At 50.6% G+C, this 140,416-nt stretch overlaps 3 protein-coding genes, 2 long non-coding RNA genes and 1 pseudogene across 12 annotated transcripts; 3 read left to right on the forward strand and 3 right to left on the reverse strand.

Moving 5' to 3' along the window:
• Positions 1–6,706: 6,706 nt before the first annotated feature.
• On the forward strand, positions 6,707–19,087 carry IGFBP4 (insulin like growth factor binding protein 4). Its single transcript, XM_082372253.1, has 4 exons — positions 6,707–7,302; positions 14,342–14,499; positions 15,448–15,582; positions 17,831–19,087. The coding sequence occupies exons 1-4, from the start codon at positions 6,954–6,956 to the stop codon at positions 17,963–17,965; spliced, it is 777 nt and encodes a 258-aa protein (XP_082228379.1). The 5' UTR covers positions 6,707–6,953; the 3' UTR covers positions 17,966–19,087.
• TNS4 (tensin 4) lies at positions 19,016–51,821 on the reverse strand. Of its 6 annotated transcripts, XR_014238509.1 has the most exons (14): positions 49,203–51,627; positions 46,935–47,463; positions 40,938–41,340; positions 39,378–39,799; positions 37,770–37,889; positions 37,319–37,444; positions 36,130–36,222; positions 35,960–36,037; positions 34,453–34,524; positions 33,404–33,572; positions 32,522–32,590; positions 32,255–32,281; positions 31,218–31,787; positions 19,016–28,074 (listed from the first exon to the last, which is right to left on the reverse strand). XR_014238509.1 is itself a non-coding variant. In XM_082372251.1 (13 exons), the coding sequence occupies exons 2-13, from the start codon at positions 47,371–47,373 to the stop codon at positions 31,646–31,648; spliced, it is 2,160 nt and encodes a 719-aa protein (XP_082228377.1). In that variant the 5' UTR covers positions 47,374–47,463; positions 51,693–51,821; the 3' UTR covers positions 30,913–31,645. The 6 variants fall into 6 exon arrangements, 5 of the variants coding, with proteins under 5 accessions (XP_082228377.1, XP_082228374.1, XP_082228375.1 ...); XM_082372251.1 differs by lacking the exons at positions 19,016–28,074; positions 49,203–51,627 and adding an exon at positions 51,693–51,821 and having other exon boundaries at positions 30,913–31,787; XM_082372248.1 differs by lacking the exon at positions 19,016–28,074 and having other exon boundaries at positions 30,913–31,787.
• An 8,850-nt stretch (positions 51,822–60,671) lies between these two features.
• LOC309619269 (methylsterol monooxygenase 1 pseudogene) lies at positions 60,672–61,378 on the reverse strand (annotated as a pseudogene). Its single transcript has one exon. The product of its transcript is annotated as a methylsterol monooxygenase 1 pseudogene (transcript).
• A 20,575-nt stretch (positions 61,379–81,953) lies between these two features.
• Positions 81,954–87,384, forward strand: LOC309618576. Its single transcript, XR_014238528.1, has 2 exons — positions 81,954–86,010; positions 86,881–87,384. It is a non-coding gene; the product is annotated as an uncharacterized lncRNA (long non-coding RNA).
• Positions 87,385–103,111: 15,727 nt separating this feature from the next.
• LOC309618261 lies at positions 103,112–139,955 on the forward strand. Of its 2 annotated transcripts, none has more exons than XR_014238388.1 (4): positions 103,112–103,231; positions 107,528–107,700; positions 129,644–129,687; positions 130,044–139,955. It is a non-coding gene; the product is annotated as an uncharacterized lncRNA (long non-coding RNA). The 2 variants fall into 2 exon arrangements; XR_014238389.1 differs by lacking the exon at positions 103,112–103,231 and adding an exon at positions 104,418–104,538.
• CCR7 (C-C motif chemokine receptor 7) lies at positions 103,231–118,812 on the reverse strand. The gene is made up of 3 exons (XM_082371734.1): positions 112,998–118,812; positions 107,637–107,686; positions 103,231–104,766 (listed from the first exon to the last, which is right to left on the reverse strand). The coding sequence occupies exons 1-3, from the start codon at positions 113,005–113,007 to the stop codon at positions 103,687–103,689; spliced, it is 1,140 nt and encodes a 379-aa protein (XP_082227860.1). The 5' UTR covers positions 113,008–118,812; the 3' UTR covers positions 103,231–103,686.
• Positions 139,956–140,416: the final 461 nt, after the last annotated feature.

Genomic DNA, 140,416 nt, shown 5'->3' on the forward strand with positions numbered 1-140,416 from the left:
TGGTGGTTATGTGAAAGAGGGGATGTGGTGGGGGTGCCAGGTGGAGCTCTATCATCCCCCAAAAGGATTTAAATCACGTTTAGTTCCATGAGACCTTAATCCAGTCTTTTGACTACCTGGAGCCCCATCTACAAAATGGGTTTATAGGGTTACCATGGTGATCAATCATCATTATGGCTAATACGTATCTGTGCCGGGCACTGCACTGACTGCTTTATGTAGATAGTCTCTGTAGGTTCTCGCACAGCTCTATCAGGCTGGGCTGGCGTTATTCCTCTTCTACAACAGAGGGCATTTAAGGAAGATGTCATTTGGCTAAAGTCACAGGGCTAGGAAATGGCAAATCCAGAATTCAGTGCAGGCTCTTTGGTTTCAGGCCCTTCACCTCACTAACCTGGCTGGTCATGCCTAATAACTAACACTCATTGGCCACTTAATAAGGAGCAGGCATCATTGTAAGCATTTTACACAGATTCATTCATTTAATCACTATAGCCGCCCTATATAACATGATGGGTGATTAATATGAAAGATGAGGGCACTCAGGCACAGAGAGATGTGCTAACTTATTCTAAATCTACTGCCAGAAATCCAGTCCAGGCAGGATGACTTGAGAGCTAGGACTCTTTAAAAAAATAAACAAAAAAGTTTTTTCTTAAAAAAATTAAAGTGTAGGGACTTCCCTGGTGACGCAGTGGTTAAGAATCCGCCTGCCAATGCGGGGGACACGGGTTCGAGCCCTGGTCCGGGAAGATCCCACATGCCGCGGAGCAACTAAGCCCGTGTGCCAAAACTACTGAGCCTGTGCTCTAGAGCCCGTGACCCACAACTACTGAGCCCGTGTGCCACAACTACTGAAGCCTGCGCGCCCTAGAGCCCGTGCTCCAAAAGAGAAGCCACCGTAATGAGAAGCCCGCGCACTGCAATGAAGAGTAGCCCCCACTCCCCGCAACTAGAGAAAGCCTGCGTGCAGCAACAAAGACCCAACGCAGCCAAAAATAAATAAATAAATAAATAAATAAATTTATTTAAAAAAAATAAAATAAAATAAAAAAAATAAAAATTAAAGTGTAACATACATACAGAAAAGTGCAGAAATAAGAAATGTTTAGCTCAGTGAACATTCACATAGTTAATACACTATGTAACTAAATAATAAACATTACCTGTACCCCATAAGACCCCTTCCAGTGATTATTCCCACCCTCCTCCCCAAAAGTAACCTGATTTCTAAAACCATAGATTAGTTTTGCCTGCTTTTGAATAATAGAATCATACAGTATTAATCTGTTTAATATGTGATTCATCTATGTTACTGGGTGTAGCGATAGTTTATTCAATTATAGGTATATCTATTCTACTATGGATTCCAATGTTTGGCTGAATAATGCCGCTATGAATACTCTTATACATGTGTTTTGGAATACACACAAATAAACACACACAGACATTTCTATTGGGTGTATTCTCGGGGTGGGATTGTTGGTTGCTTCCAAGTGGTTGTACAAGTTTGTTTTCTTGCCAGCATTGTACGAGAATCCCCTTACTCCACATTCTGGTACTGTCAATATTTAAAATTGTTACCAAGTCTGGTGGAGGATATGTAGTAGTATTCCATTATGTTTTTCCATATGTATTTATTAAATGAGGTATAGCCAGAAGGAAGCACTCTGTACAGCTTCTCATAACAATCTCATGAGGTTGGTATGGTTGTCAACCCTATTTTGCAGGTGAGGGAATGGAGGCCCCAGTTACTCCTTTTCCCTTTTCTTTCTTGCAGTCCACTCACTTGCCCTTTGGGGGGGGGTCTTCCTCACTTTTCCCCAGTGGTGTTGGGATGTCGGTTACTAGGCTTGGGAAGCTCCTCTGACCAGGGTGTTCTCCTGGGTGGGGAGAAGAGGAAGGCTGGGGTGAAGTGGGCAGGGGTGGGGAGGAGAGAAAAGGGTGAGACATCAAGCCTGATGTGAGGGACCAGGGCTCTTGGCTCTGGACGTGGGGTGATGGGGCCAGAAGAGAGGTCTGGGACTAAGCAGAAGGTGAGACTGGGGCTATTTGTGAACTCCTAGTGCTGGTAGGGAGAGGGCGACGCGGGCTTCACAATTCAATGAGTTCTCCTCCCCCCATTTTACAGATGGTAAAACTGAAGCCGAGGAAGGGCAAGTGGCCACAAAGCTGGCAAGTAGCAGAGCAGGATGGGCTGGAGATATGAAACTGGATCCTGGCCAGCCCAATGGCAGATGGGCTCTCTTTTCCCCACTCTCTCCCCTGCCCGGGTGTTCACTTCTGGAGCTGCATGACCTGCGGGAAGGACTCAGGCTCTGTCCTCTGGACCAGACCTCCCTCTGTGCTGTGGAGTCTTTGTGGACATCCTTGCTCTCCTGACCTGGTCTAGCCAAGTGTGGGGCACTGGTGGGCAAGGAGGCAGCCATACTGAGGTGCCATTGCTCAGCCCACACCTGGGGCGACTACGAAGGATGTCGTATCGGGGGCTTGGACATCAGCCAACAGGGAGGGAAGCTGAGCTCCCTATTCGGTGTGGGCACGGTGGACAGTCCAGGGCAGCTAGGGAGGGCCTGGGAAGCCAAAGTTATGGGGAGGCCTGGGGCCCCGTCCCATGTCAATGCCCCCTCTGCTCTGATCCCCTATACCCAGCTTGCACGCTGTACCATAGTCTTTTGCTCTTGGCATTTGCTTAGAATGCTTCCGACCAGCTGTTTTGGAAGGCAGTAAAACATAAGGGTTAATCATACAGACCCTGGAGCCAGATTGCCTGGGTTCACATCCCTGATCTTCCACTTACTTGTTGTGTGACCTTGAGTAAGTTACATACCTCTCTGTGCCTCACTTTCCCTATCTTAAAAAGGGGATAATGATAGTGACCACTTCATGAGGTTGTTGTGAAGGGGACACAGTGAAGCGCTTAGAACATGTCCAGTGTATGGTCCATGCTCATTAAATGTTAACCTTCATTATTATGTACATTTTGCCTACTCCATCCTATGAGATGCTCCCTGGGGCAAGCCCATCAGATCGGGGGTTCCCTGAGGACAGGACTGTGTCTTTCCCTTGGGAATAGAGCTCTTTTTCTTATTGATTCTTTAAGAAGCCCAGCTGGAGCCCAGTAGACGTTTGATACTGAGCTAACAAGGGAGCTAGCGAGACTCTTTCTAAGCAACAAGCCAGTGAGGGTGTGGGGTGGAAGAGGCTGAAGGGAGCGAGGATTTTCACCCCTCCATTAGGAGCATCTTCCTGGCCCCACCCCGGGTGTTCAGGAGGTGAGGGACAGACAGGAATGCTGAGGGGGGGGAGGAGTTCCTTTTACCCGTAGATCCCTGGGCTGGGGAAGACCACAGAGAAGGAGAACCAGGTTTCTGCCTCTGGGGGGCTCCCAGTCGTCAAATAGGCAGCAGTCAGGTGGAGAAAACCAATACGCAGCATCTGCTTCTCATTCCTCGGGTTCCAAAGCCCTTTCTCTTCCATTATCTCACTTTTTCTTGCAATCATCCTGTGGGGCAAGCCCAATTATTATCTCTCTCTCTCTCTCTTTTAACATTAAGTGTGTGTCCAAAGTCACAAAACTCTTTTTTTAAAATTGAAGTATAGTTAATTTACAATGTTATGTTAGTTTCTAGTGTAACAAAGCTCTTAAGTGTCTGTGCTGCAACTCGAACCCAGGTCCAGTGACTCCAAATCCCATGCCCTTTATATACAGCCTCTCCCAGACACCAGCAGGCCAGAGGAGGAGGAGATACTAAACCCAGTCCACTGGGAACTTCTGGTCTGGTGGGGGACACACAGATCCTGCCACCGGGGGATCTCCAGCCACTTGGAGAAGTTAGTTTCCACCAGGGAGGTACAGGAGGGAGCAAACACTTGGTGCCTACTGTTTGCTGGGTACTGCACGGGCCACTCTTTCTTTCTCTCTCTTCCCTCCCCACTCGTCTCTCTTTCTTACCATTTTCCAGGTAAGGACAGGAATAAAGACGCAGACGTAGAGAATGGACTTGAGGACACAGGGAGCGGGAAGGGTAAGCTGGGACGAAGTGAGAGAGTGACATGGACTTATATATACTACCAAATGTAAAATAGATAGCTAGTGGGAAGCAGCCACGTAGCACAGGGAGATCAGCTTGGTGCTTTGTGACCACCTAGAGGGGTGGGATAGGGAGGGTGGGAGGGAGATGCCAGAGGGAGGAGATATGGGGATGTATGCATATGTATCCTGATTCACTTTGTTATACAGCAGAAACTAACACACCATTGTAAAGCAATTATACTCTAATAAATACGTTAACAAAAAAAAGAAAGAAAAACAAAGTGAAGCTCAGTGAAGCTCAGAGAGTAACTTGTTTCAGGTTCCCCGGTGACCTTGGTGGCAAAACTGGGATAGAATCCAGGTTAGCCTGATGCTACCTGTGTTTGTTCGTCTAGCATGGAAGACCGTTGGCTCAAGGGTCACCTCCTCCATGAAGTCTTTCCACGCCCTGGATGTTGAACTGACCATTTGTGCCTCTGGCCCACCCTGCCCCCTATAAACACCCCCAGGGCACCTGCACTTATTTTATTCATATGTCTGTCTCCCCTCACTAGGCAGTAAGCTCCGTGAGGGCGGACAGTGGTCTCGGCCCTGTCTGGATCCCCTGGATGTAGCAGAAAGCCTGCAGACAACAGGTGCTCAGTAAAGGTGGGTTGCATGAATGGTGGGGAGGCCTCCTCGTGTTCATTTTCCTGCCTCCCAGGAATTATCCTAGATGGTGATGGGGGTGAGCCCGAGGATGGAATGGGGGGGCTGCTGGGGTAGGAGTGGGGGCATCTGTCTCACCTGGAAACCTGTCCAGATTTCCTACACTCACCCGCACTCATGCTTCATCGCCAGTTCTGCCCTCCTTCCTCCATGTCCCAGTACCTTTATCCCTCCCAGGTCTGCGGTCTAGGAGACAAGTCTGGCATTGGGATCAGAACTATTCTTCCTGGTCCCATTTTATTCTCACGAGAGCTTCAAAAGCTAGGCTAGGTGGAGATGACCTACCTCCATTGCAGTTAGGGACATTCGAGCTCCAAGGGGTGGTGTCCAAGTTCACACAATAAGTTTGTGGCAGAACTGGGTCCAGTGATGGTGAAGGATGGGGAGGGGGCTGGGGGCAGTTTTCTGAATCAGGGACAGGCCAGGCTTCCCCCAGGGACTTGAGGATCCTGGTTCTCTTTACCCTTCTCCAAGGCAGATGGGGCAGAAGAGACCCCAGTAGTCCATGAGCTGGCGCGGAGAGAATCCCAGACTCTTGTCCTCAGCCATAACTCTCCAGCCCTTCTGCAGTCTTTACGGTTGCCAGTAGGGGCCGTCAGTTTGCAACTTTTGGTTCTGCCCCTGCAGGTCCAGCTTCTAGCCCCTCTTCCTCCTCTCACCTGGACAGTCTGTACTTGCAGAAAGTAGGAGAGGGCCCAATCCCTGTGAGACTGAAAAACCCCTGCCGTGGGAGAGGAAGCAGGAAGAGGGTCTCTGATCTGCACTTCAGCTTGGCTGCCCTTCAGCTTTTAGGCCAAACCAAAAAAATCCACAGTAGGTCACCAGGTATGCCTGGACAGGCACCCTTACCCTGAAATCAGCTCCAGGATAGCAGAAAGTTTTGTGGGGGAGGATGAGTCAACCCTGGGGGGGACCTGAGAGACCACCTAGGAGAGGAGTCCCTTCTCCAAATGCTACTCTAGAACCCCTCCCAATCCCAGCAGGACTGAGGCAAAGGGTAGGGGATACGGGCACCAATAGGATCTCACAGAGGGCCTAGCCACCCCTGACACTAGCCCAAATAGCACTGCTGGGTGAATTAGAAAAAGGCACCCCTTTCTCAAAACGCTTGAGTGCCATCTGCTGGAAAACAGTCACAACAGCTATACAAGTCTACAATGACTACCAGAGAAATGGTGCCCCCTGGAGTTGTGCAATGCGCAATTTGCACGTGAGAGTGGCAGTCTCCTCAGCTGATATCCCTCTGGGAGTGGGTCTGGGCAGTAGAAGCAAACATCCAGGAAGGAGCAAGCGTCTTGGCACCTCCCTCTTCGGGTACGAGTTCTGTTGATGCCATCCTGTGTAAGGCAGAGGGGACAGGGGCCCAAATGAACCCTGCGGAGATTGGGGGCAGGGGCAGGTTGGAAGGGGCAAGTCGGGAGAGAGCCTATCAACCTCTTAGGGCCATGCGGCCCTTCTGGGCCCCCTTTCCCCTCCTCACCAGACTTGGTCTCCAGCGGCTGAGGCTGGAAGCACTCGAGCGGGGTGGGAAGGACTCTGGCCAGGGAGACTGAATCCCCGGAGCTGGGAGTCCGGGCTAGGAGGCCGCCGCGCTCTCAGTGCGGGGGGACTGCGGGGCCATCTCAGTGGGGTCCGGGGAGAATCCTCCAAGGTCGGGGGAGGGGGCCACGGAGCCGCCCCTTCGCTTTCGCTCGCCCTTCGCTGCCCTCTCGGGCTCCGGTTCAGAAGCGCTCTCGGCGCCTGCCGTGGCTTCCAAACTGCGCCGCTTTCTCCTGCGGCAGAAAAGGACTTTCAGATGTAGTAGCAGCGGCGGCGGCAGCAGCGATGACTTAGGACAGCGCCCCCTCCCCCTAACAGCCGCCTCTCCTTCTCCCTCTCCCCGGGCCTCCCCCCCCATCCCGTCCCTCCCTCCCCCCCGGGAAGGCGCTGGGGGTGTGGCCAGGGGCCGGTATAAAGTCCGGGGGAGCCGGTCCCGGGCAGCAGCTCAGCCCCCTGCCCCCCTACAGCCAGCCGCCTGGGCCGGGCCGAGGATGCGGCGCAGCGCCAGGCTCGCTCCCCTCCGGCCCGCTTGCTAACTTCCTCGGCTTCGTCCTTGTCCGCCAGCGGAGCCGCCCCGTGTCCCCGCGCCCTCCGGGTCGGGTCCTCCAGGCGCGCCGGGCGCTGCCTCTGTGTCCCCCGCTGCCCGCCCGTGCCCCGTCCTCGCCCGGTCATGCTGCCCCTGTGCCTCGTGGCCGCGCTGCTGCTGGCCGCCGGGCCCGGGCCGAGCCTGGGCGACGAAGCCATCCACTGCCCGCCCTGCTCCGAGGAGAAGCTGGCGCGCTGCCGCCCCCCCGTGGGCTGCGAGGAGCTGGTGCGAGAGCCGGGCTGCGGCTGTTGCGCCACTTGCGCCCTGGGCAAGGGGATGCCCTGCGGGGTGTACACCCCCCGCTGCGGCTCCGGCCTGCGCTGCTACCCGCCCCGGGGCGTGGAGAAGCCCCTGCACACGCTGGTGCACGGGCAAGGCGTGTGCATGGAACTGGCAGAGATCGAGGCCATCCAGGAAAGCCTGCAGCCCTCTGGTAAGGTGCCCCATCCCTTGCACGCCCTCCCTGGGGTCCTCCCCTCCCAGAAGCCCCTTCCCCATTCGGGCTGGCCCGAAAGGCTCTTGAAAATCCCCTGTGAGCTGAGCAGAAGGCAGGTATGTGGCAGGGCCCGACTGGCATGGGACAGGGTCAGCCAAGGAAACTGCTATCAAGTCCCTAGCAGCCTGTTGCCACCATCAAAGAGGACTCTTCCCATCCCTCCGTCTCAAGGGTGCCTATCTGGGAAGAGAGGTCTCAATGGTAGTCCTGGCTGCTGGGGCAAGAGTGGAAAATTAAGTGACTTGGTCCAGCCCACAGCCTGCAAGTGAGCAGTCTAGGGCCAGATACCTGGAGGATGGGGTTGGTGGCAGTGGAGGCTTTCTGTTCCTGATCCAGGGACCTCCCCTCACCCTGGACCCAAGTGGAGGCCCCAGGGGTCTGAGAAGCCAGGGCTCTGGCTTTTGACATTGAGGTGGGGTGGAGTGGGACATGTAAATTAGAGTGGCTTTGGTGGTGAGAGGCATCAGAGTGGCCCTTCCTCAAAGCCCCAGGCCGGCTCACCTAGCTTTTTGAGAGGTATTGGGAAGACAGGGGTCTCTCTGCCAGGCCTGGGCGCCTCCTCCTGCCCTGGTACACAGGCGCCCTGCTCCCTTCTCCTGGCAGGTGCCATTTGAGGTGGCAGAAGAGAAGCAAGTCTTGGCTCCCAGCCCAGAGCTGCAGAAACCTAACGGGATAGGCAGTAGAGAGGAGAGGGATGGGGCGGGGGGGGGGGGGAGAGAGAGAGAGAGAAAGGGAGAGAGAGGTTTAGAAGGTCTTTTGCCCTAAACTCATTCTTACACTTTCTCTTTCTCTATTTCTCAGTGAGACTTTCAGTTTCTCCTTATAGTCTTTCTGTCTCTCTCCTTCTTTCTCTTATTCTTTTGTTCTTTCCTGCTGCGTCTCTCAACCTCTAGTTTCACTAACAACATTCTCAGATTCTCCTTTCCTCAATATCTCCTGCCCGTTATCAGTTTCCTTCTCTTTCTCCTATTCCTTTTCCTGTTTTTGCTGCCCTGCTTTGCTCACTTTCATCTCAGTCTCTTTCCGTGGCTCATTCTCTTGACTCTGTCACCGTTTCTCTTTCTGTCTTTGTTCCTGTCTTTCTCTGTTGCTTTCAGAATCTCTCTGTCTGCCTTTCTCTACCTCTGCCTCTGTTTCTTGTTCCCTCTCGGACTCTGTTTTGCTCTCCCTGTGCCTCTGTCTGTTTCTGTCTCTTTTCCTGGTGCTTGAAGCTTCCATTGTTGCAGTCCGGATGCTGGGACTCCGGCCCCAAGCTTCCTGCCCTGGGTCCCAGACCGCTCCACTTCCTCAATCCTCTGCAGCTTGTTAGCCAGAGGAGAGCAGGATGCAGGGAAAACAGGAAGGAGGTGGACCCCCGGGGTCTGGGCCTCGGGCCGCTCTGCCCTTCCTGCCCCTGGGCAGCGAGAGATAGGTCAGCAGAAAACATTCTAGGAGAAATGCCAGCCTGGCACCCAGCACATCTGGGAAGCGGGGGTGGGGGTGGAGGGTTCTGGGGGTGTAAGTCGCTGATCCTGGGGCAGAGATGCCAGCGCTAGTGGGAGAGCAGACTGGGAGTGAGGGCTGAACCCTTGGGCTCCCCGGGTATAACGGGTTCCTTTTGCTTGGTATCTCCACCCTCCACCGGCCAGCGGGTATCTGGCACCAGATTAGGATGGCTGGTGAGCTCCTCCTCTCTCACCAACTTGCACGTGGGACAGAAGAGCCCTCAGTGGGTCTTGGGAACCCCTTCTTCCCTGGCTGGGTAGGAACACCCCGTCCTGAAGCGGAAGAAGCTGTTCCCCTAGGAGCTTTGGGGAGGCATGGCGTGAACAGTTTGTGAGTGTCCTGTGAACATCGCGTACACCAGCCTCGAAAGGCAGCTTTAGGCCCCTCTTGGATTACAGGGCCCAAGGTCTCCTTGCCTTGGCCTCCACCCTTGCAGTGCAGGCAGATATCAGGAGAGGGGAAGGGGAGGTCTGGGGGGCCCTGGGGAAACTAGGTACCTACTCAGCAAGCTGTGTCCATGCCCTCTTACCTCCCAGTCATCCCAGAAGTACCCCTGCCACGGCCCGGGCCACACTGCACTGTGTGAAAGGTGCCCCCTAGAGTTGTGCAGTAGCCCTGCAGGGTGCCTGGTGAGACCAGGTGGCCAGGGCTCAGCCCCTCTCCCCGCTGTTCTCCTGAGCCTTCCACTGTCGATAGGCTACTGTCCCTTCTGCGTCCCAAAGCTTGGGCCTTCTTGCCTGGGGAAGGGAATAGTTTGGCAGAGAGGTCAATCAGGCTCTTCTGCCTGCCTTTTCCTCTTGGGACTGAGCTTCAGCAGGTGATTGGGGAGGGCAGTCACTCAGCGTGCCCCCTCTCTTGGCCTGCTATGGTCCAGACGCCCACTCTTTGCTCCTGGGGCAGGTCTCCCCCATCCCTCTCTAGGCTACCCCCCTCCCCCGTGCCCTCTGCCGTGACCCCCTGTCCCAGCTTTCCAAGCCAGAAAAGGTTGTGGATTAACACAGCTCAGGCCACCAGAGGTGGGGGAGGCGTGGGACACGTGTGTCAGAAGTCCACGATCCTGATTCAGTGTACTGACCCTCGACTTGTGGAATCTGGGGGAGTGGACAGTGGGAAGATTAGCGTTTGGACTGGGGAGATCCTAAACTGTGCTCTGGGTCCCTCTGGGACAGGGTTAGGGAACATGCAGGCTGGGTTAATTTTTAGTCAACACAGCAAATATTGTCCCCCCTACTTCAGTACTGGGAATCCAGTCATGTCATGGGAACAGGGCCTTCCCAGAAATTCTGTGCCTTGGGGGAGGAGGGAAGGAGGAGCATGGCTGCTTAACATTTTTTCTTTAGTTTTGGCAAAGCCAGAATTATTGGTGCCTCGGGTATCAGGAGTCTTTCCATTTAAAGACATAGGAGCTGCAGAGATAAGTTCTTCTCCTTTCCTCTAGCCAGACTGCTTCATTTCCTCATCTGTAAAAAGGGGGGACAGTAGGACCTATCTTGCAGGGTTGGGGCATCTGGCATGGAGTAAGAGCTCAGTATTGGAGCAGTGATGAGGATGGTGATGAAGAGGAAGCCGAATGGATTTAAGTTGAAGCTTAACTTCTCCTCTGATGCTGGGGCTTTGGGGGACAGTAGGGCAAGTGAGCAAAGCTGGGGGGACATGCAGAGGAGTGGAGGGGGTAGGGTGGAAGGGCCAGCTGTCCTTCTCTGACTCTTTAGTCTGAGGCCAGCAGCATGGCACAAGGGTGAGGGGGACACCCCTTGAGCCAGACCTCAAAGAAAGGCCTGGTACCCAGCATGGGTGGTCTTGGCTTCTCCAGCCAGAGTGCAGGGGGAGAAGGAAAAGGCCTTGTTGTAGGGCAGGTGGGTGACCCTCCAGATCGTGTCTGGTTGGCTGGGCCCACCTACCTCACAGCCTCACCCTGGGCGTCTTGAGGGGAGTGGGGGCTAGAGTTGAAGGGAAATCATGAGGATGAAATCAGGCAGCAAGAAAGAGGAAATCTTCTAGCTTTGACCATGAACTTTGCAGCCATTGGTGCCAAAGCTGTGAAACCTCTTCTTTCTCTGGGTGCCTGCCCTTCCTCTGTGGCTGGAGCAAAGACCAAGGTTTCCCCTGTGGCTGGATGTCGTTGGCCTAGCTCCAGCGGGGCAAGAGGAGGTGACCTGGCCTACCTCGGAAGCCCCGCCTCCCAAACAAGCCTTTCAGATGTCGGGAGGTCCGACCTTTGGTGGGGGGGCGGGCAGGTTTGACTCGGCTCCCGCTCAGAGGGGAACCCACCAGGATTGCGATTTTTCCAGAGGGCCCCACCTGGGTGAGCAGCTCGAGGAGGATGGACCTCCTGCGTGAGCAGGGAAGTAGCAAGAATTTAGCCAGTTTTAGAGATGGGAAGGTGAACGTTTTTTTAGAGACTCAAGGCTATGACCCTCACCCTCCCAAGCCTAGTGCCTAGGGTGGATCCTGGGGTGGGGTCTCAGTCTGCCAGTTAAACAAGACTGGGCAAGAAGAAGTTACAGATTAAGTGGAAAGTCAACAGCCGGGGTACAGTCAGTGTGCTCTGGCCAGGGCAGGGTCAGGGCGCCTGGGTGCATGTGGGTGGGTGTGCACGCGTGGACCAGTGTGTGTCTGGACACGTGATCGTTTGTGTATGTTTGTGATCCTTGAGTCCGAGCCTGTCTGTGTCTGAGCTGGCAGATAGGGACGTAGTCTGTGTACCCCTGCCCCTGCGAGAAGCAGTACAGAGCCACTCTCCCTGCCTGCCGTGTTCTACTCTAAGCTGAGACACAAGCTGCGGCTAAGTGTGCTGGGTGGTGGAGAAACCAAGGTGGGGGAGGCCAGGCAGGCTGCCTGTTGATAATGCCCCATGTGACGGGAGCCCTGCAAGAACATGAGCTATGTTTCCAAGCTTGCCCTATGCCCTACGCGTCCCCAGGGTTCAGTGAGTGGACCCAGTTGTCCTCCTTCATGGCACTTCCTAAATTAAAGGATAATCATTCCAAATATCCTTTAATAATCCCCCGAGTAGCGCAGGGAGATCAGCTCGGTGCTTTGCGTCCACCTGGAGGGGTGGGATAGGGAGGGTGGGAGGGAGACGCAAGAGGGAGGAGGTATGGGGATATATGTTTATGTATAGCTGATTCACTTTGTTATAGAGCAGAAACTAACACACCATTGTGAAGCAATTATACTCCAATAAAGATGTTAAAAAAAAAAAAAAAATCCCTCCCCCGAGTGTTTTTGTGAACTTGACTCATAGAAACACAATGTTGGAAAGTAGTCGAATTTCTACGGCAGATCTCTCCGGGTCCTTGAGACCTCTGCCACCCTGACGTGCCACACCTCCAGGGCAGAACTCTACCTCCTGAGGCAGCCCCGTGCATTAGAAAACTCTGCCTAGGGAACCTAAGAACATCTGGCCACTTACCAAGAGGGACAAGTGTCACTGTGCACAGCCGTGCTTTCCTTTATGGTCATGAAAAGAAAGCAAACTCAAAGGAAGAACAACAAAACCTTTCCGGTTGAAGGGGGCCCTCAAGGTAGTGTCGTGGGTTGTGTCAAATGAGCCCCTGGGATCCTTCCAGACTTTCCAGGTAGAATGGTGGCCCCTTTGTTCCAAGCTCGCTCAGCTTCTGTGGTTCCAAGACAAATCTTTCAATTCTTTTAGGTCTTCTATTTCCTTTCTCTCCAATCCCCAGCTCCAGCCTACACACCTGCAGTGCTGTGACCCCATCCACTAGTCTTGTGGCTTTGGACAAGGCGGACGCGGTGATGGCGGGGGGTGGTCACTGGCCAGCCTGGGCCTTCTTAGCCAGAAGGTTCCTTGGGAAGGTCTTCAGGGAAGAGCTTAGATCTCAGGTCTTCTCTCTGGTTCCTGCCTGGGGGCTTGGGGTCTATCTTCCTATAGCCCCCTTTGCACAATCCTGGTCTTCTGAAATTGATCTGCCCCTTCTTTTGCTGCCCACACCAGCTGGGAAGTCTTTGCTGTAGTGGCTTCTCCTTGGTTGACCTTCGGGAACTCAATCTTTTGGGAGAGAAATCCCCTCCAGACTGCCCTTCTTGGGATGTTAAATATGCAGAAGGAGGGATTATATCTATCTGCTCCATTTATTCCTTCCCTCTGTTTCTTTTTTCTAAGCCAGCCCTGCATCAGTGACAAAACCTCTTCCCATCCTTGGTGACTGAATTTTATAAATAACCTTTGGTGTGGAATCTTGACAAAGACTTTCTGGGGGTCTAGATTCCTCCTTGCCTGGTTTCCCTTTATCCACGTGCTTCCCCCTGCACCCCCAGAACTAGGAGAATAAAAAGAGAACTAACCCCCCAACTAACTTTGGCTCGGCAGAAAAATACCATTTAACCCAGAGGCAGCTCTGGGACTGCTGCCATGCATGGAGGAACCTGCTAACTCCTCAGGAAAAAAAATCCTGACGCAAACCAGATGTAACCTTCTGTCCTGCTGCCAACATCTGGAATGCTGGCAGGGGCTCTGCACTCAGGCCGGCAGCAAGTTGCCAAACCCGAGCATTTCAGAGGTGGCTCTGATCTGCGGAGGGATCTTGCGACCTCTTTCTCCAGCTCAGCCCTGTGTTCTGGTTTTGGCTGCCTGGATGGAAGAGCAGTGGTTACAATTCTGGGACTTCTGGATGGGGTTTCTCTTGAGTTCGGATAGAGCCTTTAGGAGAGCCCAGGGAGAGCGTGACGGTTCAGCCTCACCACCCCCGTCTCCACATCCCCAGTGCCCTGGCTCTGGGCAACAGATGTGCACTTTGGATGGGGTCTGAAATGTAAGGATGGGAGACTTTGGGGTGGGGGGGCTGAAGGGACGTGTGAGGGTGTTCTCTTGGTTCTGGGGCCACGCAGTGTCTCAGACACACACGCGCACACACACACACACACACACACACTCTTTCACATGCAGGCATACACACCCACTCCCACTTCTCCTCTGCAGCCAATGGAGAGAGTTTTTGGGCCAGATTTCTCATCACTCATGGAAACTTTGATTCTGGCCGTTTGGAAGAGGGTCAGCAGAGCTGACAGCCCTGGGGATCCCCTGGCTGGCTCAGCCAGATGCTGAAAAGAGCAGGAAAGGCGAGAGGAAGAAAGAGCAGACCGAGAGGGGGATGGTAGGAAGAGCTGAATGCAAGGGGGATGAGATTCGGTGTGGGGCCCCCTGCCTGCTTGAGACCTCCCCTGCAGGGCCCAGGGGACCCTCCTGCTGTCTGGGCAGCTGCAGCTGGTGACTCATCTGAGGGCTGGAGTGGGTGGAGTGAGGGACAAATCAAGGACTTCAAGAGGAATATTCTCCTGAGGAGATCCTGGGGAGTGGGGAAGAAACCGGGGTGCTGCTTTCATTTCTTCGCACCCCCCAGACCCCCTGCTCTTCCCCAGCGCCAGGCTGGAGAATCCCTAAGAAGGAGAAAGCAGGTGGGAGGCTGGGTTGCTGTGCTGCCTTGTCCTTTCCCATCGCTGACCTTTCCCCATCTTGGCCTGATTGCAGACAAGGACGAGGGTGACCACCCCAATAACAGCTTCAGCCCCTGCAGCGCCCATGACCGCAGGTGCCTGCAGAAGCACTTCGCCAAAATTCGAGACCGGAGCACCAGTGGGGGCAAGATGAAGGTCATCGGGGTCCCTCGGGAGGAAGCCCGGCCTGTGGTGAGGACCTCTGACCAAATGCGCATGTGCATAGGCACACACACCACCACCATCCCCAGATGTGGACGATGTCCATTCAGCAAACATTCTTTAGATGTCTGCTGTGTGCAAGATGCACCTAGGGTGCATCAACAGGACCCAGAAAGCCCTCACCCCTCTTCTTGAAATTCCTTTCCTGCTCACCAGTTCTAGACATTGGGATAGCTGAAGTTATTGTTAAATACTGAGACACGTCCGTACTGGTTGGTGAACAGCAGTGGCCCCAAGCCTCCTGATGTTTCTTGGCCCTTCCCAGGGATTCCCCACCCCGGAGCTTCTCAGTAGCTAAAGGGTTCATGCTGGCCATAGCAGGGAGCCTTGGGACCCTGCTCTAGGGTCTGGCTAATGTCCTTTCTTTTTTTTTTTTGAAATTGGGCAAAGATGTGTTAGGCAAGTGCAAAAATTAGAGAACATGGGTGGCATTATTAATTACAGACAAAGCAATAGTGAAGTCAACTGCAAGCATAAATCACAAAAGAGGAATGTTTTTTGATAACAAAGGACAAATTCATAAAACTTAATCACATAATGTCCTTTCTGATGGGTGTTTCTGATGGATCCATGCCTGGGTCTTACAAGTTGTTAATTATATGATTTCATCCATCACTCCTGTTTAGAAATCATCCCCTTCCTGTCCTTCACCATAGATTTCCTTTCCCCACAAGGTCCCTTCACTTCATACCCCTCCTTTTTAGAAGCTCTTTGGCTCAAGATCCTCTCTTCAATGTCCCTCTGTTCTGCCCGCCAGTGTCCCCTGAGCCCGAGCTCCTCCTTTTACCTCATTGGGCCCTGCTCAGCTTCCAGGCCTTAACCCTCCTTTCAGAGCCTGCAGTCCTGATCTGACCCCCAGCCCCCGTCCTCCTGCCTCTCTCCCTTCTGCTGAGCGGTTTCGTCCTCCCCCTCCTCCAGCCCCAGGGCTCCTGCCAGAGTGAGCTGCACCGGGCCCTGGAGCGGCTGGCCGCCTCACAGAGCCGCACCCACGAGGACCTCTACATCATCCCCATCCCCAACTGCGACCGCAACGGCAACTTCCACCCCAAGCAGGTGGGTCTCCATCTCCGCCGACTCGGCCCGGCCTCAGCTCCAAGATGTCCAGAATGGAGGTCTCAGGAAGGGGGGAGCTCCTCAACCCAAACCTAACCCTTTGGACCCTCCCCCAGACCCTCCCCCAGCCTCAGGACCTCAGCTCATTTTGCCCACTCACTGATTTTGCAGATGAGGAGACTGAGGCCCAGGGAGGGGTAGAGGCTGGCCCAAAGTCACAGAGCGAGTTAAAGGCAGACCAATTACCCTGCCTCCCCATCCAGGCTTATTTCCATGACCTCTGTAGTCACCATCTGTGATGCAGACCTGGCACTCCTGCCAACCTCTGCCTCCCAACCCTCTCTCACTCCCCTTCCTCCATTCCTGTGAGTTCTCCTTTGTCCCTGGATGTCTGAGGTTTCCACGTGTGTCTTGTGGGATCTTAGTTCCCTGGCCGGGGATCGAACCCAGGCCCTCACAGTGAAAGCGTGAAGTCCTAACCACTGGACGGCCAGGGAACTCCTGATGTCTGAGGTTTTATCTGGGAATGGAGGGGCTAGGTCTGGAAGAGTTGAGGAGGAAACTCAGCCTGCCCCTTCCCCCAAGCTGAGCTGCCAAACGACCTGGGGTTCAGCCAGGCTGGAGGTGAAGCCAGACCTGACAGCTGGAGACGGGAACTTTGGGTGCAGCAGAGGAAGGAGAGGGCAGGAGACAAGACAGGAATGCAGAAACCTCTGTACCTCCACACGCCCTTGGAACATGGGCTCCTCTGACAAGCCCCCAGGACGCTGGGATGGTCAACGAGGTTGGCCTGCTCCAGCCTCATCTCTGGCCTGTCTCAGTCGGGCTCATTCAGAAGGGTGGCATATCTGGGCAGGACACTGGGTGGGGTACCTCGTGCTGGGTGTGGCCTGGATCTCCTCCAGCCCTTGTGGGTGTAGGCACACACGTCCTCCCGCTCCGTGCTCTACAGACAAATCCACAAGGTGGACCACCACTCAGCCAGAAGAGGCCTAGCTAGGAGGAGAAAGGCGGCCCCCGAGTCTGCACACCCCAGGGTGGCATGAGGAGGTTATGAAGAGGTGTGTGATGGAGGAGGACCACAGAGGTCTCCCCGCCAAACCAGCACCAAACCTCTCTCCAGCCTTTATCCCAATACCAATTTCATCCTTGGCCCAATTTTTCTTTTTCCTTTTTTTTGACCATGCCGTGTGGCTTGTGGGATCTCAGTTCCCCAACCTGGGCCCTCCGGCAGTGAAAGCACAGAGCCCTAATCACTGGACCGCCAGGGAATTCCCCCTTGTCCCAATTTTTAAACCGCCCCCCCCCCCGTTAAAAAAATCAATAGACTTTATTTTTTAGAGCAGTTTTAAGTTTACAGAAAAACTGAGCAGGAAGTACAGAGTTCCCATCTACTTTCCCACCCCCAGTCTCTCCTATTAACATGAGTGTGGTACATTTGTTACAACTGAGGAACTAAAATTGATTATTAGTTATTAACTAAAGTCCGTAGTCTTTGTTAGGGTTCACTCTTTGTGTTATACACGTTTATGTGTTTCCTTCCCCCCAGTTTTTATCCCACTGAAAATTCTGACACTTGACCCTTTATCTTCAGGCCAATTCTGACCCTTGAGACAACCTTCACTCCAACTCTAATCCTGACTCTGAAATACACCTTTACCCCCCTACTCTTCCTCCTCTGCTGTCTAATCTGGACCCAAACTTTAGCCCAACTGCTTTAATTGTTCTGCCCTTGACCTCTGTCTCTATCCCAATTCCATTTCTGACCTGGGCTCTAAGCCTCACCCCACTCAAGTGTTAGTCATAATTCCCAATTCACCTGCCACTCTTATGCTGATCCTACCCCAGCTTCAATGTGGATAATCACAATCTTAACCATAATCCTATTCTTAAAGTCCCCACACAATCAGGACCCAAACTAAAACACAATCAGAGCACAAATTAAAAACTTCTCCAACCTGAACCCTAGCCTGTCAAATCCAGCTGCCCCTTTCAACTCCATGGATCCAGTCTCCCCTCCAGGTAGGCTACAGAACTTCCTCAGGACCCTGCCTTCTGGACCTTCTGGACCAAACCTCTCTGGACCTTTCCTTCTTGGCCAGCTTTACTCCAGTGAGCTCAGAGGACCCATGTTCAAGAAAGCCTCCGCCCTTAGAGTCCATCTTGGAGCCCCTGTCTGACTTGGGGGCTGGGCTGGGATCGGGGCCGGCTGCCTGAGATCTGACCTCTCACACCCTTGTCTTGGCAGTGCCACCCGGCCCTGGATGGGCAACGCGGCAAGTGCTGGTGTGTGGACCGGAAGACGGGAGTGAAGCTTCCGGGGGGCCTGGAGCCGAAGGGGGAGCTGGACTGCCACCAGTTGGCTGACAGCTTCCGCGAGTGAAGCCCTGTCGGCAGGCGGGGGGGCTCGCTGCCCCCTGCTGCCCCCTCCCCTGGAGGCTGCAGAGCTGACCTGGAGCCTGGGTCTGAGTCCTGGCCCTGCTTCTGGCCCAGAAGTTTCCCTTGGGGTGTGTTTGCGTGTATGCGTGCGTGCGTGTGTGTTTATGAGCATGGGTGTGCCCTTGGGGTGAGCCGAAGCCTAGGGGTGTCCTTCTTTGGGCTTAGATAGCCTGAGAGAGCCCTGGTATGTTTCCAAATTGATCCTGGATTCATTTAGCCCTTCAGCCATCTATAAACACTTCTTGACCACATACTACATGTCAGCTCTAGTTTTCAGCCCTGCGGGCTCTTATTTTAACTCCCTCTGATTTAGACATGTGAGGCCACCTCCTAGAAGGTGAGCACGAGTCTGTAGGAGAAGAAAAGTCCCAGTCCCGTAATGAGGGGAGGAAAGTAGACATGTACCTTGACCGTTGTCCCTCCCCTCAAACTAGTCAGAGGGTAGAGGCCATAGGGAAAGTGTGGGGTAGCAGGTGACTCAGTGGTTAGGAGATCGACTGAGACCCAATTCCAAAGCTAAAGCCTGCCAGGCTCCCCTTTACTTCCTCCCCAGGTCTCTCCAGGGGGAAGGACCTGCAGGGACAAGCCCACCTTAGCTTGGTTGCCTGGCAACTGAGACCCTGCTTTGGGGGAGGGAAGAGGTCAGCGGAAGGCCTGCAGGACAGAGGGCTGGGGAGGTGGGGCCCATCTCTGAGCAGTCAGGGGAGGAGGAAAGAATGCACAGCTGGAGTGCATGTGCCTGATGGAGAAAGGAAACCACATGCTGGGAGGTGAGGGACTTACCTGGGGTCCTGCTTCCACCCCCATTTGTGGTCACAGCCAGGAAGTCACCAGGATGACTCCATCCTTCAGTGGCTCACTGTCTGTGGCTCTGCCTCCCTCCCCACACCTCCTTCCCTGGACCTTCCTCCCCGATATTTCCCTACCCACTGGGCATTTTCTGGCTTGACTGGATGGAAAGAGACTTAGGAACCTACCAGTTGGCCATGATGTCTTGTTTTTTTTTTTTTTTTTTTTTTTTTTTTTTTTTAACAAAACAGAACAAAACCAAAAAAACCATAGACAATGGTGTTTGGTTGATTTATTTACAATTAAGAGACAGGGATGCACCAGGGGTGGGGAGAGCTGTCTTACATAGTAAAAGGACTGCAAAGGGTCAGCCAATTCACCCTCCTCTTCCTTGCAGCTCCTTCCTGGGGAGCCTCTCTGTCCCCAAAGTCTGTGCTGTCTGTGTTCAGACTCCTGGTGGGCCAGTAATGGCTTCTGAAGGGAGGGAACAAGCAGGGACAGCCCTGCTGGGCCAGAGCTATTTCTGGGATCAGCTGGTGTGTGAAGCCGGGGCATTTCCTAGGGCATCAGGCAGACTGGGTTTGCGTCTGGATTTGATTTATCGATTTAGTGAGGGGGAGGTACTGCCCTGAAGCTAGGGAAAGGGGGTAAGCTCTCCAACACATTCCACAGCTCTGACTGCCTAGATTCCTGACTGGGGGTTGGGCTGAGATTTGATTCTGAGGGGTTGGGAGTGGGGGTATCTTTGATCTTGCTGTCCTGGACTCGCCGGGCTGTGGGCTCTCAGTACCAGCCCCAGATGTGTGCCCACGTGGTACCACTGGATTCCTGGTCGTCTCCCAATGCTCCTTACCTCTCACCTTTGTGCTGTGTGTGTGTGTGTGTGTGTCTGTGTGTGTGTGTGTGTGTGTGTGTGTTTGATCTCTTGAGGCACTCCCAGGCTTCTCGATTGCGCTGGCCCCTGATGCACTGGCACCTGTGCCGTCTGAATCTCGAGCCTGGGGCTGCAATCCTCATCTCTCTAACTCTGCCTCTGTGGCGGCATCCCACAGCCATCTAGTCTTCCTGAGGCACCACAGGCTGCTGCCAGCAGCAGGAGATAAAGAACAAAGTGACACTCCTTCAGCTAGCGGGCCTGCTCTTCATAGAGCTCCCTCCTTCCGGGGCCGAGGCCAAGGCATGCTGGGAGAGGAGGTGAGTGTAGGCTGAGGATGAAGGTTTAGGTCCCTAAGCCAAATGTAGGGAGAGTATCTCTTTCCCTAAGGCATCTCTTTAAATTCCCCTTTGTCTCCAGCCTCCCTTCCTAATGCTCTATTCTTGCATCCTTGGAATGGGTGGTAAGAGGTCCTTTTCTTTTCATGTGCCTCCAGAAAAAACCTGGGTCTGCTTGGCAAGTAGCTGCACGTGTGGCCTGGGATGTGCCTCTGTGATAGGTGTGTATTTATAACGTGTGGGTGCACATGTGTGTGCATACAGTGAAGTGACACCTGAAATGTGAGTGAGAGTGTGGGCTCTTACAGGGCGTGTGTACCTGGGCTGGGTGTGTGTGTAGATGTGATGCACGTTTGTGTGGTGTGTCTGGGTGGGCTGTATGAATCTGAGTATGAATGGGTGTGATGTGAAGAGAGAGGGAGTGAAATTCACAGTGTATGTATGTACTTCCCTCCGCCACTCATTAGCTGTCCTCAGTGCAGGGCTTGTAGGGAGCTGTCTAGCACAAGAGAACAGAGGATGTGCACTTTGGGAGTGGGAATCCCACATCCCACAGAACGCCCCCCACCCCTGGTGCTTGCCCGCACCATCTGGGAGCCAGGTCCTAGTTGTCAAAAAAGAAGGAAATAAAAGCAACGCTGGGGACTTCCCTGGTGGTCCAGTGGTTAAGGCTCTGCGCTCCCATGGCAGGGGGTGCGGGTTCGATCCCTGGTCGGGGAACTAAGATGCCACATTTTTATTTTGGCCATGTGACAGGGCCAAAATAAAAGGAACTCCGTGTCCATGTGGACACCCTCTACCACTGCCAGGCCAGAGGAAGGGAACTGCCCTGGGTAGTGTCACAGTGGGGAGAAGCGGGCTGCAGAGAGGAATTGCTGGTCTAGTTTGTACCTAAGCCCTCCCGTGGCCTCCAAATACCCTTGAATGGTCACTCGAGTTGCCACAGGGGCATCAGCATCCTGGCAGAGGTGGAAGGGAGGGGGAGGCAAGGACCAAACTCTTGTGTCCTGGTGGGGCCACCATACCTAGAATAACTTTGATTTTTAATTTATTATTTTTTTAAAGTTTTTTTTTTGATGTGGACCATTTTTTAAAGTCTTTATTGAGTTTGTTATGATATTGCTTCTGTTTTATATTTTGGTTTTTTGGCCCCGAGGCATGCGGGATCCTAGCTCCCCAACCAGGGATTAAACCTGCACCCCCTGCATTGGAAGGTGAAGTCTTAATCACTGGACCACCAGGGAATTCCCCTAGAATAACTTTAAACCAAAGTCCTTGAGTGGTCTGTCCTGCCTCCCTAAGAAATGTCATTCCTCCCACTGTGGTTTGGAGCAGGGGCATGGGGGACCCCCATTGGTGCTGACTGGCATCAGGCATTCATTCGGTTTCCATCTCCCAGCTCCCCAGTGGAGATCAAGACCTGATGTCTGGCTGAGGGGTAAGGGCTGGGTTTTGCATTGTCAAGAAGGCCAGGTGGGAGTAGAGAGAAAAAAAATGGAGACTTGGATTGATTCCAGTACTGGATTCAGGTGGGGGAGTCTCTGGAGAGCTGGCCGAGCCTCCTGGCCCCTTCTCCTATCAGGGACCTGAGGTTCCAGACACAGCCATTCCTTCAGCCCCTTCCAGGAAAAGGCTGCTTGTTCTAACCCCTCTGCCCTCTGGGCTAGATTCCACCACTAAGTTACTCCAGGAATGCTATGAGGCATGCAGGACTTGGGGCTCCTGCTCAGGGGTCCCCCTTCCTGGGGGGATCTGGCTGTGTGGTAAATGACCCTGAAATATTCCCAGCCAGAGAAACTCCCCCTGCATTCCAGACGCCTATGGCAATGTCACCTCTGACCTCGAAAGAGAAAGTCAAGATGATGTGGTTGGATGGAGCTGGGAGGCACTGGCAGCTGGGATGCTGGGTTGTCCTAGGGAAGAGGGGAGGAAAGGGGCGCTTTGTGAGTCTGGGGAGAGGGTCAACGAGGAGGAAGCATGTTCAAGGGGGAGGAGGGAGTTAACGGGAGCAATGAGTGGAGGAGGGGCAATGGAACGGACCTCGGGGCACACACATGCGCATGCGCGGGGGAGCAGGCACCGCGCCAGCCAGCGTGGTGCCTAATTAGATCGTAACTGTAGAGTAACCTGTCCCCTCTATGTCTGAGGCCCCAGAGGTTGGGGAGGCTTGGGGTCAGGGAGTAGAAGTGGGGGTGCTGTAGATAATTAGAAACATACCCTAATGAGTGAGCAGGCGCCACCAGGACCACCTCTCCCCTCACTGTCCCCCTCCCTTCCCCAGGTCCCCAACCCCCTTCTCCGTGACCTGGACAATTCCAGCCAGGCAAGGGGAGGGGCTGGTGGAGCCTGGGAGTGGAAACCCGGTGGGATTGGCTTCCTGGACCCTTACACAGTCTCTAAAGTGCAAACAACATATTTTTGCCATGCAGTGGTATTTAATTACACATAAAAACAGAGCCATTAAACTGAAATTAAACCCTTGTTGGAATCACTTAATTCAGGGCATGACAAATTGCTTTCAGTGGAGGCAGCAGTGAAGTCCCCTCAGGGAGAGATGGAGATTAGCGGCTTCCATGGCTGGTTGCTTCACCTCTTGGTCTTGGCCCCCTTGCTGGCTCTAAATTCTGAAATTGGGGTCAGAACCTTCTAAAGACCACCCAAGCCAAGGGGAAGCCTCTAGGTTTGTTCAGGATGACAGGAATGGAGGGTTGGAGACTCACAGAATCATTGTTCAACCTAGTTTCAGACAACTCGGTCCATTTTATCCATGGATAAGTTGAGGCCCAGGGGCCTGTGTCATCCAGAGCCAGGAGAGAACCCTGGCGCCAAGCCATGACCGGGGAGGCTATTTTATCCTTTCACCCTGGGCCTGGAGACAGAGGTTGGGGCTGGGTGGGTGATGGAAAACAGAGCAGGCCCTGGTCCAAGTCTGGAGGCAGCAGGGAAAGCAAAATGGGATCCTGGGGCTTGGGCTGCTGAGGCAACCTTGACTTTGTGGAGGGCAGCCTAGTGCCCAGACTCTGGCTCAGACAAACCTGGTCACTTAACTACTTGGGTGAGGTTGGGCAGGTATGACCTTCCAATCCTGCGAGCCTCAGTTTTCCTATCTGTCAAATGGGGATGGTGATTCCTATCTATAGAGTTCCTGTGAGGGCCAGTGGGCAGAATGCCTGAATAGGGCTTGGGGCCAAGTCCAGTAAGCGGTTCTACTGGACTTCCTTCTCAGGACCTCTGGTCCCCATTTGTAATAAAATCCAGCTGGGACCTGGTGGTTTCTAGGGTTCCCTTGCTCTGTGTTTGCAGCCCTTTCTCCTCCCTCCAGGCCCCTTCTTTCCTGCAGTTTCCCTTCTCTCCTCTGTGGTCTAGTCTAACTAAGGGCAGAGGTCTGGGGTGTATGGTTAGACCACTGGGTAGGAAGAGGCAGGCCCAGGCCCCCTAAAGTTTCCCTGCCTCACCTAGTCTTCCAGTGGCTGTGTGTGAGGCCCCTCTGGGAGGTGAAAGGGGGCCACACTGTGGGGAGGGGTGCTGGGGGTGCACAGTGAGGTAGTGAGGCTGTGAGGTTGTGGTCTCCCTCCCCCGTGTGCCCTCCACAATCTGGGAACCAGCTCTCCTGATTGGAACCAGATGGGTCCGCTGTGGCCGGAGGCCTGTCTTCGGCAGTCCACTTACTCAATGTCCTTCCCTGGGAGGGGAGAGGGGGCGTGGGCTAAGGGGAAGTGGAGGTGAGGAGGGTCCTTTTCATCAGGGCTGGGAGAGAGAGTACTTTCCTTCTCTCTCCTCTCCAGGCTAGTGGCCTGGGAACTTTCCTATTACCCACAGAGGATTATGGTGGGACGGTGGCCCGCTGAGGACAAGTCTGTCACTGAGGCTTAGGGGGGCAGTCTTAGAATTTATGACGCCTCCCCTGGGAGCTTGATCCCATCCCTGAAGCTCAGCTCAGCTGCAGGTTGCCAAATAGGGGCTAACTATGCCTGTCGCCCGACTCCAGGAGTGCCCCGAGGTCATCCCCCTCACCCTTGGACTCCTTGGCCTTGGTAGACTGCCAAGTTCCTGCCCTGGGGGTTGGGGTGGAAGGGCTGGGGCTGGGCTGAGGCCCAGGGTTCCCGTCACTGCAGGCCTGGCAGCTACCCGGCTGCAGATGGCCCTCCCGCCAGCCTGGCGGCCAGCACAAATGCTTTACAGCTGTACCTCTATCGGCTTGCCCCGAGAGCCTAGAGACAGAGGTAGGGAGCTGGGGGGCACAGAGCTACCGTGGGTGGGGGACAGGCTAAGATGGCAGCCCAGCAAACCCAGGTTGCTAAGACAAAGAGGACAAGGAAACTTGAGGATCCAGAAAAAGCTTCCCGAGCAAGGACCGCGGGGGAGGATCCTGGGTGCTACCGCCTGGCAGGTCCAGGGATCAGGGTCCCTGCCTCCCTTCTGGGTCCTGGTCTCTGAGTAGAGCCAGAAGCTTCCAAGTTGAAGCAGCAGGAAGGGGAGTCCAGGCTCGTCCCCACCCAGGGGAAATTGGACCAGACTGCTCAGGAAACAAATTCAATTTTCCAGCATCATGGAAGGTTAGTCAGACAATAGAGGGTTTTTTTTCCCCCAGAAAACATACGAAAAAAAACATCATAAGAAACAAAAGTCCAGTTGCCTTCGGCTGAGCTGTTTCCCAACTTCATTTCTCAGCTTCAGGTCAAGGCTTCTCATTCAAAGTGACATGTGACTGCTCAGTGACCCTGGCCTGATCTCAGGCCTGTGAGAGCCATGCTCCCAGGGTCTGTGACCACCCTGACTTCCAAAAGCCCTGGGTGGGCCCAGCCCCATGCACCAAGGGAGGGGCAGTGGTAAAAACAAAAACCTTCCCCCAAAGAGATTTTGGATTTAGGGGCTGGTGAGTCCTAAATCCCAGGCAACAGGCCCAGATGGGTTTATATTAAAATGTAAACGGACCTGAAAAGTTTTGAAAAGTTTTCTTTTTGCGGGGTGGGGTGGACCACGGGAAGTTGCCTTTAAAATGCAAACAGACCTTGTAAACCCTTGCTTGGGGAATTTCTTGGGGCTGGAATGAGGGGAGCTGGCCTTGCAGGGAAGGGCCAGCCTCCAGTTGGGTCCTCTGCAGATGGTGGCCTTGTAGGGGACTCTGGGCACTGGCCGGGGAAGAGAGGGTCAGCACAATCTAAAGTAGAGGGCAGGCCCAGAGTGGGGGAGAGCAGAGGTTGCTGGGAGACAGATCCCAAAGTTCTAGGGTGGGAGGTGGGCGGTGGGGAAGACCACACAGGAAGCTTTGGGGGAGAGCTGGGCGGCATCTCCTGGGCTGGAGAGGGGGGTGTAGGGCGGGGTGGGGGGGGCGGTCAGGGAGAAGGGATGGTTCCAGCCTGATGGCTAAGAAAGGTCCTTCCCAAGAAGACCGGGGCTGGGAGCAGCTTTCAAGTTCTTCTCCAGTTCACCCATTACACAGATGGGAAACAAAAGCCTAGATGGGGTCTGTGATTTGCTTGCCTGAAGGCATAAATGAGCTGGTGGCACACAGATTAGAACTCAGGGCAGTGGTCTTTTGGCACCATCTCCCAGTTGGGGCAGGGGAGACTCTTCAGGCTCCAGAAAGGGGAAGCTAGGAAGGGCTATTATTTGGGAGGAAGGAAGGAGGTCCTGATGGAAGATTCTGGGTGGAAGATTACAGGGAAATATGCCACCTTTCAGGCAGACAGAGGGACAGGTGACTTTTGCAACAGCCTGAGCAGCCTGGCGTAGTGGCTGGAGTGGGATGGGGACCTAATCGCTGGTGGGAGAAGAGGGGCTTGGCAGAGACACCAGAAGGAGGGGCAGACAACTCTATCCTGGTGTAGATGGAGGCAGGGGATTGGACTTGATGACCTCTGGTTCAATAAGCTCCAAATGTCATCATTATCATCATCACTATGGGTTTGGGTCCAAATCGCTTGGGTTCAAATCATACTTTACCACTATTATGGTTGGACCCTGGGAAATGGACTTAATCTCCGAATCCACAGTTCCATATCCATCAAATGAGGGTAAATAATGATACCTACATAGTGTTGCTATCAAGATTAAATGAGATAACACACGGCAAAGCTTCTAACAAATACTGTAGGCCTGATGTGTGCCAGGAACTGTTCTAGGTGCTGGGGATCCAGCAGTGAACATGCGAGTCTCTTTCTTCGTGGAGCTCCTGTTCCAGCAGCCTGGTACTTGGCATGTATTAGGTGCTCAATGAGAGGTCGATAGGAGTGCTAGCCTTCTCAGAATGAACATTGGTTCTCCATAGGCTACAAAGTGTGTTCACGCCCAGTGTGTCTCTAATTTTGTGAGGCAGATATTATGATCGAGGAAACTGAGGCTTAATGCCCAGGGAAGTGGCTTGCCCTAAATCATGCAACTAATCAATGGCAGAGGGGACCTGCCACCCAGATCTGTCTGACCACCAGGCTTCTAATTCTTGATGCAGAAGAGAGAAGTTGCGTGTGTGCGTGCGCATGGGAGTGGGTTGAACTAAGGAAAGGATAATACATCCCATCTCGGTATTCACGGGGTGCCCAATCTGAATGCTGTGGAGGAGAGAAGCTCTCTCCTGGGTCACGTGCAGGCCTCTCCCGACCTCCTAGCCAACCGGGGGTCACCTAATTCTGCATTGCTCACGTGGGCGCTCAGCATGGTATTTGGTGACCCAAGTGAATGAGTGAGTGAGAGTCATTGTTCCTTTTCCTCCCCCTCCTTATTCTCTCTTTCTGGTTCCCTCTTCCTGGCTTGTCTTCCTGCCCCCTAGGCCTGCTCCAAGCCAAGCTCCACTTGCTCCCTGGCAAGATTTGACTGGGAAGGGGTGAAGGCTGAGACACCTTCCAGGAAACAGAGAGTTACAAAACGAGTAACTCTTGAGTCTCCAAGGGCACAGACTCAAGAAGAAGAGGGTCTGCTTTGCTGGGGCTGAGAGCCCCAGCCTGGCCGGGACTGGGGGAATTATGGGGGTGGGGAACATGGCTGGGGCAGGGCCCTGTATGGAAGGGCCCTATGGATTGAATTGTGTCCCCATAAATTCACAGGTTGAAGGCCTGACCCCAATGTGATTGTATTTGGAGATAGGACTCTTAGGAGATAATTTAGGAGGTTAACTGAGGCCATAAGGGTGGGGTCCTAATTTGATAGGATTGGTAGCCTTATAAGAAGAGGAAAATGCACTGAGGAAAGGCCATATGTGCACACAGCAAGAAGGTGGCCGTCTGCAAGCCAAGAAGAGAGTCCTCACCAGAACCCAACCATGCTGGCACCCTGATCTCACACCTCCAGGCTCCAGAACTGTGAGAGAATAAGTGTCTGTTGTTTAAACCACCCAGTCTGTGATATTTTGTTATGGCAGTCTGAGCAGACTAATACAAGGGGGAAGGGGGAACCCCAGTCCTGTTCTTTCCCACACGGTCCTTTCAAGCTCGGAGAGAACCCAGGCCCCAGGCCCAGATCAAGTAGGCTTCTGTCCCATGCTGCCTCAGGATGAGAGCCCCTATCCCTTTCCTGGCCTGAACTCCAAGTCTTCACAGCCTCCTCTTCCCATCACACTCCTCCCCAGCCCAGGCCTCAGGTCCTTTCTCCTGTCCCCACAAATCTGGTTACTTACTCCCTGTCTGAAAAGCCTCTGATGTCTCCCCATTACCTACAGGATAAAGTCCAAGCATGTTGCCGTGTACAATTGTGCATCATGCAACTTGCACAACTGTACACAGTGGTCCTGAGTCCAACCTCATTCATTCATTCATTCATTCACCAAGTATTCATCCCTTGGACATTCTCAGCTTAGCACCCAAGGCTCTTAATGATCCAGCTCCTGCCTCTTTCCTTTGCTTCCCCTCTTACCTACTCCCTTGGGTACCATATGCTTCAGCCACACTGAACAGGGACTCTTTTCATACCTATGTGCTTCATGCACAAATTCATCCATCTGCTTGTCTGAGAGTGCTGAGCCAGTGGAATGGGCACAAGTTTGGAATTCTTTTTCTCTGCCATTTACTAGCTGGGTGAATGTGGGGAAGTTAACCTTCTGAGCCTCAGTTTTCTAATCTGTAAAAAGGAATTAAACATATATAATGTACTTCACATTGCACTTAGCATATAGGAGCCCCCTAGCAAAAGTTGGGTTCCCCCCCCTCTTTACTGTTAAACTCCTATTTATCCTTGAAGACCCAACTCAAATGTTACTGCCTTGGTAACGTTGCCCTCCTTCTCCCCAGCTGGGGAAAGTTCATCTTCTCTGTACCCTTCCTGCCAGCTCTGTATGACGCTTACAAACCTCCATTATAACACTGTTATATTTATCCATTTTCCTGGCTCACATGAACAAAGCATGCAGCCAGAAAACACTGCTGCATGAATCAAGGTACTGACTTCTGGGTTGGGGGCCTTTAGCCCCCCAGCCCTGCCCTCTTGTTCCAAGCTCTCAGCCAATTGGATAGCATGAGAGTTAGGACAGGGGTAGGGGGTGGGGGTAGGGTGTTAGGGGCTGAGGATGAAAGCAGAGGTGAGCCACCTGCGCGAGATGAGTATGGGCGGTGGCTGGTCAGATGGGGTAGGGGTGAGGGTGCTTCAGCCCTCTGGGGTGTCCACTCTGTAGCCAGAGAGGAGGCAGGGGTTAGAGGACATGGGAATCTGGGTTTTGAGAAATGGTTGGTGACACAGTGGGCTGCTGTCCTCCCTTCCCATCAACTCCAGCAGCAGCTGGACTTTGCTGTGGGTCTAGCCACTGGGGACAGAGGGGCGAGGGGATTAAATGGGACAAGAGTAAGGAGAAGGTTTTTCTGTAAAGGGGGAGAGGATGGGTTTGGGGGTGGGTGGGTGGAGAAGGTATGATGAGAAGAAGGGTGAGGAAGGAGAGAGACACTGGGAGGGGGAGGGGAGGGAGGGATGGTGTACTTATGTGTAGAGAGAAGGATGAGAAAGGGATGGGGCAGGGTGGAAAGTTGGGAGACGTGACATTGTGGGTACGGGAGAGAGAGGCTTAAGACCCAGGACTGCAAGGCCTGGAGAGGAAACCCCTGGGTGTCCCTGCATGGGTGCAAAGACCCCTCCCTTCCCAGCTCCTGCCTTGGTGGAGGTCCTTCTTCCCTTCTGCCCTTGCTGGGCTGGCGGCTCTGCCCATCAGCAAAAGTCAAGTTGAGTTCTCTATGAAATCTTCCTAGAGGAAAGATGAGCTATGTAAATGCAGTAGAGGTCATTACCTCCCGTGGACTCTGTCCATGGCCAGGGAGGGGGCTGGGCGGGGAGCTGAGAGGATCCCCCTCTGGAACTGCAGTTGGGCAGTGGGAGGGGCGGCAGGGGCTTCTCAGTTGTGGTTCAAGGGCATTGGGAGGGTCTCTTCACTTCCTCCAGAGCAGCCCTTGCCACTGGGTCACACAGCTCAGCCTGAACAGAGCAGCAGCTTTCCCCTTCCCAAGGCTCTGTAGGAAAGGGACATCGCTGCAGCCCCCTCCCGAACCACTCGGCGAGGCTTTCCATGGCCTGTCCACCTTGAATCCCTAACTGTGACGGGTCTGGAGAGGTCTGGGGGGACATTACCCCAAGACTGGAGGCAGAAGCAGGATGAATGATGGGGCCATTGCCCAGGTCTTCAGGGCTGGGCTGGTAGCTCGGGGTTCCTCTGGGTTCAAGGATTCTTCTGGAATTTTCTTGAGCCGCCTATATTTCACCAGCCTCTGCTCTCCCTCAGGGAGCCCGAGTGAGACTCTGGAAGCTGGCAGGGCTGTCACACGTGCTCACCTCAGCCCTGGCACGCATGGGAGAGCCCGGGCCTCCTGTCTTCCTAGCACAGTGGCAGGAAAGGGGTCGTGAAGAAGGATAACGGGTGTGTCGGACACGTGGGGGACACAGAATGATTTAAGCGACGGTTATGAAGTGGAAGTCAGTGGAGACTGTCCTGCCGTGGCCAGGGTTGTGGCACACGTGGTCTTCTCTCAGACACAGCTGCCACCTGCCCAGCCAGGTCCCCTTTTCTGTTCAGGTTTCCATCTCTGAGGGGATAGCCCTGAATACCGTAGGACCAACTCTTGTGCAAAGACAGACACTTTATTTTCCATGACGGGAGCTACAAGGCACCCATAGATATATGGGGGAGGGGGTGCTCTCTGCCAGCTCCCAGGCTGTGACCTTGAGAACTTGGGCGCTGTGACCTTGAGAACCTTGTCTGGATTCTGTAGTCTCCAGGGTGGGGCAGTGCCTGACCACAGGCTGGGTGGGCTGGTCTCAGCCAGTCCCGCCAGCCCAGGGCCGCTTCAGTCCGGTTTGGTTTTCTGGGTTGAAATAATAACCCTTCAGGCCCAACTTTGGCCAAAGATAATGATTCTCTGGCAGGGCCCCCAGCTGGGCGGGGTCAGGCACTGGTCCCTCATGGAGCAAAAATGGGCTTCTTTTCTGAGTCTTATCTTCTACCCTCATAGTTTGGTTTCCTTAGGACCCCAGGTCTGCTAGACAAACAATTCCAGATTCTTGGGGGTCTTAATGGGTTAGGGTTAGGGTTGAGGGCGGTGTGGGTGGGGTGGGAAAGACCACCCAGCTTCTCCAAGCCTCTTGGGGTGGCTGCCTGTTTGCATTCTTGACTCTCTGCTGCCCCCATGTGGTTACGAGGTCAGTTGCCGCCACAGTACTGTAGAGGGCTGTGTGTGTGTGTGTGTGTGTGTGTGTGTGTGTGTGTGTGTGTGTGTCTGTGTGTGTGTGTTGTTGTTGGAGCACAGAGGACTCAACAAGACTGGGGCTGAGGCAGAACCAGAGAGAGCCAGCTCCTGTGTCTGCTTGAGTGAGCAGAGGTCTAGCTGCCGCCACCCCCCAGGTGTGAGTGACACAAGTAACACCAGGGCAGCTGTGGGACACTCGCTTATGAGAAATTGAAAGAAAAGATGGAGCTGACGCTCATTTGCAATGGAAGGGATTAGACATCAAGATCATGAGGACAGCTGGGTCATCTCTGACCATGGGGGCAAGTTTACACTTGTTAACCTGCCTAACAACCAGGGCCATGTTGGCTGAAGAATCCAGGGCAGGTGGATCTAGCTTTGCCCTGGGAATAGTAGCTCAATAAGCTGTCAGGGAAATGGGGAAAGGAACAATATGGAGGGAAAGAGAGTCAGTCCATCCCTCCTTTGGTCCTCAATGCTGGCAACCCATCTGCTCTCAGGCCAGCCTCGGGCCAGGGCTCAGGAGTCCCGACCCCGTACCTGCGTTTGCCATGAAGCAGGGGTCACAGGTCTCTAGCTCAGGCTACTGTGTCGGGAGCGTCCAGGAGGATGGAGTCAGGGGTCTTCAGAGGTTATTTTCCTGTGGGGGGTCCTCAGATGTGGGTGTGCTTCAGGATCACAGGGAGCTTGTTAAGATGCCCACAGACGTCTGAGAAGAACAGCTCATCCTGTCTGTTGGCTTCCTTTAAGGTTAAAGAAACTGAGGCCCGGGTTGGGGGGGGGTGTCTGGATGAAGGTCACCGCTGAAGGTCATACTGAGTTCAAGGGTTTCAACTTGGTACTGCTCTCCTCCAGTCCAGGGGATTGGTCCATCAGGGTGGTAAGAGGCCTCTTGCTCAGGGTGGAGGGGGCATCCCCTGAGCAAGCCCACTGGGATGCCTAGGAAGACACACAGGACGCTCCCTCCCCTACATCCTTTCTGGGTCCTGCAGCAGAGCACCCACTAGGCTGATGACCTGCGAGGCTGGCTGGACAGTGTCATACTCCGCGAAGAGGTGGCACACATTCTCCTGGGACTCGGTCTGGCTCTTGGCCACAAACCCAAAGATCCTGATGGGAGAGGAGAGCCTGAGTGAGGGGTGGGACCCAGGGAGGTACCAGGCTGGCAGCAGCTTTCCTCCCTGCCCTTCCCCAGCCCAGCACCTCATTATGACGGGAGCCTCCCCTGTCAGACCGAGAGATCCCTGAGTTTAAGATCTGGGTTTCCCTCCTTTGGAATGGGGGCACCTGAGGACACGACCTGTGTACTCCCCATCAGAGTCAAAGCTTCCTGAGGCGGATGGTGTGTCTTGACCATCAGCCTGAGGCATCCTTACAGACTGAAGCCTGCGCCTCCCACATAAGACATCACGCTAGTGGCTCCCCGAGGGCCAGGGCCTGTGCCGTCTCCCATCAAACCCATGGTCTCTTAAGATCGGGGCGGGGCCTCCTTCCTTCCCGCACTCCCTCCCCATGTTGGGTCCAGGCCTCCCCGAGGGAGACCTCTCATGGCGACTGAGTGGAGAGGAAGGCCTTACCGGGAGGGCTTGCAGTATTTCTGCCACCTGTGGGAAAGGAACATGACAGTCCTGAGTACCAATTCTTTGCTCCATTTCACAGGAGTCTGGCTGAGCTTCGGGAGATAATGGCTAGTTGTGTCCCCACTCCCACCATGTCCCCCTCCCCTCATTCTGTTGCTCCTGACCCCTTGAGGTTCACAGGCTCTGTCTGGGATCCGAATCCCAGAGTCAGTGGGCAGCTAGGACCTGGATGGTCTGTTTAGTTTGGCCCAGACTTGAACTTACTTCCGTTGCTTGGGGTCCATGCCACAGAAGCGGAGGGTGGCGAAGGGGTAATGGCGCCGGAAAAACACCCTGGGAAGAGGCCGGGAGAGAAGGGGAGCTGGTGAGAGCCCGTCCCAGTGTCCTGCCCCGCCTCCACCATCTCCAGCTCCCTGTCCTCCAAGAAGCTCTCAGTTTGATGACCCCTGACAGGCTGCCGTGACCTTTCCCACTGCTGGGCCCGGGGCACGTGTTTGCACTTCTCTCCTTTCATGAAGTGCATCTGCCTTCTGTCCTACGTGTTGGGGTTTTCTACCACCCTGCTCCACTCCCACTGCCTATCATGTCATTTAATGAAGATAGGATAAGATAATTACATCTGGTCATCTCTCTCTTTTTTTTTTTTTTGGCTGTGCCACGCGGCTTGTGGGATCTTAGTTCCCCCACCGGGGATTGAACCGGGGCCCTCGGCAGTGGAAGTGCGGAGTCCCAACCACTGGACCACCAGGGAACTCCCAGCATCTGGTCATCTCTTATTCCTCCAGCCCAGGACCAGGATCCTGCTAGACTGAATCCCTGAGCCTGGGAAGGAGTGATCTCATTGGTCAGCCAGAGTCTGGCCTACAGGAGATGTTCCATCAGTGGATACAGATTTAATCAGTGCCCAATGACTATTGGTTAATTCCAAATCCATCAGTCATGATGAAGCGGGACTTTGGCAGGAGGTCATTGGACTGAGGCCCAGAGAAGGCAGGGAACTTGCCTGGAGTCACTCAGCACGTCACTGACCCTGCTGGGTTCAGTAGCCTGAACTCCATCTCCATTACTGCTCCACAGCCATCTCAGCCAACCCCTCCAGCTTACCCTGCCCAGCCCTTCAGCCCCAGGGCAAGGGAAGCCCCTTACTTCCTCTGGATGTCAGTCAGGGTGATGCCCTGCTCGGTGACTTTGAAGTGGACCACGGTGGGTGTGGGGAGGACATCCCTCGCCAATGTGGTTGAGATGGCCTTTTGCACAGCCAGGGCTCCGCTCAGGGTCTCCACGCTCACGGAGCTCAGGTACAGGGCATGGCAACCTGGGGGGTGCAGATACTGTGTTGGAGCCCTGCCAGAATCCACTGGGGGGGGGGGTGGAGGTCACCCAGGCCCTGGTTGGCCCTCTGCCCAGAGCCAGGGGATAGGAGTACCTTCCTTTTTTGGAAATCTAGCAGGGCTCCTCTTTGAGCCACCGGACAGGTGGGCAGGGAGTGTATGGGCCACTGAAATTTGCGGTCAACCCCAGGGGACTTTGGGGTCGTCTGTTGTTTGCATTGCTCTGGCCCCTGGCCTTCCAGCAGGGGGCAAGGGAGGGGATGGTGCCCCGTATGTAGGGGCGTCCAGTCAAGCCTTCCTCTGTCCCACGGCTGGTGCTGCCTCCACCCCTCCCCACCCTCCCCCTGGGGCCCTGGTTCCTTGCTGAGAGAAGGAAGAGGAGACAGGAATGGGGAGGGGGCCATCGTGCTCAGGGCACAGAGTAGGAGCTGCCACTCAGACGAGTGCTGACCCGTGCCTGGCCCTTGGACGTGAGGAGGAGCGACCCTTCCCCTGTAGAAGCCCCCAGGACTTGGACCTGACACTCCACAGAGAATCCCACCTCCAGGGCAGGTCCTTCAGACCCAGAGAGACCCCAGCACATCTGTGTGCCCCTCCCGAACCCGTGTGTGCAGGAGGGGGTGTAAGCCTCACTGTGCCCCTCCTCTCCTGCCCCTCTTCCTCCTGGCCCACTGCCTGCAGCCTCTCATCTCCTGGTTCACAGGGAGGGGGAGGAATGTGGCACCTTGTTAAAGATGAAGAAACAAAGCTGCAATGGGAAACACGTGTGGACCTGCGTGTGCGTGTGTGCGCAGGGCTGGGAGGTGCCCTGTGGGTGGTGGGCACCGCCACGCCCGGAGCCTCCCCCTGCCCCATACCACTCACCCGCAGATTTCTTCAGGCAGGAGGCCCGGCCGTCTGCAGAGGGGTCTGAGGCCCCGTCTCCACCTCCCAGTTCTGAGCCAAGGCAATGGAACAGGCCCCCAGGGGGCGGGGTGCAGTCAGTGGACCCCCCTCCTGGAACAGGCCTCCTTCAGCCCTTTGAACCTCTTCCACCTCCGCCCACACCTTCGGGAAGTGACTTGGCTGAGAAACCAGGTGTGATTCCTGTAATGAGGCAAACAGCCACCCCGGGCTCCCCAAACGCCTCGCTGGCAAGCCTTTTGATCCCTCCTGCCCCTCTCCCTCCTCCAGTTCCTAGAATGTGGCAGTGACCTGGCCTCAGAGGCCCCTGACCTCCTCATTCTTTGGGACCCCACCGGAAACCCAGGCCATTTTTGCAGAAAGCAGGGAGGCTCTCGCCATCACCACACCAGGGGCTCCCCTGGCCTTGACTCCTCTCCCAGAACCCCCCTAGCGGCTCTCCTGCACACCCTGAGGTGTGGGTGCGTCTGGGGGTGCATTGGGCTGTAACCTTTGGATGGGGCTTCCTGATCTGGGTTGGAGGTCTGACTCTGTGCCTTTGGGCAAGTTACTTAATGCCTTGAACCTTCCTTTCCTCCCTTCCCTCCTTCCCTCCCTCCCTCACTCCCTCCCTCCCTTCCTTCCTTCCTTCCTTCCTTCCCTCCTTCCTTCCCTCCTTCCTTCCTTCCTTTCTCCCTCCCTCTCTCTCTCTTTCTTTCTTTCTTTCCCAAATTTCACCCATTGATCATTTATTTGTTCTCATAATTCTCTTCCTTGATTTTCATGATACAGCCGTGTCCTTGCTCTCTGTTAGTTCCCTGAACACTTTGGAACAAGACAGTAAGAGAGACTTCGGTTCAAATTCGAACCTTCCTTTTCTTAGCAGTGAAATGGGGATAACGGCAATGCCTACTTCACAGGGTTGGAGCGAGCTGTGAATGAAGGAGAGGGTACCCAGTAAATGCTGGACCCGGAAGTAAAAACCAAACCTCGCCGAACGGGCAGATTTATGCTCCTTTCATCCTCCTGAGGAAGGAGCTACTCTTTCTCAGAATCTACTCTGCGCCAGGCACTGTGCCAAGAGCCTTGCCTGAGCTTTCTCGGTGCATCCCCACACCAGTCCTAGAAGTAGGTGTGCTGGAGACCGTGCTCATTTCATAGATGAGGAAATGGAGGCTCAGAGAGGTTGACCTTCTCAAATTCTCACAGCCAGGAAGTGATGTGGACCGACTCCAGAGCGTGCACTTTTTTTTCTTTTTTTCTTTTTTTTGGTCGCGTGGGCCAGCTTGCAGGATCTTTGTTCCCTGACCAGGGATTGAACCCGAGCCCTCGGCAGTGAAAGCGCCGAGTCCTCACCACTGGACCGCCAGGGAATTCCCCCGGAGTGTGCACTTTTAACTATGACCCTAAAATGATCCCTAAATAAGGTGAGAAGTGACCACCAGGAGCCTTTCTACTGAGAACAAACAGGTCTGGGGCCCCAGCCCACCTTTCTTCGGGATGATGAACTTGCAGGGCAGGGCCAGGGCCATGATGGAATGCTGGCACACGAAGGCAGAGAGGCTCCCTGCAAGGAAACAGGAGCCCGGCATAAGGAGGCCTTCCCCAGGCCACCCGCCCCGACCCCAGGGGCCTGGGGGCTGGAGATGCTCGGCTCACCGAAGTGGGGCTCCTCATCGGCTCCCTTGAGATGCACCCCTTTGGCAGAAGACTCGATGAGGAAGTGGCGGATGAGGTCGTTGCCATCCTCGCCTGGACAGAGGAAGCATGTGGATGGGAGTGCAACTCATTTCCTGACCCGCCTCCTCGGGGCCCATCCAGAGGTTAACTTGTCCATCCCCCTGCCTCTGGGTGGGGCAGCAGGTAGGAATCCTATCCTCAAGGCCTCCCACGAAGGAGGTGCCCACACCTTTGCTCAAAGGCTTCTGTGTCCAGTAATTCTTTTTTCAGGAGACCTTTCTTTTGGTTTCAACAGCCATCAGGGATGGCTGCCGGCGCTGTTTAGATCAAATCACAACTCTTTGGCCTGGTTTCCCTCTCCCCCTACCCACCCCCCCTCCCAGGTGCTATTATTCTTCACCAGATGGTCCCTGCTGGCGCCAGGCTGGCCCTGGAAGGGGGACCACGCCCCCTGCCTCTTCACCAGCCTGCAGCTTCCTGCTTTCTTTGCGCTCATTGGCAAGGCTTCCTTGATAACTAACGCTGCCCAGAGGTCACTTTCTTATTTAAACAGAGAGGCGTGGTGTAGAGAATGTGGATACGGGGTTTTTATCCTCTTGCTCTATCACTTGCTTGCTCTGGGGGGGGTCATTAACTCCCTCTGGGAGTGTCTGTTACCTCACCCATTTGTTGTGTGAGAGCTACTGTCAGTCCTGGGCCTTAGGTGAGGGGCTGTGACCCAGGTACCTTGTAATGTAATGCTGTGTTTCTACCTCTCTCCCCAGTGAGGTCTCCCCGGTGCCTTGCACAGTGCCTGGGGCAGGGTGGGTGCCCCATCGATGAGTGTTGTATGTGGGGTTAAGCTAGCACACGTGTTATTACTACATTAGGTTCCCTCACGAGAAATCCGGTCTGGACAGAGGTGGACACCCAGGAGAGAGCAGCCTGGAGAGGGGGCTGGGACCATCCTCCTCTTCCCACCATGAAGGTAGAGCAGGGAATCTGGGGACTCGGGGAGCCTCAGCGCTGGGGGGCAGTGGGGAGGGGGCTGAGGTAGGCCCTCCTCCCAGGAGTCATTATGGGACTGGCCCAAGGTCACCCCACAAGCCAGGGGCAGAGCGGGGATTGGAACCCACCACACCCTGTGGCCTCCTAGAGGTCTTGAGTGAGGACAGAGACAGGTGCCTACCTGATCGGTTCTGGGCAGGTGCAGGGGCCTCCTGCACCTTCAGGGCAAGACCGAAGGAGCCTCGGTATGAAGAACTGTCCCTCACGATGAAAGCCCCCGGCTCTTCCTTCCTCAGCAGCTCGATGGCTGAAACAATCCTTGGGTCAGAGACAGTCACCACGGAACCCAGACACCCTCTGTGCCTCAGCCCCATTGGGTCTTCATAGAGCAGATGGTACGGAATCACCTTTGGTTCCCAGGAAGTCCTTTCTATTGTCTAATCTCCAGCGTTCCTGCTGCAGTCATTATTTCCTCAGGTCATGGGGTTCACGGGACACCCCCCTTCCCTGGACCTGACATTTGCCGTTCCCTCCTCTACATGGACCCAGGGCCCCATCTGCCCCATGTGGGGTGCCAGGACCTGGACCTGATTCCTGGGTCACTCATTCCCTAAAACAGGGCTTCCCTTTACCTTGCTCTCGGGTGATGCTTGGCTTAAACCAGTATTTAGATGTGTCCATCACAAACTTCATGGTGGGCTGCATGTCCCTGGCAGGACCTGGAGACAGACAGAGGAGGGGGACCCTGTAGGCTGGGGAGAGGGGAGCTGAGAGACCCTCCCCCCTCCTCCGCCCAGCAGTCCAATTCAACCCACCCTCCCCTACCCCTACTCCATTGTATCTCCAGATGCCTAAAGGGGCAAAATCCCTTTAGGCTAAGTAAATGTGCTCTTTGAGATGCTAAAATGCCCATTTTCCTGGGTCCCAAAGGCAGAGAGCCGTGGTTCTCAGTTTCGGCATCTTGAAAAGGTGTGTCGTGGCCAGCTGAGAGTAACTCATTATAAAAAATGTACTGAGATCTGCAAATGATTTGTCCTAGGAACAGATCAGAGCAGCTTCAAAGGCACACTCGTCACCTCATTTTCTCTTGCTTGCACCGACGTGGCTTCCTGGGTGGGAGCGAGCAGCGGGGTAGAGTGAACATTTCACACCCCCCAGGAGTGCCTTGATGTCTGTGGCCCAGTGAGGACTGAGAGCCCCGGGAGCCTCGTGGCTGAGCCACGAGGGAGCCGTGGGCTCTGCTCCTGGGAGAGAAACACCCTGGGGGTGCTGAGGCTTAGCCTCTGTGTTTACTGCTTTGGGCTCTTGGTTGGCTTTGTTCTTTTTGGACGCCTGTAGTCACAGACTACGGGAAGCAGGGTGTTTGCTGTTTTGTGGTTTTTAGCTGTCTGAACTGGAATGCATTGTCTCCCGTTACCCTGTCCACCCCCTGGCTGTGTTCGTCATCCACCAATGTCAGCGTTAGGACTGACTCTCCTTCTCCCTCTCTTGGGTTAGTCATCGAGCCTGCTGCTTCCATATCCCGAGGGTCTCCTGGCTCTGTCTTCTCTCCTCCACCCTCTGGCCTGCCCTGGACCACTTTGTGATGAAAACCCAAACAGAACCAAAGAAAAACTGCTCTCCCTGCCAAGCCAGGCCCTGCAATCCATCTGCCACGCAGCTGCCAGAGTGATCGATTGAACGTGTGTCTCTGACCCCATCGCTCTCCAGTTTGAGAGTCTCTGACGGTCCCCTATTGCCTAAAGGGTAAAGTGCACTCTTTTGCTTGGCGTTCAAGGTCTTTCCCAATCTGGCCCCAAATTACTCCCAATGACCTCATCCCGCACCCAACATTCCAGTCATTTCCTAAGCACGCCACGTGCTTCCACACCTTCGTGACTGTGGCCTGGCTGTTCCTTCTGCTGGGTCTGCCCTTCCTCTCCTGCTCTGGCCGTGGACTTCTCTGATCCACTTTCCAGCCTTTTCAGTTCCCAGATGAAAAGTCTCACTCCTTCCTCTGTAGCCCCATAAGACTTAGAACATCTCTTTATCTCTGTGTTTATCCTACTCTACAGTGATCCTTTGGTTTTTTTCTCTCTTTCTAGACTGTGTCCCTACTATGTGGCACAATGCTAGGCACACAGTAGATACTTAATCAATGTGTTGACCTGCTGTTGCAGAAGCAAATGCATTGGTGCTTTGTCTATTCCCCATTAGCCAAACCTTATAAAGTGTGAGGTGCTGATTGGTTTACAACTTACCCTCTGGGGATGTGGTGAGAGGGGCATCTGGCAGGGTCTGGCTGTGGCTCCTGGTGGCTGGACAGGGGTTGCTGGAAGAAGTAGCCCCAGGGCAGACAAAGTCCTGGTGTCCTGGGGTCCTCTGTGACGGGGGAGATCCTGGTTCTGGGCAGCTGTTGATCAGCACGATAGGTATGTCCACCATGGAGTTGGTGATGGATGGGGGACAGCTGCTGGCATGTTCCTTGGCCAGTGGTGAGGAATGGGTTGCTCTGGGCTGGCCCATGCTTGGGGTGGGGTTGCTGGGGACCTGGAGGTCACTGGCTCTCGTATACAAGGACACCGGGCCAAGGCTGTGGAGGCTGGAGGAAGAGCTGGCTGGGCTTTCCAAGGATCTCGAAGATGACTGATGGCTGGAGATGCTGGAGCAGAGGAAGGACTGGCTGTGGCATGGGGAGAGCACCAGACAGGCAGAGTTTTAGCGGGTGGGGGTGGACACTTGGGGGCCAGAGCTAGGCTCTGGAATTTAGTGATCTAGGTACCCACGGCTTTGGTCAGAGTAGTGCATACTCCACCCACCCCCCATAGCCCTGAGCAAAGGGTATGCCCACTTGATCCCCAAGGGATGCTGAAGGATACAGGAGTGTACCTGCATTGCAGGGTCTGTGGTCAATTAAAGTAGCCAGTGGGCTGGCCCCCTGCAGGTCACATGGGCTTAGGCTAGACTCTATTCCCTCTGCCTTCCCAGCTAGGCAGGTCCAACTGAGTTGTCACACCAGCCCCCCAGCACTCCCAAGAATCCTGCACACAGGCTGGACCTGAGCTGGACCACGTCCATGGCCCATGCAGACGGAATTCCCCAGCTGGAGGAAGAGAAGGAGGCCAGCTCTGCATCCAGCCAGGCTTCTCCCTGAGCTCAGAGGCCTGTGCCAGCGGGCATGGCTGTGGAATCCCAGTCTCCTTGCCAGGGACTGCCTTGGCACAGTGGCTTTGGAGTTGGTATGGGGGACAGAGGTCCTGGGGTTTGGTCTTCCTGGGCAGGATGGGTATGCGTGTGGCTCTGCTCTGAGGCCTGCAGAGAATTGGGCTGGGGCGATTGTAAATAATGCCCAGGCAGGTTTGTCTCCTTCCTGCTAGATTTTGCCAGGAACAAAGACGAAGGAGGTTTTTCTTTCCTGGATGGTTCATCCCAGACCCCCTGATTCTGTTTACATCCTGTGTTTGGGTTTTTTTTTTTTTTTTTTTTTTTTTTTAAAAAAAAACCTTCCTACAGATGGGCTGTAGGAAGGCTGGAAAGGATACAGGTGAGCCTCATTAATGCAGTGGTTCTTTTCCCGAGAGGTAGGTAGAAGTCAAGATTTTTGTATATTGAATCATATTCTAAATGCTTGAGAAAAGCTTGAGAGCCAAATGGCTGTGATGGCATAAAAAAGAACATTCACTTTTATTTTTGGTACGTGCCCAGATTTTGCTCACAAAGAGTAGGGTGTCCCTCTGTGATTTTAAGATGTGTGTGTGTGTGTGTGTGTGTGTGTGTGAGTTGTGGAGGCAACGTCAGAAGCCGCAGTGGGAGTGACCTACCTTCCAAACACGTAACTGACATCAGATGCTGGGCTGGCTGACAGCATGGAGACCCTGCCCCCCAGCCCCTTCTCCAAGGCTGGGGAAGCCACCAGTGGGGAGCCCAAGCCATGGCGGCCTGAGGCCTTGTTTCCCATTCCAGGGATGGAGATGCTGGGAGAGGGTGGGGGATGAGGGGAGGGGGCCTCCGAGGGGGGAGAGGGGCGCTGGTGCCCCCTGCCCTGGCTCCCGGAGAAGATGAGGCTCTCGCTGCTGCTCTGAGTCTCTCGGGGGATGTCTCTGGAAAGGAGAAGGGCGCCACGGCCAGGGGAGCCGAAGGGTGGGGTGACAGACGGGCTGGAGCAGCTCTGGGGGCCGTCGTGGCACCTTGATCTGGTCGAGGTCACCTCGATGTACTTTATATCTTTGGGGAGAGAAACAGAGCATTGGTGAAACCGGGGAGACTGTACTCGCAGAACAAGGATGCTGGAAGGGTCCTCAGGACCATCTGGTCTCCCCTTTCTTTATACATATATATACACACGTATATATATATATGTATATATATATATACACACACACATATATATATATACACGTATGTGTGTGTATATATATATATATTTTTTTTTTTTTTTAAATTTTTTGGCCAAGCTGCGTGGCATGCGGGATCTTAGTTCCCTGACCAGGGGTAGAACCCGTGCCCCCTGTAGTGGAAGCATGGAGTTTTAACTACTGGACTGCCAGGGAAGTCCCTCCCCTTTCTTATACAGATGAGGAAGTTGAAGCCCAGAGAGAAGTTTGTTGGAATCAGGATCAGCATTCAGCTCCACCTTCAGGGCCCAGTTTCAAAGTCACCCTCTCTGTGACATCTTCCCTTGGGTGGGGAGAGGCAGTGCCATGAACACGGGTCCTGGAGGTAGACAGACCTGGGTTTCAGATCTGGCTCTGCCACTTACTCTCTGAGAGAGCTTGGCCAAATGACTTCACCACCTAGAGCCTCAGTTTCCACGCCTGTAGAATGGGGCAGCTATACCCAGCCTCTTAGTGTTACAGTAAGGATGAACTGAGATGAATGTAGGCGGCACAGCACTGCATCTGGCACATAGTAAGTCCTTTAAAACTGGGAGATCCTCTCCTTCGCGTGGGTTCCACTCCGCAGGCTGAAATGACTGCACCAGTCACATCTTCGGACGCCCCTATCACTCAGGCCTGTGAAAGCTGTTTCTATGTCTGCGCCTGCAATGCAGGCAGGGGTTCTCAAGCTTTGGTTGCATGCTAGAATCACCCGATGAGCTTTTAAAGGTTCTAAAGCCCAGGCTCCATCCGGTGCCAATTAGACCAGAACCTCTGGGGGTGGGCCCAGGCCTCAGGGTGGCTTAGCTCCTCAGCTGATTCCAGTGTGCACTGGGCCGCGCCGCTGTGGTCCCCAGCCCAGCGGCACCACTTCACCTGCGAGCTGAGAAGTTATGCAGAATCTCTGGCTTCACCCCAGGCCTGCTGAATCAGAATCTGCATTTTAGCGAGATTCCTAGCGATCTGGGTGCACCTTGGAGGTTGAGGAGTTCGCTTTAGGGTTAGCTTTAGAGCGAGAACTCTCTGGGGGCAGGGCATGCCGCCTTACTGAGCTGTGGGCCTCTTAGCACCCCAGGCTGCTGACTCACCCTGATGCTCTTTCCATTCCCCAATGGGGGCATCTAGGACTCTTGTTCTGAGACCTTGTTTCTTCCTAGAGTGGGGCGACCTGTGGTTCTCCCATGGTGAGGATGGGCACCTCTCCTCCTGACTTGGGGGGAGGGGAGCTGTCCTCGGTGCTGTTCTAGGAAAGGTGGCGGAAGATGGGGGTTACCCAGCTTCTCCCTCTGGAGGGCTGTGAGTCCTGCCTCTGGCTTCCCAGGATGGAATCTGGGGCAGAGTCAGTGGGAAATTGCACCCTCAGCTCCTGTCTGCCAGCCTCCCACCCCCTTGGGCTCTGGCACACGCACCATCCCCCCACCCAGCGTGACTGTGGAGTCCCTGCCTGCCCCAGCCCGCTCCTGGGGAGGACCTTCTGGCCCTGCTCATGGCTACTGCCTCTGTCTGAGCCTGCGTGGGCCAGGTGGGGGTGGAAGATTGCATCAGATGAGGGGCGCTGGCATGCTGTCCCAGCAGGTAGAGGAACAGGCCTGGCTTTGTCGACAAACCTGGGTGTGAGTCTTGGCTTTGCCACTTTCCCGCCAAGAAGCATCAGGTAATTCTCCTAACTGCTCTGAGCCTCAGTTTCCTCATCTGTAAAATGGGGATCTAAAACCACCTTTCCAGGGTTGCGGTGAGGATGAAATACACTGATGAATGGAGCCTGGAGCCTGGTCCATGGTGGGCTTCGAGGAGCATCTCCTGCCTTCCTGCTTCTGGGGGGCAGTATTGGCCAGATGGCTAATACTCTCTGGCTAAGGTGGGGGGTCTCACTGCTGAGGGCAAGAGTAGAATATCTGGCACAATGTATTGTGGGATCTGAAAGAGAGGAAGTCTTGGAATGGGGTGGATTCTTCTGTGAGGTTGGCAAGCACAACTTTTTGTTTTTTTTTTAAATAGGATTTTATAGTGTTTATACCCATAATCCTCTCAAGCCTCACAAGAGCCTTTATGCCCAGTGCCAGCAGGCGTTGCTTTTACAGAGGAGGAAACTGAGGCTTGGAGAAATGTGGCGGTGGAGCTCACATTTATTGCACCGTTTTTAATGAAGGCTGGTATTTACTGAGTGCTGTGCACCAGCACTGCTACAGACACGTTACCCGTGTTAGTTCTTTTAAACCTCATGACTCGATCGAAGTAGGAAACATTCTTAATTCCATGTAACAGATGAGAAATCAAGGCTCAGAAAGGTTGAAGAAACTGAGCCCTGCTCCTGTGCTCTGTCTGGGGGCGGGGTGGGCTCTTCCACGGGGAGGGACTCCTCAGGACCCTTTCCCAAGACCTTGACCGTGAGAAGGTGGCTGGCTGCTTTGGAGGGGGGGCGTCTCTCGGCCTGGCGAAGCTCTGGGTCCTACTCACAGGGTCATCCAAACACCTACCAAAGAAAGGCCTTGCTTGGGGGCCAGGCAAGTGGAGGCTGCCCGGAAGGGAGGGAGGGGTCCTAGAGCTGTGAGTCACTTCCGCTGCTGCCCCCGGGGTGGATGGGGCTGGGCAGGTGGAGGGCCGACACCCTATCACCTGGGAGCAGCGGCTGTTTACAGGCCCGCGGGGCAAGTCTGAGCAGTGCTGGGTGGATGCAGGCGCCTGGCACCAGGCCAGGTGGGTGGAGGGTTGGAGAGACGGTTATTAAACACCCTTCACTTGGGATTGGCAAACCGCCTTGCCTGGCAGAAATTCTGGAAAATAAAATGCGGGGCCCTGTTCCAAAGATGGGGAGGGGTGGCGGAGAGGATAAAGGAAGGGATATGGTATTTGCTTCCAGAAGCCATGTTCCCTGTGGGACTGGTACCTCCTCCCCCTTCCCCCCAGGGTAAATCTGAAGGAGGGTAAGCAAGAGGCAGAGGCAGGGAGCTGGATGAAGGTTTGGGAGCATTAGGGCGGTGGAGCCTCCCTGAAGCCCTGGAGGGCAGGAAACTAGCTCCAAGGAAGAGAGAAAGGCAAGAACGTGGACTTTGGAGCCCAGAGGCCCGGGCTTTGAGCTGACCTACCACTCACTAGCTGTGTGACTGTGGCCATCGCTTCCTCTCCTTGAGCCTCAGTCTTCTCATCTGTAAATGAGGTTTCCAGTATTTCCTTCACAGGGTAGATGCTGGAATTACGTGTTACAAAAATCTATCTGGACATTTTTAGGGGAGGGATCGACACTAGATTGCTGATGTTTAATTTTTGCTTTTGCCAAGTTAGGACAAAGAGAAGCAGTGAACGTCTGCTAGCATCACAATTATAGAACGTCTTCCACTTAACACCCCAAAAGTAGGATGGATGAGAGTGCAAACAGAGGAGTTCTACACACTGGATACGTCTGGCTGGATGAAAACTCACTGCGGTGCCATGGGCTGGGAGAGCTTTGTCACCAGTAGCAGTGGTCTGAGGGGAGGGTTTGGGGAGCAAGGTGCAACCACCACAGTGACATGCAGGATCTCGCTATTCTTAGCGATGGCAGAGAACTTTCTAATGGGGAGCTGACTTGCTGGTTGTCCGAGGAGGTAGTGAGCTCCCAGGCATCACAGGTGTCCAGGCAGAGGTTGGAGGAGAGGATTTTTAAAAATTCCATCAGAAGGAGCGAGGGCAGAGCTAGGTGGCTTCATCAGGACCCTCTGACCACCGCTGCTCTCTGGCACCCCCTGCTGCCCAGAGTCTGGTGGACACATCCTCACGTTGGCAGGTTGTGCCCAGGGCATCTGAGAACGCAGACAACTGCCCATCGGTCCCTTGGAGGAAGGGCCCTGTTATCAACACCCTTACCCTGTACAAGCGCACGCCCTCCAGAGGTTGGTCCTGCCCCAGCTGGCCTTGAGTGTGTGGAAGCCCTGCCCTGGGGCATGAGCGTTAAAGTCCTGGGCTTGCTCTGGCCAGTGATAATTAGTCCCAAGCCACCTTTCCTGCAGAGACATGCCCACGACTGGCCTTAAGAAGCAGGAAGACTCTTGAGGGATGGAGGTGGTTCTTTTAATAGGCCTGTCAGGCAGTGCTTGGTGGGAGGGGCAGAAGGCCGGCTGGAGACCAGGAGCCCAGATGCCAGAGGACCTGTGTGCCGGGCTGACCTCCACCCCAGAGCCTGAACCTGTCCTGGGGCTGGTCTTAGTCGCAACCCCAATGTTGACTACAAACAGCCACCATTTATCATGCCCTACGGTGTCCCAGGATTTGTGATAAACACCCATCAAATGTTATTTTTTCAATCCCTGCAACACCCTTTGAAGTGCAAACTCATCTCTATTTTACAGATGAAGAATCTGAGACGCAAAGAAGTGAAGTAAACAGCTTGTGTAAGGTTTGCCTGATTCCAGTGATTAGGCTAGACTGGCTCCTTCCTCAAGTCCATCAACCTCAGTCTTTTTGTTTGTAAAATGGGGATAAAATATTCGTCTCATGGAGGTGGATTGGGAAGATCAAAGATTCAATTATTAAGAGCTCAGCACGGTGCCTGGACAGAGTGATAAATGCTCAATAAGTAGAAATTCTCCTGGATCCCATCTCTAATCCTCACCACACCCTCTAACCCACGCTGGTTAAACCCCTGGAGGCCTCAGTCTTCCAGCCTGTCTAATGGGGCTGCTGCTCCGTGACCCTCATCCTCAAAGTGTACTTGAAACTCTTTGGGAAACTGAAGCCAGATGCAGAGATTTCTGGATACGCTTGGACGTGGTGGTATCCTGGAGTTGGCTTGAACCAGCTCATGAAAGCTGATTGTTAAATTTTCAAGATTTTTTCCAGTTGGTTGCTAAATTATATGAACATTGTAAGTTTGTGTAGTTTAATCTTTAGTAATGGCTAAACCATTACTAAAGATTAAACTACACAAACTTACAATGAAATAACATATTAAAAACAAAAGTAATAAACACTCAAAAATTCATCACATCCCAATTATTTACTGTATTTACTATTATCTATACTTGAAGTTATTTACATTTATTGTTATTAGTAAGGTGAAAATACTATTCCTATAAAAATTTCAGGGTGCCAGGTTAGGACCTAAGAGAGACACCATAGAACAGTGAGATTCAGGGACACCACATTTATCAAGCTCTTATTTATATGCATGGCATTGTATAATATGCTTATCCATATTAGCTTATTTAAATTCTCTGAAAAATTACATAAAACAGGTATCCATCACTTTCCAAACTCAAGAACCAAGTAGAATTGGACAGTGAGGGCTACTTATATTTATCTCTTTTGTAGAGCAGAGAAAACAGGGAGATCAAGTAACTTGTTTAGAGCTGCACAGCACTCCTCAGTAGGACACTGTCCCCTGCTCCTCTGATTTGATAGAAAACTCCTTCCTCATGAGGTCTGGTCCCCAAGCCCTCCTCCTGGCACTGTGCCCCAGTTCCTTACCCAAAGCTTCAGGCTCTTCTTTCTTTCTCCTCGAGGTAGTGCTCTGGGTGGGCTCAGCCCAGGGGCCACCAGGCCCTGGAGGGAGCAGCTGGAAGGTGGGGTCCAGTTCCAGAATCATCTGGTTGAGGCTCTCCAGCGAGAAGTCAATGTAGGAGTCAAGGTCCTCCAGGGCTCCCGAGGCCTGCTCCCCAGGGGACTGCGGGAGGCAGCTGGCTTTGGCTCCAGCCTGTGGGGCCTGCTGGAGCCTGCTGGGGGGCTCCTTGCTGGGCATGGGGGCCATCAGGGCCTGAGCTCCCCAGCCTTCTGTGGTGTAGTAAAGACACTGGGGCGGCAGGCCAGGGCTGGGTGCTGGGTGCAGGGCCCTCCTGGGTTCCTCACAGGGAGCCAAGCCGACTGCGGGGCCTCCTGCCAGCAGGGGGCTGGACATCACCTGGGACATAGTGGGGGTAGTGACCTGGCAGTTTACCTCCGGCTTCCAACCAGCCTCACATCCCACAGATGTCACTTGCCAATCAGGAGCTCTTGGGACCTGAAAGAAGCGGAGGTGGGGGCGAGGGTGGGAACTGAGTAAATTCTGTAGATGAAGCCCCGGGCTCCCTTCCCCCCACACAAAGGCATATTTATTCACTCATTTAAAAGCATGGCTGCTGGAGCCAGTCTGCCCCAGGTTTGCATCCTGGCTCCACCACTTACTAGCTGTGCAACGTTGGGCAAGTTAATTAACTTCTCTGTGCCTCGGTTTCCTTATCTATAAAATGAGCTAATATTTGTAATATGTTTAGAATATGCCTAGCACATAATAAACATTATGCAAGTGATGATTAAATAAAATAGCTTCAATAGACGTTTGTTGGCTACTTACTATGTCTCAGCCTTATTTATTAAATACATACTAGCTAATATTTACTGAGTAATTACTATGCACTTATGCCCTAGTATTTACACATAAAACCTTTAAAAATCCTCATAACAACCCTATTAGTAGATGCTATTATTATTCCATTTTATAATGGGAGAACTGAGATACAGAGAGGTAAGTAACTTGCCCAAGGGTCATCAGGCCAACAGGTGTCAGAGCAGGACTGGACCCCAGACTGCGTGATGTCAGGGCCCCTGCACTTAGCTGCTACTCCATGTGGGCCAGTTGGTGAAACAGACAGGTAAGCAGGTGAACAATCATAAACAGTGCCATCGGGGAGGAGGGGAGGTGGGGAGGCAGAGGGGACTCTGTAGGCACTAGTGGGGGAGGTCAGGGAGGACTTCCTGGAGGAAGGGATACATAAAGGGAGACAAGAAGGAAAAGCAGGAGCTGGCTGGGCGAGCCAGGTAGGGGTGAGGAGGCAGGTGTATTCAGAGGCCTGATGGACAGGGGAGATATTGAGCATCTGGGAAACAGAGAGAACCTAGGGTGGATGGAGGGGAAGTTGGGGTGGGGAAGGCAGTCTGGCCAGACCCTGCAGAGCCTTGCAGGCTGGGCTCAGTAGTGCTGACTCAACCCCGAGGGCAATGGTGAGCCACAGAACAGTTTTGATCTGAGGAGTGACATCATCAGATGATATTCACTCCCTGGGGGCTCATCTGGTAAAAGATGTCTCAACTTCCTCATTTCTCTTATGTGGGAAGTTCTTCCCCTTGTCTAGCCTTAATGCCACATGTTAGTGGTTTCTTACAGGAAGTAAGAGGTTCTGGAACAGAGGCTGCCAAGAAAACTGTAAGGAGCTGGGATATGCTGGTTGTGCTACCACTGCCTGCTCTGAGCCTCACTGGCCCCAACCCCCCACTCCGACCAAGGTACCCTCCAACGCCTCTTCTCTCTTCTTCTTTTTTTAAATTTTTTTATTTTTTAACATCTTTATTGGAGTATAATTGCTTTACAACGGTGTGTTAGTTTCTGCTTTATAACAAAGTGGATCAGTTATACATATACGTATGTTCCCATATCTCTTCCCTCTTGCATCTCCCTCCCTCCCGCCCTCCCTATCCCACCCCTCTAGGTGGTCACAAAGCACCGAGCTGATCTCCCTGTGCTATGCGGCTGCTTCCCACTAGCTATCTATTTTACGTTTGGTAGTGTATATATGTCCATGCCACTCTCACTTTATCACAGCTTACCCTTCCCCCTCCCCATATCCTCAAGTCCATTCTCTAGTAGGTCTGTGTCTTTATTCCCATCTTACCCCTAGGTTCTTCATGACCTTTTTTTTTTTTCCCTTAGATTCCATATATATGTGTTAGCATACGGTATTTGTTTTTCTCTTTCTGACTTACTTCACTCTGTATGACAGATTCTAGGTCCATCCACCTCACTACAAGTAACTCAATTTCGTTTCTGTTTATGGCTGAGTAATATTCCATTGTATATATGTGCCACATCTTCTTTATCCATTCATCCATTGATGGACACTTAGGTTGCTTCCATGTCCTGGCTATTGTAAGTAGAGCTGCAATGAACAAGATGCCTCCACCACATCCTGCTTTAGAGTCAGACCCTAGTGTTGGAAAAGGCATTGCGACCAGCCTGGGGCAAATGAAATGAATGCGAACTCTCGAGTCTGAAGATTCAGTTTCGAATCCCAGCTCAAACAGTTCCTTAAGGTGTAACTCTGACCCTCAGTTTCCTCATTTGTGAGATGGGAATAAGAATTCCTGCCTTGTCCCCTCCTGGAGGGTGGTGTGGAAGCAGCAAGGTCTTGCTTGTGAAACCAGTTGGACAATTCTAAATATTACTTGGAAATAAGGGCTTATATATCAATAGAATATAATACCTTCATAATAATAAATAATAATAGCTCCCATTTTTTTGAGCTCTCACCATGTACCAGGCACTGATTTTCCCTATGGTAACTCTTTTTAATCCTCTCATAACCCTAGGAAGTACTGCATCCCTATTACCAGCCCATTTTACAGATAAAGATACTGAGATTCAGAGAGGTTAAGAAATCTGTATCGGCCACATGTCCAGAAAAGTGGTAGAGCTGGGATTCAAACGCAGGCTGTGGACTTTAGACTCTTAGCTCCTTATACCACATAGAGTTCAAATGCCGAGGAACACCTGAGGTCCAGAGAGGGGGTGTGAGTTGCCCCAAGTTCGCACAGTAAGTTAATGAGAAAAGCCAGAACCCTCTTCTCCCCCACGGCTCCTACCAGCCCTGTTGCCAGACTTCTCCTTGGCCAGGCCCTGGAGGGGGCGGGCGCATCCCAGGCTCGGGAAGCGTGTCTATAAATGGCAGTGGAAGGGAATGGGCCTCCGAGCTTCTTTCTGGGGGCAGCTGAGGACATGGAGCTTTGGCTCCAAGTGGCCTGGGTTTGTTGGGGCAGGATCTCAGCACACCCTGCAGGGTTTTTGGCTGGGCCTCAAAGAGGAGCCTGAGGTTACGGTCCTTAGGGAGCACACTGGGGACCTGGGTCCTCCCCCAGGACCAGGACCCGGACCCAGTATGTCTGCCTACTGATTTGGAAACTGCTTTTGTTCCACGCTGGGCAAGTGTCCGTTCCTCTCTGGGCCTCAGTTGTCCCATCTGTATAATGGGAATGTGATCATAACAGACACTTAAAATGTACTCATTTCATTTTCTCAATGGTTCCTTTGAAAAAGGTACTCTTCCTGTGGGGCTGGAGAGGTTAAGGGATTTGCCTGGGGTCATACAACCCACAGAACCCAGTAGTGGAACTGGGATTTGAACCCAGGTGGTCTTGGCTCCAAGTCCCACACTCTATGCCACTGCTTCATAGATTTAAGATACCTTTCACCTCTCTCTGCCCATTCTGGGATTCCGGAACCCAGTGGGACAGGCCTGGGATTGAGCAAAGGGCAAGCAGCCCCTTGGAATCTTCTTCAAACTCTTCTCACTTTTAACACTCCCTGAAGCACCACTGGACCTCCCAGGGCTGGTCTCACTCCTTTTTTCCTGGACACCTTCCCTCTCCTGTCCCCACCAGCACACTTCTCTAGCTCTTTCCTTCCTGCTCTAAAGGTGAAGGGAAGGTCCCTGGGCTCAGTGCTGTGTGTATGTATATAGGCGGGCTGTAGTGGGTAGGGAGGGCCCCTTTTTATAGGACCCGCCCACTCACTGGACGGGAATCTCTTTCTTTGTTCCCAAGGGCTCTGGAGGCAGGGGGATCCTGATTCCTGGGCAAATCCCCTCATCCATTTCATTGCCAGCTTCTTCTCCTGACTTACTCTTTCCCTTCTACAAGCCCAGGTCAATGGAGGGAGAGGGCAGCAGAGGGGGAAGGCTGAATCTCTCCCCAAAGCACCTTGTCCCAGTAGCCCAATTCCCCACCCCACCCCCTTGCTCGAAGAGTGGCTTTGATTGTCCCATGCTCTCCACCCAGACCCAGTGAAGCAGACCCTGGGACAGCAGGCAGGGACCCGCAGGACCATCGCAGGCCATGCCGCCACCCCCTGGATTCCTAGTGGCCTCTGAAGGGCCCAGCACGGGGGCTCAGCTCACGGCCAGGCCCCAGGGACTCCGGGCTGGGAGGCAGGAGGCTGGGTTCTGGGTCCATTCCCTTCCCAAGCCTCGGGGGCCCCCCGGGCAAGCCTCTTCCCCTCCCTGGACCACGGTTCTCTCATCTGTACACTGAGGGCTACAGATTAAGTTCTCCCAAAGTGCAGAACTCGGGTCTGTGGTCCCGAGACCATCTTCCGCTCATGCCCAGCCCCTCCCCCATTTCTCTCCACCTTCACTCCGAGCCCCAGGAGAGGTGGAGAAGCTGAGCCTCCCTCTCTTCTCCTTAAAGAATAAAGGCACCTACCTGGCGTCCTGGGCAGGCAAGACACTCCTGCGTTCACTCCTGGCTGCTGGGACGGAGAGAGGCTGTCAGAGCCCAGGTGAGGAGTAAGGGGAGGTGCAGTTCACCTCCAGCTCCGCCTTAAGAGCAGCCGGCCAGCCCCGCCCTCTGTCCTCCCTCCCAGGCCCTACACGTGGCCTGACAGCCGGCAGGCCCCACCCGCAGGTCTGCACCGCTCAGGTGGGGCTGGCACGGGCAGGGGAAGGGAAGCATTGGGGGGCGGCCTGGCCCTGGTGGGCACTGGGGCAGGGTGTGTGTGTGTGGGGGTCCCAAGCTTCCTGCTGCCCATCCCCTCCCTGGGAACCACGTGCTCCGGGGAACCCCTGCTTGGACAGGGCTTCTTAGGTCCGAGGTGTACTGTAGGCATTCCCTTCACCCAGTGCCAGCCAGGGGAGGAACTGGGGGTTGGCAGGGCTAGCAGAGAGTGAAGCCTTGGCCTTGGGGGAGCAGGATGTCAGGGGACAGGAGACCCTTCCCAAAGGCCCCCCCTGTGCTCTCTGGGCTGGGTCACTGTGGCAGGCACCGCGTAGGGGCCCGTTGGAACTCAGGCGGGGCACAGATACTGTCTTTTCTTCTTAGCCTGGGAATAGGCTTCTAACTCAAGAGGAGGAGGTTCTGAGTGTCTAGAGGGCTTAGAGAAGGGGCTCAAAGCCTTGCTGGGCTTCACTCATTCACTCATGGACTATCCCTCTGCACGGTATTGTGGAAGTTCCATGTGGGAGCGATGGCAGGCAGTCCGAAAGTCCAGGCATTCCCTCTCCCTGGCTCCAGTCCCTCCCTGTTCTGTGCCAGGGGTCCCAGAGTATTGTGAGGGGACATCCAGCCATTGTGGGGGAGGGCCGCTGCTGGTAGAGCTGAGCCCCAACTGGGCAGGTTGGTCTGAAGCTAGGAAGCCAGCAAAGTCTCCAGCCCAGGGACTCATGGTGATCTCCGAAGTGGCTAATCTCAGGGGTGGGTGGGCTACCCAGTGCCCCCATAATGCTCAGTGGAAGGGCTTCTGACCTTAAAGTTTTTGATGTTCTGTGGCTTCATGGAGGCATGATGAGCTTGTGTCGTGGGAGGCGAGGGAGTACAACGGTGCAAAGTTGTGAAAGGTGATCCCTCTTGACGGTGGCATTGAAAGGCGTCTCTGGGTGTTCACGCAGCCCAGCTGGCCCATAGCCTGGTGAGCAGTTGTGTCTCTGAATGAAGAAAATGGTGCCCCTCCCTCGGGGTGGATGCAGCTGCAAAACAGGGTGCACTGCCCACAGCAGCCTTATTCATGGGCAGCCAGCTGCTGAGATTCTCAGGTGGAAGCGGCAGGTTACGGGGGGTCAAAGTGTCGGGCCAGGATTGGAGTGGTCCTGGTGTTGGCCCTGGCTGCCTTCCTGGGGGCTGACACCGAGGCCAGTTTTTGCAGTTCTTCAGGTCTGGGATCCCCAGGCTTATGACCCTGTGCTTGAGGGTTACAGTCTTTCTTGGCAGGTTTGACTCTTTTGGTTCACATTTGGCTGCTTCCTTCACCTTAAGCCAGTCCCAGGAACACTGATTCCAGCCTCAGCCACCTCACAGACCCTGCCCACTCAGCCCCCCTGCCTCTGCCTCATCCCCCACCTCCCTCTGCTCCCCCTACCTTCCCCCTACCTCCTCTTGACATGATCAGCCTCCCAAGGGGTGGGACAGAATTTCTTTCTGCATCTATGGATAGGAGCGTGTGATTTTTTCCCCTCTTTTGCTTGTTGATGTGATGGAGTACATTAATTGAGTTTTGAATATTGAACCAGTCTTGCATACCTGGGATACATCCCACTTGGTTGTGTTGTATAATTTTTTATACACTGTTGGGCTCAATTTGCTAATATTTTGTTGAAGATGTTTGCATCGATGCTTATGAGAGACATTGATCTGTGGTTTTCTTGTAATGTCTTTGTCTGGTTGTGGTATTCGAGTGATGTTGGCCTCATAGAATGAGTTAGAGTATTCTCTCTGTTTCTAGCTTCTGAAAGAGATTGTAGAGAATTGGGTAATTTCTTCCTTAAAAGTTTGGTAGAATTCACCAGTAAACCCATTGGGGCCTTGTGCTTTCAGTTCTGGAAGATTATTAATTACAGATTCAACTTCTTTAATAGACACAGGCCTATTCACCACATTTCTTTCCAACTTCAACATATAGCATTTTCCTGGCTGCTGGGGGCAACTTGGTCTACATCTACCCTTCCAAGAGAAGGGATTCCAAGCCTATATTTTGAGGGATCCCGAACTCCTCTCACTAAGGAAGAGGGAAAATCAAACAAAAAAACAAAAAAATGTAGTTTCTGACAGGGCTTTTTTTCTTGTAGAGAATCTGTTACACATTCATTCAAAATACATTCATTGAATGTTCTTATGTTTAGGCACTGGGATACCAAGATGAATGGGACAAGGTTCCTGCTCCCAAGGAGCATGCTGTCTATGGGAGACGATGACTCATAGGCAAATAAGTCCCCAAATCCCAGGCTGGTGCTCCGCAAATCCTACAAAGGAGGATTTGTCCTCTCTGGTAGCCATTAGTCACATGTGGCTATTCAGCCCTTTTGATGTGGCTGGTCCAAATTGAAACGTGTCATAGGCGTGAAACATGATTCGGATTTCAAAGACTTAGTATGAAAAAAAGGATGTAAATATCTCATTGATGCTTTTTATATTGATAACATGTTGATAATATTTTATAGACATTGGGTTAAATAAAATATACTACTAAAATTAATTTCACCTGCTTCTTTTCACTATTTGAGATGTGTTTTATTAGTTTCCTGAGGCTGCTATAACAAATTGCCACAAACCTGGTGGTTTAAAACATCAAAAATATATTCATTTGCAGGCTGGAGCTTAGAAACCTGAAATTGGGTTGTTGGGAAGAATCTGTCCCTTGCCTCTTCCACCTTCTGGTGGCTGCCCTGGAATTCCTGGGCTTGTGGCCACGTTGCTCCAATCTCTGCCTTGTCTTTTTTATAAATTTATTTTTGGATCTGTTGGGTCTTCATTGCTGCGCGCGGGCTTTCTCCAGTTGTGGCGAGCGGGGGCCACTCTTCGCTGCGGTGCGCAGGCCCCTCACTGAAGTAGTTTCTCTTGTTGCAGAGCACAGACTCTAGGCACGTGGGCTTCAGTAGTTGCAGCACGCAGGCTCAGTAGTTGTGGCACACGGGCTCCAGAGCACAGGCTCAGTAGTTGTGGCGCACGGGCTTAGCTGCTCCGCAGCATGTGGGATCTTCCCGGACCAGGGCTCGAACCTGTGTCGCCTGCATTGGCAGGCGGATTCCCAACCACTGTGCCACCAGGGAAGTCCCTCTGCCTTGTCTTTACTTTGCTTTCTCCCCTGTCTGTGTTATCTTTTACCTCTGTCTTATGAAGACCATATGATGGCATTTAGGGCTCCCCTAGATAATCCAGGGTAATCTTACCATGAAATCCTTAACTTAATTACATCTGCAAAGATCCTTTTTCCAAATAAGGTAACATTAGAAAGTTTCAGGAGTTAAGACTTGATACTTTGGGGGTGGCCATTATTCAACACGTGGCTACTAGAAAGTTTAAAATTACATGTAGATTACATTTCTGTTGGACAGCTTTGGGCTATGGTAACCCCTGTCTCCTGGAACCAGAGAAAGCATCTCAGACTCAGAGCACATTTAAAGTGGAGGGGTATGGTGACCCGCCTGGGCAAAGTCAGAGAGGTGAGAAGGAGCCTGGGGTGCTCCCAGGACCATTGGAGTGTTCTCTGTAGCTGGAACTCAGGGTGAGGGTGGGAAGAATGCTGGGAGAAGAATCTGGAGAGACAGTGTGTATATAGCATCGACCTCCACCCACTCTTCTCCTAGTGAGCCTTCCTTAGCTGGAGAAGCTGGACCCTGACCACTGTGTTCCTCAGACTCTGTTGCGGCTAGAGTTCTGACTAGGCAACAGGTTCTGTCAATCGAACGGACTTGGGAACATGGCTTGTTGCTCAGCCTGGTTGTGGAGACACTGATTTTGGGGGGCGGCTGGCTTCTAGCATCCAGTGTCCAGTTTTGTGGGTATGGAGAAGTTGTTGCTGAAATGGTCTTCTGACCCCTGAATCAGTTAGGTGATGCTTCTTGAAGCCAACAGACCCTGGGCGGCTCCTGATTTTTTACCTTCCTGACGGTGTCAGAGGAGGTGTTTCGCAAGGTGCGTCCCATGTTTTTCTGGGAGCCATTCCTGCCGGTGCAGCCTGTTTCTTTCGCCCTTCTGATGATTTTGTCAGCATAGAATTACCTGCATGAAATTCCTTTCTGCTTAAATTAGCTAGTGTGGTTTCTGTTTCTTGCTGGTGAGTGATGCAGGTGGGCTCACCTAGGGGGTCAAGGGCATGGAGGTCAGCCTAAGCAGCCTGGCTTTTCTGCTGTGGGCGATGGAGATACAGGGATGCTTTTTAAAATTTATTTATTTATTTATTTATTTTTGGCTGTGTTGGGTCTTCGTCTCTGTGCGAGGGCTTTCTCCAGTTGTGGCAAGCGGGGGCCACTCTTCATCGCGGTGCGCGGGCCTCTCACTATCGCGGCCTCTCTTGTTGCGGAACACAAGCTCCAGATGCGCAGGCTCAGTAGTTGTGGCTCACGGGCCCAGCTGCTCCGCGGCATGTGGGATCCTCCCAGACCAGGGCTCGAACCCGTGTCCCCTGCATTGGCAGGCAGATTCTCAACCACTGCGCCACCAGGAAAGCCCTACAGGGATGTTTTTAAGCAGAGCAGGAGCAGGGAGGGAGCGATGTGAACACCTTTGTGCCAGAGAAAGATCATCTTGCTTCAGGGAGTTGCTGAACCCCTTGAGAGGGTAGCAGAGGTGCCGACCTTACTTTTCTCTGGGACTCTCTTCTCTGGGGTTAAGACAGATGCCAAAGATTGGAGAGGGATATTCTTTGCTACAATGGGGCAGAAAACTGAACTGGTTAACCTCCTGAACATTCTAGGCTTTATTTGCAGCATGCAAGACTGAAATGAATAGCAGGAAGGGCTTCCCAACAGAGACAAGAGTGAGAACTTTGGTAACTAAGCACCTGGCTCTGCGTCAAGGCCCAGAGAGAGCAGAGCAGGTAAAAGGCCATACCTAGCACTCTGGATGCTTGCATTTACACTTAGTTTCCATCGCCAATTTGCTGTGATGCTCCAGGAAAGACAGTTACCCTCTCAGAGCCCCTGAGCAGAAGGGAAGTCTTGTTTTCCTTCTGCTGCAGTGGGAGGGGTGAGAAGGGGAAGACTGTGGTCCTTCTTATCCCTGGGGAGGGGATTTTGGTCTTTATGATGGGGCTGCCCTTGCAAGGTGAAGCCTTCCTCATGCCTTACTCTTTTGTACTTCTGACTCCTTAGCTATAAAATGTGCATGCCTGAGCCTCCACCTGTATGCCAGGTGAGGCCCAATCTAGGGACGTCTCTGTTATGAATGTCCCCACTCAGAGTAGAGTGTTCTCCATGTGGCCTCCAGTGCCAGAGCTGGAGGGGCCCCTTGGGCATTGCCGTCACCCGGAACTCAAACTGTATTGTTCATACGTCACCAGTAAAAAATGTTGAGCAGGCATCCCTGATACCTATTTGTTTATAACTCATATACATAGAACCTAATAAATCATAAACATGAACTATATACGTAAATATACAATAGCATGTACATTACAAAAGTATATCTATTATAAAATATTAGGTACACTATAATATATGAATAAACTAGACACTATGTATATTATTATTTTTGCGCACATTATAAAACTGTATAACTAGAAATGAAAGAGGTAATAAATAAAAACCGTTTTAAAGAAATTTTTATGGCATTTCATTTCATAATGGCCTAAAATCCCTCTTTGCTCTCATAGCGAGAGCGACACCATTGAATATCCTTCTTTACTTTTGAAGATCCTGGTTTCACACAGTGACTTGAATGTCTGGTACTAAGTACGGTTTATTTCAATATTCAGTTTGAAAGGCTGTCACAGCTGAAAAGGAGGCCTCGTGAAAATATCTAGATCCAGACGGATGAGGTGCATTGTGGGCTCTGCTCATTAAACCATGACATTCATTTTTCAGTTTTCATTGCCATCCACCAATTATGCAAAGGTTCTGTTCACAATTGACTTTCAAATTTCCATCTTCTCTCATGTCAATCAGTTCTTCCTGCAAAGAAATTGGAATGTGTTGCATTTTAATACTTTCACCAAATGGATTTTACACTCACTCAAACTCTTCATTTGGAAGGTTTTTAAACAAGTTAAAAATTCCTTTTTGTTTTCTTTGAAGTGTAGATATGAAAGATCTTGGGAACACACAAGGTTTTCAGCAATAAAATCATATAAACAATAGGAACACTTTTCAACGTTATCTCTAAATTCTCTCTCATACTATAGTCCTTCCAAAAAAATTACTTCCTTAACGACTGTTTAAACTTCACCCTTATCCTCATGAAAAAAGATTTCACTTCTGGAAATCTCCTCTGGAGCACTCAGCACGCAACCTTTGCTTTTCCTTCCTGAAATGTCAGATGAAATCGTGGCCTAGGATCAGGGGAAGTGTGTCTACTTTCTTGCCGTTTCTTGGCAGAAATCTTTTTAGGCCACTTGTCCTTTTCTAAGGCAGGTTAATTTAGTTTGAATCAGACATTGCAATCTGTGAATTCCACTGAACTGGGCATATGTAAATGGCAACATGTTCCCATAGGTTGGAAGTTGAGCGATAGAGTGGGGGTGCCCTCCTCAAGTTCTCTGCCTGATGGAGCGCCTGCACCTCCTTGCAGGCATTGACTAATGTGGAGGACACGACTGACCAAAACAGACTGAGTTGGGGTGCCTGGGTCAATTTTTATGTTAAATATTAGTAGAGCTAAATTCCTTTCTTACTTTTATTTATTTATTTATTTATTTTTTAGACTTTTTTTTTTAAAGGAATTCCTTTATTTTTATTATTTATTTATGTATTTATTTATTTATTTTTGGCTGTGTTGGGTCTTCGTTTCTGTGCGAGGGCTTTCTCTAGTTGCGGCAAGCGGGGGCCACTCTTCATCGCGGTGCGCGGGCCTCTCACTATCGCGGCCTCTCTTGTTGCGGAGCACAAGCTCCAGATGCGCAGGCTCAGTAGTTGTGGCCCACGGGCCCAGTTGCTCCGCGGCATGTGGGATCCTCCCAGACCAGGGCTCGAACCCGTGTCCCCTGCATTAGCAGGCAGATTCTCAACCACTGCGCCACCAGGGAAGCCCCCTTTCTTACTTTTAGATAGAAAACTACGTGGACACATATATGTTGAATTCTAAAATTTTCTTCCCCCTGGAAGAAAATGGATCATTCTGTGTTACCTGTGTGGGATGTGGTCAGATCTCCCTGGACCGATGGGTTAGCTGAGGTTCGGGCCGGGAAGGGTGGGGCGTTGCTTAATGACGCATTGCAAGTGGTGAGAGAATCAGACTGAGACTCAGGTCCTTGCCTTCCGGGGCCCTCCCCCAACCCGCACAGAGACATGTGGAGGCAATGCGGGGTGGTTACTGCAGCCCCATTCCCACCGCACCGGGTCATGTGGCCTCAGGGATACCTGTTCTCCTGGGACCCAGGGCTGGGACCTTGGCATCTCCTCTACTCTGCTCTCTGGGGAGTACACTGGGTGGGCCCCAGCGCAGGTGTGCACATGCTTCCTCTTAGAACACTCTTTTCCTTTCCCACCCCTTCCTCCCTCATGACAGACAGAGTCTGCGTCACTCTGACCAGGGCTAAGTCATGTGACTTCTCTGGACCAAATAATTTGTCCATGGCTTTGGGACATAATTTGGTGATTTTTATACCTCAGGGTTAAATCTGAAAAGAAAATCAGCCACCTGTATCCAGTCACAGACAGGCTGGGGACTCAGCACTGTGACCCTTGGGCCTGCCCAGCTGGGGGGAGGGGAGGAGTGTGGCTACTTCTAGGGACATCAGGGCCTGTGCGTTACCCCTGGCCAGAGCAGCTATGGCCAAAGCTGCTGGACCATCTGTCCAGGGCCTGGCCTGGAGAAGGGGGCCCTGGCCAGCTCGGGGGAGGATGGGGGGTGCTGCTGGTGATCTTGCATAGCCCTAGGCCCAAGGTGAGCTCATCGGATGAGCAAGGCCTCCTGCTGAGCCTAGTGGGTGACTAAGAGGACACTCTGTGCTCTCACAACTCCCCGGCCCCTGCCGGTGTGCCCGCCCTGTCTTCACTTCTTCTTTTTTTTTTTTTCAAACAAAATCACGTTTATTTCAATAGCTCCAAGTGCAAATACAGCAAGTCAGTACACAGAGTTTCAAGATACAGCTTTAAGTATAATGAAAACTTGATATACAAAAAAGAAAGGGTAAACAGCAGAAATAAAGCTCAGTGTTTAAAAAATTCAAGTAACCTGAAAACCTTTAGACTAAAATAGTCTTTCATCAATTCAGAAGTGCCTTAATTTATAGATAAGAGTAGTACATTGCAATCAAAAAGGACTTCTCAAAGAAAGAGAATCACCCCAAACTGGTCAGCTCCAGATAAGAGTAGAAATTCCCGGTGCTGGCTATTTCAGAGTCAGGATTCACTCACACTATACAGATTGGTGTGGTTCAACCCATGGCATTTGATCTTTAAGCAAATTCCAAAAAAGTGTTTAAAGTTCAATACTACTAAGAGTTCTTGAAATGGCCACTATGTATTTAAAAGGTTTGAAGACCAATTTCAGCTTCAGGCCTATGGTACAACTTGAGGAAAAGACATACATTAATATTCCTTCCATTACTTAAATCCTTTTTGTAAGGTTAGCAACATGGCCTTTAAAGCTTCCTCAGGGAAACTGTACTTAAACATATGAAAGTTCCCACTAGGGAGATAATTAAAAGTTGTTAATGTTCTTTTTATCACTTAGCAACCAAGACACATGTTTATTTCCACTCCCCAGAAGCAATGTTAGCTACTAGCTTCAATTCAGGAAATGTGTAACTTCAGGAAATGTGTAACTTCAGGAAGATTTATGTGAGATGTTTATTCAGTCTTTTTCTCAACCTTCTTCACCTTCTCATTGTAGGCAATAAATTGAGAGTCTGTTCCAAAAAGTCTATCCCACCATGTAAATGTCGAAGCATAGTTTCCGATGAAGTTCACGTGGTGGAAATCGTGTTGCTGAGAACCAGCATAGAAAGGAATGAGATTTAAAGGGTTGAGAGGAATGTCGTAACCACTACGGACATCAACAGTTTCTGTCAAATGAACGGTCACCCAGGCCCAAAGAAGAATAACAGGATCACATAAAAGCATGATTCCAATGATATATCCAGTTCCAAGAATTAGGGTTTCCAGAGGATGTGCATATTCAGCTTCCATTCCAAATGGAGCCTGAAACTCATGACAAATTTTATGAATATGCTTATGTATTTTTTGTGGTTTAAGAGCCTATGCAGGAAATAGTGCCAGGTATCCGCAATCACTGCACAGCCAAAGCATCTTGCCAAAAGCATGTACCATCGTGGCATTGTTTCCCAATCATAAGGAATATTGAAATACTCTGTAAAATAATAGGTTCCACAAATCAAAGATGCTGGATACAAAAGGGATTAAAGAGAAGTACTTTAAAATATTTCCACTGATTTTCCCACGTTTCTGGTTTATCCTTTTGAATTTTGTACTTTTTCATGTAAGGTATAAATTGAAACAAAAATCCAGGTAAACAGAGCAAGTAATAAAGGACCTCATGAACTATGAGGGATCCCCATGTTGCAATCTGGAACTTTGTATAATTATTCAACATATAGTTCCAAGCATTTTAAAATGGTTCCTGCAGAGGATTCTCAGGTAAAAGTGAATCTACATATCCCACAGCCAGGGATGCTGAACTAAAGATGCTGATACTGGGCTTCCCTGGTGGCGCAGTGGTTGAGAATCTGCCTGCCAATGCAGGAGACACGGGTTCGAGCCCTGGCCTGGGAGGATCCTACATGCCACGGAGCGACTAAGCCCGTGAGCCACAACTGCTGAGCCTGCGCGTCTGGAGCCTGTGCTCCGCAACGGGAGAGGCCACGACGGTGATAGGTCCGCGCACCACAATGAAGAGTGGCCCCCGCTCGCCGCAACTGGAGAGAGCCCTCGCACAGAAACGAAGACCCAACACAGCCAAAAATAAATAAATAAATAAATTTATTAAAAAAAAAAAAAGAAATGTTATAAAAGATGCTGATACTTTCTTTTGTTGCCATTCTTCAAATCTCAGCAGACAGCCTTATAATTCTGCACACTGCTGGGTCTGCGGCCGCCACCTCCGGAGCTTCGCTAGGCACCCCTGTCTTCACTTCTTGAGCTTAGTTCTGTTGTCACTGATGACACCAGGCAGCCCTTTGCATACAGCACCCCTGGAGCCACATGTGGCCAAAGCATGTGGCATTCATGGCAACACCCCTGTGTCTGTTCTTCAAATTCAATTCCTTTCCCTCCTGGGCACATAGTAAGACTACATTTCCCAGTCACCCCTGCAGTCAGACAGAATCATGGGCTGAGTTCTGGCCGGTGGAATGTGGCTGAAGAAATGTAAACCATGCCACGTCCTGGTCTGACCTCTGAAAACTCCATCTTGGCTCACTCTCTTCCCCTGTCCGGTGGCCGGATGTGGAGGACCCAGGGGAGGGTGGCAAGGCCCTTACCACAGTGGGCTGTCAGGGGCTTGAGTTCCTGAAGAACTATGAGAAGAGCCTATGCCCACTGCACCTGTGTGAGAAAGACATCTTTAGATGTGAAGCCGTGGAAACACTGGAGTGGGTACAGCAGGTGACAGCCCGAGTAACAGTGTCTGACCCCAGATGAGAAGTCAGGGGGTTTGAATTCTGTAAGATTTTTTTTTTGGCCATGCCACGTGGCTTATGGGATCTTAGTTCCCCCACCAGGGATTGAACCTGGGCCCTCGGCAGTGAAAGCACTGAGTCCTAACCACTGGACCGCCAGGGAATTCCCAAATTCTTTAAGATTTTTTAGTGTGGGAGTTACAGGTTTAGTCTCTGGAGCTGGACACCCAATTTCTCCCATAGATGGACCACGTGACTCTGGGAAAATTGATTCATGTTTCTGAGCCTCAGTTTCCTCACTTGTAAATGTATGTGCATCACAGGGTGTTTGGAAGGTATGTACAGTGATGGGCACACTAGGTTTGTTGGCCCTGCTGGACTGTAAGGGATCCTCCAAGGCAGGGATGGCTTTTGATTAATGTCTCTGGGTCCCTGCTGGGCCTGGCACAGTGTCCAATGTCCAGTGGCCCCTGCCCAGGTGGCTCCTTGTCTGGAGAGGACTCAGAGCTCTCAGCTGTACCCTAAGGCAGGCTGGGATGTGCCATAGAGGAGAGGTACCAGCAAAGTGCTGTCCGGGGGAGATTAATTCGGCCTGGGTTTCAGTCTGAGGACTTCATGGAGGAGGTGGCATTTCATCAAGTCCTTGAAGGAGAAAGGGTGGCATTTGTATCACAGATGTCGACCACGCTTGCTCTAGGTTAAGCAAAGTTCCCATGAGTTAAATCCTGAGGTAGAAAGAGCTGGACGTGCTTGGCTGGAACAGGCTCCCACTAACAGTTTCAAGGCCTGGGGGGAAAATTTCAAAAGGAGGCAGTGGTAGGCAGAATTCTGAAGATGCCCCCATCCTAAGACCCCAGCCTCTGGTTACTCAATCAAAAACAAATCTAGGGGGACTTCCCTGGTGGTGCAGTGGTTAAGAATCTGCCTGCCAATGCTGGGGACAACGGGTTCGATCCCTGGTCCGGGAAGATCCCACATGCCCTGGAGCAACTAAGCCCGTGTGCCACAACTACTGAGCCTGTGCTCTAGAGCCTGCGAGCCCCAACTGCTGAGCCCACGTGCCACAACTATCGCAGGCCGTGTGCCTAGAGCCTGTGCTCCGCAACAAAGAGGAGCCACCGCAATGAGAAACCCACACATGGCAACAAAGAGTAGCCCCTGCTCGTCGCAGCTAGAGAAAGCCCGCGCACAGCAACGAAGACCCAACGCAGCCAAATAAATAAATAAATAAATAAATAAATTAAGAAAACAAAAAACAGGGCTTCCCTGGTGGCGCAGTGGTTGAGAATCTGCCTACCAATGCAGGGGACACGGGTTCGAGCCCTGGTCTGGGAAGATCCCACATGCCGCGGAGCAACTAGGCCTGTGAGCCACAAGTACTGAGCCTGTGCGTCTGGAGCCTGTGCTCCCAATAAGAGAGGCCGCGACAGTGAGAGGCCCGCGCACCGCGATGAAGAGTGGCCCCCGCTTGCCGCAACTAGAGAAAGCCCTCGCACAGAAACGAAGACCCAACACAGCCAAAAAGAATAAATTAAAAACAAAAACAACAACAACAACAACAACAAAAAAAACAAAAAACAAATCTAGGTACTCTATGAAGGAATTTTGCAGATATCGTTAAAGTCCCAAGTCAGTTGGCCTTAAAATATGGAGATTAATTAGATGGGTCTGACCTAATCAGATGAGCCCTTTATAAGAAGAAGAGCATTTTCTCCTCTCTGGTAGCAGAATAGGACGCTAGAGAGATTGAAAGCACGAGAAGGATTTCAGTCAAGAGCAACTCTCAGCTGACAGCCAGCAGGGAAATGGGACCCTCAGTCTTACAACCACACGGAACTGGATTCTGCCAACCATCTGAACAAGTCTGGGAGTGGGTTCTTCCCCAGAACCTCCCCATAAGAACCCACCTTGATTTTGGCCTTGTGGGAGCAGAGAACCCAGTTGAACTCACCCAGACTTCTCACCGCAGAGCTGTGAGTTTAATAAATGGGTGTTTTTGCCACTCAGTCTGCGGTCATTTGTTATGCAGCAACAGAAGACAAATACAGACGAATACCACAAGTCTAAATATTCCAAAGCCAAAAGTCAAGCTTACGAACTGTTAATCAAATATGGTCTACCCATCTATCTTGACATATATACCTTCATAATGACCTTGAAGGCCAGGGCCAAATTCGTAATTCTGATGATTTAGAATTCTGTGCCAGCAGGTAGCTGCCCAGGGAGGGCTTGCCCTTGGGTCCCAGTCCCTGGCCTGTGGTCTGACCCCTCGTCTCTTGTCATTCCTGGTTCCATCCGGCACCAGGAGGGGTGGAGAGCCCAGGCCAGATGACCTAAATACCATTCACTCTCCCTGCAAACAGCTGTCCCTTGCCTGGCCCTGGGGCCCAGGGTGTGGTTTGCCTTTAGGAAAAGGAACCTGGAGAATCTGAGGACTGTTCAGGCTGGAACGTGATCGTCCTTGGTGTGCCATGTATGGTCTAGAAGGGAGGCCACGGCTCCGGTGGGAACATCCACTAGGACCTTCTGACTCCTCCTTCCCCTGGGGCGGCCAGAGCAGGATTGCTCTACAGCTGGGGACACGGGGCAAGGATCTTGCTTGTCTCCCTTTAGTGTGTTAAAATACATATAAAGTTTACCCTAAGTGACATTTGATACATTCACAATGTTGGGCAACCACCTCCTCTATCTAGTTTCAGAATATTTTCATCACCCCAAAAGGAAACTTCCAGACCCATTAAGCAGCCACTCCCTAGTCCTCCCTCCCCCAGGCCCTGGCAGCCACTAATCTGTGCTCTGTCTCTATGGATTTACCTAGTCTGGATATTTGATATAAATGGAATCATACACCCTGTGGTCTTTTGTGACTGGCTTCTTTCAATTAGCACAATGATTTCAAGTTTCATCCGTGTTGTTGCATGAATCAGTACTTCATGCCTGAAGTAGTGGCAGAATAATATTCTTTTGGATGGACAGACCCCATGTACAGTGGCCTTTCTGGCCAGGGTCTAAGATGGTATTGGGCTGGGGATTGGGGAAAGTCAGCTGGTGGTTCTGCCCCTTTTTTCTTTTCTCCTCTGTGACTTTTGGGGTCTGTCCATCTAGAATACGCTGCTGGGGCCCTGGGGACGCAGGGAGACAGCCAGTCTCGCCTCCTCCCCTAGTCTTTGCAAGCTGATCCCGATATCCCGCCCAGTGGTGGTGGCGGCATCAGACACAGCTGGTGGGGACCCGTCCCAGGAGGGTGCCCCTGTTTCGGGGTTTCCAGATGTCTCCGGTCGGGGGTGGGTCTCAGCTGAATCCATTAAAAGCTGGAGCCCTTCTCTGGTGACAATTCTGAGGTCACATGGGGTGGAGAGGCTGCTGGTGGGGGAAGGGGTGCATGGCCTCGGGAGCTGGGATTGCTCAACCACTGGGGCTGGAAGGCAGTGGGAGTGCAGCCTGGCACCGGGCGAAGTCGGCTCCACGCCCAAAGAGACGCTTAGATCTTCACTTGCGGGGCCTGTTTAATTCCACAGAGAAATTTAATTCCACATTGTTTGTTCTCTGCTCCGCAGACGCCTCAGCTGAGGAAACCACGGAAATCTCATTTGAAAAAGAATTTGGCCCCTGGAGACCCCTCCCCATTTGCTGGTGGGAGGGGGCCAAGACTTTGGTTGCCATCACACCAGCAAACTCCAAACCACAGGAATGCGGTGGGGTCACCTGGGGACAGAGGGAGAGTGGCTGGACAGTGGGTGGGCAGTGAGCCAGTGGGCCTGTGTCACACGGGGGTCTGCTGTTTTGTGACAGGAGTTCTGGGCTCGGACCCTCCAGACCTCAGTGTGGATCCAGGCCCTGCCACTCTGGTCTGGGATCTTGGGTGGTCACGTCTCTGGTTGACCACGCTCACCTGGCCACCTGGGGACTCTGCCAGCCTCCGGCGAGGAGCTGAGCTTGGCGGTGAGGGAAGCCACAGATGGGATTGGGGGTGAGGCAGGGAGGGGAGGAGGTGAGCTGGTCTCGGGCTCTGCACCCACAGGCGTCTTCTAGTACCAGGGCACAGAAACCGCATCGATTATGGCATCAACCAGGGGTCAAGTAGTGCAGCAGGCACGTTAACGTCGTTCAGGGCATTTCTCCTTACAGCAGCCTCACAGAGTGGCTGCCGTTATTCTCTTTTACAGATGAGGAAACTGTGGAAGGTAAAGGGACTCACTTAGGGCAACAGGTACCGAGGGCAGAGGCTGGGCAGCGGGCAGTCGTCCCCAAACACTGTGTTCTTCTACATCGTGTCACTAGTCCCTGGTTTGGCCCTCAGTCTTGTTTCTTGGGGGGATTGCAGTCAAGATCATTGTGTATTTTTTTTTTTGACTTTTTTTTTTTTTTGGCCGCACCATGTGGCTTGTGGGAACCTAGTTTCCTGACCAGAGATTGAACCCACGCCCTCGGCAGTAAAAACGCAGCGTCCTAACCAGTGCACTGCCAGGGAATTCCCAAAATCATAGTATTTTTGAGCCGGAACGGACCTGGTTCAAGTTGCCATTTTACAGGTGGGGAAATTGATGTCCTCGAAGGGGAAGCGACTTGTCCAGAGTCACCCACCAGACAGCAGATCACTGGCCCCAATGCTCACTGGCCATTTGGCCCATGTGGGTAGAGCCCAGTGGCCCTGAAGTCAAGACTGTCTGTAGTGCCCAGTGAGATAGAAACTCCTTGCTCTGCCCAGGTTCAAAGCCTGTCTATAGGTCTGACCCTGCCTCTGGTCCTGAGAGAGTGCGGATGGCTCAGTGCAAACTGTCCCCACTGTCCTGACAACTCCGAGTCCTGCTGACAAGGTTCAGCGCCGTGCAGGGAGATGAAGGGCCACTTTGTGCATTCTCGTCTTAAACAGGTCAGTGTCACCTGTGTTGACATGAGGGTGGGAAAGAGTCCAGCTTCCCATCTCAGCTCGGCCACTGTCCAGCAGTGTCACCTGAGCCTGGTCACTTCATTGGTTGGTCAATATTTATGGAGGGTTTTCTGGGAGCAGTCTGCGTGCTAGTTGCTGGGGAAAACAAAGATGAAATAATGCCTTGCCCTCAAAGAGTTCTCACAGGGGAGGCAGATCTGCGGTTAAACAACAATTTCACAATTTCATGACGTCCTTGCTCTGAAGGAGGACGTTTAAGATACGGTGGGAGCGTGGGGGGAATCAGGGTGGGCTTTCCAGAGGAGGCAGAGTTGAGCTGAGACTGAAAGGATTATTTGCCAGATGGACAAGGCAGAGGATGTTGAGTTTAGAGAGTGGATTTAGCAAAGGAATGGATTTGTGTCAAGGGAATTAGGAATAATTTAGAATAGTTGGAGCGTATGTGGTGGGATGGTAGTCATGATGGCGTGGGATGTTAGGTTGGCTAGGAGGGGATGGAAAAGCCTTTCTACCACCCAGAGGTGTTTGACTTCATCCTCAGGGCAGCTGGGGAGGCATCAAGGATTTCGATCAGGGGACAAACCCAGCCAGATCTGTCTTTTGGAAGGTTTGACTGGGCTGCATCAGGGATGGCCTGATGGGGGCTGGGAAAGGCAGCCAGGGCGCCAATGTGTGGATCTGGGTTAAAGCAGTGGGGAACCCTCAGGCTGGGAGTGATGGAGAAGACCAAGGGGTGATGGGATTGAGGGGCTGTGATCAGCTGGTTGTAGGCAGTGGGAAGAGGGAGTTGGTTTCTGGCTTGGGTGACTGGGTAATTGGGATTCCATTCATACCAATAGGGAAACTGGAGGTGGAGGTTTGCTGGTGGGGGTGGAGATTCACATGAATTAAGTTTAGGATCTGATGACTTGAGGTGCTCGTGGGACATCCAAAGGGAGAGGTCTGGCTGATGGTTGGTTGATTTAAGGATTTGGAGGCCAGAGGAAAAGTGAAAACTGGAGTTAGAGATTTCGAGGTCATCACCCTAAATCAAATGCAGATGAGTTAAGGGACCACAGAATGCTCTGGACACAGTACAGGTTGATTTTGGCAGAAACGGTAAGTGCCCTGTCCATATCCCCTTGGCATTGCAACCCTGTAGCTCTTCCAGATGGCTTTCTCTGCAGTGGAAGCAGGCCCGGCCTGTGCAAGAGACAGGCCAGGAGTGTCCCCAGGAGCAGGCCCAGCCAGTGAAAGATGAGACCTAGATGATGGAAACCACAGCTCTTCTCCCTTAGGAAGCTCTGTTCCTTGCGGTCTCCTGGAGGTCCCCGGTGGGAGGCGCTCATCAACCCCGCTCTATTGGCTCCTACCCTTCTCTGTGTCACTTTTCCATTTTCCTACCAGTGTTCCCTGGGCTCACCCCCCAAGTAAGTGACTGGCACGCTCATTCTTTTTTTTCTTTAATTGGAGTACAGATGATTTACAATGTTGCGTTAGTTTCAGGTGTGCAGCAAAGTGATTCAGTTATACATATATATGTATTCATTCTTCTTCAGATTCTTTTCCCATATAGGTTATTACAGAATACTGAGTAGAGTTCCCTGTGTTATACAGTAGGTCCTTTTTGGTTATCTATTTTATATTAGTAGTGTGTGTATGTTAATCCCAAGCTTCTAATGTATCCCCTCCCCACCCCATGTTTCCCCTTTGGTCACCATAAGTCTGTTTTCAAAATCTGTGAGTCTGTTTCTGTTTTATAAATAAGTCCATTTGTATCATTAAAAAAAAAGTAGATTCCACATGAGCGATATCATATTTGTCTTTCTCTGTCTGACTTACTTCACTTAGTATGATAATCTCTAAATCCATCCATGTTGCTGCAAATGGCATTATTTTGTTCTTTCTTATGGCTGAGTAATATTTCCTTGTATATATGTACCACATCTTCTTTATCCATTCCTCTGTCATTGGACATTTAAGTTGCTTCCATGTCTTGGCTATTGTAAATAGTGCTGCAGTGAACATTGGGGTGCATGGTATGCACATTCTTCTTTTTTTTTTTTTTTGGCCGCACTGAGCAGCATGTGGGAGCTTAGTTCCCCAACCAGGGATCGAACCTGCGCCCCCTGCAGTGGAAGTGCTACGTCTTAACCACTGGACCACTGGGGAAGTCCCTGGCGTGCACATTCTTGTTGTAGAGTCTGCCACGGGGGAACCCAGCCCAAGATACCAGTTTGCTCAACTGGATGAGAGCCTGTCTTGACCACTTCCTACCTGTCTTGACCCCCAACTGGCCTGGAAGCGGCTTGCAGGTGCTTTCACCTTTGTGTCTCCAGAACCACGACAGCCAGGTCAAGGGATGACCTGGCAAGCTGCTGTTGAATACAAGAATGACTAAACCCATCAGTGGCTTCTTGTTGCCTTTCAGAAGCCAAACTCTCCAACAAGCCCCACAAGACTCCTTGCTGCCTCTCCATCCTCAAGTCATGCCATCCTCCTCTCTGCTCTCCAAACTGCAGGCCTCTTCTCTCCCCTTAAAGTTTCCATGCTCCTTCCTCCCAGATGGCCCACATAGTTCTCTCTGCCTGTCTCTGCCCCACGCTGGGCCTCTCAAGATAGGCCTATTTAACAGCTTCTCCCCCTCCCCCTCCTTCACCCCTTCCCCCTCCTCCTCCCTCAAGCATCTTCTCCCCAGGGAAGACTTCCCTGACCACCCTTCTCCAGCCCCGACCAGATGGGGTTTGTACCATTCCATTCTCCATAGCACTCTGTCCCTGCGTGCTCCCTATCACAGACTTTAGTTATGGGCTTATGGAATTATGTAAATAATATTTATTTTAGACTGGTATTTCTCAAACCTTTTTGATCATGACCAACGGTAAGAAATACATTTTATGCTGCTATCCAGTTCACGTAATACATATACAACTGAAACAGTGTTTTTCCTTTTCTTCCTATTATGTGGGATACAGTGATATTTTCCATTGCATCCCATCCCATTCCATTCCCTCCCATTGCATCCCATGCCATTCCATTCCATTCCATTCCATTCTGTATTTCATTTCTAAAAATACTGGCAGTGACTCACTAAATGGACTGCAATCTTGCCACTTAAAAACTGGTCTGGACACTAAGCAAGATGCTTGTAAATTCAGGAGAATAGGGGTCCAATCCACTTGCACTCATCACTGTAGCCTCAGGGCATAGCACGGGGCCTGGCACAGAGAAAGGTGCTCCATCAATATTTGTTGAATGACCTATGATAACGTACGAATCCGGATGAATAAGTGAATGAATTGCCTACCCCACCCAGACAGGAAAGTGTGGCTTTGATCTGATTCTTCCGTTACTGAAAAAAACCAGCCCACTTCCTGTGGCTTTGATCTGCAACCTTCATTCTAAACTGCCCTGCCTCAAGCCAACAGCTCCCAGGAGCTCATTTCCTTTTGGCCACCTTATCTCCCTCTCTAAATATTCCTCAGCTTTCCCTTTCCCTTTTGGTGAGAATGCATGCTTCTCCCCACTCCTGTTCCTCCTCCACACACCTTTGGCACAGAGTGGGGCTCACCTCTTGGGTCAGGTACTTCCCAAATTTCAGCCCACCGGGGTGCAGAACATTTCTAGGTCAGGTGTGTCCCTCAGCTGGGGCTGGGCAGTGGTCTATATCCTGCTGACAGACTTTGGGGCAGGAGGGGAATAGACATTGATGAAAGAACCATGCATATGTATAATTACAAATGGTGAAAGATGCAGTGAAGGAAAAGCTGTGGTTGCTTTGAGAGTATGTAATGGGGAACCTGCTTCTGGGAGATCAGGGAGGGCTTCTCCAAGAAGGAGACAATTAATCTGACGTCCAAAGACAATAAGAATTAGGCAGGCAAAGGGTGTGAAGGCAGAGAGAAAGAGCTGGCGGGTGGAGGGAATGGTAAGTGCAAAGGTCCTGAGGTAGAAGTGATAGTAGTCCACTTGAAGAGCCAGAGACAATCAGTGCAGCTGGTACACAAAGAATGGGGCTTACAATGACGAGGCTGGAGAGGTAACCAGGCCCCAGCCCTTGCAGACCGGGTTAGATATTTTAGATCCATCCCAAGAGCAGTGGGAACAACAGTGTTTGAAGAAGCATGATGACACTGTTTTGAAAGGTCCTTTGGCTGTGGTATGGCTGAAGGATGGGACTGGTGGTCAACAGAGGAAGCTGGAAGACTAGTTCCGAGGTCGTGGCAGGTCCGAGAGGGTGCAAGCTTTAGGGTGGTGGTGGTGGAGATGCGGGCACGTGACCGGCCTTAAGAAATACTGTACCTAGTAGGTTTTTCAACACTTGTAAACACCCATCGTGAGTGTGCTCTGAGCAAAGTGCCCTGGGGAGCCGGAGCCAGGCTGGGCTCTGCCTTCAGGCTGCTCATTGCCTGTCTTGGAGGACAGGCTGGAGGCAGACCAGCCAGGGTGAAGTGCCAAGTGCGCAGGAGAGTCAGCTGGCACATATCCAAGGCGCATGCCCCGGGGGAGACCAGGCACCTGCAGTGGGTGTTTTCCTGCAAACGCTGTTTGAGCTCGTTTGAGCTCCGGGCAGAAAGAAGTCAGGGCTCTGGGAGAGGAGTTCATTAAGGTCTCCTCCTGACCCTACCAGCATTTACAGGACTCTTGGCCCCGGGAATCTTCCCTGAGCTGCACAGGGGCCTGTCTCCAAAGACCCTTTTCTGGGAGTAGTTGTGCCTGAGGGTGTGCGAAGGCACAGGAGTCTCCCAGGTGCCCGGGCAGCTGAGCCCACTGGGCCAGGTGAGGGCTTCTCCTCTCTCGCTGCCTCTGAGTCACTTTTCTTGGAAGTGCAGCCCTTGGGAACCCTGCTTATTCACAGTCTCCACCCTCCACCCTCAGCCTCGCCCTGCCCTGGGGGAGGGAGTCGTGGTGGAGCCCTGAGGTGTCTCAGTGAGCGAGCCTGACCCAACCCCTGCTACACCCCAGGTAAGGCCTGGGTCTCCCCCTTGGAGTGGAGCTCCCTAAGGGCAGGGCTGTTTCTTTGTCTTGAAACTGGGGCCTTGAGGAACGTTCCCTCCCAGAGTCCTGGTTGCCAGGTAACTCCCTGCCACCCGCAGGCCCCCCACGAGGCTCTGAGGAACCCTACTGATGTATGGCGTGGAGAGTGGCGGGGGTGGGTTTGTGGGGCCGCAGCTCTGTCTCCCCATCTGTCCGTCCTCCTGGTGCCGAGGACTGTCTGTGGTTCTGGTAGGGCTCAGGCCTCAGGCTGCGGGGTGCATTCGCTGGCTTCGAGGTGCTTCTCCACTCATTTCATTCATAAAGCCCCAGGCCCCACTCCCTGCTGTGGCTGGCGTTGGGGTCTGGATTTATGGGTATGGTGGGGACACATGGAGTTGAGGCCTCTGATCTCGGGCTGGTTTTCCCACTGCCTTCCTTGCCTCTGGCTCCCTCCTTTGCCTCATGGGTTTGCTTCCCAGACCAGCCAACAGACCTGCACAAGGAGGGGAAGAACGTCTTCCTGGAAGGTCGGAGGGAAAAGAGACTCTGCTGACCAGCACCTGGGGCTCTGGGAGCAGCCCCACCACTGATCTTCAGCACTGAGGGCCCAAGGTCATCCAATCCAGCCCCCTGCCTTCCTTCCACGGTAGGATTCTCCAATGTGAGCTGTGAACTGAACAGCCTCAAATCCTTGCTCTGGTCTCACTACCTTTGGGTGTCCACCCAAAGTGCTCAGGTCACAGGGCAGGGTGCATGGGGGACTAGAACACCTGCTTCCCCTAGTACTCTCGGTCTTTGGATGAAGTGTCCTGGTGCGATAGGAGATAGATAGGCCCCAGGCTGAGCAGTTGCAACTGGTCTCCTGCTGACACAAGATACCAGCAGGAGCATCGGGTCCTGAGTAAGTGAAAGCCCAGCCTGACACCTGCGCAGAAGGGGTCCTCAGTCCAGGGGAGGGACAAAAGGAGGAGGGAGTCACCAGCCCATAATATGTCCTGCCAACCTCCCAGAAACCTTCGTGCTGGAAGATGCACGTGGCTGAGAGATGCACGTGCACACCAGGAAGGACTCTGAGTCAGAACAAATATGGGCACAAGCAAGATGATTAGCCAGAGACAACCCAGAAAACCCGTATGAGCAACTTAAGCCACCCCTATTGTGAGCAGCTCACTCAAAGTTCACCCGTGTGCTCTTCCATGTGTACTTTGCTACTAATAAACACTGTCTCAATTTCACAATCTTGATCTCTTTGCTGAGTTCTTTCTTCAAAGAAGACCAGGACCAAGGTCCTTCTTCCAGGCATTCCACAGCCAGAATCAGTGGAGCTAGAGGGCTTTAAAAGAGGCGGTGGAGTTTAACAGCTGTGCAGAGGCGACAAGAGAAGAGAAAAGGCAGTTAACTGCCAACAAGCATCACTCAGTGGCATCTTCTACATTTGACATAGAACCGATGTGCAGGTGAAGCAAAATCCCTCCTGGAACCCAGGGATGCTCAAGCAGCTGTGGGAAGGTCCGAGGGCACGGGGGCAGCCGATGTCTTTGAGGACCTCAGAGATATCTCACACAGACTTCCTTCTAGAAGAACTGGGGAAATAACTCTTGGTAGTAGCATCTGAATCGGGCAGGGTTGAACCACGGCGGTTAAAAGACAGAGGAGTTCAGAAGTTTCAGATACTGAGCAGGGAGAGGTGTCCAGTGGCGGAGGCCTCAAGGAGAAGCCATATTTTCAATACTTCTGGGGTCAAGAGCGGCGGAACCCAGGAGCAGTGAAGGTGAGACAACTCCCCTGGCCCATCTTCATCCGCCACCTAGGAACCTCCTGAATGGAGAGGGAAATCCCGATTTAAACACACACAACAGAAAATGCTTGCAAACAAACCCTGTACAAAGATATTCCTAAGAAAGAAGGGAGGATGCCGGACCCTTTCTTCAAATGGAAGCTTGCCAGTCAGTGTAGACAAATAAGACAACGGTAATCCAGTTAAAGGGGGCTGGGCATGGAGGAGAGGGGTGAGCGCCCCAACTGTTCAGGGCCCTCTGTCCTCCTGTCCTCTCCCCTTCCCCCCACCAGGGTTCTATACCCTGTGATATGTTCCCACCTCCTCCTGGGCAGTGGAGGAAGACCGCCCTGGGTGTGGGCTTGTGGCAGAACAGGAAGAGGTCCCCAGCGGGCCCCTGCCCAGCGTTCAAATCCGCACCCCACAGTGTGGTCATTGCTGGCATCCCTCCATTCGCAGAGCCCAGGAAAGAGCCAGCTGGACAAGCTCCCTGGGTCTACCCCGAGGAGCCCATGTCCAGAGTCACTTGGGGGCTCCAGAAAGAAAAGAGGGAGGTGTCAAAGGCCATCTGAGGCCCCATTTTGGGGTGGGTTGGGGGCGTGGGAGTGGGGTCCAGGTGTGTCTACCCCTCCCCAGCAGCTGGGGTGGCTGCAGGTTGTGGAAGGAGTCAGAAGGTCTGGGTGTCAGCCTGGCGGTGTAACTTCTTTGGGTCTCAGTTTTCTCAATTGTAAAATTGGCAAAATTCTCTGCTACACCAGCCTGGTGTTGCTGAAGACAGAACCTGCACGTTCTGTAACAAGACGCCCGTGAGTGAATTATGCTTCCAGGCTGGCCCCCAGGAGCCCCCGGGCCCACTCTGACCCTCTGTATCTTCCTTAGCGTTGGAGCCATCCTCACAGTGCTCCCTGAACCTCCCCGGGATGAGGAGCTCCTTGTGGAATGTCCTCCCACACTGGGAAGTGTGGGCAGTGGACCACGGCTGAGGGGAACTCCCTGCGGTCACCTCACCGACTCCCCAGATGCACAGACACAAACACATACGTATCCTGAGGTACTGAAGAAAAATTTGCCTCACCCTGGAGATGCTTTCCACAAAGCCATGAGTCACCCGACTCCTTCACTCTGGGCACCCTGCTAATTGATATTTGTCTTTTTCAGGGACCACATCTCCCCTTGCACAGAAGCCAGAAGGCGTGGGTTCAAGTCCCTCTTCCCCCATGGATCAATGGCATGCCATTGGTCACGTGTTACTTGCTAAACTCAGTTTTTTCATCTATAGAATAAGGACAATCGTGTCAACCAATATATATATATGACAGGATGGAAATTATTAGTGTATGAGTGTTCTTTCCCAGGCATTCCCTTCTCCCTGCCCGTTGGAGAAAATTCTGGCTTGGCTGACTCAGTTTCTTTGCCTCCGTTGGCCTCTAAGGAAGGGGCTGATTTGTCAGAAAAATCCTTAGGCAAATGTGCTATAGAGTTGGCAGGATAGAGAGAGGAAGAAGGAGCAGGGGCAAGACTGAGCGAGGAGGGAGGTTTGGGAGCAGCTGCAGTGTATGAGGGAGAAGAGCGGATGGGAGCAAGACGACTGAAGAAGCATCGCTGTGATCTATGAAGCCCTTTTGTTCGGGTTCAGGCATTTCAAGTCAACAAACCGAGTTATTTTGAAATTGTAAATTTTTGGTTGCCACCTTTGATGATAGCACAGCTTTGAGACCGCACCCCTGGGGTATGGCCATGTACATGATACATATGTCAAATGCTTGGTACACAGTAGGTGCCATGACTGGGGCTGTATCTATTCAACTTTGGATGATGCTTGTTTGTGCCTGCGCAGTCCCCCACTCTGGACTGGGTATTCCCTAGTGTGGGTGTGACCGCATCAGCTGGGGAGCAACTCCAGGGCTGGGACTATACTGTATCTCCCTACCCCACCCCTCATTAGACTAGGGGTTCCTGGAGGACAGGGACTTTTCATTCTTCATGACACCAGTGACCCCCCATATGGGTAGTCTGTGCGAGACCCCAGAACAGGGTCCCGCTTACAGATAGTGTCATAAGAGATATGACACCAAACAGAGGTTTTGCTTGATGCATGGCCTGACCCTGCCTGTGTCAGAGGTGAAGGCAGAGGGAGGAAGAGGGGAGAGGCCAGGACCCCAAATGTTTTCTTCTGTCATGTGCTTCCCAAGAAGGCAAAGGAGAATAACAGAGAAAGCATCCTGCCCCAGCCCAGCCCCAGAGCTAAACATGTCACTCTGGAGGATAAAAAAATCCTATCCCCACCCAGTGGGTTCCCATAAATCCAGGTGAGCTCTGTCTGGTCCTCCTGACTCTGTCTCATGGGGTGCGGAAAGGGCCGAGCCAAACCAAAGTTCTGTCTCCTGGAGTTGAACGTGTTTACTTGTGTTTGGCACAGGGGCAGGACTGGGGGCGGAGGTCATGATGACAACAGCTCAGAAACTCCTACAGGAAAGGAACAAGGTGTCTGCGTCATGGACAAGTTAGAATCTGTCTTTCTGGGTCACGGCTTGGTTTTTGTATCTCAGCCTGGCAGTTGTTTCAGGCTGTCCCTAATTGAGGTTAGTTTGTTGCAATTCAATTAGATTCCAACATTTATTGAGTGCCTACTCTGTGTCAGCTACCACAGTGGGTGCTGGGGGGAAACTTAGGAACAAGATCAGGATGCTGCCTTTGGGGAATCCTTCTCCAGCAGAGGGACAGATGTGCACACAGCTCTCTCTGTCGCAGAGAGATTAGAACTACAACGGAGGTGTGAACACGTGCTAGGGTTGGGTGGGGGCACAAAATAAAGAACCGTGAACCTTCTGGAGGGTGGGAGATGACTTTGAAATGTGGGAATGTGTGATCTGAACATTGAAGACTGAGCAGGCGCTCAAAGAGGTAGAGAAGGAGGGAGGTGGAAATAGTGTAGAACAAAGTGGAGCATGGTGAGAAGCTCAGTATGAAGTGGGGAGAAAGAATAGTCATCAGCATTTACTGAGCACCTACTAATCACCAGGTTCTGCGCCAGGTACGTTGCATGTATACTGTCTCATTCAATTCTCCCAGTAATGTAAGGAGGTAGGTACGAATGAGTGAAGTAACATTTGGAGAGAACAGATGGTTGAGCCAGGATCTGAATCAGGTTTATTTGACTCCCAATTCCATGCTCTTTTTACTAGGCCAGTGGTTTCTTGAGTATATTCTATGAAATGTTTAAGATTCTGAGGAGATGCTTTAGGGACATGTCTGATTTTAGTTTCATATTTAAAATATATTTTAATCAACACACTCAAATGTGTTATGTAATAAAAAATAGTTTTCCTTGCATCTCTGTGCATATTTTTGAATTTCTTGTAAATGTGTCATCTCTTAGAAAGACTTCGCACTCTGCTCAGTAAAATTGTAAAAATGTAAAAATGTAAAATTGCAAAAGAGAACCCAGTCCCATGCCCACCACCCACCACCCCCCATTACAAGGCAGGTGGGACTTCCAGTTTGTGATGGCCAACCAAATGCACATGGGTTTATCTCCTCCTTCTCAGAAATGTCTCAGAAATAAATAATAAACATATAAGTCTTTCCAAAGAAAAGAGTTGGGGGGAGGGCTTCTGTGGACAAGAGAAGTCTCAACAAATTTCTAGATGAGTGGTTTGATGGAAGAGTCGTGACTGAGGAAGAAGGATGGAGATGCTGCAGGCTGGATGCACATGGCAGGATCTGCAGCCAAGATGGGAGCTGACCCACCCATGGAAGCCTGAAGAAGCTTGAGATGTGGACATGCTGGGTGCAATGGAGGGTGGGAAGTGGGTATGTGGCTGAAAATGGGGATCTAATTGAAAGTCTATAAATGGGACAAAAAATTTCTCTGCCCCTCGTACGCAGAATACTCAGCCAGGTATGCAGAGTGCTCAGCTCTGCCCCTCCCTTCCCCATATTCCTCCTCCCCACTAAAAGGGAGGGTCTCCTTTAAAGAAATGAAACTGTCTGAGGAAGACAAGGAGAGCTGGTTTTAAGGTGGTATCCTAGAGTAAAGCACATTGCAGGCTGACATTTAGAAGTCCCCAAACACAAAGACCAGCTCACTCTGAAACAAAGCCTGCCATTCAGTTCCTCTTATCTGTGTATACAAAGCTTTCAGGAAACTTTTCTACTGCTTCATTCTTAACTATGAATGGGCAACCATAAGCCAGAAGTTATTTGAGGAAACCTGAAATACGAAGTAGAAAGAACTAAGATAAACAAACTGAAAAAGAGACCTCCAAGAAAACAGAAACAATTTATAGGTAGAAGAGAACTTAAAAAGAGAATTCAAGAAGACACTATATCTATGAAACATGAGTAGTGCTATGAAAAAGGAACAATTAGAGAAAAAAAAGTCCCTGGACATAAAAAATATAGCTAAAATTCAGTGGAAAGATAGAAAGTTAAGGTCAAGATAATCTGTCAGAAAATAAAGCAGAAAGGGAAAGAAACAGAATTTCATTAGAGAAAAGATAAGACACAAAAAAGTGCTGGAGGTCTAGGATTGATCAATAAGTATTTTAGGTAGAAGAGAGAAAGCAGGAGAGAATATTCAAATAAATAATTGAACAGAATTTCCCAGACCAAAAAAACTCAAGTCTTCAGATCAATAGATCTCCTCTAGTCCCCAGCATAGAGAACAAACAAGATTTTGAAATTTCAGAATACCTAGGAACATGAGAAGGTGTTCTCTAAAAGTTTCCAGAGAGAGAAAAAAGTCACCTACAAAGGAATGAAAACCAGAAAGGCACCAGATTTCTCAACAGCAGTGATGGATGCCAAAAGACAGTGGAACAATATCGTCAAAATTCTGAGGGAAAATGACTTTCAGTTTAGAATTCAATACCCAGCTAAACTGTCCATTAGGTACCAGGGCAGATCAAAGACATTTGTAGACACAGAAGGACTAAGAGAATTTACTTCCCACATACTCTTTCTTAGGAAGTCATTTGAGGATGTGCTTCAATAAAGCAAGGGAGAAACCAAGAGGGGGGGAAACATGGGATTTTTGTCAGCTTGCAAGTTAGCTTGGTATGTAGTTTTAATTAATTAGTTAATTAATTTGTTTATTTAGTGTGTGTTTTCTTTGTTAGGTATCAGGGTTATGCCAGCTCTGTAAAATGAACTAAATTTTCTATCTTTTTATGCTCTGAAAGTATCTGCACAGGGAATAATCTCTTTCTTGAATGTTTGCCAAAAAATAAAAATGAAATATACACACACACACGTGCACACACACACGCATGCACACGCACACACACACACACAAACCCAACCCATTTAGATCTTTTTAAAAAAGCAATTCTTTGACAATATTTTCTATGTTTTCTTTCAGCATTGTTTTGTGACCTTTCTGGCAGGTCATTCTGCTATCTAATATTCATTCTTATTCTTCCTTTATTTGAAAGAATGCAATTTTGCCAAGTTAGAAATTAAATCAAAGGCCCTTGCAGAGAAGTGGGGCAAGTGACACAGTTCTAGCCAATGAGATGAAAACACACACGTTCTGAATGGAGTTTCCAGAAAAGCTATTATTTTCCTGATAAAAGGGACAGACTTAGCTGTCCCTTTGGCCTTAACCCTTCCTCCCACCTGGGATGTAGATAGAATGATTGGAGATGGAGAAGAAATCCTGTGACTGTGAGGGCAAAGGCCACTTGGTAAAGATGGTGCGACAGAAAGACAGAAGGAGCCCTGGTCCTGGAGCTTCACACGGATCCAGGACTGCCTGCCTCTGCATTTCCTGTTGATTAAGAAAAACAGATCCCTTATTAGTTTAAGTTACCAATTGTTTAATTTCCTGTTTTGTTTGTTTGTTTGTTTTTTTCCAGCAAATTCACCTTCAATTGACACAACCTTTAACCTTAAGGGTGCTTCCTGGAACACAGAGGTTTTTAGATTCTATGAAAAGGTATTGAGTGAATTGAAGGCTGTCATTAAGGGGGACAATTTTCTCCTCTCTGCGTTCTCCTATCAGCCCATAAAACAGGAACTGACATTCTCTTGGAAGTTCTGGGATGAAACTTTTTTGACTTTCTTGGCACCCACTTCCTGTTCCTCACTGGGAGGGGAGGAGTGACCTCTTGGGTTGGCAGCATTGGGAAAATGTATCAAGTGTGCCTTGCTCAGCCCATTCCTGGCTCTCTGTCTAGAACTGATCGAACTACAAGCAGCGTGTGTTCTCTGCTCCTACCTCCTCCAGGCAATGAACACCAGGGCAGGCCCAGCCCCTTCTCGGGAGGACTTCAATGGTCCAGCTGCTCTGCTGTGAGTGGGTGGGTAAGGTCAAATCAGGAGAGAACGAAAGGAAGCCCATTTGGGCCTTGGGTCTAAGCCACATCCTCCAACCCATCTGGACCAGCAATAAAGCTGACATTTTTTATCCCTACTTGTCTCCTGTGACTATTTCTTAATTGGATCAGAACTTGGAAAAGTGAGGGGTGTGATTAACTAGCACCCACAAACCCCAACATCTGTTGAATACTTAGCATCAGTGGGAAAAGGCACAGTTGGATGAAAAGAATGGTTTACAATTTTGATTATTATTAGACAGTACTTCTCTGTGCTTAATTGGCTATATGTCTTTTCATCTCACTATAAAATGTGTATCACGTTATTATTGTTTTTTTAAGGTGAGAGTCTGGATTGGGAACGATAAGGCTCTTCTGGGGTTGGCTACGGCTAACTTGCTCTGTGGATTGACTTTTCTGGGTTTCAATTTTATCGGTTATAAAATAAGTGGATTAGACTAGACGATGGATAGGAGCCAACCCAAGGCTTGACATTCTTTCATTCATTCAACACCCTTTTACTGAGTAGCTAATTTGTGTTGAATGCTGTGCTGGAGGCTGGTTATACAATGTTGGACAAAACCAACACGGCCCCACTATCTCGAAGTTCAGAATCTAGCAGGAGAGACAGACATCAAATAAACACATATGTAAATGTATAATTACAAGTTCAATAAAGTTTTAATAAGTGAGCGATTGGATTGTGTACAACGTTCCTACTAATTTGCACTTACCCACACTCAGGGAAAGCCTGGCTGGTTGGTCCAACAGCCTTTGGCACATGGTGGTCTCACTACTTACACAGCTGTGTCAGGGCCACTGTGCTCAGGAAGACATACAAAGAAGCTTCCAAAGGGCTGGCCTTCAGGATTAAAAAAAAGGTTAAACAATTTTAAAAAGTTACAAATTAATAACATGCTTTTTACAAAACTTCAAGCAATACAGAAAAGATAAATTTAAAAATATTTCCCTTTCTCCTTCCAAGGTCAGTTGGAAATAGAAACAATGGGCATCCTTCCAGCGAGCTGCATACTTAATTGTAGGCTCTAGGAGGGCAGGGATGGGACCTGCCCGAGTTCCTAGCAGGGATACCTGCTATATCCCTGGTGAGAGCTTAGTAAATATTTGTTGACTGAATAAATGAAAAGTAAAAATCACTCATAAAGGCTCATATATCAATTCTGTTTTTAAGATCAAAAAAGGGAGGGGATTGCCTGGCGGTCCAGTGGTTAGGACTCTGTGCTTCCACTGCAGGGGGCATGGGTTTGATCCCTGGTCAGGGAACTAAGATCCCGCAAGCCGTGCGGTGTGGCCAAAAAAAAAAAAAAAGATCAAAAAGGGGATCATGCTATGTATGTTTTTTTTCTTGCACCTTGCTTTTTTTTTTTTTTATACACTACCAAATGTAAAATGGATAGCTAGTGGGAAGCAGCCGCATAGCACAGGGAGATCAGCACGGTGCTTTGTGACCGCCTGGGGGGTGGGATGGGGAGGGTGGGAGGGAGGGAGGTGCGGGAGGGAGGAGATATGGGAACGTGTGTATATCTGTAGCTGATTCACTTTGTTATAAAGCAGAAACTAACACACCATTGTGAAGCAATTATACTTCAATAAAGATGTTTAAAAAAAAATAAATAAAAGATCCATAATGAACATTCTTCCATAATTTATTCCTAATTCATCCATTTCCCCAGTTATGGGTTGAATTGTGTCCCCCAAAAAGATATGTAGAAACACTGATTCCTGGTAACCATGGCGTGACCTTGTTTGGAAATAGGATCTTTGCAACTAATGAGTTCAGATGAGATCATACTTCATTAGGGCAGGTCCTCATCCAACAAGACTGGTGTTCTTACAAGAAGATGAGAGACAGAGACACAGGGAGAATGCCACATGATGAAAGAGGCAGAGACTGGCGTGATGCAGCCATAAGCCAAGGAACACCAAGGACTGATGGCCACCACTGGAAGCAAGGAAGAGGCAAGGAAGGATTCTACCCAGACTCTCAGAGGAAGCCTGGCCTTGCTGACACCCTGACTTTGGATTTCTAGCTTCCAGAATTGTGAGACAATGAATTTCTGTTATTTTAAACCACCCAGTTGGTGGTATTTGTTACAGCAGCCCTACGAAACTAATACACTCCTCTTGAAGGATATTTAGGTTGATTCCAATGTGGAACTGTTATAGTAGTGATTGACTGCTGCCATTTTCTGAGCCATATGGTTGGGGCCTGGCCTGTTTAGAGCCCTAGGATTTGTTCTTTTCTCCAGAAATCCCTTGGAACAATCACGGACCCCAGCCTTGGTGCCTTAGACTCAATTCATACCTTGGCAGCGTTGCCAGATGAAACACACGATGCCCGTGTCCTATTTGGGACATACCTATTCTAACAAATTATTTGTTGCTTATCTGAAATTCAAATTTAATAGGCATTTACATGTTTATTTGCTAAATCTAGCAACTTTAAATCTCGGGCTCCCGGTTGCAATCCCAAAGAGTGGGTCTGTGGGCAACCCACACTGTACCCGAAGGAGTTCAGAGATCCTGGTTTTCTGCAGGACCTCTGGAAGATCTCTCCTGCTCCTGGATCCTGCCTCTCCCCTAGCACCCTGATGTTCCTAGTGGAACCTAGATGTCCTGCAGTGCCTGCCTCTCTCAGAACCAGGCTGAGCCCCTCTCCTGCCCATATCAGAAGCAACGTGCTCATTCACTCCACGCCCCCTTTACACTAGCAGTTCAAGTTCACCTCCTTCCAATCTGCCTCTCCCTTCACTACTCACCCCCACTGAGCTCCAACATGACAGATGTGTACCTGGCCCTAAGGAACTAACTAACCCGTTCCAGGTGTGCCGAGTCAGACTGGAGGAGGAAGAGCTCGGCGAGAGCCTGTGACAGGGGTGGGCAGGGTCTCCCAAAGTGCGTTATTTAAAAAATTGCCCGGGGCTTGTAAATACTATCCCTGGTCTGAATCAGAAATCTCCAGGGAGTGGAAGTGGCCTAGTCTGGAGACTCAGACAAGGCCTCTGAGAGGAGGTATGTCCAGCTGAGGCTGAAGGCTCAGTAGGAGTTAAGCAGGTGAGGTTTGGGGGCAGGATGGGGAGGCTGGAGAGGAAAGAACACAAGCAAAGGCAGTGAGGACGGGGAGAGTCTGGCCCGAGACCAGAGAAGAGGCCGGTGTGCTTGGGGTGTTGAGAGCTGGGAAGAAAGAGGTGAGTTGAGCCTGGAGAGAGTAGATGAGGCCACTTCTGGCCAAGCCTTGTTGGGCTGGTTAAGAAAAAAAACAATGAGAATGAAAAAAAAAAAAAAAAGTAGTGAGAATGGAAAATAAAAGCACTGAGAATGCGCTCGGGGCAGGGACCATCTGAGCCTTTTTCGAAGGTGGAGCCCTGGGTTGCTGCCCTCCTTTGACTCCTCTGGCTTCTGGAAGTGCCTAGTTGCCCCTGTCTTCCCACAGCTGCCCTCTTCCCTCCAAGGTCACTCTGCAGGGGTTGGGGGGGGGGCTTTCTGCTAAGTCTGATGCCGTGGATATTCCTTCCATGGAGGCAGGAGACAGGGGGACTGTGGCTGGCAAGAGATGGGAGTTCACAGACAGATTTAGAAAATCTCCATATCAGACAAGTAATGTTTGAAAATTCTATTTTTGTTATTGAGAAAATGCTATAAATGTTGAAGTATGTGGTAGGCATACCACATGTCCTGTATGGTCCCCTCCTTCTGAGGGTGGGTTGGACCCAGGGACTTGTTATTAATGCATAGAATACGGCAAAAGTGAGAGGATGACAGTCTTGAGATTGGGCCACTGAAGACTGTGCCTTCCATCTTGCTCACACTCACTCTCACGACTCTCTCATTTGCTCTGACGAAGCCAGCTGCCACGATGGTGCTGCTCAACGGAGAGGCCCGTGTGCCAAGGAACTGAGGGCGGCTTCCGGCCAACAGGCTGCAAGGAAATCGAGGCCTTCAGTCCAGCAACCCACCAGGAACTGGATCCTGCCAACAGCCACGTGGATGAGTTTGGAAGTGGACCCCTCCCCAGTGGAGCCTTGAGATGACTGCAACCCCGGACAGCACCTTGATTGTCGCCTGCGAGGGACCCTGAAATAGAGGACTCGGCTAAGCTGCACCTGGATTCCTGATCTTCAGCACTTAAGCTGTAGGATAGTTTGCAGCAATAGGTAACGAACACTTAGTTTAATTTGGAAAAGGCCAGCCATACCTGTCAAGATCCTAATACATATATTCACGTAGGTTGAAATCACGGTGTGCACTCTAATTTTGAAGTTCTCTTTTTTCCTTATCAATGTGGGAGAGATATCATCCTTCAGGGTCCACGGACTGTGTATGTGTCCATCAGTGTCCAGTCAGAAAACAAAACCCACATCAGTTATCTTTACAGAATTTAATATGAAGAATTGCATCACAGTACAGTGTGAAAGGTGAAAGTCACCAATAACCAATCATGAAAATTGCCCTCAGAAAAATCCTGTAGATTGTCAGGAGCTGGGGCCTTGGAAACTCCAAAGCCAAGGACTGTTTAATTTGATGTTGGTGTTGTATTTCAGCTTCTCTTCCGTTTCTCTGGGGGCAGTGGAGGCTAAGAATCTATTTTGAACAGGAACAGAGATTTCTCCCTCTCTCTCCCTCTCCGATAAGCATGATTTGTTGAATTAGCTAGTTCGGTGGTAGCACGATGGTGACGCATTGTATAGTAAAAGTCTTTTCCCCGTTCCCATCACAGTCATACAGCTGCGGTTTTCCAGGCCTGATTGCCCATTGTGTGGACGTCCCAGTTTACTAAACCACTTCCCCAGTCTGGTTCCCAGTTTTTGACCTTTAAAGAAAGACTCCAGTGCATGTATTTATGCAGATAACACTTGGCTTCCGTTTGAATTATTTCCTTGGAATAAATTCCCAGGAATGAGATGATTGGGTCCAAGGGGGAGGAATGGCTTTATGAGTGTTGCTAGGAATTGCTTTATTTCTTTCAAAGGAGCTATGCCAACTCAACATCGACAGTTTAGAGCGTATGAGGGGGTAGCTTAAGGGCAACAAGTTATTCATGCCTATGAAATCAGCTTCCAGGCCCTTCGAAAACTACCAGAAAGAGCTCAGAGAGAGGAGTCCAGTGAGGAGTACTGGGTTAGAAGTAGGAAGTCTGAAGTCCCGCCAGCGCCAAGGGAGCAGAGAGAGCGGTTATCAGAGTCCGTGATGGCCAACAGGTCCTGAGTTCGAATTCTGACTTTGTTACTTAATCTTTCTGAGTCATTTGTTTTTATCATCTATAAAACAGGAACTATAGTAATATTGCACCTTGTGAGGTGAGATGCAGATGAAATGAGTTATTACAGGTTAAGTGATTACAGCACATGGGACAGTGCAAACATTGATCTGGCAAACCTTGAATAAGTATTAAGAGCAACCATTGTTAGCGTTTCTATTATTTAGTGACTGAGCCTCTGTTTCCATCTCTCCGTCCTGTTACTCCAGTGGTTGACCATCTCTTCTGGGCTCCTGCACGAGACCCCAGCCAGGCTCCTCTGTTTTTCCTGTGGATCTTCTCTTCTCTCTGAGGCCAAGTAAGTAGTACAAGGAGTCGATGGTCTCTGAATGCCCCCTTGTGGACAGCTGGCTTTCTTCTGCTAACCCCCAGCTAAAAAGGAAAACTGGCCCTACACTTGCGAAGGACCAGGTGTGTATGTGTGTGTGTGCGTGTGTGTGTGTGTCTCGGGGTCGGGGAGGCCTCTGTCTCTGTAGATAAAACAGGAAATGGCATGTCATGGCATCCTTCTTGCTGGCTAGGAAGGGGATGTGTCTGTGAGTCTCTATACACTTACACACATACACAGGTTGGAGCTGCACGTGCTGGTTTGTGTGTGTGTACGTGCACATGTGTGCGTATACTTGATGCTACTCTTCTTGTCATAGGGGTCTTACGGGGTTCCACTGAGACTATATGGCTTGATAAATGAAAGCACTGTGAGGGTGTGAGGCCATTATTGTGTATAATCATGTGGTTTATACATGCACTCATTTGGATATTGAGTTCCACAGATATTTATTGAGTGCCTACCATGTGCCAGGTCTCCTGAGGTCGGGGAAGGCACCAGTGACAAAGGCAGAATCGTTTCTGCCCTCTCCCAGTCTCGTGGGTGAGTAAACCACTGAGGTGCAGGGGAGTTGCAGAGATGCCAAGGAATGCTGCCTGGAGGAGGTGACCCCTGAGCTGAGCCATGTAACAGTGGGTGCTCTGGCTCTTCCCTGCTTTGGGGCAGAGGGGTTGGTGCAAAGAGCACTGGTGGGGGCTTTAGAAGTGCGGGTTTTAACCCCAACTCACTGAGCAAGTTTGTTTCTTTGGGCCCCTTTCCTCCTGGGTGAAGCCAGTGGGTTGGCCATGACACCTATAGTTCCTATGGACTCTGATGTTTTCTGATCTTTTATTCCCTCAGCCTGAGGAATTCTCTTTCCTGCCACTCTTCTGTCATACTCCACGTCCTTCCCTGAAGAAGTGAAAATCAGACTGAGTGATGGAAAGCGGAGGAACACTGATGCACGCAGGACATGCGCGTGCACGCACTGCATGCGCGTGCACGCACTGCATGCGCGTGCACGCACTGCACGCATACGCTTCTGCACCCTCACGGCAGTCCCGCTGGAAGCCCCCAACTCCACGCCGCCGCTGCCTTTCCGGTCAGAAAGGACCCGACAAGGCGGAGGCGTGGGATGGAGGACGGAGGTGAGGGCTCGACAGACCTCGCTCCTTCTTCCCTGGGCTACTTGGGCAGGTCCCTTAGCTTCCCAGAGTCTGTTTCCAGATCAGCAAAATACCCACCCGGCGGGGCTTCTGGGATGATCCGAGTGACATCTGTGACATGCCCTCCATTCTCTGTAGGACCTAGCAGTTTCAGAAGATGGGAGCTACAAAGCAATCACATTAAAAAATATCTGGTGTGGGTCAGATCCTTGTCTCTGCAGGGGGGAAAGGTGTGACCATAACACCACTTGGACCTTCCCAGTGACAGTAATCGAGGGCAGGATATCAGACGTGTACCAAACTCACCATCGGTGGCTCTGCACTCTGGTTCCAGTGACAATGCAGCTTATTGACTGGAGAACTTTGGTCAAGTTCCTTAACCTTTCTAAGCCTCAGTTTTCTCATCTATAAAATGGGAACTTAACAGTAGCTCCCTCCTAGAAGTGCTGTGAGTATTAACTGAGATAATGGATGTAAAAGCACTTAATATTTTTCCTGGCATATTGTAAGTGCTCAGTAAATTGGCAGCTACTTGTAATGGTCAGGATACGCTAACTGGTGTAACAAATAGCCCAGAATGTATAATGGGTTAGAGATGATAGAAATTTGTTTCTTGTTCATGTAATGGTCTTAGGAAATGCCGGATTGGCAGCGGTGCTCATCCAGAGACCAGGCTGCTGACAGCTTTGCCCTTTTTAATATGTGGCTTCCAGGATCGTTTTGGCCATTGGCATCCAAGCAGTGGATGGGGAAGAGAGAGTGGAGAAGGCGCACCAGCTTCTTGAGTGCCTCTTCTGCTCACATTCTATTGGTGAGAACTCATCGCATGGCCCCATCTTAGTGCCATGGGGGCTGGGAAAGAAATTCCCCCAGTGGGGATCCACTTCCCAGGGTCAACTCTATACTATGGAAGGGGAAGAAGACGTGGTAAACAAAGACTTTTATTACTTTTATTGTAATAATACTATTTCTATCCAGGGCAGAGTATAGTAAGCGCTGGCTGGGAGGTGAAAGCGTGGTGGGAGCCTAGGAAAGGGAGGGATGTATTCTGACCGGGGGTGGGGGTGGGTCGGGCAGTGCCTTGGAAGAGAGGCAGGACTTGTACAGGGTGAGATGGAGAGAGCAGGGCAGGAAGGTCATTGTGGGCTGAGGGAATCACAGGAACAGAGTCAAGAAGTGGGGAAGCTCAGGGAGGGGGAGAGTCGGCGGCAGGAAGGGGTGGAGAGGCATTGGCACCCACTAGGAAGGCCTGGAATGGCAAGATAAGGGGCAGAAATTCAGCGTCACGCGTGGTCTTTCTGCAGTGGAGTCCAGGGGAATGGTGCTCATGGTGGTAAAGGAGTGAGAGATGGGGGAGGAGGAGGAGAGGAAGGAGAGAGAAAAGGGGTGGGCGACAAAAGTCTGGGGCTCACAGAGGAGAGGCTGGAAGGAGCAGAGGAGAAGGGGAGAAGGGGTCCCCCAGGGCCCCTGATTGTCACCAGGCAGCCTCCTTTCCCACAGGTCTGCCCACCTGGAGCCCAGCTTTTCACACCCTCCCTGGAGGGCAAGGTTGGGTCTCCCCTTTCTCCTTTCTTCTCCTTCCGGGAAGGAAGTGGCTCCAGATGCCGTGGGTGGGACATTCATTGGCTTTGCTCACTGTTCCCAGATTTCTCCTGATTCCTGGTGACAGAGCTGGTACCTCTAAGCAGCTCGGGAGAGGGGTAGAGCCTTTCTTAAGAAAACCCCACACCCCAGGAAATCCGAGGCTCTTTTGAGCCACCCCAGCGCTCTAGGTGCAAGACCTGCCTCAGAGAGATGCTCTGGTGATTCCGTTGCACCAGGCCTGCTAGCCACCTGCCCCGAGGGCGCCGTGAGAGACACACGGAGGAACAAGACAGGACTCTGCACTCAGGAGCTCACAGTCGACTGGGGGAATGAGATGTTCTTTAGAGAACTATAAACCCTGTGAAGGGGACAAGTTCAAATGAAAAGGGTTCTTGGAGGAAGCGGCATCTGTCACAAAGGAGACATGGGATTCTAAACAGGTGACAATGTCTGGGAGCTGGCTTCAGGGGGAAGAAAGGGCACGTGCAAAGGTGGAGGGAGAGGGAAACACAGGTCTCATCAGGGGAACACAGAACTGTCCAGTTTAGCTGAAACAAGAGGAGTGGTAGGAAGCCGCGGGGGCGCTGAGACTGGGTAGGTAATTGGGGGGGTCAATGGATGGAGGAGGGCTTGTATGGGAAGTGTGCATCATTGAGCAGGCGGTGGGCAGCCTTGAGAAGTTTTTGAGCAGAAGAAGGATACTAAGGTAGCTGGCAGCCTGCTTTTTATGTGGGACACAACTTCCCAGCTGCCCTCGCCCTGCGATGAGATCCTTCAGCCTTCAGGGTGACACTGACCACAGTCAAGGGTCCGGAGGACTTGGGAGCACGGAGAATCTGCTTCTGATCTCTGGAATCAAGTCAGGCTCACTTTTAAAGGACTGTGGTCCTGGTATCAGGCCAGAGGGAGGGGGGAGCAGAGAGGCCTGGGCTTGCCCCTTAGCTCCAGTAACCGCCCCACAACCCCGCTGCGGGACTTTGAGTGCGTGGGTAAACCTCTCTGGGCCTCAGTTTCCTCGAAGTGATGTGGAATAACAGCACCTACCACTCATGGTCAACTGTGATAACCACACATTCAGTAAATATTAGTTTCTTAAATATTGGGATTGGCACAGGTCAGGGGAGGGGGAGAGGATCAGCTATTCGGTGGTGCTGACAGCTCAGTCTGGAGAGGCCGCCCCTGTTCCTTCTCGTCCTGTGCCCACCCTGGTTGGGGGGAGCCCTGGCCCCTTCCTAGGCCCAGCTGGCTCCTCCACCTGCCCCGGGGTCTGTGCCATGCTGGCCAGTGTCACATCAGGCCCGAGTGAGCGCCAGAGGCACGTGGGCCCCGGGGAGTGACCATCCTAGACGGAGTGACAGGCAGAGAATGAGAATGCAGGGGGCTCAGGCATCCTTGGGCCCCAGGCCGATGCTGGCACAGCCACTGGGTCCAGAAAAGGGCCAGGAATCCAGGTCACCAGCCTGTGCTACACAGTCTGGCTTGCCATCTCCCTTTCCCTTTGTTAACTTTCTCCAGGAGGAGAGACGGTAGGAGGGAGCCTTCAGGATGAAAGCTCATTTTGCCAGTGTTCGTCCAGAGTCCACGAGGAGGGAGGTGTTAGAGCCCCCGCCTCCTTCCTCTGGTCTCGGAGGAAGAGCAGACAGACTCACGGCCTCACCTCTCTGGACCTGGCAGCTGGTGGGAGAGATGGACAGACCTTGGTTCTAATTGTGGCTCAGCCGCTTATTAGCTGGGTGACCTTGGGCACATTATTAACCTCTTCCGGTCTCAGTTTCATTGACTGTAAAATGGGAATAATAACAGTACCAACTCACAGTGTTGTGAGTTGACCTAATGAACTGAATGACCTAATGGTTACACAGTTAGCATATGACTGACACATATTGAGCCCCTCAAAAAGACGGGTGACCCATAAGTAGATGGAGGCAACCCCCCTTTCCACAGAACCCTCAGAATCCCAGGCCAGGAGACTGGAGAAAACAGGAAACTGGTAATTTCACCCACAGGTGCAGACCTCTGGGGTGGAGACTCCTCCTGCATCATTGCCCTAGGACGGAGTGGGGCTGAGACAAGCCAAGGGGCCAGCTGGAGTAGGACGGGAGGGGTGGAAACGAGCTGGACCTGTGCTTTCTCCTTCCTGAGGCCAGCTTCCTCTATCAAAACTTGACAGTCCAGATGTCCCATCCCACTCTCTGCCAGCCAATTGAAAAAGAGCCAGCAGTTAATTTGCACTAGGATGTTATAGCAATAAATGAATCAATGATATTCACACGCTAGAGGTGTTGATAGCTGTTAATGGCTTTCCGGTTCAGCCAAACTGCCTTCTTACCAACACAGCTCTCCTCCCTGAAGCCGGCTAGGGCTCAGCTGGAGTGCCGATTGCCTGCCGGGAGCGGAGGCCCAAGTTTGGGCTCTAATCTGGGGTCTGGAATAGGGCTAACCAAGGGACACAAGCCAAGGGTCACGGGCAGGCAGAACTGGAACCTTTGTGACCATCAGCTGCTAGAGAGTGGGTGAGCTAGAAGGCCTTAAAAGTTTAGGTCAGACCAGATGAGACCTTGCATGTGGCCCACTGCCCACCACTGCCCTTTGATTTAAGAAGGGCAAAGTCTAGAAGGTGGAAGGAGGTGGGGTGAGAGGCAAGAGAGGGCCTGCAGCTTCTCCACGCCCAGGAGGGGGCTGTTGCATCCTGCCCACCTTTCACACGGGCAGCTGGGACCCTCTGAGGTTATAACCACGTCAGCCTCATCTGACTCTCTTGGTTGGGAGAGGAAAGCAGTGGTGACTCAGGTGGGCTGGCCTCAGCCTCTCTTGGCCACGGCTCTGCAGCTCTGGGCAGAACGTAGCTCCTAGGAGGCCTAGGCCTGAGCTGAGTAATCAGCTAGGGATCTTGTCAAAAGGCAGATCCTGAGTCTGAAGGTCTGGGGCCTGAGCATCTGCATTTCTTATAAGCTCCCGGCTGCGGCTGGCGCTGCTGGTTCAGGACCAGCAGCTTGAGTAGTGAGGGTGGGTAACTGGGAGTGGGGGCTAAGGACTCTCCAGGCCTTAGGCATGTCCCTAAGGAGCTGGCCTGTGACCTCCGGTGTCCCTGCTGCTCTGATGCTGTGCGTCTCTAACACCACGTGTTGGTGGGTGGTCAGTGCTGAGCTCATCCCCTCCGCTGCTCCTCTGGGTGCTGTCCCAGGCCCAGAGGAAGGTGGCTGCCTTTGTGGGTGATTGATAATAAGACAGTTACCCATCCGTGAGAACTTACTGTGAGGAGACCTCAACCCTTACAGATGGCAGAATCTGGCCCCAAGATATTTTTGAGGCCCGTGGGACCCCGGGGTTTAGAGAAAGTGCAGGAATGAGAGACATTTGTTTATTTAGCAAACATTTCCAACCAGGACCTCTCTGGTCCTTTGGGGAGGGGGGTTGAAGCTCTTATGAACCCCTCTGTGGGTGCCCAGCGCAGTGCCAGAGCTGGGGGGTCTGCAGGGGCCTGGTCCACGGCCCTACCCTGCGGGAGCTTATCACCCTTGTGGGAAAGCAGATGCCTCACAGAGACTCAGATCGCTTTAGAGGCACTGTCCCCTGGCAGGAGGGCTCCGGAAACTCAGGCCTCCCACTGCAGGTAAACACCTAGCTTTGTACCCCAGGAAGCTCCCAGCACAGATGCCTCAGCCTCTCTCTCTCTCTCAGGGCTGGGTTCCTGTCAAGGGGACAGAGAAAGTTTCCATTGTGTGTGTGTGTGTGTGTGTGTGTGTGTGTGTGTGTGTGTCCCGCCCACGTGGAAGTGCCCTATTATCTTTTCCCTTCTGCAGAAAATCAGGTCAGTGGTTTGACTGCTGTTGCTGGCCGCACGGTGCAGTGGGGAGGTGGCCTGAGCTGGCATGGCCTCAGCAAGTGCTGATGGCCGAGGGCAGGAGGGTGAGGGCTGGGGTCAGGGGTCACCAGGCCCCCCACCGCTTGGCTCTCCAGCCACGGGGTCCCCCGAAAGCAGCTGCCAATCTGAGGACAGGACATGGCCAGCCGCACCCTGTTTCCCTTGCAGAATTCCTCTCCCGCTCCTGCTGGCCGGGTCTGAAGCCTCCCTGGTGGACCCTGTCGCGTAATTGGGGAACAGGGCCTGAGCGCCCTGGCTTGGGGCTGGGGGCTCCGCAGGAAGGGGTTGGCAGTGTGGAGCCTGGGGTTAAACCGGGTGGGGTGGAACTCTCTGCACAGGTAATAATAACAACAGGAACAAGGGCTCCGGGCGCCGAGCACTTTCACACCGGTTTCCTCACCTCGCCCACAACACAGCCTTGGAAGAGGAGAGAGTGAGCGTTATTGTCGTGCCCCATTTGCTGATGACGGTGCCCTGAGTGAGAGTGAGGTCAAGAGCCTAGTTCAAAGGCATCTAGACTCCAACCCTGGCTCACACTCCCTTCCTGGGGCCCCCGAGGGCCTGGGCCCTTCTACCCCGGGGGCCCGAAGAGAGATCTTTCCCTGTTGCCCTTGCGGATGTAAGAAGACAGGGCCACGGCCGCCAGGGGAATCCGAGCAGGCTCAGCGGGGTCCTTCGGCTCTGGGCCTCCTGCAGGCTGCGGCCAAGGCTGTGTTCTCAGGGCTCGACTGGGGAAGGACCTGCCTCCCCAGGCCCTGAGCCTGAATGGGATAAGGGACAGAGAGCAGAGGGTCTTCCGGGAAGGGCAGCCCCTTCACCCTCTTCTCATCCTGCGCTTTAAGTTCACCACCCCTTCGTCCACCAATCACTCCCACCCCCCTAGCGCCCCAAGTCCCCCTCTCCGCTCTGCTTTTGCTTCCGTGCTGTTTCCTCAGAGGCTCAGACAATAGAAGCTGATGATCCAACCGCTGAGAGCACAACCTCCCCTCCCCCTGCAGCCAGAAATCATCTGTTACCCATTGCTGGGGCCCAGGCTGCCAGACTGAGACCTTTTGCTTCCCTCCCACTTTTTACTGGAAATGAGTCCTTTGTCAGTGCTCCCCCCCAACCCCCCACCACGGCCAGGCCTCCCTCGGGAAGGTTCAAGGACTCATCTCTGGCTTTGCCTGCTCTGTGAGCCTCTTGGGGAGGTGAGCGGGGGCTGGGGACCAGGGCCACCGGAGGCCCTTCTTGTGTGGTGGAGGGGGGAGGCTTGTCGTGACCTCTCCGGGTCAGCTCAGCTGCCCTGCTCGGGATACACACACACGGAGGAGCAGCTCGCCACGAGGTTACGATACTGACGTTGCATAGACCGTGCTGGAAATTACAGAGTGTCTTAGAGGGAAAAAACCCCCAGGGGTTTCAGTTCCCATGGAAACGGCATCTATTTGCAAAGGAGCCCGGCGTCAGAGCTGGACGGCTCTGACCGGGTGCTTGTGTGGGGCGGGGGTGGGCGTTGGAGGTCAGGGTCATCTATTTACTGCCCGGGACTCTCCCAGGACAGCAAGTCTGAAAGCGCGCCCTTACCTTTGCCCTTGACCAGCACTTTTCCCATAGCGGGACTCGTTGGCCCCAGGCATATCTCTGCAATGCAGGGGCTTTTGGGTAGATTGAAAACTTATGAGTCAAAGGTGTGGGAAGACCCCAAATTCGCTATTCTTACATTGACTCCACAAACGTTTTTGACCTATTCTGTGCCAGGCACTGGGCTAGGCCGGCCAATCAGGAGTTGGTATGTACCTGCGAAGTTTGGTAGTTGAAACCTCCTTTCCTGGAAGGAACTGTGGTCAAAAAGGGGCACAGCGGGGACTTGTCGGAGACCACATGCTATTGGAGCACATAGGTGCAGCAATGCCGCTCCCCTCACCCTGCAGCCAAAGCAAGTGACTTCTGTTCTCATGTGTCAGGGCAGCTAACTCCTACATCTCGGGGGAAAAAATTACCCTTCAGAGGTCAAAACTGGCACCCACGCCTTGAGAGGGGATTATTCCAGTGATTGATTGTTGTGGGAAGCGTGTCTATCTTTACCATCCCCAAAGACCGATGTCTAGGCTGGAGGCTTTCATGTCTGGTCACCACCAAGATGCGGCCCTTGTTGTGTGTTAATTTCCCAGTTAGAATCATTAAGCGAGCCAATACAAAAAAGAGGTATTTTTTTCCTATCACTTTGCGGTCACAGAGAGCTCCTCCATCCATGATCTCATTGAATGGAATTCTCCCAACAGCTTTAGGAAAGTTGTTAGGACCACATTGCGCCCGTTTTCAGATGGGGAAACTGAGGCTGGGGAGGAGAGGGTACTGTTGATGTTACACAGAAGGTAAATGGTGAAGCTGGTATGAGAATCGGATGCCAGAGGCTTTGCTTTGCTCCCTCCTCTCTGTCAAGGGGCCTCTGATGACCAGACCCCTGCCCTGGCTGGCCTGGGGAATAGGAGCTTGCTGTGCGCTGGAGAGGCTGGGTGGCGGGGAGGGACCACTCTGTGTCTGGTCTCCTAGGGGCTGCAGATCAGAAAGACCACAGACCCCAACTGTGCTGCTTGCCCACATCCTTTTACTCTTCAATGCCTCCGTTTCCTTCTCACTAAATCGAGGGAGTATGTTGGCGGGGGGTGGGGTGTGGGGGGGGATGCGGTCTGAGCGACCTACGGCCTTGTAAGAATTCCAGTGAAATCAAGGTTCTTTTGGTGGCCACTTGGGTGGCTATTCTTCTCTCCACGTGGGTGACTGCAATGGGGACAGGGCACAATGGCATGGTAGACCCCCCCCCCCTTAGAACTGATTCGTTTCCCGATTAACTCCTTGGTGTCTGGTACCACCTAATAGATTATTGGGCTCTCAGGGAAGGGGTAGAGCCTGGAACAGTTTTAAGTAGGGAAGGTTAGGTTTGGGGGTGGAAAGTAGAAGAGGAAGAAAAAAGTTCCAGGTCTTGGGGTCCTCTTGGCTTGTGGGGGGAGGGGCAGTGGGCTCAAAAGGAACCTAGGGATGCTGACGGTACCCAAGAGGATGCTGGGCTAGGTCCACCTCTAATGTTTGTATCTGGCTGGGAAGGGACAGACGGGTCTGGAGTTTCTGAACCCAGGATGAGATTGCAAGTCCTGATGAGCAGACCGAATGTCCAGCGCTGGGGAGAATCCAGGAGGCGAGGCCGTAGTATCCGTGCCTACCTGACAACCCTGCAGTGAGGACATGAGGAGGGGGCTGAGGCTGGGTAGTTAAGTGCCTTGCCCAAGGCCCTGTGGCTGGTAAGAAGCAGAGGTGGGGATCTTAGGACTGCCTCTCTTCTGGGGTGGGGTGAGGGGTGCTGTACTTTCGGGAAGGTCAGGGTCATTGTTCTTACTTCTTTGGGTCCAAGACCTTCTAACCTCTTACGGGACCACCGCTCGGGCTCACTTGCTGGGAGACTCGGCTCCTGCCCTGCTGTTCTCTCTCCCTCTCCCCCCATGCCCTGCCCGCTCCCCATCGATCCCTCCACTTTCCACGCTCTTCCTTTCTTTTGGTCCCAGGCTGATGAGAGCAGCCAGCTGTAGCTGTTGGGAATGTTGGGGCGTAGAGGAAATAAATCTCTTTTCCCCCCGGGCTCCTTTCCAAGTGCTTTGTTCTATTGCCCCCAATGTTAAAGTCGATCAAACTGTGCCAACGGGGCTGCAGGTGTCTGAGCGTCACTTGTGAGTGTCCGTGGCGCTCTGGGTCATGTGTGTGTGCTACAGTGAGTGTGCATGAGGGATGAGGGGGCTGTTGCTGGATGTGGGTGTGTGTGTGCGTGCATTTGTACTCCTGTGTGTATGCGTGCAGTGTATGTACTCTCCGATATAAATGTTGGTGTGCTTCTTAAACATTTGGTGAATGCACGTACTTATGAATGCATACCCGAAGGACCAGCTACAGAACTTGCAGGGCCCAGCCCGAAATGAAAATGCTGGGCCTCTTGTTCAAAAATTATTAAGAATGTCAAGACAGAGACAGTTGAGCATTAAACCAGGTGTGGGTCCTCCTGCGTGCATGCCCTGTGGGTTGCACGGGTCTCAGACCCATGAAGCTGGTCATGTATATGAGTGAGTGTGCTGTTTGTGTGTGTGTGTGCGCGCGCATGCGCCGGGCGGGGGGCCGGGGCGGGGTGGTGGTGGCGGTGTTAGGGGTTGGGGGGTGTGGGCTGGGCATGAAATCTGAGCTCTTTCCTTGCAACCCCCAGGCCAGGCCCCTCCTCAGCTGGGGTCTATCAAAGGAAAGGTGTGTGTTTTATTTTTGGCGCTTTGGCCGCCTGCTCCCACAGTGCCCCGGGAGGCTTTTGTTTTACTGTCTTTGTTGGATGGGTGACAAGCACTTCCCTCCACCTGCTGCCAAGGTGGCCCCACCAGAAACCACAGCTGAGGGTGGGGCAGCTTCCTCAGCCCCCTCACCCACCCACTCTGCGCCTCTTCCAGGCATCAGCATGCCCAGAGCCCTGCTGGCTGACCCCGCCCATTTAGTCCGGCTCCCTCATCTCACAGCGAAGGAGATGGACGCCCAGAGAGGGGAGACGACCCGCCAGTGTCGCCCAGTGAGCTTCCCAAGCATACAGCCCTGCAGGATTAGCCTGTGGAGGAAGTCTGTGGGGAAAGCAGGGCCCGGAGGGGACAAGGGGAGACAAAGGTCACAGGGAGCAGCAAAGACCTGGCTGCTGCCCGGCTGTGGGGTTACACCCCTTTGGGCAGAGTGGGCTGTGTCTTTGTCATGTGATTCTCCCTCTTCCTGGGTCAGTGCTCTGCATCCACTGTGTTGGAGGTACTCAGCACAATGACTGGCACAAAGTAGGGGCTCTGTATATATTTGGTGACGAATAAAGAGCTATTTAGTTGGTCAGCGTAGTGGAGTGGCAAGAGTGCGGGCTTGGAAGGCCAGCTAGAACTGGTTGAATTCACTTGGTAGCTTTATCACATGGTAGCTGTGTGACATTGACAAAGTTACTTAACCTCTCTGAGCCTCAGTTTCCTCTTCTGTAAAATGGGACTCGAGTAGGGTTGTGGTGAGGATTAAATGGGATAAGATGTGATGCTTAGTACAGTGTGTAGCATATGATAAAATCCTAATAAGGTTGTAGTTATTCTTGCTAGCTGCGTTACCTCAGGTAAGTTACACAAGTTCTCTAAGCCTCAGTTTCCTCACCTGTTGTCATAAAGATTCAGCAGGAGGCGGTATACCTAGCACAGTCCTGGCACATCATAGGCACACAGTACATGTGAGCCCGTCTCGCCTCCCATGTCAGGGCCCCCTCCCCTTCCTCGAGGTCTCTTCCACCCCGAGGCTCCGTGTTTCCTGCAATCCCTTGCATGACCCTCCCCTCCTCCACCCACTGTCACCCAGGCTCTGTCTGAGTCTCCCAGAGTCACGAGCTCCAAGTAGCCCATGGCCTCCCCAGGTTTGGGGGTAAGGGGACCTGGGTGGAGGTGGGGTAACTAAGAGGGCTGCTGGGGGCGGAGCAGGTGTAGCTCTTGGACAACTATCTGAGTTCTGCCCTTGACGGGATTGGAGGATTCCAGGTGGGTCTTGCTCGGGGAGGTGCGGGCAGAGGGATGTGTCTGTGAGCCGCCCAGGCCCCGTCCTTCTCCCTGCTCCCCTTTCCCTGGACTCCCCGAGTCCAGAGGTTGCCAGCAGCACTGCATGGGCGGGTGAGCATCCCTGAAACGGAGGTGAGCAGAGCAGGTGGAAAGAGGGGCGGTGCCTGGGGAGTCAGCTGTCAGGGAGGATGGGCAGGAGGCAGTGGCGGTGCCACTGTGGGTGACTCTTGGTGCCCGGCTTGACCACAGGCCTTTGACCACACCCCCCTAACACCCCCAGCGGGGGAAGAAGAATGCACCCTTCAGCCTTTGCATGTGATCGTGTTCCTGCTTGGCACCGAGTGAGGTTTGCATAAACCATACAAGATAAATGTGCACGCGTTCCCAGGCCTCTTTGTAAACATTGGGAAAGAGTTTGGGGGCATTTCATCTGCGGCATCTGTTGAACTTCACAATGTCAGATATTTACTTAGAACAGTGATCAGCTTTTCTGTCCTAAGCAAGTTCCGACCCAGGCTCGGGAGGACTCTGGGACCAGATGTGTTTCCTCACCTGCCCTCTTGCCCTCTTGCTGTCTGACCTTGGGACCTACTGGCCCGAGAGGGAAGGGGACCCTCAGCACCGGGCAAGGCCTACCCCCACCCTGCCCTGAAGGGAGGTGTTTATTTACCCAGAGATGAGAACCCAGAGGCCACACTGTGTAGTGGTCACTGTGACGCATAGAACAGCCCAGCAAGTGAACTCCCTGGGGTTGATGAACGATAGACAAAACTAAGGTTTTATCCACCTTCAAAGTGAATGTGGGAGGGAGAGAACTGACAGCCACCGAGAAGTCTGAATTGAGACACACGCACGGACGCTCGCACGCACACAGAAGAGCCCGAGGGAGAATTCTCATCCCCTCATGTCTGAGTTTGGATGAGACCAGTTTGATTTATTCGTTACTTTAAAGCTGCTCTGGCTGGTGAGCGAGGACTGTGGCTCTTCTCTGCAGCAGACCCCGTGTCTGTGTCTCTTTCTGGGCCTGAGACAAGACAAATGACAAATGACAGGGTGGTGGTGATGGTGTGGGGTTGGGGTGTGTGTGTGGCTTGTGTGTCTGTGCGTGCTTGTGTGTGTGTGTGTGTGTGTGTGTGATGAGGCTTCTACCTCCTGCAGTGCCTCTCCCATGGGATGGGGTCTAGGAGGGCTGACAGGGTTGCCCTTTTGAGTTAAGGGAGTGATCCCCCCTCCTTTTCTCCCCGGGGTTTTTCTACAGACTCAGACCATGGAAACTGGGCCATTTCTACCCTCTCCTGGCAAAGAAGGCCGTGGGCCCCCCCGTCTCTAAGAGTAATATAGCCCCTTCCTCCCCACCTGAGATTGGGAGACCCCGGGGAAATGTGGGCGCGTTGTGTGTGTGTGTGTGTGTGTAGGTGGGGACATCTTTCTACACACTGAGAATACTCTCCAGGTCTGGCCCCCAGCTGTGTCATCCTTGGGACCCACCCCTCCCCTCCTTCCCCTGCCTTCTACTCACCACTCAGAGTTGCTCCCTCCCCATCTCATGGGCCTTAACCCTCACCCCCAGAGGCCAGTTTTTCTCCCTGCAACTGTTCACCCTCAACACAGAAATGCAACTGAGAACCTAACTCCCAGAGAGGATCCTTTCTTAAAAAAGATCAGTTGCCCGATTTCCTTTGGACCTGCTACCATATTTCTTTCGCATGTCATTCTCCCCGGCCCAATGTCAAGGACGGGAACTACTGAAGGTGGGGAGGGAAGGTTCTCTTTAAGGAGAACAAGGACAAGGGGGACAGGGCCTGCCAGAGAAGAGCTGGATGGTCTGGGATGAGGCTGGTGTGTGCCAGGGTGGATGTGTGCAAGTGAGTGTGGGGGCGCTGGGACAAGAATTCTGGATGGAAGCTCGGGAACTAGGGTTCAAGCTTTAGCATTGCCTAGAGCTCGTGGGAGACCTCAGGCAAGTCATTTCCCTCTCCGAGCCTCAGTTGACTCACCTGTACAATGGGAGGGAAGCAGAGACTAATTTAAAAGTTGCCCTACAGCTTAAAACACAGGAAGCTCAGCTCAGTGCTCTGTGATGACCTAGATGGGTGGGATTGGTGGGGGGGGGGAGGTGGGAGGGAGGTCCAAGAGGGAGGGGATATATGTATACATAGAGCTGATTCACTTCATTGTACAGCAGAATCTAACACAACATTGTAAAGCAATTATATTCCAATAAAAAAAAATTGTATGGGGATGGAAATGAATTTGGTTTCCTTGCGGTTGACAACTTTTTAAAGGCTACCATTTATTAAACATCTTAATGATTACCTACAACACTTTTGTAAGGATTTCTAAGCATTTTGCACATAGGAATTCATTTACTCCTCACAGCAATCCTAGGAGGTAGGTACTATGATCATCGCCATTATACAGATTAGGAAACCGAGGCACAGAGAGACTAAGTAACCAGCCCAGGTAGTGCAGCTGAGATTCAAACCAGGCAGTCTGCCTGCAGAATCTGTGCCCCTCACACTGCACTCAACATTCCAGGCATTGTGTTAAATGTTTGCCAGATCATCTCCGTTTTGCAGTTGAGAAATCTGAGACTCAGAGCAGTTGAGCAACAGCTGAAGGTCACACAGCTGGGAAGCAGCAGAGATGAGATTCCAAGTCGGCCCGGCTCCAGAGCCTCTGCTCTCCCCCGCCCGCCTCCTGCAGTCCTGCCAGATCCTTAGGCCCCCAAAGCAAGTTTATCCATTATCCCCATGTTGCAATGTCTCTTTAGGCAAGTCAGTTCCTCCCCCTGGACCTCAGTTTCCCCAACTAGAGAATGAGTGGGGGGTTGGACCAGCTGATCTTTGAGGTTCCTTGCAGCTCCACTAGTCTATGATTCGAGAGATGTGGGCTTTTTGGCTACAAGGGCAGATTTGTAGCCTGAGGTTATAGCCTGGGGAGGCAGAGGGGACGAGGGGCTGGTGATGGAAAGAAGGGGAAATTCGGAGGGGCCATGGGGCCATGAACCCGGGAAGGTGGGCCAGTTGTATGAGGCAGATGAGAGAGAGAGAGAGGCCCTGGGGGCTCCCCAGTGAGTCTCTTCCTTCTTCCCAGGGCCCCCCCAAGCTCAGGGTAGGCATGTGACAGCATTGGGCAAGGGAGCAAGGACCAGGCCAGCAGTGAGCCGAGGTCAGAGCTTCTGAGATAGAGCACTTTGGGGAATGAACATTGCTGGGGGTTTTGTAAATACCTGGAGGTGTCCAATTATTATAGAAAAATGTATTTGAAGCTGAGGTGGCATGTTTGTTCGCTTGGCCTGGCTTCCTGTTCATGACTGCTCTGTTACATTCCTCCCTTCAGGAACGGAGGAAGATCGTCTTCCCATCTGTAAGCTCATTAGGATGTGCATACCAGCGGCCCCCATACCCACACACACCGGGCACGTTCCCCTCAGGGCCCCAGTCATGCTGGGGTCGCCCCTCGCGCCCCACGGCTCGCGCACACCCCCCAGAGCAGCTGCACCTATTAATATTAAAGTGGCTGCAGGTGCCGCTCCTCCACGTGCCAGCCTCATCCTTCTCAGGGCGCTGGTTCCCTGCTTGAGCCCAGCGCATCCTGGGGAGGAGGGTAATGCAACGTGCTTATGAGATGAGAGAATGGGCTTCAGTTCCAGGCGGGCTCCATTTTCAGTGAGGCTCTTTTCACTTCAGAAAATGGATGGAATCACCTTTTCATGAGTGTCTCAGCTCCCTCCCACCTCCAGACCCTGAGCTATTGCAGTGCTGGGCCCTTCAGAAACCTCCTCTTACATCACAGGTTGGACTAACCTCTCTGGCTGGGACAAGTTGGGGACTGGGCAGGCATCAGGGCACCCAGTGACATGGATCCTGGGCCTGTGCTGGGGACAGTGGCTGTTCCTCCATCCCTGCCCCTCCGGGATGGGTGTCCACACCACGGAAGGCCATTGCTGCCATAGTGGCCAGGGAGGGTCAAGGGCAGACCTGGCTCTTAAGCATCCAGCAAAGGGTGCAGCCTATCACACAGGTCCCATCCCAAGCCCCCTGGATCCAGGATGCCGTGGTAGATGGGTGTCAGGGAGAAGCCCTCCCTCTAAACACCAGTTTTGGGAGCCCAGGGGGACTGACCAAGGGTCAGGGGGCTCCAGTTCCAGACTGAGTTGGGACAGATGAACAGGACAGTGTGTAAATGCTGCTAAGTGTCAGGGAGAGTTCCCAGCCACAGAGGTTAAAGAGACAACTTAGTTCTTTCCAAAGCTCAGCTCAGACCGTGTCTCTGGGTCACCGCTGACCTCACGGGCTTGGGTCCCGTCCTGTGAGCTCCGGAAGGGTGTTTGCAAGCTGGACACCCTGCCCTTCTGCTCCTCCTGCCTTGTTCAGCCTCGTGGGCCTGTGTCACTGGAAGGGCTCAGAGCATAGCTCAGCAGACCTCGTGGCTCTCAGCATCTCTGAACAATGAAGCCGGGGAGGGAGGAAAGGGATGGGGGGTGGTCAGGTGGGGCGTGGGGTTTGCAAAACAAGAACACACGCATTTGCCATTTACCAAGAAGTTTTTTTCCCTTTCTTTTCAAGCTGTTGTTTCCTCAAGGGAAAACTTTTATTTGTGTATGAGTAAAATGTGCTCTCTTAATGAATTGAAAGCAGAACAGGATGAGAGATTTTTGTCCCCGTGGCAAAGAACAAAGAAGGAGCTCATTGGCTGGCGGCAGCTGGCGTCGTCCCCACCCCTGGCCCCTAAACTTTCTCCCTGCCTTCTCCCCCCTTCCTAGCAGAGCTGAGACCTGAGAAGGGCCAGCCACGCGTCATCCCTGCCCCAGAGCCCTGGCTGGGAAAATGGCTGTGGCCAGGCCTGGCCTGCGGGAAACACCACACCCCTCCAGCGTGGAGAGCCTGAGGAGAGTTGGCTGGTGAGGGGCCATGGAGGCTGCCGTTTCTTGCTGGCTCGGATGACAGGAAAAAAGAGAGATGGAGGGAGGGATTCAGAGCGTTAGTTTGACCCACTGGCATTCCCCTTCCCCTGCACAGGTGAGAAGTTGCCCCACTGTCTCTGGTCTTGGGGACAAAGCCTTGCTTTCTGGAAGCCCTCACCCTGAGTCTCAGGGAGGACTTCTTTCTAGAAGATTGATGGGAACAATGGCCAGGCCCCTTCCACCACCCTAGATCTCACCGATGCCTGCCCTTTCACTCCAGGAGGTGTGAACCGTTTCTTGACTGTCACCTCTCGTTTGGGGTTTGGGGGACAACGGCCTTGGTTTTGGAGTGTTGCAGGATCTGGGATAGCTTATCAACCACGTCTCTTTGCAACCTTGGTTGAGGTAGCTAGCTAGGGTTGGGCTTCATCTGTCTTCTGTGGCTCGGGTTTTCACCACGAGATAAACCTCAATGGCCAGAACGGCCTTTCCCTCAGCAGCTGTGGGGTCGTCTGTCCCCAGTCTGCGGGGCCCTGGGAGAGGACCCTTTAGTCCAGGCAGAGAAGCCTCCTATGGGGAGAAGGTGGTGGTGGTCTCAGCCTCCACGCTCATGGAGGACCGCCTGGCATGCCGGCAGGCGGACCACTGCCGGAGCCGCTCCTGGCTGAGGCAACCTAGGTCCTTGAAGAGCTTGAAGAGGTCGCTGCGGAACTTGACGCCGATGAAGGCGTACAGGAAAGGGTTGACGCAGCAGCGGATGCAGGCCAGGCTGTAGGTGACATCGTAGGCGATGTTGAGCTGCTTGCTGAGTTCGCAGCTGGTGGCGCTGGTGATGTTGAAGTTGGCCACCGTCTGGGCCAGGACCACCCCGTTGTAGGGCAGCTGGAAGGCTACGAAGACCACGACCACGGCAATGATCACCTTGATGGCCTTGTTGCGCTCGAAGTTGCGGGCCTGGAGCAGGGTGCGGACAATGAGGAGGTAGCAGAAGCTCATGGCCACCAGGGGGATCAGAAAGCCTACCACCATCTGGGCCACCTGGATGGTGATCAGGGCCTCCACGTGCTCGGTGATGAGGGAGCACCGCAGCGCTTGCTCACTGCTGCTCTTCTGGATGCCGCTGTACAGCAGCTCCGGGGTGGAGAGCACCACGGCCAACATCCAGATGCCCACGCAGGAGAGCTTGCTGATGAGAAGGACGCGGGCACGGTGGCGGTGGGCCGAGACGGCCTGGACGATGGCGACGTAGCGGTCAATGCTGATGCACAGGAGCAGGAGCATGCCGCTGAAGAAGCTTATCTTGTAGATGCCAAAGATGAGCTTGCAAACGTGGACCCCGAAGACCCAGGACTTGGCTGCGCTGTACGCCCAGAAGGGAAGGGTCAGGAGGAAGAGGATGTCCGCCACGGCCAGGTTGAGCAGGTAGGTATCGGTCATGGTCTTGAGCCTCTTGAAGTAGATGTAGGTCAGCATGACCAGCCCGTTGCCCAGCAGGCCCATGAAGCAAATGATGGAGTACATGACCGGGAGGAACCAGGCTTTAAAGTTCCGCACGTCCTTCTTGAAGCACACGGACTCGTACAGCGTGTAGTCCACTGTGGTGTTGTCTCCGATGTAATCGTCCGTGACCTCATCCTGGCACAGGCATACCTGTGGGGAAGGAACACGAGCCAGCTTAGCTGAGTGGGTCTAAATCTCACTGCTGTGGGATTGGCCAGAGCAGTGGTTTCAAGGTGCAGTTGGCATCACCTGCAAATTCTCGGACCCCATCTGAGACCCACTGAACCAGAATCTCAGGGGCTGGGGCCCAGGAATCTGTTTTTCTAAACTTTCCAGGTGATTCTTTCATTTGAAATCGGTGCTTCTCATATTTTAACATGCACATGAACTCGGGGATCTTGTTCAGATGATTTAGTAGGCTGGGGTGGAGCCTGGGATTCTGCCTTTCTGATAAGGAGCAAGTGTCTGATTTTGCTAACTCTTCTGAGAGACTTGACCTTACAGGTGTTAACGGTGGACTGGGAATAGTCTGGGCTTTGGGGCCAAATGAGCCTTGGGCTTGTTAAATACACTTCATTCTCCCTAAGCCTCAGTTTCCTCATCTGTGAAATGGAGATGAATACTATCTCCTCCACATGGTTGTTGTGAGGGTCCTAACTCGATTCTGGCATCATTTCATCTCCATGGAGGTTTTATTTTGCCCGTTTTATTTTATTTTATTTTTGGAAACTCCAGGAAAGTGGGATCATGTGTCTTTCTTTTTGAGCCTCCTTTGGAACCGGGTAGAAAGAACTTTCCAGGGGAGGGGGCCTATAAAAATACCCCAGTTTTTGAGGGAAAATCCACTTGGGCTAACGTTGAGGAGGGCCAGGAGTGAGAAGAGAGGAAGGCAAAGCTCCATTAAGAGGCCAGAAAGCCCTGGTTTGGGGCAAGCTACTGTGATCATGGGTGGTGGGTGACTTGCAGACTCATGGATTCCTGCGGCCCAGGGCACAGCACCCAGCATGAGGCAGAAGCTCAGGGGATGCAGGCCCAAGTGGATGGCGGGCCACGGCCTCAGCTGTGACTGAGTCCTCTCGGGCCCAGGAAGGAAGCTCAGCCCTGTCTCCACCCTCCCTCCATCCCCCCACCCTCTCCCCCCACCTCTCTCCTCTATCTTTCTTGCTGTATCTTCTGGCAGATCCCAATCAGCAGGGCTCAGCTGCTCAGGGCTTTTTTTAGCCTATCTGCAGGGCAGGGTGAAGGTTCAGGCAGCCTGCTGTGATTTTATCAATGAAGGAGGGCACTCGGGCTGGCTAAGCTGTGCAGGGCTCGGAGCTGGGCTGGAAGACTGCCTCAGGAAGCTCCTGGTCCCTCCTCTGGGAATGGGGCCCTGGGCAGCTCGACATGATGGATTTTCGTGCAATTGGGGAACTGGAGGGAGTGTAGAGATGAGGAAAGGGGGGCTCTTGGAGAAGCGATGTGGCTTGTTCAAGGATGCTCAGCCAGAAGGGGAACCCAGTCTCCTGACTTCCCTGTATCCTGTCTCTTTCTCACTTCCAAATTCTGGATTCATCGCTATTCTGCTTGGGGACAGGGTGAGGACCAAATCATGTCCAGGAGGTTTTTTTTGGGCATTGCTATCTCGAGAAGAAAAGTCAGTGGCAACCACTTTTCTCTTTTCTGGGCACGATTGCAGCCTGGGAGGCCTGGAAGAGGCTGGCTGCCCTTGGCCGCCCAGGATAATGCCCAAGGCCTCAGGTCCGGGGTTCCTGGACATAAGGGGGCTCTGGGCCTTGGAGGGCAGTATACCCAGCCTCTGTGACCTGTGCTTCCCACCACCCCGTTCTGCCTTCTCTTTTCCTGCTTAGTATCCGCCCCCTGTACCAGGGGCCACCAGGCTTGATGTGTCTCTGCGGCCCAAAGCCCCAACACATCCTGCCCCATCTGAGCCAACCCCATCCCCCCAGGTAAAGAGAAGAATGAGCCCAGCTGTCCCTTATCCCCTCCCCGGCCTTCCAGCCCCTCCGGAGTCCTGGAAACAGGGGAGAGAGAGGGGAGGGAGTGGTGCTGGGGAAGGGCGCCAAGCTGTGGGCTACAGCCCAAGCTCCAGGGGGCCTCTGGGATGGGGTTTTGGGAACAGTGCCCAACTTGGGGCCTGCCTCTGGCCAGAGCTCCTGGAAAGCTGCCCCTTTGGCCTCCAGACCTGGGGAAGAGCCAAATTCTGAAGCGCTGCCTCTCCAGCTCCTACCTCAGCCGCCCCCGCCCCCTCCAAAAGAGCTCGCAACCCCAGCAAATGGGGGAGAGTCGACTTCACGAGTTAGTTTCTTCTAACTCTGGCACTTGGTTGGGGCAGATTTTCTGTCTCCACAGCTGGGATTGAGACGCTGAAACCTGTAAACTGGGGATCTTTGCTCCTACAGAGTTATGGGCCCCTCTAAAGGATGTGCTCCCATCCTCCCTCCCCCCAGTGAGGCTCAGGCCAGTCTCTTTATTTCACAGAAGGGAACTGGGGCTTCGAGGGGAGCCTTTGGCTGGAGGGTGGGGGAGGGAGGCAGGTTTGGGGCGATAGGATAGTTACCAGCCATCAGGCCATGGGTTCTTTTCTCAGCTCACATATGAAGCTTTACATGTGTGGGTGTGGACACATATGTGCAAAACCCAGTAACCTCACAGCCTTTGCTTTTTGCAAAGCAAAGAACTCTCTCCAAGAACTCAGGAGTCCACTTTTCTGTCTCCCGGATGGGGATATTGGAAGTGGGGTGGGGAAGGTGGGGTAACTTGCTTTCTCCCATGTTTTAATTGAAATGGAGTAAAGGAATGTCGGAGAACATCCGTGGCTTTCTAGGGTCACTCAGCAGATGGAGGTGGGGGGGAGGTGGCCATCAGCTTAATGAATGACAGATTTGTGTCCGGGTCTATTTCTTTCCAGCAAATGCCCAGCGTCTCCACCAGAACCCAGGGCTTGGGCGTCGGAAGGACCAGGCTTGGGGAGGGGCGTATGGGAGAGGGAACGGAGCTTTCCTTGGTGGGACACCTACCTGGAAAATGATGAGGAGAGCCACCACCAGCACGTTCTTCATTGGCTTCCCTGCAGGAGACAAGGTGAGAAAGTTATTGCTTGGCAGGGATGGCTCTTTGTTATGACAAATAGCCACAGAGCCAGGGGACTTTCATCACATTCTCCAGACACCATGTTTGAGAACATGAGAACCAGATTGTGCCTTGGAACACCTGGCCGGCTGCCCAGCCCCACTGTCCTTACCTCCTCTTCCTCCTCCCCTGCATAAGGGGTCCCGGAAAGGAGCGGGATCGGAACGCAGAGCAGCCCCTCCCCTCTTCTTGGCTCTTCAGGGCCTCTTCTGGAATTGGAAAGTCCATCCTGGCCCAGACCACCCCTCAAGGCTGAATGGCAGGCTGAGGCCCCAGGCTCTCCCAAGGCCTGATGTGGGCCCTGGCTGCTCAGTCCTGCTTCGTGGCTGAGCCGAGGGCTGGACCTGGAACTTATTTTCTCCAAAGGCTGAGCACGGGGGACAGTTCACAGGGTGATTTATATAGAAGTTGTATCTCACTTAACAGTCTGGGAGCTGTGCCCTCTTCACCTTTGTAGCCCCCCCTTCCCCTAACTGGACCAGACCACAGGAGAGAGTCAGTAACTGTGATGCCAGGAATGAATACAAGGCAGGAGTTGTTGGTCCACCGCACCTCCAGTCCCAGGAGGGTCAGTAGACAAATGCTTGGGACCCTGCTTCTAGCACCTTCTGGAGGCTGGGGGCCTCCCTCCAGCAAACAAGGGATTCTGCTTCCTAGATGCAACATCACAGGCCCAGCGAGTCTGTGTGCTTGGCCACAGCGCCACCTGCTGGAAATTTTCTGGCATGACACCCAAATTGCCATCGTGCTCCAGGGAGCGTGCCTAGGGCAGGGCTTCTGGGCTTGGGGGTGTCTTAGCGGAACGAAGAAGGGCATCGAGCCACATAAATAAACAGGCATTTCTCCCAAGTTATACTGAACGCTACTGCTAGCTGCGTCTTCCTAAGGCATAGCTCTGATGCCAACCCCCACTCTGCCCTCTTCCTAAATTAGGACCTCTCTACCCAGCCCTAAGGACCTCTCTACCCAGCCCTAAGGACCTCTCTGCCCAGCCCTAAGGACCTCTCTGCCCAGCCCTAAGGATGACGCCCTGATGCCGAGCATGGCAGTCAAGCCCTCCACTGTCTACTTGGACCTGCCTTTCTAGCTGTGTCTTCTATTTCTGGGGACAGGCATCCACTGTCCCATCGTCCCCAGCTTGCACCTGAGTATTTGCAGTCCTGGGTGGGAATGGATCTCTGTACAACATCACGGCTCCCCTCTCTCATCCCCCTTCCTTGCCAAATTAACCCGTGAGCCCCTGAGCTTGAGTCCACACCTCTACCCTTAAGCACACTCTCTTTGTGGTCCAATGAGCTGCCCATCCTCCATTGACTCATCTTGATGTGAAGCGCTCGAGGTTTCTTTAAACACATACCCGTCTTTCGGTTACTCTAGAGAAAGCCCGCTCTGACTGTCAGTGAGAACTGAGAAACCTCAAGGTTTTGATGTCACAACGGTGAAATACGAGGAGCACGAGTTGTGTTTCTAGTTCACTCCATCAACTCCCTTTCCTGGCCCCGTCTCAGTCCTTTTGCCACTGGCTGGGGGAGGGGTAAGGAGGGGGGGCTGGAGGGAGTGTGTAGGTGAGGTCTCCTTCCAGGTGTGTTGGAGAGGGTCGTCGAGCAGGGATCTTCTAGGACCAGAGTAGGTCGTTTTCAAGAAAGGTGACCAAGCAGGACCTTAGGGGAACTCAGGTGTGTGGCAGAGGCGGCCTGGTCAACAGCCTTGACTCAATTTACTTCTGTCTGTTACAAAGTCATAAAGTAACTCGCCTTGGGCAGCAGCTTGAGTGGGACCAGAGAAGTTGGGAATCTCAGGGGCTGAGGAGTGGTTGACTTATGTGTTGGGTATTTTCTGAGTTCTTGAGTTTCTACTAATGATCACAACGAAAAGGAAATTCCCTAGAACTCCAACCTTAGCTCCCAGTGAGAGAAACTAGAGATTAGTAACTTTCCCAGAGTCACACAACCATCTGGTAGTGGAGCTGGGCTTTGAATCCATCTAATTTCAGAAACCACACTCCTAAATACTCTTCCATGCTGCCTCTCAGGCTTTATGTTCCTCTCCCTCCTAACATCCTGTGAGTTACCCCTTGTGAGTCTCATTCCATATTCCAGAAAATAGAGGCTCAGAGAGGTTAAGCCACTTGTCTGGGGTCACACAGCTGCTAAGAGATGGATCTGAGATTTTCAAATGAGCTCTCATTACTTCATTTCTGTTGAGGCTGCTGGAGCCTCTAATCTCCATCCCACTGGAAGAGAGTGAGGATTGGTCACCCAGTTCTGCTGTTTCCATTTCCTAACATCTCAGATCTGGTCCCCTTTCTACCCCAACATAAGGCTTTGCTGCCACGGAGTTCCTCTGAAACACAGATCATGTTATTTAACTCACATAATTGAAAAAGAAAAATCTTCACTGGCTCCCCATTGCTTTCAGCAAAAAGCCCAAATTTTTAGCAGTGCCACATGGAATCTTAAAGATTGGCCCTTGCCTGTCCCTCCTGCCTCCCTTTCTCCCTTCCTCCTTGGCATGGCCAGGTTCTTTACATCCTCCTCAACTTGCTTCTTTCTTGTCTCTATTAGCTTTTGTCAGAGCTGACCAGCTGGGAGCCTGCAGGCTGAGTCCCCAGGATGTTCTGTTTGGCTACATGGAGTTTGCAAAAAATTGGATTTGGATACCTTTAGGTGGGGCTTGTACCCTTCTGAATCACTTCACTGCCCTCCACTTACTACATCTACTCCCATTCTCTCATTTACAATTGAGCCATTGAGTTTGCTATCCCTGCCACATCCTGGGCCCCTTGCTCCTCGTTTTCTGGTTTGATAACTCCTACACGTCCTTCAAAACCCAACTTAAATGCTCCCCTGACTCACATTCATTGTTCGTTTCTTTAGATTTCACAATCCCCCTGCTCTTAGCCCATCAGCACTCTCTCTCCCTTTCTTGCAGTGGCTTATTGACATATGTGTCTCTCCCCCACCAGACTGGTCCTGCCTGAATTCCTCCATAAATGGCAGTTGACTGAAAGTACCAAGCAAAGAGGAGAGATTCCCCAATAGCTCCCCCAGGCTGCAGGGTTCCCCTCCTCCCCAGCCAGGCTCCCCAAAGGCCAGGAGGGATTGGCCCTGAATTTCTTTAGCATCCCCATCTGCCGCCATCTCTGGCCGAGCTGTGAGAGATGAGTATCTTAACAGCTCATTTTTCTCTTCTCTGCTTTGGAAAATTCTAACCGAAGTCTTAGGCCCCATTTCTTGAAGATGGGGAAGGTGTCTTGGGGCTGCTCATTCAAATCATGAAAAAGGCCAACTCAGCCCGGGTTCGGCGTTTTCATTTTGTGTAACAGAAACTTTGCCCCTCACCCACCTTGGGCTCCCTGCCGGGCTGACAAAGAGAGAGAAACAGATCCTTCGTGGCCCACCCGTCCTACCAACGGCCCCGGAGTCTGATCTGAGCAAAATGTCTCAGTGGCGTCCCCTCCTACCAGTATTTAGGGCTTGGCTAGCCGTTGGGGCTTTCTTGAATTGAGTGAAGCAGTAAGAACATCCCTTTTCCTGCACCGGAGGTTTCCTTCATTAAAGGGACCTCCCTCCCTGCATTAACGCCTGTGAGTCTAGCACCCCCAAACCTAGTCCTGGGAGGAGACCCCCCTGCCCCGTGCTGTGCTGGGGCTGCTCTCACGGGCTCATCGAGCCAGTGGTGTACATCTCTCTCCGACTCTGTGCTCAGTCATTTCATGGCTTGAAATCGGCTGACGGCTTGGAGTCAGCTATGGTGGAAGAATTTACACTATGGAAATTGGCGAGCAGTACACATCAGAGTCTGCTTCGGGGAGCTGGTTCTCTAGCCTTTACCAGCGCACCACGGGGACCTGCTTGGTTTCCTTCACAGAGATCAAACCGAGAGGCAGGACTGGGGTCTCCAGGAGATGATGGCTGCATTCTGGGACTGTGGTTAGTGGGGCTGGTTGTCTGGGGAGTGGGATTAGAGGGCAGGCTGCTGGGAGGAGGGGAAGTTGGAAGAGATTTTTAAAAACTGAAATCAGAGTTCTTGATGCCATTCATTCACTCACTCATTCACTCCACAAACATTTTCTGCTCATACCCCCAAAGCACCTGGGAATCAGAGGTGCAAGAATCAGACCCTGGCTTCCAGGAGTTCTCAGTCGGTGTGTGGGACGGCCACTTTAGCCCTTTAACAGCTGTTTGCTGGGTCCACCCAGGGTTCCGGGTGGGTGGAAAAAGCAGACATGAAGGCAAGAGGCTGTGGTGTGGTGGGTCGGGTTGTGAGGACAGCAGAGGGTGAACGGGAACCTTCACTTTTCAAAGCCAACCCCTTGTGGCTTTGAGGCTGCCGTGGTGCTTTGTTTGCTGGTGAGAACGAGCAGTCCAGGAACCTGGCCTTCGTAGCCTCAGCCAGGTCTGACTCCTCAGCTGAGATTTGTAAATGGGGTGTCTTGGAGCTAGATAAACACCCCCAGAACCTGCTCGGGGCTTCCCTTGGACTCCCTCTGGTTAAGACCAGAGGATGGACTTTTGAAAGGAATGAATCATCTTCCTGGGTAGAAAAAGTGATTAAGTGAGGCTGGGGGCTGTGCTGGAGGCCCTGGCTGTGACTTCTCCCAGCTGAAGGCTCCTTGTGGTCTCATTTAGTGTTGCCCACCCAACATTTAACCAGCAGGAGGCAACAGCTTGCCCGTGGGATGTGCAGCAGAGAGAATAAGCACAGCTTGCATTGCGTTGCGCGTAGCGTCATTTACACAATGCACTCGCCTTTAATCTGCTCCTTGTTATAACCTTAAAAGAGCAGACATTCTCATCCCTGTTTAGCCTGGGAGAAAGGTGGGAATCGGAGGGCGAGTGGAGGGTCCTGAGCCCTCCAAGGAGAATTTTCCCTGATGAAACAGGTCCCTGAGAGCCTCCCCCATCACCCCAGGCTGAGACAGAACAGGTGCTGTCCAGATTTCCACCAACCCCAGCCCTGCCGCCTTCTGCAGTCCCTACTGTTCTTGAAAGATGTGACCCCCTTTATCTTTCCTGGAACCAATGGTTAGCCCCTTCCCCAGGTCTGAAAGGTGCACTCTCTGTGCCTGGGAGAACAGGGTGGCAATCTCTGGGAGCAACCATTGATTCCCAGCAAAGCCACCTCATCTGTCTGGGAGGCTCCCCTAGGCCTTCCACGCCCATCCTCCATCCCCATCCCACAAAGTCTGTCTGGGTGTCCAAGTGACGCTGGTACTTCTCTCTCTCACACGGGGGAGGCTCACTCACCCGGGTCCATGACACTCTCGGCTGCTGAAACCACACAGGAAGATTGTGCCCGGCCTCTGTCTGGGGAGGAAGTGGTACAAGCCCCTTTTAAGCTGTGAGAGGAACCACCCTCTTCCCTGCCCCTCCCACCCCTGCTCCTCCCTCCAATCCGGCTTCACTAAGGGTCTGGACTCAGGTGCCTCCTGGGACCGAAGGGGTATGAGGGGTATGAGAAGGTGACAGAGAGTGACGGCCCACTCACCGGCCATAGGATCATGAATCATCAGATCACTGACATTCAAAAAGCCCCCTGTGCAGACTAGGGGCCCAGCCCAAGGCAGGGGAACAGGGGCCATTTACTGATTCGACAAATGTTTGTAGCTTAGTACCATGTGCCAGGGAGTCAGAGATAAGTGAGAGATGTACCCCCATCCTTCCTTCGCCCTGCTCAGTGTCACAAGGGACTACATTTGCCAAACTACTTTGCCCTCTGGGTTTTGGGTAGGCTTGGTCAATGGGAGGCACTGAGAGATGATGGAAGGTAGAAGGGGAGGGATGTGCCAGGATGTTTCTTTTCTCCTTCTTTCTTTTCTCTTCCCTCACCTCTTCTCTTCCTTTCCTTTTTTTTTTATATTTTGTTTTCTTTTTTTTAAAATTTAGTTTTAATTTTATATTGGAGTATAGTTGATTTACAATGTTGTGTTAGTTTCAGGTATACAGCAGATGATTCAGTTATACATATACATACGTCCATTCTTTTTCAGATTCTTTTCCCAGATAGGTTATTACAGAAGATTGAGTTGAGTTTCCTGTGCTATACAGTAGGTCCTTGTTGATTATCTATTTTGTATATAGTAGTATATATATGTTAATCCCTAACTCCTAGTTTATCCCTCCCCCTGCCTCCACCTTTCCCCTTTGGTAACCATAAGTTTGTTTTTCCTTTCCTTTTTTAATGACAACTTTATTGAGTTATAATTCACAAATAAACTCAACCTTTTAAGGTGTACCAGTCAGTTTTTTTTGGGGGGTGTTGTATATTCACAGAGTTGTACAGCTGTCACCAAACTCAATTTTAGAACATTTTATTTTATTTAATTTATTTATTTTTTTAGTTTTTAAAAAATATTTATTTATTTATTTAGGTTGCGCTGGGTCTTAGTTGTGACGCGTGGGATCTTTGTCGTGGCATGCGGGATGTTTTTTTAGTTGCGGCATGTGGACTTTTAGTTGCAGCATGCAGACTCTTAGTTGTGGCATGCGGGATTTAGTTCCCCAACCTGGGATCGAACCCAGGTCCCCTGCATTGGGAGTGTGGAGTCTTACCCACTGGACCACCAGGGAAGCCCCTAGAACATATAAAATCACTACCCCTTGTAACCCCCTCCTCTTCATTAGCAACGACTCCCCATATCCCCTCCAACTCCACCCCCAGCCCCTGGTAACAACAAATCTACTTTCTGTCTTTATAGATTTGCCTATTCTGGACACTTCACATAAATAGAATTATACTATATGTGGCCTTTGTGTCTGGCTTCTTTCACTTAGCATAATGTTTTCAAGGTTCTTCCATGTTGTAGTATATATCAATATTTCATTCCTTTTTACGGTCCAATAATGTTCCATTGTATGATATCCATACATTCCATTGTATGATATCCATACAAACAAAACTCCATTTGTTTATCCATCATCAGTTAGATATTTGGGTTGTTTCCACTTTTTGGCTATGATGAATAATGTGGCTAGGAGCATTCATATACAAGTTTTTGTGGGGACATATGCCTCTTTTTCTCTAGAATACACACCTAGGAGAAAATTGCCAGGTCATATGGTAACTACATGTTTAACATTTTGAGGAACTGTCAAACTTTTCCCAAAATGGCGTCACCATTTTACATTCCCATCAGCAATGTATGAAGTTTCCACATCCTCAACAACATTTGTTATTGTCTGGTTTTCTTTTTCTTTTGATTCTAGCCATCCTAGTGGGTGTTAAGTGGTTTTAATTTGCATTATCCTAATGACTAATGATAATGAGTACCTTTTCATGTGCTTATTGACCACTTATAAATTTTCTTTGGAGAAATGTCTATTTAAATCCTTTGTCCATTTTTAAATTGGGTTTTTTTTATTGTTGAGTTGTAAGAGTTTTTTATATATTCTGGATACAAGTCCTTTATCAGATATATGATTTGTAAATATTTTCTCCAATCCTGTGGATTGCCTTCACTTTATTGATGGTGACCTTTGAAGCACAAAACTTTAAAATTTTGAGGTCAAATTATTTTTCTTTTGTCACTTGTGCTTTTTTGTGTCATATTTAACCATTGCTTAATTCATGTTCATGAAGATTTATTCTTATGTTTTCTTCTAAGAGTTTTATCTCTGACATTTAGCTTTGATTCATTTTGAGTATTGTGCATATTCCCTTCTATTCCTAGTTTGTTGGATTTTGTTAAATGCCTTTTCTATGTCCAATGAAAAGATCATTTTTGACCTTTATTCTATTAAATATGGTGTATAACAGAGATTGAGTTTTGTATGTTGAACCAACCTTAAATTCCTGGGATAAATCACTTGGTCATGGTGTATAATCTTTTTTTATATGTTGCTGGATTTGGCGAGGATTTTTGAATCTATATTCAGTGTGGATATTGGTCTATAGCTTTATTTTCTTGTGATTATTGTGGTTTTGGTATCAGGGTAACTCTAGTTGAAGGTTTGTCAATTTTGTAGATCTTTTCAATGTACCAACTTCTGGTTTTATTGATTTTCTCTATTTTTTTCCTATTCTCTATTTCACTTATTTCCATTCTACTCTTTGTTATTTCCTTCCTTCTGCTTGATTTAGGTTTAGTTTTCTCCTTTTGTCCTGATTTCTTAAGGTAAAAGTTTAGGTTCTTTACTTGAGATCGTTCTCCTTTTTTCTAGTATAGGCTTTTATAGCTGTAAATTTCTCTCTAAGCACTGCTTCAGCTTCATCCCATAGGTTTTTATATGCTGTGTTTTCATTTTCATTCATCTCAAAGTATTTTCCAACTTCCCTTGTAAATTATTCTTTGACCCATTGGTTATTTAGGAGTGTTTTGTTTAATTTCCACATACTTGTGAATTCCTCAAATTTCCTTCTGTTTTTGATTGTGGTTAGAGAATGTATTTTGTATGATCTCAATTTTTAAAAATTTATTGAGATTTGTTTTATGTCCTAACATATGGTCTATCCTGGAAAATGTTCCATGTGCACCCAAGAAGAATGTGTATTCTGCTGTTGTTGGGTGAATATTCTATAGATAGCTGATAGGTCCAGTTGGTTCATAATATTCTATTTTCTTATTGATCTACTGCCTAGTTGTTGTATCCATTATTTGAAGGTAGGGTATTAAGTCTCTGACTATGATTGTTCAATTGTGTATTTCTCTCTTCATTTCTGTCAATGTTTGCTTCATGTATTTTTGGTCTCTGTTGTTTAGATGCATATATGTTTATTTGTTATGACTTCTGGATAGATTGACCCTTTTATCATTATAACATATCCTTTGTCTCTATAAACAATTTTTGTCTTAAAGTCTATTTTTTCTTTAGCATAGCCTTTCCAATATTTTTGGGGTGGGTACTGTTTGCATATATTTTTCATCACTAGGGTATTTCTTTCCTCTCTTTGCTTCCAGTGGCATCTCCAGCCATGGCTACATGTTTCTGATACCAGAGTCCATCAGCCGGCCCCTACCTCTGTGGTGCCAGCATCTGATGAGTAACCCCCACCTTGGCTCCAACTCCTGCCCTAGTTTCTGGGCTCTGGTAGCACTACCTTCTCCCTGTGTCTCTCCAGCTCTAGGGATGGTGGCCACTTCTTGCTGTTGTTAATCTCTGGTGGCCTCACCATCCCTTGTTTGACTTTTCAGCTCTTCTATCACTTGTATAACTGGCTCCCTATGTTAAATTCCTTTTGTCTGAAATATCTAGAGTGGGTCTTTTTTGCTTCCACCCTGACTGATAGAAGGTGATTCCTGTTCCCAAGGAGTTTAAGGTACAGTAGTCCCCCTTATCCATGGTTTTGCTTTCTGTGGTTACATTTATTCATGGTCAACCATGGTCTGAAGATATTAAGTAGAAAATTCCAGAAATAAACAATTCATAAGTTTTAAATTGCATACAACTTTGAGTAGTGTGATGAAATCTTGCACTATCCTGCTCTGTCCCACCTGGGATTCTCAACCATTGACATTACTATGGCTCGATGATCCAGGATCACCTGAAGCAGATGATCCTCATTCTGATGATACATCAATAGCAGTCTAACACTGTGTTACAATGCCCGTGTCATTCCGCTTCATCTCATCATGTAGGCATTTTTTCATCTCACATCATAAGAGGGAGGGTAAGTACACTGCAATAAGATATTTTGAGAGAGAGAGAGAGAGAGAGAGGCCACTTTCACATAACTTTTATTACAGTATATTGCTATAATTGTTCTATTTTATTATTAGTTATTGTTATTGATCTCTTACCATGCTTAATTTATGAATTAAACTTTATCATAGGTATGTATGTATAGGAAAAAAAATAGTATGTATGATATATGAGTTTGGTAATATCCGTGGTTTCAGGCATCCACTGGGGGTCTTGGAATATATTCCCCACAGATAAGGGGGGACTACTGTACAGAAGAAGTTAAGACTAGATTATATACCTGTTGCCTACAGTTATGACCAAGACCAAGCATGATGTGACGCTTTACCTAAAACAAAGAGAGGAAATCCATGATTGAGTAGGGCTAGAAGACAGATGGACAAGTAGATAGAATAGTTTTTCTTCACCCCAGAGATTTGAAGAACATTCAGTTGGGATGTAGTGCAGTGAGCCTCGCTCTTAACCAGCTCCCTGTATGATCTTGGGTAAGTTGCTTCCCCACTCTGGGCTGCAGTTTTCTCAAGTATGAAGTGAGGATATTGGATTGCCTAGGAGATACCTAAGCTTTGGCATCTGAGACTCTGAAGGGCAGAACTTTCTTGCGGCATCCTGTCTACTGCTTAACCACTCTCTGTTATTCCAAATTCCCCAAATGGAGGCATGGGAAGCCCTCATGGAACTGGAACTTTCCTTCCATTCTAAAGGTTTTGGCTGCTCTCATCATTGGCACTTGGGGCCTGCTTACTTTTAGGGATACAGGCAATCTCTTGAACTAGGTGGAAAAGACTCTGGGGGGGTTCCATCTGGGTAGGGCGTTGGTAAGGAAGGGCAGGGCAACTTCAGTTTGGAACTATTCCAGAAGCTTCCTCCTGAAGCTCTTTTCCATGTGCCAGATGCTTCTAAGAAAAATTGAGCTTAGAGGCAGAAGACATGTGTCCCACTCTTGCCTCTGCTAGAACTGACTATGTGACCTCAGGCAAGTCAATTCCTCTCTCTGATTCTTGGATGCCCACCTGAAAAGTAATGGGATTGGACCACATAATTTCCAGGCTCCCTTCTCAGGATAATCCTTGCTATCCTCAGGGATTTTCTTGGTTTTCTACCTAGTATAGGCCCCATAGAAGGTCCCAGATCAAGAGAGTCCACAGAATACAGGGCAGGACTGGAGAGCTTTGCGGTAGACGCGCCACGCTCTTAGGAGAGAAAGGGAGCATCCTGATTCTGATCCCCTCAGCAGCCTCGCCCTGATGCTAAGCCGTGGTGCCCACCCCAGACCCTTTTCCTCCTCTCACTGTCCTTCTTTATCCCTCCAGCACTGGCTGTGTGGACATTGCACACTTTGGGCTGGAGGCCTTCAGTTTCAGTTTCTTAGCTGGTCTCTGAGCAGGACAGTGGGGATTCCCTAGTATCTCTCAACACTGTGAGCTTAAGGAACATTTGATTGATTGATGATGTGACGTCAACCTTTTCCTAAGATGACACCACTTCCTCCACCTCTCTCTTGGGGATTCCTTTTTTCTTTTTAAATTTACATTGTTAGGAGCTGACTGCAGATCCTGGTCTCAGCACCAGCTTGAATAAGACCTGTATCATGGCAGAGCGGAGAATAACTTGCTCCCAGCGAATAGACCCTAGGACCCTTGTTTTGCTTCTGACTTTGCTTCATTCATTCATTCATACAAACAACAAGTATTTGATGAACACTTACGTGCCAGGCATGGTACTGGACTCTACAGTTACAAAGATGAACACCCATGGTCCCTGACTTTGTCAAGCTCACATGGAGCGTGTGAGTGGGTGTATCAGTCAGCTCGAGCTGCCACATTAAAATACCACAGGCTGGGTAGCTGTGGTTCTCACAGTTCTGGAGCCTAGAAATCCCAGATCAAGGTCCCGCAGGGTCAGCCTCTCTTCCTTGCCTGCAGATGGGTACCTTCTCACTATGTCCTTACATGGCCTCTTCTCAGAGTGTACAAGGCAGGGAGGGAAAGAGAGAGAGACAGAGACAGAGACAGAGAGGCAGACACAGAGAGACAGACACAGAGAGAGACACAGAGAGAGAAAGATTTCTGGTATCTCTTCTTATACGGACATTAACCCTATTGGGTTATGGCCCCACTCTTAGGAGTTTATTTAACCTGTTTATTTCCTTAGAGGCCCCATCTCCAAATGCAACCACACTGAGGGTTAGGGCTTCAACATATGAATTTGAATGGGGATTCAAACCCCATTGGGGGGAAACATTCACTCCATAACAGTGGGGGAGATGGAAAAATAAAGAGGCAATTACCCATAAGCATTAAAAGTATAACAACAGGCATGGAAATGTATACACTAAATTCAAGATGGGAAGGAAGAGGGTGCAGGTGGAGAGGGATTTTCAGGAGCTTGAACTGCGTTGGTAATGTCTGGCTTGTGGTGGACAAACGTCTCATTGTATTGTTCTTTATACCTTTATGAATTCAATATTTCATAATATTTAAAAAATAACAGAAGATAAAATTATAGTACAATATAGTAAGAGCTAACTAACGGGGGTGGGGTGGGGAGTGGCAAGCCCAACATGCCATGGGAGCACATAGAAGGGAGTCAGGAAGGCTATGGAAAAAGTGGCATCTGAGTGGAGCAGGGGTGACTCAGACAGAGGGAGGAAAGTAACGGTGAGAGGTCAGCGGCAAGTGCCAAGGCCAGAAGTCTTGCCTGGCACACTTTGAACAGGATGCTCACTTTTTCAGAATCATTCAGTTTGGAAGTTCAGGAATGGGGAGAGCCGCACTGTGTAACTTGGCCTCCTTGCAGGGGGGAGGCTGCCTGTGGGCCAGGTTTCTGACCTTTGTTACTTGTGCAGTGGTCTGTTTGTGTTTGGCACACGAGGTATGTTTTGCTTTGGCTGTGTCTTTGGAGTAAATCTCTCTCTGCTGTTGTGACATGTGAGACAGATGGTGTGCAATGTTTTTCCCATAGTTGACTACTCCCCACTACTCTACCTTTTCATTTGTCCACCTGTCCATTCACTGGTCCATCCATTCATCCAGTATCCATTTACTGAGTATCTACTCTGCCAGGTATTGGGTCAAGTGTTAGGACTTTGAAGACCCAATAAACCATGGTCAGTTAATGACCAAAGAATGTGTCAATTAATGGAAGACAATGTCTCCACATTTGTGTGGGGCTTTCACGTTTCCAAGCACTTTCTTATATCTTATGACATTCAACTCTCAGGGTTTCTCAGTTTGGTAGGTTTCAATTTTCTGACAGAGGAAACTGAGACTTCAAAGAGAAGAAGTGTCTTGATCTTTGACTCCAAGCTAAGGGGTTTTTCCCACCGTGCCAGGCTAACATGAGGCATGACATAAAGGGCTCGGGCCACTCTTGGAAAAAAGGTTCTCTGACCAGGCTTCCTGCCCACTGCCCTGTTCTCTGAGAATGTGCGCACTGCCTTTGGGGAAGTCCTGCCCATGAGCAAAGGTTTCTGAGAAGGAGCAGGGAACAGGACCTGGAAGAAACTTTTATAGTCATTCACTCCATCCATCCACGGATGACCTGGTGACCTTGAGGATAAAGAAAAACTTAGCCTACCATAACCTCAGCCCCGCTGTTATCATAAGAAAGAACAGGGTAAGTCTTGAACAGGGCAAGGAAGAACAGAGATCTCCTGTAGGAGGTCTAATCTGGAGAGACCCAAGAGAAAGAAGCAGACCCAGAGTCCACTGACGTAGCCTATGGTGCAGATGGAGCCCTGGTCCAAGTACCAATTTCTTGGCCCAACCCAGAGTGTCCTACAGTTTCCGGTCCCTCTGGGCTTGTAATTCAATGGGCAAAGTCCAAGATCATACCCCTTATACTCCTGCCCTCATCTCTGTTTTATTTCACTTGGAAACAGTCTGTCCCCATGTGAAGCCAAGGAGTGTGAGTTTCCACCAGTGCTGGGTAACCCAACAGGCAGATTTAGGAGAGATTTAGAGCCCCAGAGCCAGACAAGGGGCACCCCCAAATTTGAGAGAGTTTTTGCTTTGCCCTCACCTAGAAGTTTGTAATCAGAAAAATCTAAAAAAGAAGTTCTTTTAATTTCAGCATATGTATACATTTTGTGTTGGTTGGCCGGCCGGTCTCAGGAATTATATTTGGAGAGAGACAATAATCTTTTTAGGGTTGAGGGCCTTTGAAGGTCGTGATCAGGGCTCAGGCCACCAAGAGGGAAAGGACCAGCAGGTGAGAGGTGAGGGGTTATCTGGCTGCAGGGAGGAAAGAGACCTCTCTCCAGGAGGAAGAAAAGGGAAGGAGGCTGGCGGGAAGCCTCAGGTCACCCTGACACCTGTTGCCACGGCCCGGTGGTGGTTTCCTGCCACTTGTCAGGACGTGCCTACACAGAGAGCACAACGACAAGAAGATGCTTCCTGTTTTGCTGCGTGGTTCATTGTTGGGCATCGAGAGGCAGGGTTTATAGGTCTGTGTTTTGTGCGTCGCCAGGTTCCCTGAGGGAAGGGGTGGGGACAGGTGAAAGGGAAAGCAGGGGGGCAGTTTATTCTTCCAGAATTGCTCAGTGGAACCTCGTGCCATTCTAGTTTCGGCCCCCTAGAGGGTGGGGCTGGCCACACTGTCCTACTGGCCCCAACAGCTCCAAGCCCGAGCCCCTGTGTGTGGCTGAGAGTTGCCAAGAATCCCCCGTGGTTCCTTTTGTCCCTTAGTGAAACACGGTGTTGACTTTTGTGGTGATCCTTGTCTTGGCAGGTGGCGAGGGCGACCAGAAACTTGGACTGAAATAACCTATGCGGTGAAAGCAGGGGCGGGGAAGTGATGTCTGGTCTCCTGACAAGTGATGAGTGAGAAATTCAGCGTGCCCACTCCCCACCCCCCAAGACTGGGCCCACCATCGGGCCAGTCCTGCATGTTTCACAGCTGAGTTTGTACACTGTAGGTATTAGAAAGCCCAGGTGGCTTTATGCTTGTTCAGCTCGAGACTGCCTGTTGTGGTGGGAAAAAGTATGGGGTTCTGGTCTCGGCTCAGCCAGCCAAGCTTCCAGGAGCCCCTCATCTCCTGCTTCCTCATCTGGGGATTGAACCAGATGAACCTGGATGTCCTCTCAGGTCATCCACATCTGGGGAGTCCGTTGATCACCTCCTGGAGGGGCTGGGACGGAGACCATGTCTGTTTCATCCTCCTTTTGTGCTCTCTTCACAGCATTCAAAGCCCTTCTCAACTGGCCCAGTCGCCATCTCTGGCCTCAATCTCTGACTCTCCACCTGTACCCACTTTGTGTTCCCACCATTCTGGACCAACTTTGAATTCCCTCAAGAGCACCATGCACTTTCATTCTTTTGGGCTTTTCCACATGCTTTTCTCTCAGGCTAAGATACATCTGGATCCTTCTTCCCCTGTTAGACTCTAACTCATCATTCAAGACCCTGCTCAAAGAGCCCTAGCCTCCTGAAGAATTTCTTTCTTCTTTCTCTCTTTCTTCCTTCTTTCTTCCTTCTTTCTTTCTTTCTTTCTTTCTTTCTTTTCTTTCTTCCTTTCTTTCTTTCTTTCTTTCTTTCTTTCTTTCTTTCTTTCTTTCTTTCTTTCTTTCTTTCTTCCTTCCTTCCTTCCTTCCTTTCTTCCTTTCTTTCTTTCTTTCTTTCTTTCTTTCTTTCTTTCTTTCTTTCTTTCTTTCTTTCTTTCTCCCTTCCTCCCTCCCTCCCTCCCTCCCTTCCTCCCTTCCTCCCTTCCTTCCTTCCTTCCTTCCTTTCTTTCTTTCTTTCTTTCTTTCTTTCTTTCTTTCTTTCTCCCTTCCTCCCTCCCTCCCTTCCTCTCTTCCTCCCTTGCTTCCTTCCTTCCTTCCTTCCTTCCTTCCTTCCTTCCATCTTTCGGCTGCGTTGGGTTTTCACTGCTGGGCGTGGGCTTTCTGTAGTTGCGGCGAGTGGGGGCTACTCTTGTTGTGGAGCATGGGCTCTAGGCACGCGGGCTTCAGTAGTTGTGGCACACAGGCTTAGTTGCTCCACGGCATGTGGGATCTTCCCGGATCAAGGCTCGAACCCGTGTCCCCTGCACTGGCAAGCAGATTCTTAACCACTGCGCCACCAGGGAAGCCCCTGAAGAATTTCTGATGCCTCAAGCCCACAGCATGCTGTTCACACTGCTGTAACATCCCTCAGTCTAATTTGTATCATAGGCATCTATACATTTTCTCCCTGCTTCAGGTTGCAAGTAGGTGGCACCTTATTTATTTCTTGGGTGCTTAATACAGCACCTGGCTTATTCTTGGTGCTCAACCATTGGGTTGAAGCATTTTTTGTTGATTTAACCCCCAAAAGGCTCAATCTAGAGCTCATGAAATAGTGGCCACTCCTTAGTAAAGCCAGAGAGGAGCTGGGCAGAGGAGGGAAGCTTAATGGGCATACGTCTCTAACTACCTGCACAGCTACCTGCTCCAGCTCCTCAAAGGTTAGTGTCAGCTTTGGCTTCTGAATAAAGCTCCTGGGGTCCCAGCTCTGGGGAAACTCTCAGGCTGTTAAGGCAAGTTACCAATTTCCAGGATCTTACCTACTGTTTCAGGGAGGACGGGAGCTAATACTTATTCAGCACCTACTGCCTGCCAGACCCTGAATCACTTTATTTAATTTCACAGCAATTCTGCGACGTAAGCCCTGTGATGCCCATTCTACAGATGAGGAAATATAGACTCAGAGAAATCAAGGGCTTTCCCAAAGGAGACTCAGAGCTAGTAGCAGAGAACAATGAATGGAACTTCCGCTTCCATCCCTGACCTACACAAATTTGAGCTGGTAACTGGGAGCTCAACCACTGAAAGCACCAAAGTCAATTGCCTCTGCTGTTGCCACATCAGCAAAAATGGAAGCCCCCTGCAGCCTCGTCCATACAGTATTTACTACTGAATCAAAGTCTCTATGAATGCTTCTGATTGGTGGAGAGTAGGTCACAGGCCCATGCCTAGCTGCAAGGGAGGCGGGGAGTTTGTGTTCTTGACTTCTACCTGGGGAGGCAGGACCATAACAAGGTAATTTCCTCCAGAAAGAAAGGCTATTCACATAAGAAGATGGGCAGCTACAAATGTGACAGATGTCCTCTACACTGACTCACCCTAAATGTCACACCAAAGGAAGTTATTTTAGATGCCTGAACACATTCTTCTTTCAAATCTTACTCTTTTCTTAGAATGTGGTTCGAAGAATTTTTATTACATAACTTTTTGAGATATAATTTACATACAGTAAAATCCACCTGTTTTAGTGTACGGTTCTAGGGATGTTTACAAATGCATACAGTTGTGTAACCACTACTACAAGCAAGGTACAGTATATAACAGTTTCATCACCCTCCTAAATTCTCTCATACCCCTTTGTAGTCAAACCCTTTCTCCACCCCAGCCCCTGGCAACTACAGATCTGGTTTCTGTCTATCCTTTCTGGCTTTCTGGAGCAAAGACTTTTTTTTTTTTTTTAAGATTTTTTTGATGTGGACCATTTTTTTAATCTTTACTGAATTTGTTACAATATTGCTTCGGTTTTATGAGGCATGTGGGATCTTAGCTCCCCGACCAGGGATCGAACCCACACCCCCTGCATGGAAGGCAAAGTCTTAACCACTAGACCACCAGGGAAGTCCCTGGAGCAAAGACTTTTAAAAGCAAAGGACAAACATAGAGCTGAGGAGAGTCTATATGTAAATATCAGTGTACACTTGTTAGAAGCTCCCCTGCCTTAGCCCCTGTCCTAGGGGTGGGGAAAGACAAAGTTTATTGCAAAGCGATTGAAATCATCAAAAATACAATTTCCTTTCAAATGTCAGGTTTAGGGCTTAACACAGGAAGAAGGACGAGGTAACTGTTGCGGCCCCAGCTCGCTGCATGGATTCCCACTTAGAGTGACAGGCAAAGAGCACCTCGGGCCGATGCCGTGCTGTCCGCATACCCTTCTAATTGAACTCCTTTCTGTCAGATGAAAGATGGGCCCACAGCAGCTCTGTGCCCCCACTTATTGGTCACCCTCCAGGTCCCAGGATCCAGAATCCCCTAGGTTAAGAGCTGGCCAGAAGCTGGCTGTGTATGGGGGTGGTGGTGTAGACAGAGTTTAGGTAGGCCGGGGAGTAGGAAGGAAAAGGGACTGAGCCGCAGGCCCGGGGCTGGAGGCCGGTGGCTGGTGGCAAACTTTCCAAGGAGTCTGAAAATATTCTAAATTTAAACATGGCCTTTTAGGTCATCATAAAAGATATTTTACATTATGGAAACATATTTTCAAAATGGGATAGAATCTATTTTACTTACCAGTTTATTGGCTTGATGTACAATATGACATAAATATCTGGCATGTGGTATGTAGGCCTCTACTGTACCCTTGCCCAGCCCCTGCAAATGTTGGAGGCTGGCCTTAATAAAACTTTTTTTTTTTTTTCTTTTAATTGAAGTATAGTTGATTTACAGTGTTGTGTTAATTTCTGCTGTACAGCAAAGTGATTCAGTTATACATATATATATACATTCTTTTTTTAAAAAAATAGTTTTATTTATTTATTTATTTTTGGCTGCATTGGGTCTTTGTTGCTGCTCGCAGGCTTTCTCTAGTTGCGGCGAGCGGGGGCTACTCTTCGTGGCGTTTTGCGGGCTTCTTATTGCGGTGGCTTCTCTTGCCGTGGAGCACGGGCTCTAGGCGTGCGGGCTTCAGTAGTTGTGGCTCGTGGGCTCAGTAGTTGTGGCGCACGGGCCTAGTTGCTCCACGGCATGTGAGATCTTCCTGGATCAGGCCTCGAACCCGTGTCCCCTGCATTGGCAGGCGGATTCTTAACCACTGCACCACCAGGGAAGTCCTATATATTCTTTTTAAAATATTCTTTTCCATTATGGTTTATCATAGGATAAAGGAAATGAATATGGTTCTCCGTGCTACACAGTAGGACCTTTTGTTTACTTAATCTCTTGAGCTTCCTCCGAGACAGTTACCAACGCTTCCTGCAGGCCAGGCTCCCTGGTCGTAGCGCTGTGCTCCTCTCCGGCGTTGGTGAGAAAGGAAGACAAGAAGGAAACATTTATTGGATGCCAGCTCTGTGCCTGAATCTGACCTGGGCCCTTTCCCTCTCATGATCTCATTTGGGTCTCTCAACTACGCTGCTAGGTGGGTACGTAAATCATTGCCAATTTCTAGATGAGTAAGTGCAGGCTTAGTGACATTTAAGTGCCTTAAGTGTCCAAGCTGGGATTCCAACCCAGATCTGTGTAGCCCAAATCCAGAAGCCTCCCATGTTGCTATTAGAGAGTTCCAACTTGCCTCTGCTCCCCTCCCCACCAGGATTCACAGGGGGCAAGGAGTCAGTCACTTAAACGGGTTGCAGTGAAGCATATGCCACTGCTTTGGGCGTGGAGGAAAACTTAAGTTTCCAGAACCTTCTCTGGTGAACCTGCTTTTTATTCCAAAGCAGAAAAGGGCAAGGCGCAGGTAGCTAGAGCAGGGAGCGTGCAAACACTCAGGTAAAGAAGGTACATGTGAATTTGCTGTGGGAGCGAGAAAAAGAAAGGCAGAGGGGAAGGGTTTCAGCACAAAGAACTTTGGCTTCTGAGTCAGTTCTGGTTTCAAATCCAGGTCCCCGTACTGACTAATTGATTTTGACCAAGTTGCTTAACTACCCAGAACCTCAGTTTCAATACCTGCGAAAATAGATCAGTAATAGATGGGTTTCTTCTATGAGTCTCCGTGAGGCTGAAACGAAGTGGAATCGTAAAGCACAGGGTGGGGTGGGGGGAAGGTGTGGGTTGGCCGGGAAAGGTTCTCCTAGCTCACCCCCCCCCTCCCTTGACTGAATCACACGAGCCCATTGTGGCATTTTGCAGACTTCTACAGCCGAGAAACCTAAAAATAAATTTGAATTATGGTGGGTTTAGCGCCCGACGTGCCCTGGCAGGCACTTCTGTGTAAATAGCAGAAGTGAAAAAAAAAAAAAGGCTATTTCATTTCTAGTATTTGAAACCCAAGTTAAAGAACCCCTACTGTGTGGGCGACTCATAGTGGAGGGGTGGGTGGCAAGGGGGAAGGTTTGGTGTTTTTTTTCTTTGTTGTTTTGTTTTTGTTCTGCGATGATGTGTGGGACTCTCCAGGGATGTGTGTCACAGAGCAGGATGGGGGAGGTGAAGGCAGGGAAGGGGGGGGAATTTAATTCTGTCCCTGACGTAATAGGGCAGGACTGGGGGAAAGGGGCGTGTTGGTCAATGGGTGGAAAAGGGGACCCGACACTCAAAGGTCCCGTGGCTGTCATGCGCTTCCAACATCACGCTCCGAATCACGGTTGGGCAAGTCCCTTAATCCATTTTCAGTGAGCTTCTGAAGAAAGGCCATCTCTAGGGACTTGTCTTATTCCTGAAATGCTAAGACGTACGTCAGAGTCTTGGTTTAAAGGGTGTGTGTGTGTGTGTGCATGTGCGTGTGCGTGTGTGTGTGTGTGTGTGTGTGTTTGGGAAACGGACTCATGAAGAGGGAAAGCAAGAGACTGGCTAACCTGACCATGGCCCACATTGATGGGAGTCACGGCTTATTCTTATTCTTGTTACTTTTAACAAAATGCTTTCCCACCCTTCAAATCTAATTTTTCACTATTCCTGCAATCCATGTTTTATAGGCTCAGTGAGATGAAGCAAACTGCCCCACAAGTCCTAAGTGGGAGAGCCAGGGCTTGAATTGGCTGCCTCCTTCTTTATACAAGTCTGGCATTGGCCATCCTAATAATGGTGTGCAAGTTGGGCGTGGGACCTGAGGCTTGGGGAATCCAAGTCTCCCTAAATTTGCCCTATGACCTTGACTTCTGCAGCTCTTTTAAATTTTAATTTATTCAAATATTTTTATTTTTATTTTTTAATTTATTTCTTGGCCGCATCATGCAGCTTGTGAGATCTTAGTTCCCTGACCAGGGACTGAACCCAGATCCCAGCAGTGAAAGCGCCAAGTCCTAACCACTGGACCACCAGGGAATTCCTTGCAACTCTTTTTTAAAATGGACATACTGACATTGTATGTCAATGTCTTTTAGAAAAGGAATGAATAATCCAAATAAGAACATACTGTACTATGTTTGGTATTGGCATTGATCTAGAAGTTTCTGAAGGTGACTTTATAGAGTGTCTCCTGTTCCCACCACAAGTAACCATAGAGAAGGGAATTAAGTGGCAAAAAGAGGCTGTGGGATAGATCCAAGGCAAGCTTCCTGACTGCAGGGGATTGATAAATGCAGGAGCCTCTGGAAGATAGAATGGACAGCTTTCCAGTCCCCTGAGCCTCTAGCACCTTTTGGTGTTGGCCAAAGCACCACCTCCTAATGCTCACCAGTGCCTGTATTCATCCTTCTGGATCCAGCTCAGATGCACCCTCCCCCACCCCCCAGACTTCCCAGCATTGCTGTGAAGCATCATGGGCTTTTCTTTTCTACTCAGCACTATGACTCTGGTACCTCTATTTAGCACCCATGTCGTTCTCCCTGACTTACAGCCAAGCCCTTGAGTTACCCCCTTCCCTGAGCTCTCAGAGGGCAGGGATGGGTTCTGTTTATCTTTATCACCCATACCTAAGGCAGCACCTCACACAGAGTCAGTGCTTATTAAACGTATGCTGAACTTCACAACAATGAGTTATTGCCTGTGGGTAGTGGTTTTTTTTTTATACCTCATTAAATTTGGCAAGCATAATTGATAATGCTTATCAAATGAATTCTGTGCAATGCCAGCATGCATAAAAATAGGTACTGTCACACTCTGTTGGTACGAGTGTAAACTGGTTCAGCTTTTCTGGGGAGTAATTTGAATTGCTTAGAATTTTGTATGCCTCTTGGCCTAATTATTTCTGTTTTCCTCTCGTCTTCCTTCGCGTCCCTCACCTCCCATCCCTCTTCTTTCCTCTCCTCTCCTCCCAAGCGGTTATTGAATGGCTTTTCATCAAGTATTGCTATTGTTATATTCACAGTAATGTTTTTTAAAACACTAGCAAAAAATGGGGCTAAAATTAATATGGATTTGAATAAACTGTAGTTTATATTTATGATAAAATACCATGTAACCATTACAATTGATGATATATGATTATTTGTTAATCACATAAACACAGTGACAAAAGCTAATTACAAAACAGAACTCACGGTATGATTCCAATTTTGAAAAAACAGAAGGATATATCCATGGGAAAATGTCTATACGTTTATACCTAAACGTTCTAACCCTTTATTTGGGTGGTGGGATTTTAGGGCATTTTAACTTTCTTTTTATTTCTCTGAATTTTCTCAGTTTTCTACCATGAATGTGTATTATGTTTAGAACATGGAAAAATAGTTTTCAGTGTCTTGAGTGGATTCTCTGAGTAAACTCCTTGGTCCTCAACTTCTGCATTATAACTAAAAGCTGGTTCTTTGAGAAGATACACAAAATTGATAAACCATTAGCCAGACTCATCATGAAAAAAAAGGAGAAGACTCAAATAAATAGAATTAGAAATGAAAAAGAAGAAGTATCAGCTGACACTGCAGAAATACAAAGGATCACGAGAGATTACTACAAGCAACTATATGCCAATAAAATGGACAACCTGGAAGAAATGGACAAATTCTTAGAAAAGCACAACCTTCCGAGACTGAACCAGGAAGAAATAGAAAATATAAACAGACCAAACACAAGCACTGAAATTGAGACTGTGATTAAAAATCTTCCAACAAACAAAAGCCCAGGACCAGATAGCTTCACAGTAGAATTCTATCAAACATTTAGAGAAGAGCTAACACCTATCCTTCTCAAACTCTTCCAAAATATAGCAGAGGGAGGAACACTCCCAAACTCATTCTATGAGGCCACCATCACCCTGATACCAAAACCAGACAAAGATGTCACAAAGAAAGGAAACTACAGGCCAATATCACTGATGAACATAGATGCAAAAATCCTCAACAAAATACTAGCAAACAGAATCCAACAGCACATTAAAAGGATCATACACCCTGATCAAGTGGGGTTTATCCCAGGAATGCAAGAATTCTTCAATATATGCAAATCAATCAATGTGATAAACCATATTAACAAATTGAAGGAGAAAAACCATATGATCATCTCAATAGATGTAGAAAAAGCTTTTGACAAAATTCAACACCCATTTATGATAAAAACCCTCCAGAAACTAAGCATAGAGGGAACTTACCTCAACATAATAAAGGCCATATATGACAAACCCACAGCCAACATCATTCTCAATGGTGAAAAACTGAAACCATTTCCTCTAAGATCAGGAATAAGACAAGATTGTCCACTCTCAACACTATTATTCAACATAGTTTTGGAAGTTTTAGCCACAGCAATCATAGAAGAAGAAGAAACAAAAGGAATCCAAATCGGAAAAGAAGAAGTAAAGCTGTCATTGCTTGCAGATGACATGATACTATACACAGAGAATCCTAAAGATGCTACCGGAAAACTACTAGAGCTGATCAATGAATTTGGTAGAGTAGCAGGATACAAAATTAATGCACAGAAATCTCTTGCATTCCTATACACTAATGATGAAAATTCTGAAAGAGAAATTAAGGAAACACTCGTATTTACCATTGCAACAAAAAGAATAAAATACCTAGGAATAAACCTACCTAAGGAGACAAAAGAACTGTATGCAGAAAACTATAAGACACTGATGAAAGAAATTAAAGATGACACAAACAGATGGAGAGATATACCATGTTCTTGGATTGGAAGAATCAACATTGTGAAAATGACTATACTACCCAAAGCAATCTACACATTCAGTGCAATCCCTATCAAACTACCAATGGCATTTTTCACAGAACGAGAACAAAAAATTTCACAATTTGTACGGAAACACAAAAGACCCCAAATAGCCAAAGCGATCTTGAGAAAGGAAAATAGAGCTGGAGGAATCAGGCTCCTGGACTTCAGACTATACTACAAAGATGCAGTAATCAAGATAGTATGGTACTGGCACAAAAATAGAAATATAGATCAATGGAACAGGATAGAAAGCCCAGAGATAAACCCACGCACATATGGTCACCTTATCTTTGATAAAGGAGGCAAGAATATACAATGGAGAAAAGACAGTCTCTTCAGTAAGTGGTGCTGGGAAAACTGGACAGCTACATGTAAAAGAATGAAATTAGAACACTCCCTAACACCATACACAAAAATAAACTCAAAATGGATTAAAGACCTAAATGTAAGGCCAGACACTATCAAACTCTTAGAGGAAAACATAGGCAGAACACTCTATGACGTAAATCACAGCAAGATCCTTTTTGACCCACCTCCTAGAGAAATGGAAATAAAACCAAAAATAAACAAATGGGACCTAATGAAACTTCAAAGCTTTTGCACAGCAAAGGAAACCATAAAGAAGACGAAAAGACAACCCTCAGAATGGGAGAAAATATTTGCAAATGAAGCAACTGACAAATGATTAATCTCCAAAATTTACAAGCAACTCATGCACCTCAATATCAAAAAATCAAACAAGCCAATCCAAAAATGGGCAGAAGACCTAAACAGACATTTTTCCAAAGAAGATATACAGATTGTCAACAAACACATGAAAGGATGCTCAACATCACTAATCATTAGAGAAATGCAAGTCAAAACTATAATGAGGTATCACGTCACACTGGTCAGAATGGCCATTATCAAAAAATCTACAAACAATAAATCCTGGAGAGGGTGTGGAGAAAAGGGAAACCTCTTGCACTGCTGGTGGGAATGTAAGTTGATACAGCCACTCTGGAGAACAGTATGGAGGTTCCTTAAAAAACTAAAAATAGAACTAGCATATGACCCAGCAATCCCACTACTGGCATATACCCTGAGAAAACCATAATTCAAAAAGAGTCATGTGCCAAAATATTCATTGCAGCTCTATTTACAATAGCCAGGAAATGGAAGCAACCTAAGTGTCCATTGACAGATGAATGGATAAAGAAGATGTGGCACATATATACAATGGAATATTACTCAGCCATAGAAAGAAATGAAATTGAGTTATTTGTAGTGAGGTGAGGTGGATGGACCTATAGACTGTCATACAGAGTGAAGTAAGTCAGAAAGAGAAAAACAAATACCGTATGCTAACACATATATATGGAATATTAAAAAAAAAAAAGTTTCTGAAGAACCTAGGAGCAGGACAGGAATAAAGACGCAAACATAGAGAATGGATTTGAGGACATGGGGAGGGTGAAGGGTAAGCTGGGATGAAATGAGAGAGTGGCATGGACATATATACACTACCAAATGTAAAATAGATAGCTAGTGGGAAGCAGCCGCATAGCACAGGGAGACCAGCTTGGTGCTTTGTGACCACATAGAGGGGTGGGGTAGGGAGGGTGGGAGGGAGATGCAAGAGGGAGGAGATATGGGGATATATGTATATGTATAGCTGATTCACTTTGTTATAAAGCAGAAACTAACACACCATTGTAAAGCAATTATACTCCAATAAAGATATTTAAAAAAATTCTGCATTATATGACAATTTTACCTCTTCCTTACCAATTTGGATACTTTTTACTTCTTCTTCTTGTCTGATTGCTGTGGCTAGGGCTTCCAATATTACATTGAATAAAAGTGGCGAGAGTGGACATCCTTGTCTTGTTCCTGATTTTAGTGGGAAGGCTTTCAGCTTTTCACCATTGAGTATTACATTGGCTGTGGGTTTGTCATAAATAGCTTTTATTATGTTGAGATGTGTTCCTTCTATACCCGCTTTCATAAGCATTTTGATCATGAATGGATGCTGAATTATATCAAATGCTTTTTCTGTATCTATTGAGATGTTCACATGGTTTTTGTTTTTTCTTTTTTTGATGTGGTGTATCACATTGCTTTGTGGTCCTCAAATTCTGAAAACCCTGGAAATCAAATCAAAATATAGGGAGTTGGGGTTGGAAGAGGAGTTGGGAGTCCTTTGGGCCAGAGGTTCTCAAACTTGGCTACACACTGGAGTCACCCATGGAGCTTCCCAAACTCTGCAGCTCAGTCCACACCCTATGCCAGTGAATCAGAATCACCGGGTTGGATGCAGGCATCCAAGTGTTACATCTCCCTGGGGGATTCTGCTGTGCAGTCAACTGTGAGAACCGCTGCTGGTGAGGTGCTCTGACACAGCGGCCACGAGCCACATGTAGTTATTTAAATTTCACTGAAATTAAATAAAATTAAGTAAAATTTAAAACTCAGTTCCTTAGTCACACTAGCCACATTTTAAGTGCTCACTAGCCACATATGATGTGTGGCTACCATCTTGGGCAACGCAGTTCTAGATCTACTCAAATTTCAGCAGAGGAGACCAGAGAGGTTCCTGGCAGAGGTTCCTGGCACCCTCCTTCTAGCAGCCCTGATGCTCGTAAAAGAAGAGGTCCCTAGCCTTGTCCTCTCCAGATCTGCCTAGGCCATCGGTACCTGTGTGCCTAGAAAGTTCCTTCTGCTTTGTCAGGTCTCCCCCATCCTCCTCCTTGAGGATGGGGAGGTTTTCTGCCACATGACTGTTCTCAAAGGCTCCACAGGCCCAGGCCCTCCTGAGCAGGCCAGCAGGCGAGCTGTTTACACGGAATCCAAGTGCTCAGTGGAGAGCAGAGCGGGGCCGAGTGTTTTCCACAGCTGCTGAGAAAGGTGAGTGAGCCGAGGCAGAATAACAAAAAGCCACTTCAAAAACACACCAGAAAAAGTCAGAGAGCAGAGACAATCAGAGGTTTGAGACACACACACCCCCTGAAAACCCTGACAAGAGAGCAAAAACAAGTCAAGGGAGAGCTTCTAGACCTTCTAGTTTCGAGACCGTCGCGGTTGCTGACTTTGAGAACGGGGCCTGTCCCAGCCAGTTCTGAGAGGAGCTGGGAGCTGAGGCCATGGGGGCTCAGAAACCTCACCTGCGTTCTGAGAACTGTACGGCCTGGTGATGGGACAGTCCCTGAGTGCTCCGTGTCTCTGGGAAGACAAGGTGTGTGGGAATGGCAGGGTCAGGCTGGCTGGCTGAGAGCCTGGGGGCTGTTTTAGCCTAAGACTAGCCACCGGTTAGAAGCAGAATCCCCCCTGGCCTGGGCTCCTGGGACCTACCTCCTGGGAAACGGATGGATGGAGACGGACATGGTCCGTCAGGGAATTCCCATGCATAGGCCACCTGTGTCCAGGAAACTCCTCTTTCAGGACTCAACCATGAAGATGCCAAGCCAGAAGGGGAAGCCCGGTGCTCCCTTCCCCTCCCCCCATTCCCTAGACTCTGCCATAGGGAAGTGAATAGAGTGAAGAGAGCCCTGGGGTTGGAGGACTTGGCTCAAGTCCCAAGTGCTGGCACTTACTTGCCGTGTGACCTTGGGCAGGTCAGTTTACCCCTCTGGACCTTAGTTTCTTGACCAGTAAACTGTAGGATTGGTCTAGACCAATGGTTCTCAACTCAGGCTATATGATGGAATAACCTGGTGAGCTGCAAAAATAAATGAGACTCTCATTATTCTGGGATACAGCCTGGGCATCAGGATTTTTAAAAGCTCCTTAGATGATTCTAATGTGTAGACAAGATTAAGAACCTCTGGTCTATGCAGCTTCTCGAGTGTATCATGCTTGGGAGTCAAAATTCAGATTCAGACTCCATAGGCCTGGCACAGGGCTGAGAGTCTGCATTTCTCCCAAGCTCCCAGGTGATCCCCATGGGCCACATCTTGAGTTATAGCAAGTCTATCTTTAACGTCCAGGAAGCTGAATTCCAAGCTCCAACAACTCAGTCTGTTTTTTTTTTTTTTTTGTAGTTGGCAGTAGTTGCATATTTCTGCCCATAGACATCATTCTTCTATGTTCTGTCTTTTTCTTCCCTCTCACATGAGAATTGTCTAAATTCTCACCATTTGAGTTCTGACTAGATGTTGTGGATATGAATCAAACAGGGATCTTCCCTTCAAGGGCAGAAAATGACAGATAAAGCCAGACTGTGACATGAGTTCAAGGTGGGGCAGAGGCCATTTTTACTGGAAGGATCAGGAAAGACTCTGTGTAGCAGATAACAACAGTTAACAAGTATTGAGGCTCCACTTCTGCTGGGCACTGTTCAAGTGCTTTACACAGTTGTCTCATTTAGTCCTCACAACAACAGCATGGTAAGTACTGATCAGGTCCCCCAGTTTACACATGAGGAAGCTGAAGCTTAAAGGGAATCAGAGACTTTTCCAAGCAAGGAGCAGTTCTGGGACTTGGACTCACATCTATGTGTTGACCACTGGTCCATAGAGGTCACGGGCAGTATTTGAGCTGCATGCCCAACCAGACCCAACCAGACTCAACCGGACTCAACCAGACCTAACCAGATGCAACCAGACTCAACCAGACTCAATCAGACCCAAAGAGACTCAATCAGACCCAAAGAGACTCAACCAGACCCAGCTTCTTGGCGCCAATTTATTTTTGGTGGGGAGACAGGTGGGATGGGGTTTGCATAGTTTAGTCTACTTAAGCAACCTCTACACTTACCTTCCATAAACGCCACACCACCCCCATCAGAACAGGGCAGATGGTAACAGTTTTCCATCCCCAGGCCATGGACCCAGGCTTTAGGGCATTTACCTGGGACATAGGTTCATACTTTTTCCCACTTGGCTGCCTTTCTCAACATAAATCTCTGCTGCCTCCATCTTTTACTACTTGTATCATTTCCTTTTCTCCAGGGGAGCAGGCAGTGTGTCCAGCTTTGTGATTGTTTTATCTTCTTTTTTGTAGGCTTGTCCCTTACTCGGAGCCTAGAGTATTACCCTTCACCCCCAAATAGTGCTGCATGGAAGATCATCTGAAGCTGCCATGATTGCTGCAAATTCTAAACATCTCAAATTCCACTGGACTCTTGGCCAAAATGGTAGTCAACAGCCGAACCCAACAATTTTTCCAACTTGACTCAACCCATCTTGTCTCACTTCCTGATATCAGGGTTGTGGGGTGGGGTAGTGGGTGAGAAAGCAAGCATGGAGGCCTCCTTGTGCTCCCATTAGGTCTTGAGTTCCTGGAGACAGGGGCTTTGTCTTCTCCTTTTTGTATCCCCAGTATAGAATATGGTGCTGGGCAGACAGATGCACACTGATGTCTATCAGATGAGTGGATGAAGGTGACTCAGGTGCATGTTCTGATGTACCGAATGAATGATCACCCTGATGGCGTGTCCTACTTGGCCCTCAGGCGGGAGTCACTGACACAGACTTCAGCTTGTGAAGTCCCCGAAACCCTGTGGGCACAGTTATTGGGAAATCTTTCATTTTCACCATATCTTCTCAGCTTCTGTAACAGCTCAGGAAGGGGAGGTTTTCTTACAGAGCCCAACCCCTTGATATGCTGGGCGAGTTGTAGAAAGCCAACTTGGAGAGCAATCAGAAGGGACCCACTACCCTTTAGGTGGCCCCGGGATTGCAGAACGAGGGGACCCAGGGAAGGGGGAGACCCCTCTCTTCTTTACCTTCCAGAGAAGGGCTCATCTTACTGTAGTGGATATTTCTTAAAACTGGGATGAAAAAGGTGAAGGGTTCAACTCACATGGAAGAATTTTGCTCTGCAGATAGTTTTTTTCCTGTCATTAAAAAAGAAGTAAGAAAGAAAATACAAAGGAAAGAAATCAAATATGCACCAAGATGCTAAATGGGCTCAAGAATCTAAAGAGACTCAGAGAAAGACAAATATCATATGATATCACTCATATGTGATATCTCTCATATGTGGAATCAAAAAAAATGATATAAATGAACTTATTTACAAAGCAGAAACAGAGTCATAGATTTCTTTTTTTCACATCTTCTTTCCTTTTATTGAAAAAAATTTTAGAAAATGACAGTTAATAAAGGGCACAAACAAATCAACAGGGATATACTAGTGGAAAACATAGTCAAGGTAAAACTAAAAATGCTATGGGTTTCTTTAATTGGTTAAGAGTACAAAATGTAACAGGTAGAAAGTGTCTTTTAAACAAATTAAAAAGCTGTGTTTTTTTCCCCAATTCTCCCCAAGTTAGATATATACACACCCACAAAAATGGTGTGTGAAGGAAAACTGTCATACACAACAAGTTGTATCCTGAGTTAAGGGAAATAGCTGTTGAACTGGGAATTAACACAATAAAGTCAGCAACAGGTTAACAATTTTAAAAATTGAGTCTTCAAATGCTGCATGGCACTAAAGCTATACTATATAAACAGACTCATATTTTGAAAACAAATTTATGGTGACCAAAGGGGAAATGTGGGGTTGGGGGAGGGATAAATTAGGAGCTTGGGATTAACACACACTACTATATAAAAAATAGAGAGCCAACAAGGACCTACTGTACAGCATGGGAACTCTACTCAATATTCTGTAATAACCTATACGGGAAAAGAATCTGAAAAAGAATGAATATACGTACATGTATAACTGAATCACTTTGTTGTACACCTGAAACTAACACAACGTTGTAAATCAACTATACTCTGATAAAATAAAAAAGAAGAATCCAAAGAGACCTTGTGTTGGTCAACTGGACCCCCCAGGGGAATGTTTCCATTTATTTTTATTTATTTATTTATTTTTAAACATCATAATTTAGCTTTGTCAACTTTTATTTTTTAAAATTTTGTTTATTTATTTATTTATTTATGGCTGCGTTGGGTCTTCGTTTCTGTGCGAGGGCTTTCTCTAGTTGTGGCAAGCGGGTGCCACTCTTCATCGCGGTGCGCGGGCCTCTCACTATCGCGGCCTCTCCTGTTGCGGAGCACAGGCTCCAGATGCGCGGGCTCAGCAGTTGTGGCTCACGGGCCTAGTTGCTCCGTGGCATGTGGGATCTTCCCAAACCAGGGCTCGAACCCATGTCCCCTGCATTGGCAGGCGGACTCTCAACCACTGCGCCACCAGGGAAGCCCTGTTTCCATTTATTCGACTTGTGTCCTTAATAAGAAAATGTTGCCCAGAGAACTCCTTAAGAATCCCTCTTGTCTCTTGAGTCTTACAAGAAATAAGCCAATGAGAAATATGCCGCCACTGCTGAGGTGCCTATTCCGGTGGGAGAGGTTCAGGCACGAGGGGCAGAAGTTAGGAGAGGCCCCCACAAGTTCTAGCGCTGGAGTCAGATGGGCGCTGCTCTTGGCATCACGTATTGCTGTAGACCCCAGCTTCTTTCTCTGGCTTCCCCAGGAAATGGTTAATCCATTTACAGCATCTCTTCTGAAAGCATCCTTCATCCCAGGGGGATGTAAATTGCGATTGGTGCCATTTATATCCCCTTCTTCAAGAAATAGCTGCCTTTGGTAAGTTTAATTGCCAGGGTTAGAGTTTTTGATTGTGTGGAACTATGAGGTGGGCCTGGGAGAATGGATTAATTAATCTTGTGTTTAACAGACATCTTTCTTGAGTGTCCAGTGGCTCCGGTGACTTTTATCTGTATGTTGTTTACTTTCAAAATGTTGTCTTTGCTTTGACCTCTTTCTCTAACATTAAACTCATATTTTTAACAAAAAGAGAGAGGAAGAGAGAGAGAAGGAGGGAGAGACAGAGAGAGAGAGGAGAAACTGGATGTAAATAATAGAAGTTAGCCTATGGGAGTCATTCTCTAATACATATTCAGTGATTCTGTTTCCAGGTGCAGAAGTTGAAGCCATGAGATGGGTTGGGAGTTACCTAAAGTCTTACAGAAATTTAGCGGCAGAATTTGGACCAGGGCTTTCCCCTCAAGGCCCTGGATAGAACCTTGAAGCCATGGCAATGTGACTGATTCACGTCTTCTTGGGTCCTATTATTCGGCACAGTCTGCCTTCCCCAGGAGACTGAGCTCCTCATGGGCACGGACCTCTTCTTTATCCTCTCTACATCCCTGCACGTCCCAGCCCCTTGGCCGGCACATCTTGGGGGCTCCAGAGGAGTGTGGGGAGTTGAGTTGGGTGGTTTAATTTGACTTGTGATACTGAGTGTAAACAGCCTAAGTGAGGCAGCCGGGCCGCACCCCATCCTCTCCACACAGCTGTCTGTAAAGCCTTAGCTCGGATCTCACCTTATTTAAGACGACTCTCTAGACCAACTCAGTCTCTGAATTTTGGAGCAATTCCTGTCTGCCCCACTCATTTAGGACCCTGTATATACTAATTTATGTTGGGAGGAGGCAGTATTGGTTCTAAGTGTGGGCTGTGGCTATACAACCTGAGTTTGAGTCCCGTTCCACCATTTTTAGCTATGGCGTGTGATCTCAGGTAACTCCTCTGAGCCTCAGTTTCCCTCCCTGTAAAATAGCTCTAGTAACAATTCCTCCCTGACAGGCTCCTCACGGGGATTAACTGAGACAAGCCACACAAAGTGTTTAGTGCGGTGCCAGGTACTCAATACGTTCTCTCTATTATTGTAAGTTTTCACAACTAAATGTTTTGTTTTTCTGCCTTTGTTGAGCTTGGTTACCTTACCTGGGAACTGGAGGAAATAATGGGCAATCTTGGTGGATTGTTATGACAACCAAATGAGAGGCGACATACGAAAATGCTTTGTAAACTCTTAAGGTTTGGGTGTGAAGTGTGACCGCCCCCAAGATCACACAGCTGGTAAGAGGTGGCGCCCTCCTGGAATAACCACACCCACCCGAAAACACACACACACACACACACACACACACACACAGCAGCACCACCAGGAAATATCTGGGTGGTCTGACTCCCACTGACATCCTTGCTCTTTTGTTATTTCAGTGGCCATTCATTGAGAACCCCCAGGTCATCTGAAACAGCAGGGGTGAGACAGAAAAAGATGAATGACATGTGGACTTCATCCTCAGGAAGCTTACAATGCAGCAGCAGGAGAGTGTGAGCAAATGTTATTCTAAACAAGGCCAAGTGACACGAAAGCAGTAGCAAAGGAAAGGCAGAGGGAGGGGAAGTTTGGGGGCGAGAGGTGGTTTCATGGCAGGGTTGGCCTTGGGGCTGGTCTTTGGTGGATGGGTAGTGTATTAGTTTGCTCCGGTTGCCAAAACAAAATACCACAAATTGGGTCACATACACGATGGATATTTATTTTTTTCACAGTTCTAGAGGCTAGAGG

Source organism: Balaenoptera borealis, assembly GCF_965194805.1.
Source record: "Balaenoptera borealis genome assembly, chromosome: 20".
In the NCBI taxonomy this organism is placed as follows: Eukaryota; Metazoa; Chordata; class Mammalia; order Artiodactyla; family Balaenopteridae; genus Balaenoptera; species Balaenoptera borealis.

Excerpts from the sequence above, each read along its gene's own strand:
- TNS4 (XM_082372248.1), bottom strand. The coding sequence starts at position 49,442 with ATGCCTTTTCCAACACTAGGGTCTGACTCTAAAGCAGGATGTGGTGGA. Across the intron at positions 39,800-40,937 it reads GTCAGTTACGTGTTTGGAAG|CCAGTCCTTCCTCTGCTCCA; the intron begins GTAGGTCACTCC and ends CCCATGCCACAG. Across the intron at positions 33,573-34,452 it reads CTGCCTGAAGAAATCTGCGG|GTTGCCATGCCCTGTACCTG; the intron begins GTGAGTGGTATG and ends TGCACCCCCCAG.
- CCR7 (XM_082371734.1), bottom strand. Across the intron at positions 104,767-107,636 it reads CTCTCCTCATCATTTTCCAG|GTATGCCTGTGCCAGGATGA; the intron begins GTAGGTGTCCCA and ends CCTTCCCCACAG.
- IGFBP4 (XM_082372253.1), top strand. The coding sequence starts at position 6,954 with ATGCTGCCCCTGTGCCTCGTGGCCGCGCTGCTGCTGGCCGCCGGGCCC. Across the intron at positions 14,500-15,447 it reads GGGAGGAAGCCCGGCCTGTG|CCCCAGGGCTCCTGCCAGAG; the intron begins GTGAGGACCTCT and ends CCCCTCCTCCAG. Across the intron at positions 15,583-17,830 it reads GCAACTTCCACCCCAAGCAG|TGCCACCCGGCCCTGGATGG; the intron begins GTGGGTCTCCAT and ends TTGTCTTGGCAG.